At 38.8% G+C, this 144,179-nt stretch overlaps 7 protein-coding genes, 1 long non-coding RNA gene and 3 other non-coding genes across 15 annotated transcripts in view; 10 read left to right on the forward strand and 1 right to left on the reverse strand.

Moving 5' to 3' along the window:
- Positions 1-1,522, forward strand: part of LOC105234192 (protein yellow) — a 16,740-nt gene extending 15,218 nt beyond the window's left edge. Inside the window, exon 2 of the mRNA XM_011216478.3 lies at positions 1-1,522. This exon is cut by the window's left edge and continues 254 nt beyond it. Within this exon, the coding sequence (XP_011214780.2) occupies positions 1-1,161 (1,161 nt within the window). The 3' untranslated portion in view covers positions 1,162-1,522.
- The window catches only part of LOC125778478 (uncharacterized), a 105,529-nt gene extending 60,834 nt beyond the window's left edge, over positions 1-44,695 (reverse strand). Inside the window, exons 1-2 of the long non-coding RNA XR_007422743.1 lie at positions 44,191-44,695; positions 23,805-24,202 (exon numbers count right to left, since the gene is read on the reverse strand). This is a non-coding gene — a long non-coding RNA (uncharacterized LOC125778478). The remainder of the gene's footprint in view (positions 1-23,804; positions 24,203-44,190) is intronic.
- On the forward strand, positions 5,330-10,943 carry LOC105234193 (protein yellow). Its single transcript, XM_011216479.3, has 2 exons — positions 5,330-5,796; positions 9,562-10,943. The coding sequence occupies exons 1-2, from the start codon at positions 5,550-5,552 to the stop codon at positions 10,794-10,796; spliced, it is 1,482 nt and encodes a 493-aa protein (XP_011214781.3). The 5' UTR covers positions 5,330-5,549; the 3' UTR covers positions 10,797-10,943.
- Trnah-gug (transfer RNA histidin (anticodon GUG)) lies at positions 38,392-38,463 on the forward strand. The gene has a single exon. It is a non-coding gene; the product is annotated as a tRNA-His (tRNA).
- A 16,926-nt stretch (positions 44,696-61,621) lies between the features above and the next one.
- On the forward strand, positions 61,622-61,693 carry Trnah-gug (transfer RNA histidin (anticodon GUG)). Its single transcript has one exon. It is a non-coding gene; the product is annotated as a tRNA-His (tRNA).
- A 22,497-nt stretch (positions 61,694-84,190) lies between these two features.
- Positions 84,191-85,194, forward strand: LOC105234195 (uncharacterized). The gene is made up of 3 exons (XM_011216481.4): positions 84,191-84,362; positions 84,461-84,643; positions 84,696-85,194. Exons 1-3 carry the CDS (start codon positions 84,302-84,304, stop codon positions 84,917-84,919), a joined length of 468 nt encoding a protein of 155 aa, XP_011214783.2. The 5' UTR covers positions 84,191-84,301; the 3' UTR covers positions 84,920-85,194.
- A 2,707-nt stretch (positions 85,195-87,901) lies between these two features.
- LOC105234197 (uncharacterized) lies at positions 87,902-92,704 on the forward strand. Of its 3 annotated transcripts, none has more exons than XM_049454860.1 (3): positions 87,902-88,538; positions 88,601-88,786; positions 88,895-89,323. In XM_049454860.1, exons 1-3 carry the CDS (start codon positions 88,478-88,480, stop codon positions 89,119-89,121), a joined length of 474 nt encoding a protein of 157 aa, XP_049310817.1. In that variant the 5' UTR covers positions 87,902-88,477; the 3' UTR covers positions 89,122-89,323. The 3 variants fall into 3 exon arrangements, with proteins under 3 accessions (XP_049310817.1, XP_049310818.1, XP_011214784.2); XM_049454861.1 differs by lacking the exons at positions 88,601-88,786; positions 88,895-89,323 and adding exons at positions 91,698-91,883; positions 91,994-92,704 and having other exon boundaries at positions 88,383-88,538; XM_011216482.4 differs by lacking the exons at positions 87,902-88,538; positions 88,601-88,786; positions 88,895-89,323 and adding exons at positions 91,477-91,635; positions 91,698-91,883; positions 91,994-92,704.
- A 7,053-nt stretch (positions 92,705-99,757) lies between these two features.
- On the forward strand, positions 99,758-107,691 carry LOC125778226 (uncharacterized). 3 transcript variants are annotated; one of them, XM_049454863.1, is made up of 3 exons: positions 99,816-100,194; positions 106,928-107,113; positions 107,222-107,691. In XM_049454863.1, the coding sequence occupies exons 1-3, from the start codon at positions 100,134-100,136 to the stop codon at positions 107,443-107,445; spliced, it is 471 nt and encodes a 156-aa protein (XP_049310820.1). In that variant the 5' UTR covers positions 99,816-100,133; the 3' UTR covers positions 107,446-107,691. The 3 variants fall into 3 exon arrangements, 2 of the variants coding, with proteins under 2 accessions (XP_049310820.1, XP_049310819.1); XM_049454862.1 differs by lacking the exon at positions 99,816-100,194 and adding an exon at positions 104,346-104,715; XR_007422582.1 differs by lacking the exons at positions 106,928-107,113; positions 107,222-107,691 and adding an exon at positions 100,257-100,699 and having other exon boundaries at positions 99,758-100,194.
- A 2,327-nt stretch (positions 107,692-110,018) lies between these two features.
- Positions 110,019-111,454, forward strand: LOC105234201 (achaete-scute complex protein T5). The gene has a single exon (XM_011216487.3). It carries the CDS (start codon positions 110,164-110,166, stop codon positions 111,091-111,093), a length of 930 nt encoding a protein of 309 aa, XP_011214789.3. The 5' UTR covers positions 110,019-110,163; the 3' UTR covers positions 111,094-111,454.
- An 8,634-nt stretch (positions 111,455-120,088) lies between these two features.
- On the forward strand, positions 120,089-121,250 carry LOC105234198 (trypsin II-P29). The gene is made up of 3 exons (XM_011216483.3): positions 120,089-120,458; positions 120,525-120,798; positions 120,880-121,250. The coding sequence occupies exons 1-3, from the start codon at positions 120,136-120,138 to the stop codon at positions 121,222-121,224; spliced, it is 942 nt and encodes a 313-aa protein (XP_011214785.2). The 5' UTR covers positions 120,089-120,135; the 3' UTR covers positions 121,225-121,250.
- Positions 121,251-134,662: 13,412 nt separating this feature from the next.
- Positions 134,663-134,734, forward strand: Trnah-gug (transfer RNA histidin (anticodon GUG)). Its single transcript has one exon. It is a non-coding gene; the product is annotated as a tRNA-His (tRNA).
- The last annotated feature ends 9,445 nt before the right edge of the window (positions 134,735-144,179 follow it).

Below are 144,179 nucleotides of genomic sequence, written 5' to 3' on the forward strand. Positions count from 1 at the left end.
ATACGCCATTACGAGCTGCGTGCCGATGACACTAATGCCAATACGTTTATTGCAAACATCGTCGTTGATATTGGTAAATCATGTGATGATGCATTCGCCTACTTTTCCGATGAACTCGGCTATGGTTTGGTGGTGTACTCATGGGAGCAGAATAAATCGTGGCGCTTTTCGGCACACTCATACTTCTTCCCGGATCCATTGCGTGGTGACTTCAACATTGCCGGCTTGAACTTCCAGTGGGGTGAGGAGGGTATCTTCGGCATGTCACTCTCACCCATACGTTCGGATGGTTATCGTACTATGTTCTTCAGTCCGCTGGCAAGTCATCGTCAGTTTGCGGTGTCGACACGTATTCTGCGCGATGAGAGTCGCGTCGAGGATAGCTTCCACGATTTTGTGGTGCTGGATGAACGTGGCCCCAACTCGCATACGACATCACGTGTTATGAGCGATGATGGTATTGAGCTATTCAATTTGATCGATCAGAATGCGGTCGGCTGTTGGCACTCGTCGATGCCGTATCAGCCCCAGTTTCATGGTATTGTGGATCGTGATGATGTTGGTTTAGTCTTTCCTGCCGATGTGAAGATCGATGAGAATAAGAATGTTTGGGTACTATCCGATCGCATGCCGGTCTTTTTGATCTCCGATCTGGACTACAACGATGTGAACTTCCGTATCTACACTGCACCACTAAGTACTTTGATTGAAAATACAGTCTGCGATATACGTAACAACGCCTATGGTCCATCGAATGCGGTGGGCAGCACCAGTTTCTATGCACCTCCTACAAGTACGAATACTGTTTTTGGCACACAATTGGGCTTCGTTGGTAATAAAGTTTACGGCCCGCCAAATCCAGTGAGTTTACCGAAATCTCAAACGCTCTTCACCAAGCAATATTTACCGCCTTTAGCCACCAAACCTGTGATTCAAGCTGATGTGCCACGTGTAGCGCCGCCAAGCCGCAATTATTTACCCCCACTTATGGGTACCGGTTATAGTACAACACAACGCAACGATGCATCCAAGGCTTACGTATTCAACAATGGTCTGTCCTACGAGACTGGTATTGGTGGTCCACATCTATTCCCACTACATTCGGAGGGTTTGAAGAATTATGTTACCACACGCAATTCTGGCTGGTGGACGCATCATTGAGCTGTGGTTGCTTCAAGTCATCGTGTTTACTCTTGTCATCTGCCAGTTCCAGCCACGGATCCTTCTTCTCTTATAAATTAGTTCATTTAGTGCAATTTGTGTGTCTTTGTTGTATCTCCGTGCACCTAAGTAACCCGAGGCAAGGCTACACTTTCGCAATAAAGTCTAGTAATTGCTCTTTACTTCATTTGAAACAGTTATAATATTGTAATAAATACTCATTTTTATTATTTTCACATCCATGCAAGTGTATATAGTATACAAATTTATTATGGTAATTTGTAGCGGTAAAGAGTCATTGTTCTAACTATTAAGATGATCGTTTTGCAAAATGGTTTCCAAATAAAACTTGTCAAAAAGAGGGAACTGGTTTTAATTGAAAGAATGTGGCAAAATAACGGGGTTTCAATAAGGAAATAGTAGTATTGCAACCCCCGGTGGCGATGGAGAAAGGATGGATGGAATGAAGATACCCTGGGTACCATAGACGTAGATCCGATCCTATCGGACCTAGCCAGCAGTTCGAAACGACTGATCTAGAGGGAGCGGGACGCGAAAAAGCAAGGCTCCAAACTGGAGCTTTTTGATATGAGCCTGCAGAATGAAATTTCTTTAGATTAATCTCCAGCGAGCATCCTCAATCTTACTGCTACGTCTAAAACGAAACGCGGCCGTTTCGTTCTGATCTAGGAACTGTGGCTGAGCAGTTATGGAATTTCTAGATTGAGGACGAAATGCTATAATCTGTTAGCGGACAGTGACGCAGGCCGCAAGTTTTTCTCTTGCCTAAGTTCAGCGATGGTGACATCGTCACTGCCAACGTATACGGCAAAGATATAGGTTTCTGGCTGATCTCGGTCTATAAGCTGCACGAGGATGAGGTGGAATCACCTCCCATAGTGGTTCCAATAGAGGGATCGGTATTATCATTGGTTCTGACGCATACGTTCGGAATATAGAATTACTTCACCAAGCGGTCGAGAAAAAATCCTCTGTTGTACTCGGAAATCTAAGCTCCGTGTAGACAACTTTTTAACAAGGTTCGCAAGATTGGGGCAACTAACGACTGGGCGTTGCATAAGGCTGGGCTCACAATTCCGATAAGCCCGAAATAAAGAATGCCAAGAATGCTGTTATGAATCTTCAGACGCATCCTCGAGAAGAACCCCCTACCTTTTTGATACTTAAGGGATGGGACGAAAGCTGGAATTTTAGCAGCCAGAACATTTTTAAGCTTTTCACTGACGCTTACTTTACCATCCTTCTCCTGGAATCGCAACTCTCGTAGTGTCTGGGACGCACTGCGCCTTTTCTAGCTTTTTGAACGAATGTTGCCTGACATGAGCGATCAACTCATTCAAACTTTTCAAGTCCCGTGATGGCATTTCCTAACTTGGATTTTGTAAGGACGCAAACTAGCTCCAATTGTTCCATATGAAGGCGGATGGACACATTCGACTCTTCTTCGATATTTTACTCCACAGCGGCTATAAAACCGATCCATTGTTGCTTGAATTACCGGCTCTGCTGGACGATTATATGGACGCAGTCTCGAACAGAAACCATTTACCTATCAAAAATACCAAACTCCGAAACCATTACAGAAATAAGCCAAACAAAAAAGTTTTTTGTTTTGAAATCTTGATGCTAGGTCACATTTTACAAATAATTAAGTATGCAGTTCTTGAGTTCAAGCCCACATGAGGAACTTGGACGTTGGGGAGTAACTGATAGGAGATATTTCCGTGCCATGAAAACTAGAGCAAACCCTTCCTGAATGTCAATCCAGGCTTGGCCACCATTTGCACAGGCATCATACGTAACGATTCTTCCGAAATGAATTGATTTTGTTGCGGTCCATAATTTTTGTGTAATGTTTAGCTTCTAGGAAATCGAATCAGTGCTGCTATGAAAACTTCGGATTTTTGAAGAGTTGGGCCAGATCTCTCTTCCCTCGATCTTATCAAAAGCGAACAAAATGTCAAAATTAAATCAACCGAGATACAAAAAGGAGTAAAATATTTAACTGTTTTTGTATTAGTTTTTAAAGATGGATGATCGAAAACAGCTTTTTCGACATATAGTATTTTACAGTTTTACTATCAAAAGGGTAAAATTATAGTGCAAGCAAGGCCAAAATCATACGAAACGGAGAAAATGTATTGAAAGAAAATGTATTGAGCGAACGCCAATCCAAAATTGGTTTTCAAAATTTCGTTCCTGCAATTTCGATTTTGAGGATGCACCAAGACTTGGAAGACATCTTGAAGCCGATGTGGATAAAATAAATAGTTAGTTGATGCAAAACGCTGAATAACAACTCAAAAGGTTCATGAAAGTTTGAATTTGTCTAACGTGGCCGCTCACAAGTAGATGAAACGTATGTATTATATATGGATGGGTTCCTCATGTTTTTTCAGAGAGAAAGTGAAAGTCAATAGCTTCAAACATAAGAGGTGAGAATCGAATAATAGAAAAGGTCTAGTGTTAAACCAAGACAATGTGAAACCTCATACAAGTTTGATGACTCGCCAAGAGCTTATGCAGCTTGAAAGGTATGTGCTACTACACCTAATATATTCCCCATACTTAGCAAACGGGGATTATGACCTGTTTTTATACGAAAGATGACAAAAAGTGGATCAAATGAAGAATATATATTTTCAATTCATAAAATGTTTCACACAATAAAAAATCATCTTAAAGTTGCACTAAACAACGAAATTACTTAGTAAACGACCCAATTTTTAGATTTAACGAAGTGTCCAAATAAAACATTATCGGAAGTGGATCATATCTGAAGTTGGAAACAACACCAAGCGCCTTACTATCATAAAAAATCTACAAGAACCAGTCTACAACTGAAAATGCAATAATTTATGATATTTTATTTTAAAAGCTTCTATTATTTTTAATTTATGAAATTCAATTAAATAAAGCATAAATTAAAACTGCTAAACAGTATGCAGAGTAATGTCTTACATCAACACCCAGCTCGAGCATGATTTAACTGACACTATATTTTATTAATAAAATTAATATGCACAAGCTGTCAAATAAATTAAACATATAGCATATGAATAGCCATTAGACCGCAAATTGCCTGCCATTAAGTTATCATATATTATATTGAAAATCAATCCACGCAGCTAAGGCGGCGCCGCGTCAGGGGATTACACGGTGTGTGCGCTTGAGCACGCGTTTGTGTAATTTATTTAATTTAAAGAAACCAGTAGTTGCAACAAATATGTTAAACTAACACCCGACAACTTGTCAACAAATATATATTCGCGAGAAAAAATCTTAAAATTATTGAATAGAATTTAAAATATTTAAACACAACGCCACTTACCGCACAGTCAAGCTCAGATTGAGGTGTGTCACACGAGGCCGGTTGACAAGTGCAGCAATTAACGCCTGATCAAATTAAAATCATTTGACTTATGTATTTAAATAATTGAGATAAAATTCGTTGCTACCGCAAGACAACTTTATTTTAATTTTTTGTTGTATAAATTAACTTTTATCTTGGCAAATGGTTTTCTATTACTATGAATGTTTCAACACAAAAAAAACCAAAAATATAACATAGACATAACAACATAAACATACAGTTAAATTTGCGGCAATAAGGTTAAGCCTAAGATATCGGGTGCAACGGAACATTTTATACTCTTACAACTTGCAAGAATCAAAGCCAGGGATATACCTTAAGGTGCAAAGTTGGTAAGGTGGTTGACGTACCAGAGCATCGGAATACAAATAATTATTTATACATATATACATTGTGAAATTTGACGGTCGAGGGATCATTGAACACATTACCCTTTCTGGATGGCCTTCGACATTTTTAATGAATTAATAATGAAAATAATAAAAAAGTGAAAGATATGGTGCTTAAAAATCGTCATGTAACTGTTAGAGAGTTGACAAGAGTTTTAGAGAAAGGACTAAGACAATTAATTATGGCATGCTTTTAGGCGTCGTTTTGAAAACACTTGCTGTTTGACGAAGATTTAAAAATACATAAGAATACAATAAGTACACACACGTCCCCATGCAAACTGCTTACGCGTTTTGCTGTGTCAGGTGCTAAGCAGCTTGTCGGCGCTGCGTTGTCGTTTTGTTGAAGTTTATAAAAGTCGCAACATTTGGCCAATTGGACAACAGTCGTGTCTTAGCGCCGCCAACGTTGGTGCATACAGTTATAAATATCGAGTAGCGCGTTGTACGCAAGGAAACGGAAGTGCGCGTTTTGGTGTACGAGCGTGCGCGTGACTTTGTGCCGTTGTACGAACGTTAAATTTGAAATAGTCAACAATACAAAATCAAGGATACGCATATCCTTTTTGAAACCAAAGAGAAAAAATAAATTAAATTGTGACAAAATGCTGGCGAATTTGCGTTTGACACTTCGCAATTTGGCTACTTTGCTGTGCCTGATTGCGCATGCGCAGGCCACATACAAATTGCAGGAGCGTTATAGTTGGACCGAATTGGATTTTGCATTTCCTAATCCTGGTTTGAAGCGGCAGGCGCTCGCTAGCGGCGATTATATACCACAGAATGCATTGCCTGTCGGCATGGAACACTGGGGCAATCGGCTGTTTGTGACCGTGCCGCGTTGGCGTGATGGTAGGTGCAAAAATCAAATGCAAGGATGTGAAAGGATAACTTATGAAGTTCGCTATAATTTTTTTGTCGTGAAGGCACAGACAGTGATTTAGAAAGAGAAACGGTGATTATTTTCTGCTAATACGAAACAAAATAGATATTATAAATATCCTGCAGTCTGGTCCTTGTACATTTCAATCTTACAAAGGCTGAGTTGTGGATGAGAATACTTGAGGATAAATCTTAACGATCTTCTAATTCATATCATCATACAGAAAACTCATAATTCAGTACTGGATGTTAATGCCTTTTTTGTCGAGAGATTTCATGTTTACATTCATTCAGATATCCGTGACTGAATATCCCTTCGATATTTATACCCTGGACGGGTTATAGTAAGCTTGCCACGGTATTTGTATGACAAAAAATGACACGTCAGAGACCCTATAAAGTAAATATATAAATGATCAGCGTGGTGAGCTGAACTCAATTAGAAGTGCTAACAGGTCACTGTCTAATTGGTTAACATGCCAGTAGAATAATACATAACATACAACGAATATTCTAGAAGTTGTCAAGAGGTAGAAGTCAGTGGAAGAAGAGACCATAGAACATATTCTATGCCAAATCAATGCGTTCTTTAGGAAAAGAATGCCGCAAGGGTCGACCTACGCTTCACACAGACACATGGTCCAATTCTTTATTTGCTTGATACCTTATCGTACAATCTTTGTATGTGTGAATTGCCATATTAAATAAATCTGAGTTTAGTTGCCTTAAATGCCATTAAATCAACATGAGTTAAGCTGTCATGCGATACACGGATTATCCCCAGGCGAGTTGTCAGCCGCTCAGCGGAAAAGCTCGACAAGTTGCTGTCAAGCGGAACAACTGAGCTTGAATGTGTTGAACGAATTACGCGAGTAGTAGCGACTAGTCACTAGCTTACTAACCACGCAGCAATTAGTTGATGTTTGACAGGTATTGAAAACATGCAGGCAAATTATTTTTGACGTAAATGGTAAAATTGAATTTTAAACTAAAGAGTGGCCGACCTAGCCGAGCACGTTGAGTACGTGCCTAGATATAAGTGGGTGTCAATTTAGATAAAGCGTAACATTGCATTGCAAATTTTTCCATTAAAATAGGTTCCGCTTCTGACTTAAAAAGTTTTTCATTAAACCCATCGACCGTCCTGGCTTTCAGGAGCTATTTTAAACTTGTTATTAAGTAAGAAACTAATTTTTTAAAATGATCTTATGTACATAACAGCATATACTTGATACTTTTGACTTCGCTACAGCTCTTCGAGGCATGTGAAGATTTTTTATGCTTTATTATGAACATCGTTGCCACAGCTGAGAACGGTTCAATAAGGAATATACCTGAAAGTTATGCGCAATTTGCGCGAAGCAATCCGCCAGACAAACGTTGCTCATTGCTTTTCTTCGATATCCGTGGATTGGGGCATCATAAATTTCTTATGGAAACACAGAGGGACCATTAGGAGTTATATTTGGTGGTGTTCAGGCGTTTGGGTGAGAACATCCGTCGAAAACGGCCGGAATTGTGGAGAACAATTCATGAATTGTACAGATAATTCACCATTGCATCCAGCCACGATTGGGACAGAATTTAAAGCCAAAAATTAAATGAATACCATAGATCATCAATCACCGTATTCACCAGATTTGGGCCCGTGTGCTTTTTTTTTGGTTCCCCAAACTGAAATTGCCGTTAATCGAAACTGTGCTATGTGAGAAGCCGGAAACAACCTCAAGCGCATTACTACGATAAAAAAACTGCAAGATCGGCAGTCTACAACTCAAAATGCATTAATTTATGATATTTTTTTTTAAAAGCTCCTATTATTTTTAATTTATTTAATTCACTTAAATAAAGCATAAATTAAAATTTCTAATCAGTATGCACAGTAATATCTTACATCAACACTTAACCGGAACACTAACGGAACATGACTTAACTGACACTATTTTATTAATAAAAATTATTAATAATAATAATATGCACAAGCTGTCAAATAAATTAAACATATAGCATATGAATAACCATTAGCCCGCAAATTGCCTGCTATTAAGTTATCATATATTATTTATATTAAAAATCAATACACGAAGCCAAGGCGGCGCCACGTCAAGGAATCACACGCTGTATGCGCTTGAGCACGCGTTTGTGTAATATATTTAATTTAAAGAAACCAGTAGTGGCAACAAATATGTTAAACTAACACCCGACAACTTGTCAACAAATATATGTATATTCACAAAAAAATTGAAATATATTGAATTGAATTTAAAATAGTTAAGCGCAAGTGCATTTACTGCATAGTCAAGCTCTGATTGAGGTGTGTCTGTATATCTTGAACATACGTACATGAGGCCGCTTGACAAATGCAGCAATTAACGCCTGATCAAATTAGAATCAGTGAACTTATGTATTTAAATAATTTAGATAAAAGTTGCGGCAACTGCAAGTCAATTTTTTCTAGCATAAATTAACTTTTATCTTGACAAATTAGTCTTTTGGCTTATATTAATGTCAAGTGACATATTGAAAGAATTTTGGCCGGTTCACACACAGTGAAGAAGTTAAAGAAAAGCGGAAACGAACGTATTACTTTTGTATGAGATACTAGTGTTTATTGGAGTTTTAACTATATGCCGATTCCAATAGTTCCACCGGCCTAACTATATCCACTACCCACCTTAATTAGCTTACATTCATTATAAAACTAACAAAGCATTAAGACCTTGCTATAAAAAATCGCTTTCAAGCTTTACAGAAAATCAAAATATTTTATAAACCTGTTGAGAATTACAGAGAAGTTGAATGAAATACCTAAGTGGGGTTGGCTTAAAAACCCACTAAATATATTAATTGGAATGCTTCATCTTCTTAAATATTGACTAGTATGAGCTGTGAGTCTTAATGAGTCTTCTCCAAGCAATAATTGACTTGAAGAAACTGTGAGTTAAAGAACTTAAAAAAACTATATACTCGTACTCTTACTAATTCCATGGAAATGAAATTCAGTTTGAAAGATTTCTCATATTAAAGAGTTATTATGACACCGAAAATTTTTTAATACAGACAGTGGATTCTGGAAAGAAATGATTTTGAAAATTTTGGAAAAAGTAGAGTCCTGAGAGGTCCTGTCTCCAGCAATCCAATATAAAATGGCTCAAATGCGTAGAAGAATTTATGGTATCGGGACCCTTTCAAAGCATACTGATTCCATTTAAAACCCAACCAAGTCTAGATTAATAAAATTATAAAATGATAGCAAAGGTTTTTTGAAGCACTCAATCTGTGTAGGGATATTGTGGCGAATTAAATTATGTAGGACCTCTCCCCATACCCAGGTGTCAAGTAGGTGCCCTAAGCAGAAAGAACTATGAATCGAAAGGAAGACATATGTTTTCGATGAAAAAAAGATTGCTTGGAATCATTTATAGATATCCCTTTAAGATTTTGTACCTTGGCGGAGTCTTTCGTTAAACTAATATACTACATGAAATATAGGAGAGAATTTACGGCTTAAGTCAGTTATTCTCGGACTAATAGTAAGATTAAAAGATAGGCGAATATTAGAACAACTTAGATTTGAAAGCTGTTCTCACAGTCCCTAGAATTGAGTGGATTTTTTATGACCACCAAAACCTAAGCAAGCATTAGCAATCAACAACTTAATTGCTTGCCTACATGGAGTTTAGACTCCATATAATCTATGCTCTTTTTTTTAACTATTTGTTTAACTCCTTCCAGGTATACCGGCTACATTGACTTATATCAATATGGATCACACTCCGGCGGGTTCTCCGGAGCTGATACCATACCCCGACTGGCACAGCAACACAGCTGGCGATTGTGCGAACAGCATCACCACGGCGTACCGCATCAAAGCGGATGAGTGTGGTCGCCTGTGGGTGCTTGATGCCGGTACTTTGGGTCTCCTCAACACCACCACCTATCCCTGTCCATATGCCGTGAATGTCTTTGACTTGCGAACGAACAAGCGAGTACGCCGCTATGAGCTGCGTCCGGATGACATTAATGCGAATACGTTTATTGTCAACATTGCCGTGGATATTGGAAAATCATGTAATGATGCATTCGCCTACTTTACTGATGAACTGGGCTATGGTATGATTGTATACTCGTGGGAGCAGAATAAATCGTGGCGCTTTTCGGGACACTCATTTTTCTTCCCCGATCCATTGCGTGGTGACTTCAACATTGGCGGCGTGAACTACCAATGGAGTAATGAGGGTGTTTTTGGTATGTCACTCTCACCTATACGTTCGGACGGTTATCGTACCATGTTCTTCAGCCCACTGGCAAGTCATCGCCAGTTTGCGGTGTCAACGCGTATTCTACGCGATAAGAGTCGCGTTGAGAATAGCTTCCACGATTTTGTGGCGCTGGATGAACGTGGCCCCAACTCCCATACGACAGCACATGTTATGAGTGATGATGGCATTGAGCTATTCAATTTGATCGATCAAAATGCGGTCGGCTGTTGGCACTCATCTATGCCGTATCAGCCACAGTTTCATGGTGTTGTGGATCGTGACGATGTTGGTTTGATATTTCCTGTCGATGTGAAGATCGATGAGAATAGGGATGTTTGGGTACTATCCGATCGCATGCCGATCTTTTTGTTCTCCAAGCTGGACTACAATGATGTGAACTTCCGCATCTACACTGCACCGTTAAGTACTTTGATTGATAATACAGTCTGCGATATACGTAACAATGCTTATGGTCCGTCCCTCTTCCGTCAAGCCGATGTGCCAAATGTTGCGCCGTCAAGCCGCAATTATTTAACACCAGTTGTGGGTACCGGTTATAGTGGAACCGATCTAGCCAAGGCTTATGTATTCAACAATGGTATGTCTTATGAGATCGGTAGTGGTGGTCCACATCTATTCCCACGATATTCGGAGAATTTAAAGAATACTGTTACCACACGCAATTCTGACTGGTGGGCGCGTCACTGAGCTGTGGTTGCTTCAAGTCATCGTGTTTTCTCTTGTCTTCTGCCAATTCCAACAACGGATCCTTCTCCCCTTATAGATTAGTTCATCTAGTGCAATTTGTGTTATATTATTGTAAATAAATACTCATTCTTATTATTTTCACATCCATACACGTGTTTTTTTACAAATTTATTATGGTAATTTGTAGCAATAAAGAGTCAGTATTCTAAGAATTAAGTTTATGGTTAATTCCTTAGTGCGATAGAGGAAAAGAACGAGGATATCCTAGGGACCATAGAGGTACACCCGGTCTGATCGGATCTAGCCAGCTATGAAAGCGGATGGATTGTCAATTGGGGAATCTGTCTTCAGTTTGGAACGTCGTTGGAGGAGGAGAGGGCACGAAGGATTAGTGCGCCGAACTGGCGCTGTTGGAGATGAGCCTGTGGAATAAAATTTCTTCTACTGATCCTAGTCCAGGAAGCATAGCTAAGCTGTTATGAAATTTCTGGATTGAGAATAAAAAGTCATAATCTGTTAGCGGTCAAGGACCGTCCCCGTCCCGGGCAGAACGAGAGCTTGCTTGCTAATACGGAACGAGCTAAAAGTTTTTCTCTTGCCTAATTTCAGAGACGATGACATCGTCACCCCCAAAGTAGACGACAATGAAGGAATTTTTTGCCTGTTCTCGGATTTTATGCCGCACAAAAATGAGATGCCATGGTGCTGAGAAAGCCCCTATAGAAAGCACGGCTAAGAAGAATCGGTGTTATCATTGGTTTTGACGCAAATGCGATGAATCCAATATTACTTCACCGAGCAGCAGAGGGAAGACCCTGGTTGACATTGAAACTCTTGGAAATCCAAGCTACGAAAAGACGATTATATAACAAGTCCTGCAAAAGTGGTGCAACTAACGACTAAGCGATGAATATGGCCGGGCTCACAATCTATAAATCCGAAATAAGGCAGGTTAAGAGGTCTTCGTGGAAAGCCTTCTGCGTAAAAGTAGAAGGCTGCCATGAATTTTCAAGGTTCAGACGCATCCTCGCAAAAAACCCTTAGGGTACTTAAATGATGGGGACGGTGCTGGACTTTGAGCAGCCAGGACTTTCGGAGTGTTTGGGACGGACTGCGCAGCCTTTAAGCCTTTTGAATGGACGTTAGCTGACATAGGCGATCAACTTATTCAAACTTTTCCAGAGCCAAATAATTAGCTGGTACCCATCTATGCGAACTTCATTAGATTGGGATATACAAGTATTACTGGGGCTTGGGGATAGGTTAGAGGTGCGTTAATTCCGAAGGTCGGTAAGGGATCGCATGTGTCGGCAAAGGATTTTAGATCCATCAGTCTGTCATCGTTCTTACTGAAGACGTTAGAGAGACTGATTCATTTAAACTTAAGGGGTAGTATTCCAAGAGATCGACTTTCAAGGGTACGGCTTGCCTATTGCAAAGTGGCCACTGCCAAACATACTCTTGTCTCCTTGTTGGAGAGGAACATAAGTTTGCAGTAGCGACCTTCTTAGATGTCGAAAGAGCATACAACAATATTTTTCACGAAGCGTTCATTAGAGCTCTAAATAAATTTGGGGTAGAATCGAACCTTAAGCAACTTATTTTCAAACTTTTTTTCGTCAGAACCACCGTGGCGGAGTGGTGCATCCCAGAGAGGAGAGTTCTATCGCCACTTCTCTGGATTATGGTTGTGGTCTTCTGGAAAAGTTTGAGGAGGTCGGTTGCCGGGTGATTCGCGGGCGACGTAGATCTCGTGGTTGAGGGAAAATTTTAAATACTGTGTGCAACTAACTCAGATGTACATTAAGATCGTAAGCAAGTGAGTTCCTGAAAACGCTAAGACCCAACTGGTTTTATTCACTAGAAATACAAAATCCTAGAGGCGCATCAACGGGAATCTCTCATCAGTATATGTGATGCACTATGAACGACTCCAATCTTTGGACTATACGCTGTTCTGAACAAAGCACCGATGGATATAGCCTCAAGTAGTATTTTTAAGACCACTAAAACTGCCCTCAGGCTCAGGAAATCTGGGTACTTAGCTGACTACGAGACGGAGCAGGCTAAAATCCTCGCACACTACGATTTCATTCAAGAATCTTTGGACCACCAGGTCGAAGAACCTAGCACTGGCTGTCATTTTTGTGCTCACATACCTTCGAGGCAAGGATGGGAGGGCAGGACTCGCTGGAGGAGAACATTATCGGGAATTCAAGCAAGCACAACAAGCGCTAGACAACTACCAACAGCTGTGCTGTCGTAAGATTCTTCTAGTCTGGGGTAAATCGGAGGAGGAGAGTTCTTCGCTCTTAGCAAGATTCACCTTTGAATACTTATAAGAGTTTTAACTGGACACTGGCCCTTTTGCATGATGAAATTGTGATTATTAGTGAATACAATGAAAAAAATTATAGATCACGACATATTAAAAATTACCGAAACAACACTAAGAAATCATATCATCCCTATTCGAAAACCCGGTGCAACTTATGTGCCTTGATTGATGCGATTGGGAGTATTTGGAAATTTTCGGGAGATTATTTATCCATTACTGCATATTCATACCCAATTTGGTAATCTGGTAACCACATATTATAAAGAAAAAGCTGCAGAGGGTAACATAGAAATATTGCATACCTTTAGGCGCTGATAGTTGAGACGAAAATTTGAAAGATGTGTAATGAGTAAATTTGTATTGCGTGCTTTTAGGCGTCGTTTTTAAGATCAAATATTATTGAACTCAAAATGTATTAGAACAGTACATGACCATATAGCAGTAAAAGCCAGTCGTTGAGGTAAGTCTATAAAGGTTTATTTGATAGAATGGATTTGCTGACTTAACATAAATCATTTTGCTCTAAAAAATATATATTAGTTTGAGAAATATAGAATGTGACATACATTAAGATAAGTATATCAAATTTCTCTTTACTTTTCCACCTTACAACATATTTTTGACCCCATTTTCCCTTTCACTTACAATTTACTACACGCGTAACTGTCAAGTTTCACACTAAATTATGTGCAAATTGCTCGCTATCAGCCTTGCAACATCTACAGGCCGCCGAAGCTGATAAAATCAAGCGCTGTCTGCTAAGTTAATCAGCAGCAGAGCCAACGCCAGTCGCGTGGGTAGGCGGCAAAGCATGAGGGGGTATTTTCCAAAAATCTACAAGTTAACGATCACTTGCAACACGCTGCGTTGCTGGCGTTTATTTCACGCATTTTATTATTTGTTTTGGCTTTTCAATCAATACTTGCCACAACACAACACACGCTTTATGATTTATATCAAAGTGGCAGGCGAAAAAGTTTACACGCCAAAGTGGGCGTAACTGCGTACGTATGTACTTTCGTAAGACAAACAAAGGCGAAAGTTGAGCGGCAGTTAGTGCGAGTGTGTGTCTGTGTCTGCGCTTATTAAGGTTCAAATTGTTTGCTTAACTGGTGCAAGCGGGCATTTTTAATGAACTGTTAAAAACAATAACAATAAGCAAAGAAATAAAAAGGCAAACGAGCAACGGCAGCAGGCTCGGTTGTTGCAGCACGTCGCTGGCTGACACTGCTCACTTCCACTTGAGCACTCCCCTACCACCGCGTCGGCCGCAACCACACCACCACAACACATAACACCTAATCAAGGAGATGCAAAATTTAACGCCACAAGTGGCGGAGGCAACACTTCAACGCCAGCGCGGTGGCAACAGGCAACAGGTAGCCAGGCAGCCGGCAGCCAACAGTAGCTGCAACAACAATCGCTATAATTTAAGCGCTGCGCCAAAGAGCCAAAAAAGAAATAAAAATAAATAATGAAGCGAAAAACAAACAAATCAACCAAATTAACCGCAAACAATTTTTTGGGGCAACCGGCCGCCAGCCGACAGCAACCTGCGCACGCCCGCCGCTTGCTCTTCTAACCGCGCATCGCACGCTTGACGGCTGCTGGTGGTCAGTGGCTGCTTAAAATTTATTGCAACATATTTTAGCGCTGCGAAAACAACAACAACAACGCACAGTTGCTGGCAACTCGCTATTGTTAAAGTAAATACTCTGCAAATTTGTTCGCTTTTGTTTGCACTGCAACGAGCCGCACGTACACCACTATGTAGGCATGTTTGTTGTAGGTAAACAAGAGCCATGCGCTAATTTGCGGTTGCCGAATGGCTCACATGCAAATCAAGCGCGTCTGTTGCGCTTAAATCAACTACAACTTAGCTTTGAAATAAATAAACAGAAATTCAACGCCGCCGCCCTTTCGCTTTGGATTGCAGCAAATTATAGAGATTTTCACTTTTGTGGCAGAAAAGGATACGCTGTGTGGCTGCGTGGCGTTAAGAGCGATGAGTTTGTGCCGCAAAACTGGCACATTCTAATCTGATGCGTAGCTTAGCCCCATCATTAGTGGTGCGCAGCAATTTTAATTTTTTTTTGTTTTTTGGTTTTATGGTTTATGCGCTCACGTCGGTTGGTTGTTGACCCTTCTGGGCCGCCAAGCGCCCAACGCATTTGAATACAATAAATGTAAGCGCTACTACCTAACACTAGCTTTAAATTAGCTTCATGCCAAATTAGCGCGCGAGCGGATGCTGCGTAAGTCTGCAACGACTCTAAGAAGCGTTATCCTGTCGCTAATCATTGTGGCTTTGCTATTCCGTTTATGGCTGTAAAGTGGCCAATTTGCTGCGTGTTGAATTGTTGTTGGCGTTGTATTAAGATTTCAACTGCCAAAAGTGACAATGAAATTAAGGGCAAGTGTTGATAGACTGTGCGCTGAAAGTTTGTTGCAGACGAAACGAAAGACTTAAGAAACGAACTTCTTTGTAGTATATTATAAAGTGTTGTTTGTTGGCATTAGTGTTGTAAATTTCAAAACTAATTGCAGAAAATTGAATAAATAGTTGAAGTAAAGATTCACATAATTATTATTTTTAATTTTTTTCTTATGATTTTGGTAGCCACATTTTTTTTTATTTAAACCACAAGAGGCTGGCTTTACTGGAATTTTTAACGGAAAAAGCTTGAAAATTGTATTTAAAATTGTGCGAACAAAAGCTTAAAAGGAAATTGAGAGAGCATTATTTTGGATTTATGCTAAAGTGGTCCGATCTGATCTATTTGTTCAGATATTAAACCCTCGAAAATAATCCATGCCGAATTTCATAAAGATACCTTGTCAAACAAAAAAATTTTCTTTGCAATGACTTAATTTGGATCAGTCACATTAAATGTCAGCTATATGTCTTAATAGTCTGATATGAACGGCTCTGAAAAATAGCAGTTCCTTGAATAGCAAAAACGTCTGCAATATTTAATACTGATATATCATGAACTAAAAGACTATTCCGAGTGTATACAGACGGACAGACAAAGAGACATGTCTAAATCGATACAGTTCGTCATGCTGTTATGGCAGCGTATGTTAACCAGAGGTTGGGCTACGAGCGAGCGTCGGTCTGAAAGCAAGCGGCTTGTCATATAAATTTGCAAAAAATTTTGATACTTGCCTAGCGAGGTTGTGCGCTCCGTTTGGCACCCGCCAAATAAAAATCACCCCAAATGAAGAATATACAACAGCGTCGGATGAAATATCTAACTTTTGATGATGACCACTGCAAACTTATATGACTACGACTTACTGGAATGCATCTGAATGCCCGGTGCTTTGCGAAAAGATGCTCCCGACTAAAGGAGGTTTGAGACCGAAGCATATTCTTGTTTGATCCAAAGAGGTGATCTGGTAGATAATGTCCAGAGCAAACAGAATTTATGAGGGGAAACACTTTTCTAGTCTGCTGAACGGCAGTGGAATGGTCGGGGACTGAGTAATCAATTACCGTAAGATAAGCCTCCTTAATAGCAAATTAGGCATAGTGTGCCATGGACTAAACGCCACCGTCAACGAACTGGTTGGGCAGTGTGATTTTAGACCAGAAAAATGTACTGTTCACCAGATATTCACCTTGCGCTGAAGCTTGGAAACGACTCATGAAAAGAAGATCGGACACACACCTTCTTCATAGATTTTAAAAGCCGCATTTAACGGGACAAAAATGAACTAACTCTATGGCTGCTTTGACTGAATTTAGGTCATACCAAAAGCTACATTGGTATCGGGAAGGTCATCACCGAGCCGTTCTATACAAATGAGGTTTCAGACATGGAGATTCCGTAGACTGGTTAAGAAGCGAACACTATGCGTCTGGTTGTGAAAGAGAACAAGACGAAATATCTCGTGTAATCAAACACAAACAGCCATCGGGTGCGCTACTTGGCTCACACGTTACTGTGACAGTCACAACATAGAAGACGTAGATAATATCGTCTGTTTTAGAACAAGCATTCATACCCACAACCATATCAGCCTTTAAATACAACGCAGAATCACTCTTGCCAACAGTTGCTACTTTGTACTGAGTACGTAATTGAAAAATAATGTCCTCTCTTGACGAACAATATGATACGGAGGTATGGATAACGGCATCATCTGATGAGCCGGTCTTACGAGTGTTTCGAGAGAAATGTTCTGCGGAAGACATGAATGACTTCTTTGAACTTTTGAGACTTATACCTGTTAAAGGGTCAGCTGACAGGATCTAATCGATATATATCAGGTCAGCTAGTGACCATTAACTAGAAAGGTAAAAAAGCTACAATTAGTCAAGTCTCAAGCTATTCCACAATTTCGTTCATGTCACTGAGTGGTCCTAATAATCTTTGATGTCTTGGTAAGATCTGTCTCCTAAAACTTTTTTATTGGCCTACAAGTTATTTGTACTAACTCATTAGACTACGATGACAATGGTGATAACACTAAAGAATTGTTAAATAAATTTCACACAGATTAATGGAGATTAAGGGAAGACCATTCAGGTGTAGCTAGTATCCAAATCAATGCCTCTCTTGATGGATCGTTTGAAATAGATATATTGGTAGAACTTTACTAGGACCTCATGAACCGAATTTTCTTCTGCGACTTCCAACAAAATCTATCAATGTTGGGTTTCAGCGAATGAAAAGTGGGACCCTTACGACAACTTCAACCATAAATGTTCGAATTTCGAATCGCGATCAGGCGGGCGGAAACGCTATTCAAGCTAAGATTGACGGCCAAGAAGGGTTTTCTATATGTTTGGTGGAAAACACTTACTATGAGCACTTCCTCTATGACCAAACTCTTTATTCGGACGAGTGCTTTCAAGAATTGGCACTTCTAAAAGATTTTATAGCTCAGAAGCGGCCAACCAAACCTATAGAAGAGTAATTTTATCTCATCAGGACAACAGCAGTTTACACTCATCGATAGAGACTCGTTAGAGACTTTGAGAGCTTGGTTTGGAGCTGTTAATGCATCTACCTTATAGTCAGAAGCTGACACCAAGTGATTACTACTTGTTCTTCTTTATGGAAATGAGTGCGCAGTTGCAAATTTAGGATTAGGAACGTAGGAAAATCGACTGTTGCAGTTTTTTGGCAATAGGGATAAAGATTTCTATGCTAGTGAGATTATGGAATTATTTTCAAAATGGCAACAGGTTATCGAATAAATCGGCACATATTAGAACTGAATTGGATCACATTAACTAATTAAAAAAAAATTAATATATTCCAAATTAACGGATATGTTACTAAACCTTCTACGTTGCCTTGACCTTGTAATATGCACAGCGAACAACTAGCACGATTTGGTAACGACGTTAATTATTGCAGTTTACTTTACACACTCATATATTACACATTCTGCAAGCAATTTTGTCTTTAAGAACAGAAAACACGCGCTTCCGACAGCCATGTAAACGGCTTCAATAAGCTGTCAGCGACTGTGGCGAAACAGTATGCCATCACATTTATGGCAAAAAGTACGGCAACCCATGCACGAATGCATATCATCGCAGCGTTTTGTAATTGCGAGTTATTGTTAATGTGTTCATTCGGCGCGTTACAGTCGCCCACTGCGTGCGTCGTCAAATATTTTACTCGCCACAAGGCGGGCGGCAAATTACCACTTCACTTAAGTGAAATATGTGCAGCAACTACTTATAACGGTCAATAAAATAAGGCCACTAGCGCTATTCCAACAGCAGCGGGTGTTCGCAGCGCGTAGTCGCCAAGTGGCGGCACGGAGTTCGAAAGTCTCGAAATTGAGTTGTAAGTAGGAGTAGCGCAGTTTAATGCATGTTGCAGCAAGTGCTGTTGCAATAGTAGTGGTAGTAGGTAGTAGCGGCTGTCGGTAGTAGTCTGCTAATTAAGTGCGTTTTAGAAGTTGGTGCAAATAGCTTTAAACAGCTGGATAGCGCGCATTGCAAGCGTTGAGCTAGTACGTGAGCCACAATCGTTATTCAATAATTTAGCTTTAAGTAATTTCTGTCCTAAGCCAATGGACGCAATAAGTTATATTCTGCCATACATACTTGTATATGGGTAATTCTTAATACTGGTGCACATGGAGAGTTGCTGTGGTTCAGAGTATCAAAGAATATCCCGAATGAGAGCATCCGCCATCGCATGCAACAATTGGAGCTGTGTCTTTCCACTTTATAGAAGATTGTCACCCAAAATGCAAACAGTGTATCCACAAAAAAAAAACCAAACCGCTATCAGATATAATAACCAATATATAAGCAATATATAAACCATTTTATAACCAATAGATAACCATTTTATAACCAATTTATAACCATTTTATAACCAATATCTAACCAAACCAAGAGCTGTCGTCCCCATAAATTCAATTTCTTTTTACAATAGTCCTCGCGAAAACGGCACATAACAAATAGCATTCCTTGTTGACAGTTTGGCCGGTCGAAAGAAATTCGGCGCCACACCTTGATAATCGAAGAAAACCGTGAACGTAATCTTGATTTTTACTGCTTAGACGTGGTTTTTTCGGTTTTGGCTCACCTTTGTCACGATATTCGGCCGATTGATAGTCTTATTCCGGGTCATAAGCTTAGAATCAAGACTCTTCGCACGTAATAATACATTGTATGACATCCTGGCTGTGGGAACACATTGTTTCACTGGACGATTTTGAAAAAATTGAGGATTCTGGTACCAATTGCGCTTTCCACTTTCTTTGACCTAAATGATCTTTCAGAATGTGTTTTACTGATCCTTCCGTTATTCTAATGATGCTAGTAAGCTCCCCGTCTGTTAATCGTCGATTATCAAGCATCAATTCCTTTTTTATTGACGTGGTTTGATCATAAGTTGATGTTATGACCTTCCTAGACGTCTCTTTCGGCGTCAACGCGTTCTCGACTCTCTTTGAATAATTTATATCAATCAAAACCACCTTCTCGCAAGAAACAAGTGTCACCTAAAGCCTTTTCCACATTCGATTTATCATTGAAAGATAAAACATTAAATTTTACGGACGTTTTTTGACTAACACTTCTGATAAATTTGATGTTTGGCAGATATTCAGCTAAGAGCAGGTGAATACAGCGGAAGAAGTTGCTTCATAGCATTGGAAATGCTAAGGGCTACAAAACAAATATGACAAATGAAGAGGCGCAGCCGAGAGAAGTGAATATGTGTACGTTCTAAGTAATTTCTCTCTGAATTTGTTCGTGATGTTTAACGGTAATGACATTATAAAACAGACAAAAGTATTCAAATATTTTATTCTCCAGGAATATGTTTTGTCACAAGACTGCTCTTGGAACGAAAATATGATTAAATTATCGATGGCTGCAGTATCGGTCTACATATCTTAGACTTTTATTTCAAGTTCGCCATATTATAACTCCAACAGGAAAGGAAGGGCATCCCTTACAGGAAGTAAGTAAAAATAAAAAGAATAAAAATAAAATCGAGAGCACAATCAGCACTCCCCAGCAACTAAGCACTACAAAGCCGCTGCGAGTTTCCGGAATATCATCAGCAGTAATACTTGATTGGTGGAAAAGCTCTACTGGTGGCGCAGTGGAAGTTGACGGCGCTGCATACGGCGTCGGAAATTGCGAATTCATTGCAATAACTGTAATCTGGCTCACGTTACTACCTTAGTACGAGGTCTGAACATAGCTAAAGGCATTGGCAAAATTTGAGCGCGATTTGACAGCAAAAATGAGTGTGGAGATGTTGAGCTTTGGCGGATGGAAGCGTTAAGCGATTAGATACTGTCATAATTTAAATAAAATTTTTACTGTTTTAGTGATTTATATGTACGAGAACGTGGTGGGTAATAGTGACTTACATTTTGCGATATTTAAAGTTGCTAAGTACATAGAATTTTTATTTAAACACCAAAAATTTATGTATAAATATAACCAGTTCAAATAATCTAGTATTCTTTGATGATTTATAAATATAATTTAAATTATTTTTGATTTTAAATCTAAACTTTTAAAATATTTCCGAATAAATATTATTTTCAGATTTTTTCGAAAGCTTTGTACTTGCTTGCTAAGCCTTTATTCAAGTAATATACGCTCTCAGTTTACGCTGAAATCGTTTATGTAGCCATTCATAAAACTTTATGGCTTCAGCTTATTACATGCTTGTAATTATTAAAATTTATAAGACTCATAAATAACTTAAACGACTCTTTAAGTGAGCTTTAAGAGAACTGCTGAAAACGCAATAAATATTTGATGGCAAATTTTGTTAGAGTTTGATGGAACTTTTTGATTAATGCCGATATTTAAACCTTGTGAAATTACTAGCAATATAGGTATTTATGCCGGGGCTTAAGGACATATTCTTTATTTTTTATTTGGAGATTCGTTTATATTAAGAAATTGTGACTTTCAACGGCCTCCAAGAAGTTGTGATTTAACACCATTAGAGTACTTCTTGTGGAGTTATTTGAAGTTATTGGCTTTAGCAATAAACTACACATTCGTCAAGCTTCCAATTGATTAAAATTGGACTCACCGATAGACCGGCCAACATTTGAAAGAGATATTCTTCAAGACAAATATTGTTTTTTCGAATGACAATAAACATTTCCCATTAAATTAAAAATTTCTCTGTTTTACTATCTCATTACTGCTGACAGCTGATATTCAGCTACAAAGTTTTACGTCTGGCTTCATAAAGTACTGGTATGTGTCTAAATGTGATGATGTGCTTTTTTTGACTGATCCTTAATATGATGATGGGGGAAGCACTTGGATCGCTTTGTGATACCAGAAAAACTCCTAAACTATAGTAAGAAGAAATCCGTTATTTTACCAATTAGTGGCTTTAGTAATCTGTATCTCGTATTGTGTAAGGCCAATTCGGTTGGGTCATATGGAGTTAACAAGAGAAGAAGCTAAATAATAAGAAAAAAAAATTGTGATGTGGAAATACGCAAACTTTCAGTTTTCCTCCGATAAAAGCGCCAAAGGAAGCCAGACAGCGGAAATGCGCCATTATAGTTCGACGATTCAATTTCGGCAGTTTTAATGTCATAATTGCACTAGAAAAATACACGGCTGAAAATATCGATAAAATAATGGACGTCATGTAAGTATTGCTTCCATTGTCCACCAGTTAAGTATTGCACAATAAACCGTTTGGAGCTATTTAAATGAGACTGCATACAAAAGGAAGCTCGACGGTGTCCCAAGAGTTAACGAAAATAATTCTCAAGGACCGAATTTTCATTTGCAAGTCGATCCATTTCTAGAGCGGTTGGTTACTCCTGATGAACCGTAGGTCTCTTACGGTAACGACAAAATACAATGTTGGTGGAGAATCGTAGTTAGCCAGCGCAAACGGTGGGTAAACCAGAAATGACAACAAGGTTCCGAGGGAATGACAGCGGGGTTCCAGCAATGACAGCGAGATTCCAAGGTAGCATACAATTATTTACAATGAGCTCCTCTCCTACGGCCAAACTCTTAATTCGCACCTGTACTGCCAACAATTGGATCGTATGGAGAAAAGCAATCGCCATGAAATGGTCAGATTTGGTCGATAGGTAAAGGGTCTTATTCCATCAGGACAATGGCAGACCACAAAGATCTCTAGGAACGTGTCAGATGCTCCGAGAGCTTGACTGAAAACTTCTTATATGTATATCAAGGTTGGACCTGGCACCAAATGAGATCTTACTGGCATCGTTGAAATATACGAAAGATCACAGAAATCCATTTTGAAAGATCATTTGGACTTAAGAAAGTTCGTTCTTTCACTTCCAAATCAAACTCACTCAAAAAATCACTCAATTTGTCAGGGACGTCATGAAAACGTATTATTATCGCCGATGAGTCTTGGTTGCTAACGACTCCGAGACGGACGATCAACCGGCCGAATATCGGCCAAAGGTGAGCCGCAGACGAAAAACACGTCAAAGCAGTTCGAAAATCACGGTTTTATTAACATTTTTTCGATTATCGAGGTGTGGTGCGTTTTGAATTCCTTCGAGCTGGCCAAATTGTCAGCAAGGAATACTATTAGAGTGCTATGCGTCGTTTGCGCGAAGCTTTTTCTAAAAATATACCGAAATTATGATCGACAACTCTTGGTTTTCACCCACAATAATGCACCATCGGATACTGCATTGATTCTTCCTGGGTTTTTAGCCAAACTTTCAACCAATATCGCGCCGCAACCACCGAATTCGCCTGACTGAGCTCCGCGTGGCTTCTGGCTATTCAGCAAACTCAAACGACCGCTTTAGGGAAACCGTTTTGAGTCAATTGGAAACATTAAATGTGAATCGCTATGCGCATTGAAGGCTATTCCTTCCGGAATTGCCTTTAAGAACTCTTCAGGGGGTTGGGTTGGTCCGCGGGGAATTCCTTTGAGAGGTACGTCATAGATTTTGAAAAATAAATTAAGAATTTTAAAATTATAGCTAAAGTCTTACTATTTTTTGTTCATAGTAGTATAAGCCAACAAGCAAAGAACAATTTTTCACACCAAAGGAACAAACTTGGAGCACGCAGCCAAAGCTTTGAACCAGGCCTATACATAATATGTATATACTATATAAATTTTATATATATCTACATATCATACTTAAACGTTAAGTAAATAACAAATAAATAAATTAACTGAAAGCGCACTTACGTAAATGTCTGTGACAGGCGCATTTAGGCGGCTTCTGTGGCTCCCGAAATGAAAGATGCGTCTTGCGTGCGTCGCGAACGATGGGAAATGTCGGGCAGTCAAACTTGAAATGTTACGACGGCAGTGAAAATTATAGCACTTGTTTTTGTTTTTATTGCCGCGGCAACGGTTAAAACCGTTTGCTGGACGCAATGCTGTTGCATTTTATGCTGATGCTTGATCTTACGCGGCACAAACAAACACACTTCGAGCGCAATTGACTATGCAAATTGAAATCACGCATTCTGTGTTGAAATCAATTAAGGATTTGATTAATTCTTGTCGGACATAGCGGGTTGTAAAGTGGATTTCCGTTTGCCGATATAATATTATTGTTGCACGCGCCCGACCGCGAGACACTGCAATGAGAGAGGAGAGGAAATTAATTTAGCAAGCGACATAATAAAAGCTTATGTAAATACATACACACATACATATACTTATAAATATATATACATACATATAGCATATAAAATGAATGAAAAACAAGTTCAGCGGCGGCTGCTACTGCTGCAGCTGATATGTAAATTTCATTATGTAATAAAGCAAATGAAATGGCTTTCAGCGGCAAAGTGCTGAAATTGCGATAGCCGTTGATGGCTGCGTGGCAAAGTGGCTAAAGTCGTGTCGACGCATCACCTTAAGTGCGGTTGGCACTCAAAAGTCACTTTAAGGCCCTTTGGCGCTACACTTGCGCAAAAATGTGTGACATAATAAAAAGTGCATTAATTTAATTGAATCGTTTTAGAATCTCAAAACTGGAACTAGAACAATTTGCGCCCATTAATGGTGTGGTGCTAACTACTAGAATCTATTAAGTAAAAGTTCTATTGCGAATTCGCCCATTCAGTTTCAATGCTAGATCCGGTTCAATAAAAAAATAACAAAAAAAAAATAGCAAAAAATAGATAAATGGGTTAGAATGGGCTGAACCAAGTTACAGCCAATTAGTATATACTCTAACACTTTGTACCGATAATTGGCGTGTGAAATAATTTTAAAAATTTGATATCAAGCGTAATTTTAATCTGACTGTCAACAGCTATTTTACGAAACCACGTTTGGTATCGAATGGCTCGGAGAGGTCCTTTCCTATCCTAACGGAATCTTTGGTATTGCTCAGCGTCGGTTTACACAGCCGTATTGGTTTTGCTGGCATACCAAATTCAGACATCGCGACATAAATGTATCTTCTATTCGTGTTGCCAAAAGCAGCTTTGAAACCAAAGAAGAGCTGTTTTGATTCTTTTTCACGGGTCCTTTCTAATATTTGACGCATGGTGAATATCTGATCAATTGGTGATTTTCGAGAGCGAGGTCCAATTAGTTTGTTGACGGCTTTAATCTTTCACACAATACGCTCGACAGAACCTTATATGCGATGTTGAGGAGGCTAATCCCACGGTAGTTAGCGCAGATTGTGGGGTCTCCTTTTTTATGGATTGGGCAGAGCACACTTAGATTCCAATCGTTGGGCATGCTTTCGTCCGGCCATATATCTCAGTATTTGAATATCTCAGTAGACAATCCATCGGCCCTGTCGCTTTTTTTGTCCTTAGACGGGTAATTGCTATTCGAGCTGCTTCATTGTTGGGCAATAGAACGTCCGCTTTATCGTCATCGATTCGGGAATCGGGTTCGCCATCTAATGGTGTTATGCTTTCACTGCCATGGGGAAGAGTCACTAGATTCTATAAGAGTATGCTTCGACATTCAAATCTTCCCTCTTCAACTCTCGTTATCTATTCCATCCCACATTTGTTGTGATCGATTGTAACATTAAGAGGTAGGCAGTCTGTTTTCTTTCTACTGCGACATAGCACTCTTCATCGTACCAGCTGTTCTTTTGGATTTTCCGAAAAATAATGGTTTCGTTGGCAGCTCTACGTAAGGAGCTTGAAATATCGTCCCACAGTTTCTTTATACCGAGTTGCTGATGAGCGCTCTCAGGGAGCAGGAGTGCAAGACGGGCTGTCTGTTGCGATTGTAGCTTCTAGACGTCGATTCTTTCTTGTGTTTGTTGACGTGGCGTTTTTTTGCTGTAGGCGGGGTGTAACTTGGCTGCAACAGGATAGTGGGCCGAGTCGATGTTGGGACCTCCGAGCCGTCTCAAACACTGGAGATGCGTCTTCCGTCTAAGAGTCACAGGAGAGTAATGGATAATTTCTTCACATAACCCCACAAAAACTAGTCCAGCGGTGATAAATCGCGCGATCTTGGTGGCCACGCTACCGCCATGACGCGGGATAATGCACTCATAAAAACTTTTCTTCAATCAATTGTTTGCTTCGTTGGCTGAATGGCATTTAGCGCCGTTTTGTTGGAACCAGGGGTCGTTCACATCAACAACCGCCAATTAAGGGATGAACAGGTCAATATTTATGCCTTTGTAGCTATCTAAGTTCTTTATTGATTGTAGCATTATAGCCGGGTTCATTTTTAAAGAAATATGGAACCGTGAATCTCTCTGCCTATAGAACATATCAAACAGTGGCTTTTTGACGATATAACGTCGTCTCAACAACGGTAAAGTTTTTGCTTATTAACCACGAACTCAACCAAAATTGAGCTTCATCGCTGGAAACAAAACCGCGCGATAACCGAACCATTCTTTTGGTTATAAAATTACACGATTTGGAAACGGTGTTTCGATTCATTATGAAATGGCAACCAAACTTGTATAAATTAAGTGACAGCTGTTAAAAATACCAACGGCGAAAAGCGTTGTTTCATTGACGACCTCGTGTTTTCTTAAGTAAAGCGCCCGTTATAAAAACTACTTTAATAGTGGTAAGTGGCATTCTACAATATAGTATCGTACTGAGAGGCTTATTCAAACACTAACACTACATATTCATTCAGCATTTTTATTTCCATATAATGAAGTCCTTCAAATGAAGTAGCAATAAAACTCCCTCTTCTGCCCTCTACTTGGTGGTCTACACGCCTTAACGCCTTACCTCATTGGTGTGTGCATGTGAGAGCGACCTCAGCTTATCAACGCCAAATGCATTAAATGTGGCATGCAAGCAACAGATTATATACCAAACCATATATGTTTATCATATCAAAAACTTTTATGTATGAGTGTATGTATGTATGTCAAACGCTTCAAATGAAGTTGTTGCAGCAATGATAAAGTTGAGCAAGACAGTTTAACGCCGTGCGGACATGCGATGTGGATGATATTAGGACACAAGCAGGACATTAGGCTGTGATACATACATACATACATATACTCACACATGTGCATCCGTGTACATATTCCAAAAAGGTCACTCGTACGCGCTCTAGTTGCTGTCATTCATGTTCTAATGCAATGAAATTGTCATTTACTAATCGGAAAATTGTCATGGCGCTGTGGCATATTCATTGATAAAATAACGAAAGGACTTTTTTAGTGTTTACTTCACACACATACGCAGAGAGAGCGAGATAAGCGCAGGATAGACTGCAGCGCACAGGTAGGCAGTCAGAAAACCGATTGCCGACGAGCAAGGCAGCCTTTGGCTTCAAATCATGAATGACCGCAAAGCGATAGACAAGCGCTTAGATAATCCTTTTTTCACTTTCAACAATACTCGTACATACAAATAATTTTATTTTTGCGTGTGGAGCGTTCGCAGTAGACACAATTAAAAAGTTGACGCCACTTTTGCGCTCTTATCACTTTAGGCAAACAAACAAACACACACATCTATTCTTTGTAGATTCGTAAGGTCACTTAGGTGAACGAATGACTTCATGGTTTAATTAAAAGGATATTCGTGTTGTACTGATAGCAAAGAGGGGCACTGCAGGTTTAGAGGATATCTGTGTAAATAAAAGGGATATATTGTCGATTGCAGGAAATTAATCTAAAATACTTTATGTATTTCGATTATGTTGCATGCCACACCATCTTAAAGTGTTGATACTTGTGTAGCGCGACAGATATTTGCAGCACAAGATTTTGGAATGTTTAATGATTGTGTTTGGAAATGTAATTGAAGGAATCTGTTGGCATTTGCTTCCCTTAAATGAACTCATTTCAGTAAAAACTATTTTTGAAAGTGAGTCACATGGTAGTTTTATTCAACCGATGATAGGTTTCTATTGTAAAAATCAATCAAATATAGAGAGGAACCTCTCGTTTCCTCCTAGTAAGAATTCACGTTAGTATATAGGTTAATCAGACCTTTTCGGAGTATACCTCTATATTGTGATAGTAAAATATGGGACGATAATGTCTCAAGGATTCTGCATTGACTGCTGTGAACAAATTTTATTATATCCGGATAGCTATTCGACATATCTGCATTAAAACAGCACAACTAAGCGTCAATATAGTCTGTTTTGAGAACAATATGGTAATTGGAGATTATAATGTCGAAATAGTTAGAGTGTTTGAAAGTCGTAATGTTGGCATCAGAGAAATAAAAGAGTATCTCAATATCTCTTATATGGTAGATCATATCAGCATATTTTGGGTAATGTTTTGAATATCAAGCGTTTCAATGCTAGATTCGTACCAAAAGACCACAATTTTTTGCCATAACGACATCTATAGACGCTAAAAGGGATCTTGGTAACGGCGATGAACACCCTATATTCCCCAAACGTCTCATTATTGGTGACAAAACATACACATTTCTATGAATATGGCGATTAGGCAGCCCAACTATTTATCAAATGTCGCTTCAAAAACCGAAACCAGGCAAGCGCTAATTTTGGGCCTAGTTTGAAGGCAATGCGTGAGACTATCTCACAGCCACAACTGAAGAACTGCTTTTTTTAGTCATTAGGTAAAAATTTACAACGATTTGTCGGTATTGATTCAATCAGAGGCTATTGCATATGTCTACAACTTTGCTTCCGCCGTTTTCAAATAGATGTCTCTAGAGTCAAGCACTGGTCGATTAAATTGATTAAATCGTTTTAAATCGATCTTGCACATTTGTGTCAACATTAACCCAGACACATTCAAAGACATTATCAGATCATAGGATGAATGGATCTATCAACAAGATGTTTTTAAGAAACAAAAATACAATATTTACGAAAAAATTCGCAAAGGCACAAAAAAAAATCAAAGTTTTAATGGCTCAACGTGGTATAGCTGCTGCAATGGTTAAGTGGGAAGTCTCTTGTAAAATTCTGTGAAAAAGCGTTTAACACATTAAGCAATACTTTTTTCGATTCAGAGCATTTGATCCTCCAGCAAAATTCTGACCCAGCACACAAAGCAAAAACCACTTAGCAAAAAAATAATATTGGTGTTTTCATCGCTGCAGATGACTGACTGCCACTGATATACAGTTGTTGTCATGGTGTATCGAATATTTCACAGAAATTTGGAGTTTGAAATTATCTTCCGTAAGAGCAGTGTCCTCAATACCAATAGAAACAGAGTGTGCTGCACAGTTAGCAAATGACCGAATCATTTGAGGGCATTTGTGAAAGCAAGAGGAGACCATTTCGAAGAAAATTGGGTAGACGAAAAAGTATTTTCGTATTTCTAATCAAACTTTAACTTATTTTCTTATATTTGTAATAAACTTTAATGAACCAAATATGTATCATTTTTGGTCGACCACTTTTTGCCATTTTTCCGTTAGAGACATTATTCCATCCGCTTAAAACTTTTCTGGTTTCTCGGCGAAAAACTACTAATTTTCACAGGCTTCTTTTGAAGCCAACTTAACTCCATTAAGGGACTCCTGCATTGACAGAAAGGAATGGTAGTCCGATGTTGCAAAGTCAAGGCTATATGGTGAATACGTCAAAATTTCCCAGCCAAGTTCTCCCAGTTTTTGCCGAGTCATCAAAGTTGTGTGTATGGTCTAGCGTTGTCCTGATGGAAGGCGAAGCCCTTTCTGTTGATCTTTATTTCGATTGCTTCATCAGTTGTTGACAGTAAAATGAAAAATCAATCGTTCAACTAAGCTGGAGCAGCTCATAGTGAATGTTTCCTTTCCAATTCCACCAAACGCTCAGCATAACCTTTCGAGGCGTCAATCCTGCCTTTGCGCCACTTGTTGAGCTTCACCACGCTTGAACCATGATCTTTTTACACATTATTGTCGTATTTGATCCACTTTTCGCTTCCTGTTACCATTCGTTTCAGAATTGGTTCGGTTTCATTTCGTTTCAGCAAAGAATAGCAAATGTTAATTCACAGACAATTCATGTGGTGCCCAAACATCGAGGTTCTTTTTATAGACAGCCTTTTTTAAATGGTTCAAAACAGTTTGATGATCAATGTTAAGATCTTTAACGATGTCATAGCTGCTTATGTGACGGTCATGGTCATAATTTCACCGAGGTTTTCAACGATAGGTCGACCAGAGCAAGAGACATCTTTCACATCGAAATTTTCAGAACGGCTGTAACTTCTTTTCAACCTACACGAATTTAGTTGTTTGTTGTTTGGTAAAATGATGTTTAAAATCTCACCTTTCCAACACTATATGGCATGTGATTGGTAGCACTGGAGATATACGATTGAACTTATAACAGCATTTACGGAAGGATTAAATAAACATAATTGAAAAAATACAAATATTGATCCCTTTAAATGCCAATTTCATTCTGAAAAGTATATAAGTTTTTCCAGTGGGCAGAATATCTGAATCTATATCAATCCATTGGATCCCATAACAATCAAGAAATATTCTTCAAAATGTGTAACGACCTGCCACAACCGTAATTCACAGAATGCAGACAAACCTGAGCCTTACTTGCATTCCAAGCTCATTTGCATGTCAACTTCCAGCTCCAGCACCGCAGTCAGCATTAGTCCTTGAAAATTACATGCGGTCTGCATGTCCTTATAACAAAAACACAATAACACAAGAAAAAAAAGCGAAAAACAGCAAAAAAAAAACAGTAATGCAAAACCCGTTACACCAGCCACGCTGTAATGAAACTGAAAGTTACAAGCAAAAACACAGCCGCCGAAGTGGACCGAAGATGAGTGAAATGCGAGCGTGCGCAGTCAAACAGGTGTGAGGTGACAAATGCGCATGGCACCAGTCGGACAACTGTAAAACCGTAACGACAGCAGTAGCAACCAAAACAACAACAACAACAACAACTACTATAACAAACTGCCAACTGTCTCATATTCAATGTCATAATTTCTTGTCAACGCCGACGAACTGGTCCCCGGGTCCCAAGTAAAAGCATCATTAACACAGTTTTTTTGCGCCACCACAATCGGTTCCCCCAATCACTTTCTAACCAAAACAGCGAAACAGCAAAACAAGCGAAAGGCTCGCGGCAAGGACGGACACGCGCTTAATTACCACAAGAACGCAGCACAACAAAAACAAATGAAACATACTACAGATAAATAATCGCCAAGGCAAAAGTAGTGAAACCAGTCAAAAGTCAGCAATATCTGCATATGAATGTTTATATATAATAAATATATGTATATGTATGTATGTGTGTGCATGTATTTTTGCTGCAAACAGTAGTACATTCCTTAATGATCACTTACAGGCCAACGCTTTCTTCATCTAAAACACAATTCAAGTGCATAAACTGGGGCACACTTCTGGCATTTCTGGCCGCATCGCCAGGCTGTGCTATGCTTCCCCTATGCCAGCACGCTGCTTTGGGGCAACTGTCGTAGGGCCAACCGCAATGGCACATGCCCTCAGGTGAAATTGAGACCTTGTGCGCGCGCGCCTGCGTGGAAGGGGAGAAAATCCAGTATTTGCTGGCACTTAGTGGCACCGTGTGTGTGTGTGCGTATTGATGTATGTAATGAAAATGAAAATTACTTACGGCGTGTGCATATTTCTTGTAATAATTTTTTATGCCCAACGCCGCTTTGGCGATTGCAAATTAATAGCATTGGCTTGTGGCACTTTAATTGGTCGTTGCTTATTGTTGTTGTTATTGTAAACACTCTTCATTTTAATGTGCTTATTTTATTTTCCATACAAACAAGTACTTATTGTTTATTCATATTTTGATTGGATTTTTGGTTTTAATTTGTTTAAATTTACTATTAATTAACTCAAGGACCTCAGTTAGTGCTAAGGACCTCGGCCAATTCTAAGAACTTTGGTCGGGCAATTTTCAATCTCATTTTTATTTTCACTAAATTAATAATTATTCACATTTTACTAAATATTTGTCAAAGAAAGTCATATTCATAATTTTAAGGGGTTTGGCCAGCCTAAGATTTTCAAAAAAGAAATTGACTTAAGGGTTTATAGGTAAATTTGAAAATTTAATTCTTGTCTTAATGAATAATAAATTCTAAGTGATAGACCCTTCGGAATTTCCGCTCCTCAGGCCACGGCAGACAAAACAAAGAAAGAGGCCGAAATGCAGAACCTGCAGAGGCAATCTAGTGACTCATGCCCAGAGCATACTGGCATTATGGAGGGAACACCTCTTCAACCTGCTGAATGGCAGTGAAAACATAACATCAGGAGATGGTGAACCCGATTCCCCAATCGATGATGATAGATGTTCTATTGCCCGACCATGAAAAAGTTCGAATAACAATCGCCCGTCTGAAGAGCAACAAAGCGGCGGGGGCCGATGGATTGCCGGTCGAGCTATTCAAATATGGCGGTGAAGAACTGATAAGCGCCATGCATCAGCTTCTTTGTAGAATATGTTTGGACGAAGGCATTTAACTATGCTCTGCTCAATCCAAAAAAAGAGAGAAAATCTACACCTACTACAGTGTGAAAACCCTCTTAATATCGCATATTAGCTTCTTTCCAGCGTATTTTGTGAAAGATAAAGCCCACCGTCAACAAACTAATTGAGCCTTTTCAGTGTGGCCTTAGGCTTGGAAAATCAACAATCGGCCAGATGTTCACCATGAGCCAAATCTTGGAAAAGACCCGTGAAAAGAGAATCGACACGCACCACATCTTTGTCGATTTCACAGCTGCTTTTGACAGCACGAAAAGGAGCTGCCTTTAGAGCGATGTCTGGATTTGGCAAAACTTTTATGGCTGTGTTTTTTTTTTTGTACAGCCCTCTCGTAAGTTAACGTATATATAAATTCACCTAGCGCAAATATTATAAAAACTCCTACCAGGAGTGTAAAAATGGATGAAATCGGATTATAACGCCGGGTTACTCCCTATATAACGGTATTGTTTAAAACTACAAAAAAATGTATAAATCAATAACTAAATACGGCATACGGCATTAAATTTTACCCCCGAGATGGGTCAAAATTGGACGACAGGCGTCACACCTCCCGCCTTTAAGTGAAACCACATATCTCGATACCCGCCTGACCAATTTATCAAAATTTAGTATGTGACATTCTGACTTTTTATACCCTGAACAGGGTATATTAAGTTTGCCACGCAGTTTGTCACACCCAGAAGAAAGCGTCGGAAGCCATGTCTGTCTGTCTGCCGGTCTGTCCGTCTGTATATATACGAACTAGTCCCTCAGTTTTTAAGATATCGCTTTGAAATTTTGCAAACGTCATTTTCTCTTCAAGAAGCTGCTCATTTGTTGGAACGACCGATATTGGATCACTATAACACATAGCTGCCATACAAACTGAACGATCGTAATGAGTAAATTCGGGTAAAAACTCGCGCTAGACTACTACTAACTAAAAAGCCTTATGTACCTGAAGGTACTTCCCTGTCTTTTATCTTTGCAAGTTGCAAAAGTATAACATGTTTAGTTACACCCGAACTAAGCACTTCCTTACTAACTGTAGTACGATTTGTTCATTGCTGTTTATAGTCGTTCGGGTTCATCGTGTGCAGGCCACCCGGATGACTGTCGATTGAACTTCGGAGTGAAATGGTGGAGCCAAGTTTCATTCATTATCATATATTGACGCAAAATCTAGGGTTTATTAAGCTTGAACATCTGAAAACACTGCTCCTAGTCCTCAACGCGCCGTTGGTCAAAGATCAAAGAGCTTTCTCATACACAAATATTCATGAATGATATGAGGTACATGCTCAGTTGATATCTTTAGAGTGCCTGCAATCTCGAACAACTCCACTTCATCCAAAATTATGTTTTGGACTTTTTTGATGTTTTCGACGGTAACAACCTCTTTTCGACGTTCACCGTCTTGAGGCGCATTTCACTACGTCAAAACTTAGCATATCAATCTTTGATTAATTTGATTTAATTCCTCAGAATTTTAATGCTGATATCAGAAATTGGCAATACTTGACATACAGTAATCTACTTTCTAATCGAAAATCGGCATGGTAATGGAATTTTGTCAGTTGCACCTCAGCTTCATGACTCTGTTAACTAGTTAGACTCTACGGTATACGAGCTTTCTTCAAAGGATGAAAGGCTTAATAAGGGAATATATAATAATTTCAGGCTTTAGCGTGAAAAATTAACAAAACTGTCATCACACTCAAAAGAATTTGAAATTAATTTATGAGTTCTTAGTTGATGTTTTTTACTGTTTGCTAAACTCAAAGTACCCTTTAATTAGTTGTATGATTTATGAGATTTCAAAATGAAATATTTCATTTAATAAATTTCAAGGCGCCTATGAATGGATGGGCAGGCGTCGCCGAGTGCATAATCGTACATAAGTCCAAGCAATATTTTAATCGATTTTGCGACTCCTAGCCCATAATTTAACACAATTTAATGGAGAACAAAATGAAATTGAGCACGTAACAGGCTCTTAGTTGTAACTGCTGCAATAATTAACACTCGCGTCGCGAAGGCATACTATATCAAAGTAGGCGAACGCAACGGCTGCCAGCCGAAATGGTGCTGCTTGTGATGCAATGAATAATTACCAGAAGGCGACCACCAAAGAAGTGCTGACAGCCGAGATGGGCCAAGTAGCGACTGATTGATGCGCGTAAAGCGATATGATGTGGCATATACACACACTTAAACACAATTATATGTATATAAATATTTATGACATATGCACGTAAGGTGCATTGGTGTTTGCGCGTATGTGACGTGCTGTAAATGAGAAACTGAGCAGTAGCGATTGATGAGGTTCTAGGCCTAAGCACATTTATGCAATTTTGTTGCAAGTAGCTTTATTTTCCGACCTCAACACATTTAATTAAAATAGTAAATGGGAAAAATGTATGTTTGTATATTGTATGCTTAATAATTTCGAAAGCTTCAGGCATTTTTTAATTTTTTTCGCAAATATTTTATAAAGGCGCGACGAAAATATGTAAGATGTGGCAAGTGGTTAAAAAAAAAAAGAAAAACAAGAAAAAACGTTGACTTTGGTAGTAACCAAGATAGAATACCCTGCTCAAATACAAAGGTTGCTTACAACAACTTGATTGGGATCGGTCAGTTTGTATGACAGCTATATGCTAAAGTTGTCCGATCTGAACAATTTCTTCGAAGATTGTACCGTTTTCTGTTACAATAACTCATACCAAATTTCGTGAAGATATCTCGTTAAATGAAAAAGTTTTCCATACAAATACTTTATTCCGAACGTAGAGTTTGTATGGCAGCTATATGTTAGAGTGATCCGATCTTAACTATTTCTTTGGAGATTGCATCGCTACCGTGGACAATAACTTATGCCATATTTCGTGAAGATATCTCGTCAAATAGAAAAGCTTTCCATACAAGCATTTTACTCCGACAGTTCAGTTTGTATGGCAGCTATATGCTATAGTGGTCCGATCTGTGCAATTTCTTCGAAGATTGTACCGTTGTCTGCGAGAATAACTCCTACCAAATTTCGTGAAGATATCTCGTTAAACGAAAAAGTTTTCCATACAGGTACTTTAGTCCGAACTTTCAGTTTGTATGGCAGCTATATGCTATAGTGCTCCGATATTGGCGGTTTCGACACATGAGCAGCTTCTTGGCGAGAAAAAGAAGTGTGCAACATTTCAGTTCGATATAAAGACTTTATAGGGTATTCTTTTTGTATTTAAAAATATCACGACAAACTTAATATCCCCTGCTTGGTTTGGGGTATAAAAAAAATACAGCTTGTAAAGCGTTGTAATTTGCCCCGGATTGTCTAGGAAATTATTTCAGCGCATGGTCGATTGTTGACAGTAATCATACTTGCCGCGTGCCTCATGCCACAACAGCTACGCGGCGTCTATGTGTGGACCTTGGCGAGGGCAGTGGGCGTGCAATAACTACTGGGACGACGACTAAGGGGCGTGGTAATTGCATTCCATGCGTGTAACTACGCATAATTTCTAGAAATCGTTAATAAAACGCCACCTCAACTTAAGTTGTGGTCTTATTTTCCCCCGCAAGTAGAAAATTGTGTCAACCCTTTGTGCACCGCTGCGTCGTTCAAAGTGCAGTTATATGTTGTAGGGTAATATATAGTTACGACATTTTGATTTTGCCCCTCAAGTGTTTAAGTTGCCATAAATATGCATGTGCGTAGTCGTAACTATAATTTGCGGCACGTTTGTATTTTTATGACGCTTTAGGCCTGCACTGTAGCAAAATTAACGGTTCTATGCTGTTGCAGCGCATCGCACAATTGACAATGCATAGTAGGGCCGAAGAAGCCGCAGCTTGTTAACTGATTTCAAGATAAAAACAAATCGCAATTTGCAACATTGTATGTTTGGATGTGTACTATGTGTTGAAGCCACCGTTGCAGCTTGTTAAGTAGCATGCAACAGTGTTGACAGAGACCTTATAAAAATAGACGTTTGCGCGAGGCATTATTGACTGACCTGGCGAACGTGAATCTCAAATGTGTGCACATAAAGTTGATTGGTGTCGTAAATGCTTATTTTTGGGCAATGTATGCCGCATAGTGTGCTAGAAGTATGCAGCAAAGGTATAAAATCTGGAGCAGACTCATTTTAGGTTATTCAGGTGGAGAACTGTGTAGAAATGGGAGCTCCGGGTTGACGTATCCCTCAAGACGTGAGAAAAGAGACATTCAACTGGAAGATAGCATTTCCATATCCATATCGTATACTAAGAGAAAAAGCTTAAGTGGCAGTCAATCTACTGTTTCTGAAAGCTCTACTTTATTTTTGGAGTAAACTCCACCTCTAACTTCTCTAATCATTTTTTAACAGTTCGCAAAATTAACCTTAATCTTCATACGAGGTGGATGTGGATAGAAGGAAAAGGAGTTGATGAGTTGAGTTTACTAAAGGTTCGTAAAGTTTAACAAAGATCTTAGCTTGGGTTAAGTAGATAGCTGGAAATGCTTGTCCATTGTGATGCCCACAGCTCTTTGGAATAAATCTAAAAGACCTTCGTATATCAAAAAATCATCCAGAGCCTGCTAAAAATTTATTGAGGCTGCCAACATCAATTACTGCATCGAGTTCGTAAAAAGTTTGTCTACCCCGAAGCTTCAACCGTAGTCTGTCGAAAGACTAGTGTATAGATATTTCCACCTCATCTTTCTCATTGCAGCTTTGACAAGTTACATCCACAAAACTCTTTTCTTCACCACCTGAGTGTCAATGAAACGGTTTGGATTCTTATCATTGCGGCGGTGTGAACCTTGCTAAGAGCTAACAGTTCAATGCACCTTTTACGCTCCACATTGAGCCAGAAGACTTTCGCAACCCCGCAAATGCTAATAGCTGACCAACGCTTGCAGAGCTCATGCGAGGACCGTGGATTTAGCTCCTAAATGCACGAAAGCAGGGGAAAGCCTGCTCTTATTCCATTCTGATGGAATTTCGGCGAGGGTTTCTTTTCATGGCTTTACAATTTTCACAGATTCTGCTATGGTCAAATACTCATCCAAGCTTAATATACCAGCTGCTACTGCGAATGAGTTCATGCACTCCTTGACTAGCTTTGAGCTCACTATCAGCGAGAGAAAGGCCGGTAAAGCAGCTCTGCTAATGGAGTGGATGCATATCTATCTAATAAAGCCGCACTTTAGAGAAGTACATTTGCTGCTACGTTGAAGGCCACTCCTTTTGAAGGACAATACAGTAGTTTAATCAGTCTGAAACAAAAGTTGACCGAGAGTTCTCGAAGCGAATGACTCCCCCTCCAAATTTCCTTTGAGCTTCTTTAATCCGTGAAAATGCTCGCTGGGTCTCTTTTTCAGTGACTCTGCCCCACCCACAGATAGAAGATGCCGCTGGGAGTAGGCTCCGCAGCGCATTGGTCAAATATATTAGAGATGCAGTCGAAGTAATACAGGATTTCGAAATGTCCCTACAGGGTTCCTTAATGTTTCCAGTTATCCGAAGTCTGATAACAACATAAACGGATTTAAAGCTAGTACTGCTCTCCAGTACATAAGCTGCAAAGTAAAAATATATTCAAATTATCGACGTAATTAACAACATTTTTTCAATTTTTCTTTTATTCCAACAGAATGGCCCGCTCCGTCTATTTCTATACACACCAAATAAGTAACACGCCCCAGTTGCTGTGTGCCTCCACAGCCTTTCACTTTTTTATTTAAATTTTCTTTGCTTGACTTAAACGATTTTTTGTTGCGCTGATTTTAATAGGAGTAGACACTTACGAGTATGTAGAGCTGGTTTCTTTCATAAATATAGCGATCATTTTTTCATATTTTAACTGATATTTCGTTGGCTGAATGCGAGTACTAAATGTGGTTTGAGATAAGCTTCCAATAGCCGTGATCGTCTAGTGGTTAGGACCCTACGTTGTGGCCGTAGTAACCCAGGTTCGAATCCTGGTCACGGCAATGCTTACCAGAGAAGCATTGTCACGGATGGAGGCAGTTTTTTATTTAATTTTTTAGAAGATAGGATGAGAAACAATAGGCAATGCTTAAGAAGAACGAGTGAACTGATTTGAAATAGTTTTTGGTATTTATTTACAATCTTTGATAATTCGTAATTGTAATCCAGTATGTTTTGTAGTCTTGACGGCAATGCTTAGCAATATTTGTATGCTATCGGATTTTATTAAATTATTTTTATAGGATTAAAGAGTTCTATTTCGGATATGTTAACCCATACTATACATATAAACTAAAATCATATAAGACAAAGCTCTATAAGCAAAACGTCAGGGTATAAAATTTTCCACATACCCAAGTTTTATATGGCAGAAAAGGTTTTGAGTCACTCTAAATGAAAGTCGATAACGCAGGGGCACGCGACCCACCAGTGGAACATTCAACATCTACACAGACGCATCGGAAATGGCTAATAGAGTTGGCGCCGGGATTTATTGCGAGGAACTCTTTCAGGCAGAAGTATTTGCTGTCAGGAAGACTGCTGAGATAGCTAACAACGCAGGAAATGACATAAGAATTATCAATATATAGCCAAACGGCAATTAAAGCTATAATTTCACTTAGTATTGCATCAGAAAATAATTTAAAAGCAGGGAGGCTATAGATATAGTAATTGCCCTAAAGCGGTTGCATATATGTTGGGCCACAACGACGTTCCGGGAAACCAAATATCTGATTTGGCAGAACTCCCATCCGCTTGACCGAAACAGTTTAGGAAAGGGCTACCAGAGCCGATCAGACGTCCTGCACGAAGTTAGCTTCCTCTCGTATTAGTAATGAACCTCCACTTCATCCATATGTACGGATTCTAAGTTCCACACTTACTTAGAACTTTAAAGAGACTAAACGAAGTATCAAAATCATACGACATCATTTAGAGGAATTTTCAGCGCTGATCGTGATCTTAGTAGTCTAAGTGATAAGCGCTGATTTCGATTCGTAAAACTGAGGATATGAAAATCCATAATTAGTGTGCAAAGTGGGGAATGATAACAATGAGAAAAAGAGCTGTCCTTGATTATTCAGTCTCCTTCTCTTTTTTTTAGTAAAAATATAAAATCTCGAAACACTGTGCACAAAGTTTGACCCCACATCCAAAGAAATGCGGAAGCAAAACCACAAAAAGCTTTCATCATTTGAATGTGGCATTTGCTGCTTGTTTGGACGCCTTAATAGCACCAATCCGGTGTCGGTGGAGTAGGCCATTTAGAATTTTACGACACAATCACTGGTCAGAATAAACATCACCGCTAAGCGAAGTCAAATAGGGATATGTAAATGCTTAAAAGCAGACCGTTTCTGCAGTTAAGTAGCTCTGACGGTGGCGCTAAGTATGGAGATACGCCGAGTGGCAAGAAATAATATCAACCTGCAAGCAAAAACAGTTGGTTATGAAGAGTATGTGTTTAGTGGCCGTCAATTTCAAATGGCATAACAAGATCGACTACAACCACACAAAAAAATACAAAGAAAGCAGCAAAAACGCAAAAAGAGCACTACAAAAACCGCCGCCGATAAGGTGAAGTTCACTTGCGTGTGCAACATCGGTAACATGCAACATGCCGAGGGTGTACTTTTTTATGCTCTGCGTTTGATTTGCTACCTTGTATGCACCTGAGCAGCAGTTGCATGTTGCTGGCGGGTGTTTCCGTACACTTTAGACGGCGGCGCAGTAGCTCTTTTGCCTGCCTGCGCATGCGCATGTGCGCCCTACTTAGGCTTGCAACAATTTGTTAATTGCCAGCAGTTACAAATTGCTTAATTCCCATATGAAGAGCATTACAAACAGTGTTCGCGCATGCGTATTTCAATGCCGCCCATTATTAAAAATACGCCGCAACTGAGGCAAAGTTAAAGGTTTCAGAAAGTTGATCTACTTTCGTTTTATCGCAACGAGAATCTAAGAAATGTTTATTAAATTGGTTTTTTACAACATTTGGGGCAATAAAAGCGGCAACACAAAATAATTTTATATGTAAATTGTTGAAGGCTGCTCAGTTAGTGGTTTCATTATACCTTTTAGAGTAAAATGCTTGAGAAGAGTTTTTTTTTTATATGAGTAAGAGTGAAAAGTCTTCAAATAGTTCTGGAATGCTTCTTCTTCTTTGGTACTACAACTGTGACTCGGTCTGGGCCGAAAATACAAAAGTTCACCAGTTCCCTCTATCCTTTATGTGAGATCACGTTAGTTGTACATCCCAAATGCAGACCAGTTCCTTTACACTTAGTGCTGCCATTGCATACGTGAACACCCTTGCTTCAGTTGGTCACCCATGGATCTCAAATCGGAGGATCTTTTCGCTGGAGCATCGTCTTTCATGCGAACGACATGATCTAACGAGCGCATTCTTTGTTTTTTATACGGTTAAATACATCCATACTACGGCAAAGTTCATATGGTTTGTGGTTCCACCATCTTCGATACTCATCATAATCGCGACGGCTCCAAAGACCTTTCGGAGTGCAGTTCGCTCGAATGCTCCAAGTGCTGGCTCATCTTGAATCGTCATCTTTCAAGTTTCTGCGTCGTATAATAGCATAGCAATGATAAGAGATTTATAGAGCGTAATTTTTATTCAACGAGAGGGAAATCAACAAGAGTTAAATTCTTCGACCAGCAGACTTAGCTTGTTGAATAAAGATATGCTGGCTCCGGGCTAGACAGTCTTTACTTTTTCAAATATATAGCTGCCAACAGTAAAGTGGTTCTCAAGGTTCGAAGACGCTTTGCGTGTCGACTCCAGGTACTTTGTCTCGCTCTCCTTCACCACACGCCCAACCTCTTTCGTTTCGCGTTCTAGGCTCAAAAAGACTACGCTGACGGCTCTGTTCTTAAAGCCTGCAATGTCAATATTATCTGTGTACTCCAGTTGGATTATACTTTTAGAGTAGACAGAACCACCGAGGTTCAGTTTTGTGGCGCGTCTGCTACCGAATAGTTCGGAGAGATCCTACCGGGTTTTGATGCCAACTGTAGACTTGGCGCCGAATGGGGAGCTCCCTTCAACCTGTCGGAAGCGGTTCTGTTTATCGACGGTCTTCTCTTAGATTTGTCGTATTGAAAAAATCGGGTCTATGGTGGTTTAAGATTTGGCAAAGGTCATGTGGTGCATATATATATATATATAAGTTTGTGTTCCAGGCCACGGCAACGAAAAAGTAGATGAGTTGCATAAGCTAGAAGCTTCTTTAGACGAATCCGAGACGGAGTTAATACCATGCCCATACGGATCGATCAAAAGGGAACCATTCCCATGACGGTCCGTTCCGATTAACTAGACCGGACCGTCATGGGAATGGTTCCCTTTTTAAAAGGACTGTCAACTCGGGATAGTTTTGCCTTCATTTCATTGAGAGCATCAAACGGTTTGAGCGCAAAGTAGTAACGAGATAGCAAGAATATAGAGGTGATAAGATAATGCATCAAAATGCCGCATCCAGCAGTAAATTATCCAAGAGTAGCAGCAATCCTACTTACTAACCTCTTCTTCAAATCTTTCAAAAGTTTATTGAACACTTTAATCCATAGAAAATTCAGTGTAGGGTATATTACACCACTTTATATCGCAACATATTTCCACAATCATGCAAATTCAGTGAACCACATACGCCCATTTAATAAATATGCCTCCTCATACACATTCCCCCACAAGGCCCTACGCCAGTTGCACGCATATGTGCCGGCATAAAATATATTACCAAAAAATTAATTTCGTACGCATTCCATCAAAACGCACCATCAGTGGCATAGCAGAGACGCCAACAACAACACCAACGCCTCGTGCTGATTATCATCACCAGCCCAAAAATGTTGAAGTGATCTTCAACAAAAATCCCTCTGATGCTGAGCTGCGAACTTCGTTGGTGGTCCGTTTAAGTAAATAAATCGGCATTTCACCACCGTTACCGCCATACCCATCATCATCATCATCAGCGGTAGCGACCGCCAACATTCATCAGCCAACAAACGGCAGCGAGCAGCTAACAGATGCCCGATGTTCATCAACAGTTTGCTGCCAGTTGAACCACCTAACCCTAACTGCAGTTACAAGTTGCAACACGCGCTACATTGCCACAGTTGGTGGATTGGCTGGCTGCCATGCACACACATTTTGCTTTGTATATGACAAACAATAATTACAACAAATATACATATGTAGCGTGAGGCATGCGTAGCTGAATACTGCGTTAATCACTTGCCGTTGGTTGCACGCACTTTTGCATGCCACAAATGCATTTGAGTTTGGTCAGTGCCATGGCAAGCGCGCAGAAAGCTTCTGTTGTCTGCGCACGAGTCGCTGCGCGACCAAGTCCAGCCCCCGCTTCGTTAGTAGCCGGACAGCGTGGCTGTTGCAATTTCTGACGTCATCAATCATTTGTGTGTGACATGTAACCGCTTAAGTCGATTTATTTAGTCTCTATTTGGGCTTTGGAGAAAATTAAACGTTATTAACTGGGTAAGCGGCCTCTTTTTCGCCGAGTCTGCATAGTTAATGAGTGTAATTAATCAGTTGGGAAACCGGTTGCGGTTGGCTTCGACAAATTCGTTCATTGAAAGTTTGCACACGCATTTTAGTCATAAGAATTCAATCAAAGTCTATAAAGGGCTCAAATACATACATAGTATGCATGTAAGAATGATAATATGTTGTACAAATATACGCTGCTGAGGAATTGCTTTATGGTTGGGTACCTATTAAGGGACTTAAGCGCGATTATATGCTAATAGGCGTATCAATCACTTTATATTTACCCTGCCTTCTATTCAATTACATGTAATGGAAATATTTTATGCATTACATTGTTTGCATTCTTGGAATTGCTGTCTGCATTTTATATTATTTAATGACTAAAAATACTGTACTTTGCGAAAACCAGACGGATTTGGCCCTCCTTCTGATTGTTATGTCCAAATTGTGTCGTGTCTTATCAATTTATCGCTATAAAAATTATAACATATCAACAAATATTTATCTATATTGCTATCAGTCTCTTGCGCTTTGCGGCAATGCGATCTGATGTCATATTTCCACTTGAACTATTGGCTAACACATTTACCGTCCGTCCGTCTGTCTGATCTGGTATTTTTAACACGTTTTTTTATCACCGAGAAGCTGCTTATTTGGCGGAATGGTCTATATCGGACCACTGTATCTTATAGTTGCAATACAAACTGAACGATCGGAATAAAATATTTGTATGAAAAGGTTTTTCATTTGAGGAGAAAACTTTATGAAATTTGGCACGGGTTTATTGTCTAAGGCAATAATACAATGCCCGTTGAAATTGTTCAGATCGGACCACTGTATCATATAGCTGTCATATAAAGTAGCCGAAAAAAGTTAAGATAAATAACTTTGTATGCCGTAAAAACCGCATCTGTGATGGACATTATAGCGCCAACGTCATTTTTCTATATGCATACTCATATTTTTTGTTAATTGTGATCAAATTCAAATCAACAACTGTTATAATAGTTGTAAAAGAAATATGACCATTCTTCCTAGTCAAATGTGTATGTACTTATGTAGGCATGCACATACAAATGCAGTGATGACTTCATATTTCATACTTCATTTTATAAATAAAATATTTTTTAACTTCATAATCATCTTCAACACTACTTAAAACTACAAATAAAAACAAATCAAACAAAATGATTCCACTAACCTTTGCAAAACACGGCAGCATCGGATCATAACGACGAGACAGCGGCCCGTGATCACACGAGCACACGAGGACTTTTTGCCGCAACGGCGCACTTTAGTCCAAACTTTCCAATTTTCCACAACTTGCACTGCACTTAAAACACTTTTTACAAATTATTTACACTAACACACACTTCTTTCTCATATTTATTACACATTTATTACACTTATTATTAATACGCTTTATTTTACAAATATCACGCCATACAAACCGAGCAAAAACGATAATGCGCACAAAACATTTGCCGAACTCGCGAAAAACACTTATCAGCGCACACAATCGACACAAAAACACTTAAATTACCGAATTTCACTAATTAACACTCTTAAATTAATTTTCAATTAAACAATAATTCACTACTTTAAAATATTTTGTCCTTTTGCTACACCTGTTCGCAGCGGTTTTTGTCACAACAACTGGAATGTAAACAAAGGCACAGAGCTGCATTGAGATTTGATGATATTCTGATTGCCTAAAATTAGAACCGGTTACTGATTAGTAAAATTGTTACGTATGTATGTGTGTACATAATTATAGTTGTATTGTTGTAAGTAATTATAATATAAATAATATAATTTTAATATTTTTATATGTATATAAAGAAAATAAGTGTTTTCATTTTACTAAGGTACATACTACTTAAATGTATATAATAGCAAGAAGTGAAATAATAATTATTTTTTACAAAAACAAATTTATGTAAAAATAACAAATTGTATGCACATTAATATATTTCATAGAAGTAAATATTGTATTTTAGCCTTGAAGAGTACTTACATTTAAACAATACAAGTATAACTCCTTTCAAGAGTTTCTATTAATCTTCTAAGCGATGACTCCTTCGAAAGGACGGAAAAATGTTGATATTTGTACTTCAAAAAGCCCGGAGAAAAATGTTGTTGATACAAAACATTCTTAAGGGTAGTTTAAGAACTGTAAAGAAAAATGTATAATATCAAAAATAATTATTTTATGATTCGGTACTAATAGGCATATGTAGTTATATTATGGTTATTAGGCTGAGCCTTAACTAACCTAAGGAATTTATGAGTTAAAGAATATATACCGCCAACAAATTATTTCTGAAAGGAAAAATGCTTAGCTTAATTTTAAAATATTTTGCAGAATATTCCAAGTTCCCCAACAACACGTAAAAAATCTGTTTTCAACAAAAATTCTATTAGTTTTGAACCGCTTAGGATACAATTTTAATATGGTTCCTATTGAACATAAAATTAAAAAAAAAATTAAGAAAAAATGTTAACTTCGGTTGCACCGACGCTAATATACTCTTCACAGGTGCATTTCTTTTAGTATGTGTCAGTTTGTATAGAAGCTATGTATATGTTATAGTTAACCGATCTGAACAATTTCTTCCGTCATTACATATTGTTCTTAGAAAATAATTTATGTATACCAAAATTTCGTGAATATATCTTGTCAATGCAAAAGTTCTCCGTACCAGCACTAGATTCCGATCGTTCAGTTTGTATGGCAGCTATATGTTACAGAGGTCCGATATGTTCCGACAAATGAACAGCTTCTTGAAGAGAAAGTTACTTTGATAAAATTTCAAAACGATATCTTAAAAATTGAGGGACTAGTTCGTATACATATATACAGACAGACAGACAGACGGTCATGGTTAAATCGACTCAGCTTAACATACTGATCATTTATGTATATATATATTTTATAGGGTCTCCGACGCTTCCTTCTGGGTGTTACAAACTTCCTGGCATACTTAGTAAACCCTGTCCAATAATATATTTCTCAAAAGGGTTGCCACCCGATACAAAATAATAATTAAATTTTTAAACTCTAACTTAACCAAGAGCACATGAGAAACATATTTTTGATAGGGTTGCTACCTATTTTAAAATAAATAAATAATGAAAACCTCCATTTCGAAAATGTTTAAGAGGTGTTACCATCTGTCTCAAAGCAATCATTACATTTATTAAACCAAAATTATGCAGAAGAACTTAAGGAAGCCTTACAGATGAAAATATGTTTTAGAGGAATTGCCACCTGTTCCAAAAAATTATAAATTTTTTAACTCAAAATTTGTATAAAGAGCTTGAGAAAGCTTCCGGGAAAATATTTTGAAAAAGGTTGCCACAGGTTTCAAATAATCGTTATATGTTTAAACCCAAAATTAAGCAAGGAAGTATGAGGAAGCCTTACTGATGAAAATATATTTTTGGAAGGGTTGCCACCTACATATTTTAAAATAATAATTCAAATAAATAACTCAAAATTAGGCAAACTAGCTAAAGCGAAGATTTATATTTCAAAATATTTTCAGAAAGGTTGCCATCTGTTTCAAAATACATAATTAAATTTATAAAGCCAAAATTACGTTAAAGAGCTTTAAGAAAGGCTCACATATAAATATATAATTATTTTAGAGTTATCAACTGCTAATTTTTGTAATAAATTAAAATGATTGTGGTATATCGGTTTGGACACTAAACTAAACAGATATGTAGGTTTTTGGCTTTTATTTCTTACTACTTTTAGTTCAGTTTTCAAAATATCAAGAATATTGTGAATTGTAATATTACCTAGCGTATTTTTTGCACGTAGAGTACGAATAAGTACAACCTAAATAAGTGAAATTTTAAATTACAAAACCAATAGCAATAGTTACCAGAATCAATTACATTTTCACAGTAAAAATAAAATTATTTCTTTCACCGGCCCAATTTCGCCAGCTAATTGGCATTTGTGAATGAAATCAGAGATTTTGACAGTGCAAGTGCAGCGAACGAGAGAAAAACGATTCGTTTTTGCACGTGCAACAAATGCGAGGCAACCACATTGTGCCTGTGCGTGACTAGAAACTATTAGATGCTGCAATCTACATTCGAGTGGATCTGGAGGAATGGCAACATAAATGCTTGAGCGGCTAGCCCACATATGATTACGGCCAATCTCAGACCAAATTTGAATGTATATGCACTCGTATGTATGTATCGGTATATATGTATGTATAGATAGATATCTCTGTGCTAACCTGACATTCATCCATTCCATCTAACCACATAATTACCGGGTCTAGCTAGGCGAGCATTTCACCAGCGCCATTTAATTGGTGATATTTGTAGTTGCAACTTGTTGAAATTTGAAATTAATTGCAACGGCAACAGGCAGGCGCTGTGCTGTGCTGCTACACCCTTGAACTGACCTACATAAATCATAATTTTGTAATTTTTACGAAATAAATCATAAGAATGCTATACGCTCGCACAATGTTAACAACAATGTAAGGACGTGTAGGAACGGTTCGACGGCTGAACGGGTATGTGGCATTCGCGTGCGTGCCACAGTCGAAAAGGGGCAGCATGAACAGCGAAAGTGCAACGGTGCAACGGTGCAACAAGTGCAAAGACATTCCGCATACAGGTGTATAAGAGTATATATGTATGCATGTGTGTGTGTGTGTGTGTTGCATATAAATTGCAAGGCAGTCATTCATCAACGCGGCGGGAAGCCTGTTCGTTCCGTTCGATGTGCGTGCAAGAGACACGCATTTTTTTACTGTGAAATGATTCTGTTTCGACTTTTGTTTTTTGCTGGCATTTTTCCACAATTGAGATAATGTGGCAGTTTGTATGAGGCGGTTGAACGGTAGGCGTATAAATAGCAAAAATGTAGGGGAGGCAGGCTTGTTAGCCAAACCAGCGTACACATACCTACATACAAACATACAAGCGAATGTTGCAAGGCGGAAGAAGTATTCTGCATGTCGTTTAGTTTGTAAAAAGTGATGTTGTTGTATTTGTTTCCTTAATTGGTGCATTGTCTTAAGTATATGTACTGGTTTGATGCAAGCAAAGTAAGGAAAAATATGTGAGAAGGTATGTACATATGTAAGTAGTTATATGGAAAATGCTCCACATTGCAAAATTTGCATATTTAATTAATGTTTCTATATTTGAACAGCTTTTCATGTGTTTCTGAGTTTGTTATTAAGACTGTCAGAAATAAGAAAAGAAAAAATTTGGTATGAAAAAAATATTAATTTTCTTCGAAAATTTGTACCTATAATTGCGATTTAAATATTGGCAATACAGAAAATAATATGAAACAATAAAAAAATCATAAAGAATTTAAGGTGGCTGAGCGAAGTTTGGATAGAATGCAGAGCATAACCATATTTCGAATAGATCGCATACCATAAGAAGTTTCCTTAATGTTATTCTCTCTTATAGAGACCAAAGCGTACCTAATGAATCAATTTCTAAACAAAATGTATTCGGACTGGTTCCTATTGCATATAAAATCAAAAATCCAATAGATGGCGCTGTAGTCGAAGTGTCATATTTTTGCAAATTTTCTTAGTCTTATCTCTTCTGGACTATGTAAACACGAAAAGGTTTGTCCATGATTCCAGCTGGTGGTTGAAATTGGGTGGTTGTAATTACTCAACTCGCTGAGGCTTTTCATTTTTCTAGAGTTTAGTTGAGTTTCATGCTGCTCAACAGATTCACTGGCCTGCTGAGAGTTTTCAGAGTCTTCTTCGGCGATATATGCTAGCTTGAGCCTATCCACGTATACAACTTTCTCTCTTCCATCGACTTTTATTTTGAAAATGTAGTAATCTATGCGGTCCAGAATAGCGTGGTTTCAGAGCTCGCTTTAGACGACGTCGAGAGAAAGACGTGGGAACAAGTGTAGAGATTTTTGGAGTAGGTCTTAATCCTATGATGTGCTAACGAAATTTTTCGACAAAAACCTGTGGATCTGGTGGCATACCCTCTGAAACTAAAAATCGCCAAACTACTGCAAAGATGCCCCTATGACTAAATCGGATGCGCCAGTCGTGTGAGAGAGAGAGAAGCGGTGGATGAAAATAATGCTATTCGAGCTGCTGTTGCTACATTCTGCTTGCAGTCTTCTGTCGGGTTTCCGGTCTCTGGAATCCAAAGTGCTTTGCGTTTGTCTTTTTTCTTGACATTTTTTAAGAAAGAGTTCAGGGGTGCCTGCAGTTGTGAGGCATTGGGAATAGACTTGCGGTAGTAATTAAACATCTCCAAGAATCTACGGAGATCAGTGATGCGCTTAGTTGGTGGTTGGCCTACGTTTGTCATCTCCTCTTTGGTGAAAATGCATAGACTGGGATTCATAGTGAGTTTGTTTCCGCGTAGTAAATAAGGAATAATTGTTTCCCTCTTGGTACTTTGAAAAATAAGTTCCTCCACACTTCTACGAAATTGCTTCATTGTAACAGGAAGGTCCTGCGTTTTACAGTTTTTTTGTCATTAACAGATAGAATATGTCTTCATATGTCGCTTCCAACTACTTTGAAAAATGACTCGTTTCATAGATTTTGTAGTTTGAATGCTGTTCTAACGACTTTTCGTTAATATTGACGTTGAAGTTTGATTATGCCAAGTCTTTTTCTTATCAAATTGATAACTCAAATTAGGGGATGTCGATTTCCAAATACTTTGAAAAAGTCTAACTCGTTTGCATTGAAGTTTTGTTGTGAGCATGAGGAATCGCTTTGGTCCTAACATTTGATACTAGTCTACTTACTTAATTGGCAGAGGAATCTGTTAAAATATAATATCATCGAATGTCCTGAAAATCGATTATTTGAATATCCGGTTTGTAACTGTTTGTATTAATATTAACCGATTAATACTATTCGAATCGAGAGTTCTACTGCGACTGACTTGAAACCTTCTCTCCCAGGTGAAACGTGAGGATATGTGAAGTTATTGATTAACGAATGAAAACTAAGCCTAATCGAAGATAATTCGCTAACTTCCTTCAGAATGACAAATATGCACCTCTGAGCTTCCCCTTAGGGCCTAAAATTCTGTCACAGATCTTAATATTGTCCAGCAAAGGTAGTAGAAAAAAATCACGAAGAACTCGAAACCAATTACCGACTCTCGCTTTAAAGGCAAAATTTCAATTAATAGAAAATATCAATTACACAAGCGGCAGCACCACGAAGAAGGATTACAGTAACTCGCAACCGTTAATAAAATATTGAAATTCACGATAAAACAATGAGAAATATTGGAGAAACCAATTTGTAGTGATGTGACGGCGCGTGGCTGCTGCCCGCACTTTTCGCAAAGCAAATTAGTCAATTTAATTTAATTTACTGGACACGAAACAACATTTCATTGCCAATGAAACGGCTGCACGGCTGCACATGCTGGTCATGCATAAGAAATTGCCTTGCCGCAGGCCACGAAAATCGAGTTATCCAAAAATATAACGGCAAGCCGTATGGTAAGTAAGAAAAACAAGAGTGAAAACGCGATGATGAAAGCAAATAGCGAGGAGCTGCCGCCAAGCAAGCCAACAGTTTTAGCTTACGAGCGCTCCATGCGACAAAGTGAGCGGCCGACAACATGCAAATATGTCCAAAAACAATTGCACGCATTATTTGTATGCATGGCATTACAAGTTTCTGTGGAAATAGGTATGTATAGGATGACATATAAAATAAGGTGCGTTTTTGGAGCTATAGCACATTTGAGAATGCTAGCTGTCAAAGTAGACACAGGTGTTTGACATTTATTTTGAGGCAACCATGAGAGCACCTCTATATATTAGAGACAAAAAACCTTCAAATAATATTATATCGGAGAAACTTTCCAGGTCTTTGTGTTCTAAAACAGATAACTAACTGCTGTGCTTAGTACGACAAAGGGATTATTGATCAAACCTAACTTGTTGATTTCCGTTAAAATCCAGTCGTGGCTGGCGAAAGCTCTTACAATATACTACATACACTTTTATAAATGTTGTTCGTTTAACATAAAATCACGTTACCTCTAACAAAACACCCTATATACTTGCTCTGTTCAACTTACTCTGTCAAGAAAGTTCGTAATTTTTATTGTGAAAAATAAATGAAGCTCCTACAGGTATATAAATGTAGTCTAGTGTCATCTAGTGTAATTCACATAACGATGGCTATTCTTCTTCGAAACTGCATTATAGGAAGTTCTTCAAATTCGATTCTTTATGGTCTTGAAATATAGAGTTGCGAGAGGAATGTAAATGTGGCCTGATGGACCTAAGATATGTCATCTAGTTTAACTCACAAAACGATGGATATCCTCCTTCAAGATTGTCCTTTAAATGAACGATTTTTTAAAATCTAGAGTGCGAGATATTATTTTTGAGAAAGCCGAAAAAAAATAATAGTTTTCAATCCAAAGATGGGTAATAATTGAGAAACCTTATACTATTGTCAAACATTTCACAAAAATGTTCTCCCAAATATATGATCTATAACTATACACTTTAAGATATTCTGGGCTACTTCAGATCTAGAGACTTATGTTAGAACCATACAATTCAAAAAAATTTCAAAATACAGTTGGAAAAGAGGTTAAGGGATTAAGAATTACATATATATGTGTTTTAATATTTCGATACACCTATATTCATCTGAATGTTGGTACCTTTAAAAAACACCTACATTCTCCCTCAATGAGCTCTAAACTCTACTGATTATTGACTACTTAGCAATTGGATGATATGGACTTGGACAATATGTGGTTTCACTACAATGGCACCACAAGCCACATTGCGAATGTCACAATCGATTTATTGGGAACCAAGTTTAGTGAACGTGTTAACTCACGAAATGGCCCAGAGTCAATTGACGTCTCGGTCGTGCGTTTTGACGCAGTTATACTATTTCCAGTGGGGCTACGTCAAATCTATACGCTATGCGAGCAAGCCAGCGACGTTTGATGAACTCGTACGAATGCCGAAGGCGAAATTGCAGCAGTATCGGCCGATTTATGACTTTATATTCAGAGTCTGGACTTCTGCAAACGTGCCTGTGGTGGCCATGCAGAAGAAATCGAGTTCCTTACATAATGGCATCGAGTTTATTTTCACGAATAAAAAATTTCGTTCACTCAAAATCTCCATGAAAGACCAAGTCCTCTACAATTTCGCAGTGCTGATGTAAGATTGTCTCATGATCTATACTGAGCTGTAACTACGGAAAAGATTCTTACCAAAAGGGTTACAGATGGACACATAATCTCTAGTAATCCACAGTTTTTGAATACATTTTCATCAACAGTTCTACAGAGATCGGCATTTAATCGAAACGACCTGGTTTGAAAGGAAAGCTGGTATTGGTTGGTCTTTACGTAATGTTCGAAGAAGTTTTTCAAATGGGATTATGAAAATTAGATGGCAATATAATTAAAGAACCACTATCAACGAAAGGATTTTGGTTAGATATCCAACATAACAGTTCTTCGCCGGATAAAATCCGGGTAAATTCCGGTAGCATCGTAGCATCGGCTGTTGTGGGAATTGAAGCCAACCAAGCTATCGTACTTGGAGACAAACCACTGAGGAACGAGAGTGATCTATGCACTGCTTCGTTCTGGATACTGTAGCAGGTTAAACTCTAACTTTTCCAGAATTTACTTCGACATACAAAATAAAGTCCAGCATGCAATGGGTCCAAGCATTACACTAGCCATCTCTATGCATGTCCTGTTAACCCTACTAATCTGACAACCATTTCCCGACCCCGTCGAAACAGCACGTTTCTTGGACCTACCGTTGGGTGACGTCGACAATTATCTACCCCTTACATTTCTAACGGGAATTAGGTAACCATTACAACAACAACAAGCCATTTAAATAGACAGCTTAGAAGAGGTTCAGTTCTAATGACGATGGTTTCTTTAGGGAGTGTTGGGAAGGTGTCTGAGAAAAAAGATCTCTCAGTACTGAGATTCTTTAATAAGGAATTGAAAGCCTTAACGTTTCAATGCTTTCAAATTTAGTGTAAGCAATTGTAGCAGAGTGTTATCAGCTTACTTCGTGCAACAGTAGTGCACATTCCTTTGCAAGTTGTCAACGCTGACGTTTGGGACACCTCAAAAGCCACTGTAAGAGCCACCGAAAAGCAATTTCTCCCCTTACACCAAAACACACATAATATCATTATTATTGTTATTGGCAAGTTGAAAAGCTGATGAGCATCAATTTTGCGGTCGCAACACACTGAGTAGCCAGCAGACACCAAGAAGGATTTGCAACACCATGCCGCAGAGTATCAGGTTGCATTGTCAACGTTATTGCTTCATTCATATGCCATACATTTGCAATTTAGTTGCACAGACAGACTGAGTGCCCGGCCAAAAGTCAAGTTATGCCTTGTTGCACTCACTGACCGTTGACCGGTTTAATCGCCGCTGCCGTTTGGCATTCGCATGCCTGGTGGCAGACGAACGACGCGGCATTGGCACGCCACTACATCAACGTCGCGCGTTATGTGCCGCTCATGCCACGCCGGCTGCCGCGACGACGACGGGTGATGCGTTGCGACGCGTGAGTGCCAGAAGCTTTTTGCGCACGCTACTGATAAGGCGGCAGCAACGCCCGGGCCGCATGACAGCCGCGTTGATTGCGCTGACTAGCGATCGTGTTGATGTCGTCGTTCACTTCCATGCGCTTGCACTCATTGTTGTTGACAAAGTGCCGTGGCATTGTTGCTGCTGCCGTGGCTCTTATTGCCGCTGCGACGGTGGAGCTTTCGCGACACACGACATGCAAATTGCTGACATACACTATTATCCGCATTTTATTTCGAGCTTCGTTTTATTTTGGTTTTATGTTTTGTGTCGCTTTATAATCATTACTATTTTAGCATATTTATTGTTGATTGGACTTTGACTGCGCGAAACAAAGTACTTAAGCGAACAACATGATCAGGTGTAAAGTAAGTCCGATCGTCTATCTTCGAAGAAATGTCTTACTATACTAATTTGATCGTTTCGAAATTGGTTCCCGTGGTGATAGGACTTCGAAACCGCCACATCGGAATGTCTACACAAAAGAGATATAAAAAGTAGTCGAACTATTGCTGTCGTTTGAAGGAAAACTTGAAATTATACTCTGGAAATATTCGGATTCTAAATAAAAGTTTTTGACGGTATAAACTAAACAGACTTTTTCTTTGAGCTATATGAAAAGCAACAAAGTAGGTAAGTTGCGACTATTGCCTTCATCTGTATGAAGATTGCATACACTGTATCTTATTTTGCTGCTACTTTGACCCTGTGGAACGAATTCAAGGTCAAAATACCACGGAAATCAGAGAAAACCAGCAGCGTCAGCTTGATTTTTGAGCGACTTTTCCTTGTTTTTTTCGGTTTCGGCTAATTTTAAGGGCAAAGCTCGCTGGAATGAGTTTCCACGTGATCTTTATAAACAAACGTCTAGTCACCAGTAATGCAGCATCTGATGATTGTAGGGTCCTCACATGTCATTTGCGACGCCTACTCGACGTTTTTGGAAAACATTCACATCTTTTGCTTCAAGTCTAGCGTTGCCACTCTTCATACCAAAAGATACTACGAGCCAAATTTTGTTCAGCGATCCATGAGAATATTGGCAAGATACCGTACTTTTTGCCACAATGAGACTAAGAGAAACCTGAACCTTTAATCATTTCTCAGTTTCTTTAAAATTTTTGATGCCGGTGAGAGACCAAATATTCGCTATTCCTTCACGGACTACTTTATGCCACTCAAAAACTTCTTGATACCAGAAAATGAAGCTCGTGATCTCGTCGACATTTGGTTTGAACAAGACGGCACCACTTCCCAGACATCGCGTCAATCATGGAAACACAACAATTGCAGCAAAAAATTTCGCGTTTTTACATTTTTTTTCTGTGGAGAAATGTAAAAATCTAAAGGCAATCTCGTTCGGCTCATGGAGCAAACAGCTGGAAAGTCACTTATTAACATAAGGCGATCAAATCTTCACAAACAATTTTTATTTCGAGAAAATAGATTGTATAATTTTGGATTTTTTCTTTGATTCAGTTAATGAACCAGATTTCGCTCTAATTCTTTCGCGAGCCGATTAGTAACTTCTACCTTATTTAACTTTAAATTAACTTATTCAAACAAAGACGATGAAGTATTTGATCTTTCTAATTATACGAAAAATAAAACAAAGTGAAGTGTCAAAGTTGGAAACTGGAACTGTCTATAACCCGAAAGGTTGAATATGGTCGTACAATCAGCGGTTGGGTTACAAAATTTCGAATAGCCTTTTGTACAGAAGTGGATACAGCGTAAGGTGTCAAAAATGTCATGTTGTTTTTTATCAGTATTGTTTGGCATTTCGATAGGAAAGTGAAGAAAAAAGGTGAAAAAGTATAGTGAGAGTGTACATTGCGGAAGTCCTGCTTTAACACTGCGTACAAGGACACGCATACAGCCTGTGCAAGAACTGAAGTAACATCGAATCCTTCCTCATACTCATGACATCGCTTCCTATATGAAGCTTTTGTTGAAAAAACTTGTTCCAAGAGAATCTGATGTTTTCGAGACAAATTTTGTTCAGCGATTTGAGGGTTTTTCTGACTGAATGGATATGCAAATAAGTAAAATTGTTCCGAGCTTGGGATGAGATCAACCTGAAGAAATTAAGAGCTGTTCAGCGGACCGTAAAATCTATGGAAAGAAAGGTGCAGTTTGGGGCGGCTTTGAGAGCGTAACCATTAATGGCGACTTTGTACCTCTAATGACAACCTTAATGCCGAGAATTTGGTGATAAAAATACACAAGAAGTGGTGCCACTTACTGCTATCTCGCATCAATCAATGGATTTATGCGAAAAATTTCGTTGGATTCTGCAAGTTTTAGGACAACGATCCTAAATACCGCCATCAAAATCATGTGATATCACACCGTTAGACTTTTTCCAGTGGTAATGTGTAAAGTCTAAATTATATGCGGACAATCATGCTTCGATTCAGGCATTTGAGCAAAGCATCACGCGTGTCATTCGCCAGTATCCAGGCGAAATACTAGAAGAAGTCATTGAAAATTGAACTCAACGGATAGACCAATGGATAGAAAATGTTTTATTTGGTTCTTTCAAGCCTTCTTGATATAAAAATCCTTGAAGTCGAAGTAAAGCTACTTGAAGATGCAGGCAAAAACTTTTTTAAAATCGATGGTGGAAATAGACTGGTACAATTATAGACTGAACTAAAAAAATTGAAGAACTAGTTAATGTGTACAAGATATATGTAAAGTATGAGAAGTTCAAAAATAATTTTTGACATGACAAAAGGAACTCCGCTGGTCACGCTGATCATTACTTGACACTTTAGATGATCTTATCAGATAAAAACTTGGTAAAAGAACTACAATATGCCCTGTTCGGCTATAAAATAAACATCAAACACCTAGATATCGGCATTGGCTCAAAGATAAACAGCTTCTTATATAAAGACCATGGTTATAATGATCCAAAAGCTTGATGAATATATTAAAAAGACAGCTTTGAAGGAACGCTAATAATTTATTTATATACATACTATTCAAACTGATCTGCGTTTCAACTCTAACCTTTTTTGTTCGGTAAAATTATAAAAATTAGTTCTCAAATAGCTGGTTAATTTGGTTAAAAATGACTCTGAAAACAAGTAGTTAACGTCGATGACTACTAAGGTCTTCGCCCTTGTGGTCAGTTGTGTTAGATGCTGAGAGGAGATGTTAGTGCATGAGGACCAAAGACAAAAAGATACTAAACTCTGAACAGTAACATTTTGAAAAATTAAGAGAGCAAAAACAAGAAAAAGATTAGCTTCTGTCGTCTCAAATCGCCCATGTATTAAATTTAGATCTTATTTTGGATGGGCCAAGCGATAAATCGGGATTTTGAATTGATAGGTCCTTCTCAAGCTATAAATTAGCTGATGAAAGTAGCTACAAGCAGCTCAACCAAGTGGAATATTACAACACCAGTGAAGAAAATAAGAACTCGTCGGGATCTATAAGCGCTAAGTAAAGTAAAACTTAATACTCAAGTGCCATAACTACAATTACCTAAATGGCAGAAGTATTTAAAAAATTAAATGAAAAAAAATGTATATTAATTAATTATATATGTAGACTTACATACAGACATTTAAGTATGGTTTATGCATGTGTTTAAAGTTGGCTGTAATTACAACGCCTGTCTAAAAGGCAATTTTGATTTACAACCAAATCGTCGGCGTACAATGCATTTCGGATTGCCTTGTAAGCGTTGTAATCGCTGATCGCTAATCAGCACAACGACGCAGACGACGATGCCGATGACGAGCCGGTTGCATAGCCAATAAAAAAGCAGTTGACGGCGCGTGCGCAACTTCACGTCATTGTAGTTGTCACAAGCTAGACACTCTTGTTGTTGTTGTTGTTAACGATACTTGTGGTTGTTTTTGTTGCCGATTTCTGTTGTTGTTGTTGTTGCTACCGATATTTCTGTTGTTGTTGTTGTTTTTGTTGCTGTTGTTGTTACCGATATTTTTCCTTGTTGTTGTTGTAGTTATTTTTGCTGTCACCATACGCCGCTGCAGTTGATGCCGATGATTTTGTGATAGCATAGAGTGGAATGCGTCTGGATGTCTAAATATACACACACAGCATAAGTATATACAGTTATACATATGTATATAAATAGATAAGCATATACTTGTGTGTGTATGCGTGTAGTGCCTGCCTGCAATCAGTTGGTCGCTGCAACACGTGAAAGTTTCGTCATTAATAATGTAAACGAACACGGTTGACATTGATGCGGCAATGATCCACAGATGCCGCAGACGACAACAACAACAATAGCAACAACAAAAACATAGGGTATACAATTAAAGCAGCGGGGACATAGAGGAAGGCGAAAGAAACATGTAAAATCGAGTGCAGCAGCACTTTGACTAAGAAGCGCCGAGGCAAGTGCATACAGTTATACACCAGTGCCAATACTCACACACATCCATGTATGTATGTACATATGTGTTTTTATTGGCGGCGGCGGCGGCAGGTTATGTAGCGCGCCAGCCGTTGTTATAAGCGGCAGCGACTTGCAAATTATGCGTTGCGAATTAACTCGTTTGGTGGCGCACGCGCCCTGATGCGATCCGATACCGGATCCGCGCGTCCAACACAACGCCACATTGCCACTTACATTCATACATACATTGACACATGCATTTATAATGTCCGTTGCGCGTGCGTGACAGTTTTTCCGCTCCCCTTTCCCCTCCCCTTGCGGCTTTTCTAGCTTGCCGTATGCATTGCTGCAATTTATTATGAATTTTGCGCTTGTTAAGCGTGGCGGAATTCCCGTGTGTCGGCATTTTTCGTCGAGCTCACCTTTTATTGGCCGATTTCTTATTTATTTATTTATTGATAGCACGCAATTTAGAGTTAATTAAAGTTCTGCATATCGACACTGGCGCATTTATCGTTGCAGCATGTGCATAAACTATATTTTAAATGTGGCACATTGGGGCATGCAACCGTTCGTCTTGAGTGTTTGGTGATTTGTCAAGTGGGTTAGGTCAGTGCTGTTGGTGGTCGAAGGCACATAAGATCGCAATTCATTCGGTTGCAATAGAATAACTCTTTGTGTGATCACGATTTTGCCATGAGGCTACTTCGTTTAATTGCGGTTATCAACAATTCAGAAACAAAATTATTCTCTCCTATCCTATATGTTCGCAAAAACTTAGATCTAATGGATCACGGTTGCCGCAACATACTAAATCCACTGATATATTAGGAAATACATATATGGAAATCCCTGAAAGTATTTTCATTAATTTAGGCGTTTTTTAGAAGCTTCATAGCAAGTAGCCTGAACTTGATTCTATTCATAAGATTTGGTGCATTTAAGTAGATGTAAGTATAAGAAAAAGCATTAACATCGGTGGCAACAAGACTTTAATACAATTCATAGTAGCATTTCCAAAGCAAGTATATGGTATGCAAAATTAAATCTGAATAAATAACCAATCAACGGCTGAAACTTAATGGAGCTATTGCTAGATTTTACTAAGCACATTCGTTTGATATAACAACCTGCATGTCCAACAAAGGCTGTTTAATAAGGAAACAGTATCTTCTTCATAAGATTTTCATCTTAATTTTGATCGGTCAGTTTGAATGGCAGCTGTATCCTATAATGGTTTGATCTGAATAATATGTTCGAAGATTGTATCGTTGGCTGGTCAATAAGTTCTTCCGAATCTATGCAGAATTCTATATCAATTGTCATATATCTTTCTTCCGCTTTTATGTCCTTTAAATTTCGCGGCTATGTATAAAGCGCTACAGAGCTCGTATCTGGCAATACTATACATCTTTCAAAGGCTTTGACAAAACATAAAAAATGATGCTATGCATGATATGGATAGCGTTGGATATTGCGTTCAACAATTATAGACGTGTAAACATGGAGTTCGCTAACACCGAAATTCGCGCTATTTTAAAGTTTTCCTTCGTTAAAGGCAAATCCGCTAGAGAAACATTCCTTGAGATTAATGATGCTTTGAAGGATGAGGGGCTCTATCACTTCGCACAGCGGAAGAATGGTTTCGACGATTTAGAGCGGGTGAAAACGACACCATGGATAAGCTAGCGATGTTTATGGAAAACATCGAGAGACCGGCATGTGGCATGTCGTGACAACGCCCAGAAGATGGGAGTTAGTCACCAAACTAATTGAAACCATCTGAAGGCTGGAAAAAAATGCTTGATGTTTGGTTGTCGCATGATTTGACGCAAAAAAACCTTCTAGACCAAATCAACGCTTGGGTTATGCTGCTGAAACGGAACGAACTCGACCCATTTTTGAAGCGTATGGTGACTGGCGACGAAAAATGGATCACATACGACGATATCAAGTGAAAACGGTCGTGATCGAAGGCCGGTGAATCGTCTGAAACAGTGGCCAAGCCGGGATTGACGGCCAGAAAGGTTTTGCTGTATATCTGGTGGGTTTGGAAGGGATTCATCCGTTATGAGCTGCTCCCATATGGCCAGAGGCTTAATTCTACCAGCTAGTGCGAACAAGTGGAGCGCTCGAAGCAGGCGATCGATCAGGAGCGTCCAGAATTGGCCAACAGCCTTTTGAAGGTTACGAATAACTAAATTCATATGGATTTAGATCTACTAAAGTCATCTATGCTTCAAACTGTGGATTCAATGTACAGTGCTGAACTGAACAGACAGAATCAGACAGATTCGATTATGAATAAAAATTTATTACTCGTTGCAGTTCTCTGCTATATACTCTATAACGCTTCCGACATTTTCTTATGAACGTTAAGAACTTCATGACCAGTATTTAAGGTATAAAAAGGCTAGGTTAGAAATTAATATCTGAGAAAAGAAATCCTTATCCGAACGGTATAATGCATACGTATGCTGTAGGTATTTACGCCAGCGATGTAAATTTTATATAGTTATAAATCAGTTCAAAACCTGAATTATATGCGTGATACACGCCTAATCAGGAAATGATTATCTTTTCTTCACAACTCTGTTTTGATATTAGAAGCTAATTATATCTCTCAATAGATAGCTCAGGCTTCAAAAAGAATACGAAATGAGACGTGTAACTTGACCTCTGGAAATTTTAAGTGAAAATTTGTCAAATCGGATCGAATAGGAAGACATTACTATGAAACGTTTACAACATAGTCGGTTCGAAGTAATCCAAACAGACGTATGTATGTAGATTTTCAGCTGGACATGGACTTTCGACGTGACAAAATTCTACTTAAAATATTTGGTGTCTTTCCGGTCACTGCAACAAAACCAACAACGTCAATACATATTAATTCAATATTTTATGAGCTTGTTTCACTTTGTGTAAAGTATTCTAAGGCCCATAGCGGATAGAATCGGTTCATTGTACACTCTTCGTCCCATATATCAAATACTTTGATTCACTTTACTTTAGTCCACTAGTATTTTTCGTACATATCGATCGAAATCTTACATTACCAGACTTACAATATATATTTATTAAATATTGATGAAAACTTCACAGAAGTTACCTTTTCGTTAATATAATAGGTATATTCGTTTCAATAACTATATGATTACGATTCCCATCTATGAATATATCATAGGGATATTTGTTAACTTAAAGTAATTTGGAATTAGTTTATATCTCCTACAAGGTCGAAAATATCACGGTACTAATCATTATATCTTATTGAAACTAAATGCACACGCTAACAACGCCTTAACTGACCACACTTGACCTCACAATATGCCGATAATGTTGCGCATTAATGATCATTCCGACAGCCTAGAGTGTCTAATGTTTGGCTGTATTTTTTAATATTATATTTTTTGGATTTGTTGTACTGTGTCTAACATTTCTTTCTTCAATCGCCTGCTGGTTTCGAGTTCATTTTATGCGCTGCTCTATTTACTGCCTAATTGCCTGCATGCAAGCGTATTCATAGACCGAAATCTATACTAGTATATACACATGCATGTATAAAAGTGACCATGCAACAAATCTAGTTTTACGTAGCTTTTGATAAAAACTAATTTGAATTGGTAGCAAGCTTCCAGTAGCCGTGATCGTCTAGTGGTTAGGACCCTACGTTGTGGCCGTAGTAACCCAGGTTCGAATCCTGGTCACGGCAATGCTTCCTAGAGGCATTGTCACGGTTGGAAGTTAATATTTTTATTAAATTTTTTTACTAAAAGCTTAGTTTAAATATATCGTACTCTATGAAAACTGGGGGTTTGAATATTGAGTTACATAATATATCGACATAATCATGCCTGTCTCATCGTCCGATAGTTTTTTATAATATTATTTAGATCGTTGTCGTGTGTATTAAGGGAATAACCGATAGGATTAAATGGGACTCTTTATAATTTCATCAAAAGCGAAGCTTATATGTAGATCTGGAAACGAGGTCAAGGCGAAATATCTCCTGTCATCGCACCCGCGACTTGGCTCCCACGTTACTGTTGGCAATTATAATATCGAAGTCTTAGATAATTTCGTCTATCTTGAAACCAGCATTAACAGCAACAACAACGTCAGTATTAAAATCCAACGCAGAATAGCTCTTGCCAATAGGTGCTACTTTGGACTGAGTAGGCAATTGAGAAGTAAAGTCTCTCTCGACGAACAAAGACCAAACTCTATTAGTCCCTCATTATTATTGTTCTTCTATAAGATACGAATCGTTTTATTGCAGTTAGAGTTCCGAAAATATTACACGCATGTTCCCAAACTATGATCTGACTTCAAATCTTGTGTTTTCGAAAATCCGCGAGCACACTTTCGCTTTACAAAAACAGCAGACTATTAAAAATTCATAAATATTGCCTTGGGATCAGACATTGATACACAATTTCATTCGCAGCTACACGCTTTTTGTGCAGCTCTGCGTTTTTGATGTGCCAATGGTGATATTTATGGAATTTCTGGTGATAAGTTATGGCAGCTAAGTGCCATAAATCCGTTGCGCGTCTTATCAGGGTACAAAAAATAATAACAACAACAATGGCAGAAAAGCAAACAGCAGCGCTGACTTAAAAGACGGAAGAGTAGCAGCGAAGGTAACAGCGTCAGAGCAACAACAATGTCGCAAGAGCGACTTTACTTTGCGGTCGAACGGCGTCAATCGTCAATTGTTTCCTGCAATATTGTACAGTGTTACGTGCGTATATCTGTATGTTTGTCTGTTGGTGTTGTGGCATATAAATATTGATTTGTTTTTGTATATGATGTGCTGTCATAAAAGTGCGTTTTCAGCGTTTGCAACATTTTTTGACAGTTCTAATGTGATTGATGTTTGATGGCAAGGCTTGAACACTTTTTTGTGTCTAAAACTGATTTGCACTTAGTGTGAAATTGAATTGCTGATGCATTTCTCATGTCATAAAGTTATGCGTTCATTTGGCGGCCGACTGCAATACAATGAATTGAAGGTGAATTGAGAAAGAATTGAGAATGAATTGAGAATTTATCGCCTATTGATTAATTGTAATGTCGCACTTTGGATTTTATTGTTGGTCAGCGAAAGGGACATCAATGTCCCGAAGTGAATTTATTTGCACGAAATTTATTTTTAAGGAAGAGTAGAAAAGATTATAAGGTAAAAACTTGAAGGAAAAGCAAAATTTTGGTATTACTTCCACAATGCTGGACTGGTACTAGCCATAAACAGCTTGCATGCAGCGTTTTCTGTCACTAGTTACTACCGGTTGGAGATTCTGCTGAAGGTCAATAGTTCTCAAATATCGGATACTCGTTTGAAAATGTCACCAAGTGCTGCGCGGGCATTCAAAACCGTTTAACTGCAGGCACTCATTATTCGTTTACAATTATCTTATTCACTTGCCTCTATTTCTATATGACTCTCTTTCTCTCTCTACTTCTAACATACCAGACATTCATTGTGTCTCTACTTTTAACAGACTTTAATTGTCTCTCTACCTCTACCGTTCATTGTCTGATTGTAATGTCAGCATTGTCAACCACTGACCACTTGTGGCGTTCAGCCTTAGATTGCCTTTGCATATCCTTACAATGCTGTGTTCTCCAGTTCTCTATAGAACTCTTTACAGATTCTATAGGCCATGTCTGCCGCTGAGTTGCTAATGTTCAGTAGCCTCCTGTTGTTAACACTAACTCGGCGCAGTTAGCTTAGGTTAATGTCATAAAATGCTCGTTTTTGAAAATTTAACTGTAATTAAAGTGTGATTTGGACAAAATTGCTTAGCTTTGTTGCAAACAACTGCAATGTCATTTCCGTGGCATGACATGAAGTCAAGTGTTCTCGAGTTCATTTTAGTATATACTTATATTAGATGTGTGATGAAAATGTTTGTTCGAGAAGTTTTTCATAATTCGGATATCATGAAGGCGTTTAACGTGAATGAGGAGGAGGAGCCCAGCCAAGCTCCCAACTTTTGATGAAGAAGTTACTACTTTTTCAATCTCATGGCATTTATCATTGAATAATAGCATTGAAAAAGATTTTAAAATCATTCCTGATTATTTCTCGTAGGTACTACTTTGGACTGAGTAGGCAATTGAAAAGTAAAGTCCTCTCCCGACGATCAAAGACCAAACTCTACAAGTTTCTCGTCAATCCCGGACATCATTTGTTTAGTCGGCCTTAGGAGTGTTCAAGAAGAAGCTTTTCCCGAAGGTTTATAGTACAACAGCTGCGCTAGCTAGGTCTTGAAGTCCGGATGGAAGAGAACATGGCAGCTTTGAAGGTTTGTCGATTCAGTACCCGCTGGTGGAAGCAGAGAAAGAGGAAGGTCATAAAGTTGATCCGAATTAGATGGATCTCACTTTTGTTCCTTAAAATACATCACCTCATAGATCTGCGAATCATTTTGAGCTCCCCAAAAATTTATTAACGGGGTTAGTATCAATTCCAGTTTCTTTTTTAGGTTCGCAGAAGTTCTGTTAATAACTAGAAAGATATTTAAATTTTAGTTTTGATTGGCTTTGCTAAGTTCAGGTAGTTCGGGCGACCTTTTACAGTTCACTTTGGGCCTGTATTAATTCGCAGTCGCAAAAGTTCTGGTTGTTGGCCAGCACTTGCCGAACTCACTGGACTTCCATAACTAGAATGCAGGTAGGACAATCGAGTCACTTCAAGTCGGATGTAATTGGGTTAATGGTGCGATTCTGCTGTAACCGAGCACCCAAATAAGTCTAATATGGTAAAGCTTGAACCTATTGCTAATGAGGTCATGCAATCCTTGACTAGTTTCGAGCGCATAGTCAGCGAGCTCAGCGCCAGTATAGCCGCTCGGATATTTGGGTGAATTCACATCTCCTTGAAGAAGGCTGCACTTGGGAGCACTACATCTACCGGCTGATGGAAGCCAACTGGGCTTGAAAAGCGCTAAAGCGGTCGGGTAGCTTAGAACCAGAATTGATGGAGAGCTTCCGATAGAAGAGTCCATTTATTTAGGTGTCAATTCGTCAAAAGGCTTGAAATTACATTAAATCTATTAGGTGTGGAGCTATGCGAAATTTTTCAAAGAAGTTTAAGCTACAGATAGTCCTTTCCAAAACCAAATTATAGGTTTTTATATTCGCTCTTCGCGTCGAATCTTTTACATATCACTTTATAAGCTTTCTATTAACGATATTTTGCGGGCATTGCAATGGTCCCATTCCGCACATTTACAATACCTATCTTCTCATGATGCCAAGCAAAATGTGTAGCAAGTTTCATCGTTCTAGGCAAATGCCAAATTTTCTGCCCCTTCCAAGCCTTTTTTGACTTAACAAGCTGTTAAGCGTATAAATATGTAAAGAAAATAATCAAAAAAATGCACAAGCTTTTCTGCCTAATATGCTACTCATTTGTCCAAACCGTCCAGAGACTACAGGTTATACATAGTTGCCATACAAATCGAACGATCAAAATTATGTCCTTGTAAGGAAAAATTTTTTTATTTGGAAAAATATCGAATTAAAATTTAAGAAAAATTATTTTTTTAAAGCAGCCCCGCAATATTTGAAGAAATTTTCCAGATCGCTCTACTATATCATATAGCTGTCATAAACACTGATCTATCAAAATAAAGTTCTTGTAAGGAAAACTTTTTTATTTGAGGAGATATCTCTCCAAAATTTAACACAGCTTATTTTCTTAAAATAGAAATAAAGGGTGATTTTTTAAGAGCTTGATAACTTTTTTTAAAAAAAAAAAAACGCATAAAATTTGCAAAATCTCATCGGTTCTTTATTTGAAACGTTAGATTGGTTCATGACATTTACTTTTTGAAGATAATTTCATTTAAATGTTGACCGCGGCTGCGTCTTAGGTGGTCCATTCGGAAAGTCCAATTTTGGGCAACTTTTTCGAGCATTTCGGCAGGAATAGCCCGAATTTCTTCGGAAATGTTGTCTTCCAAAGCTGGAATAGTTGCTGGCTTATTTCTGTAGACTTTAGACTTGACGTAGCCCCACAAAAAATAGTCTAAAGGCGTTAAATCGCATGATCTTGGTGGCCAACTTACGGGTCCATTTCTTGAGATGAATTGTTGTCCGAAGTTTTCCCTCAAAATGGCCATAGAATCGCGAGCTGTGTGGCATGTAGCGCCATCTTGTTGAAACCACATGTCAACCAAGTTCAGTTCTTCCATTTTTGGCAACAAAAAGTTTGTTAGCATCGAACGATAGCGATCGCCATTCACCGTAACGTTGCGTCCAACAGCATCTTTGAAAAAATACGGTCCAATGATTCCACCAGCGTACAAACCACACCAAACAGTGCATTTTTCGGGATGCATGGGCAGTTCTTGAACGGCTTCTGGTTGCTCTTCACCCCAAATGCGGCAATTTTGCTTATTTACGTAGCCATTCAACCAGAAATGAGCCTCATCGCTGAACAAAATTTGTCGATAAAAAAGCGGATTTTCTGCCAACTTTTCTAGGGCCCATTCACTGAAAATTGCAAGCGTTGCTCGTTAGTAAGTCTATTCATGATGAAATGTCAAAGCATACTGAGCATCTTTCTCTTTGACACCATGTCTGAAATCCCACGTGATCTGTCAAATACTAATGCATGAAAATCCTAACCTCAAAAAAATCACCCGTTACAAAAATTTTAGAAATTTTTCTAGTCGAAAATCTATAGCGTATAGCTGCCATACAAACTGATCTACCAAATTTAAATCTTGTTAGGAAAACTTTTTTATTTGGAAAGAGATCTTCCTGAAATTTAACATAAATAATTTTTTTAAGCAGCAGTATAATATTTATGAAAAACTTCTAGATCGGACTACTATAGCATATAGCTGTCATAAACACTGATCTATCAAAATAAAGTTCTTGTAAGGAAAACTTTTTTATTTGGAAAGATATCTTCCTGAAATTCAACGAAAATTATTTTCTTAGGGTAGCACTAAAATATAAAAAAAAAATCCAAATCGGACCACTATAGCATATAGCTTCCATACAAATTGATCATTCAAAATTAAGTCCTTGTAGGGAAAACGTTTTTATTTGGAAAGATATATTTTCAAAATTCTGCTTAGCTTATTTTCTTAGGATAACAGTACAATATTTTTAGATTTTTTTCAGATCAGACTACTATGGCATATAGCTCCCATACAAATTGAACACGTCAAAATCAAGTTCATTTATGGAACTTTCTTTATTTTTGAATATTATTCTAACTTCAATGGATAACTTTCTTGTTTTTGTTGTAAAAATATGTTTACATTTTATTTCTGAGTAAATTTTCTTTTAATCTCAGAAATATTATTTACGAAATTTCAAAATAATTATGCTAGAAGGCCCATACATTCCAAACAACATTATGGACAACTTAGTCACCTTTGAAAATTGTGCAGAAATTGCCTATAATTTATTTCCAGTTACATCGTGTTAATGCTAATGTACAAAAATACATACTCATAGCGATTTTTTCGCATATCGCGCCACGCCATGCGACCAAATGCGCATGCGCACGCACACACACACGCTCCCGTGCACTTTTGAAAATTGTAAATTATTTAACTTTATGCGTTTCAATTTAAATTAAAAACTCCGATGGCGGCTTATTTTAAACGTTTCGCTTATTATTGCTGGCTGTCGTCGTTGCTACCTGTTTGCTGTTGTTGTTGTTGCCGCCGCCGCTGCGACTACTTCTGCTGCTACTTCTTCTCCAACTATTACTACTTATGCCATTGAAGCGTCGTGGAGCAGTTGTTGCTTTTGTTTTTGCTCTGCCTCGCACTTGACAACTGACTTGCACCGCTCCTCCCCCCTCTCGCAACCAATCAACTGCGAGCACTTAATACCATCAACAGAAGCGATTAAATGATTTCATTTCTGTTGCTGTTGCTGCTGTTGTGCTTGTTGTTGTTGTTGCTGGCATTGTTATTTTTGTGCTTTTATATAAACTCAGCTAAATGTAGCAGCAACACATTTTTTGAATTGGCGGCAGCGGAAAAAAAGCTCCGTGTTGTTGTTGTTGGCAACCGGTTGCCTGCCAATGCAATTGTTGTCAACATGTGCGCGATTGTTTGTTGTTCTTGCTGCGTTTTTGCTGCAACTCTGCATTGGCTCGTTGATGAAGATGTTCGTCGCGGTAACTTAATAGCGTTTGTTGTTGTTGTTGTCGTTGGCGGCGTTGGTGCTGTTTGTTGTGGCTACAATCGAGCGAGAGCCCAGCAAATGGCCAACAACAATTGGGTGTCGGCAGCGGATTCGCCTGTTGCGCATTGTGGCAAGTGCCGGGCTGGTTGTATGGCTGCCGGGCTGGCGAGTCGACAGTCGTTATCATTATCTGACACAAAAATTTAATATTAATTATGTTGACATGTCGGCTAAAACATATTTCTTATGATAGGTCGCGTTGCCAACCACACTCTGCTGCCGTCGTGGTCATTCTCATTTCATTTTTCCTGCAATTGTTGTTGTGTTGTTGTTTTCGCAATTCTTTGCGTTATATATTTTATATTACTTACTCCAGTGTTTGCTGTTGTTGTTAATATTGCTTAAAGTGCTGCTGCCGCATGCATCTCATTAATTATACGTTTGCCACTTGCCACTTTTGCCACACCAGCAATAACATTCGAAAGTGAAAGCATGCGATATTTTTCAATGATTTACAAATACCATATACATACATAAATGCATCCTTGTTGTTCATATGAAATGGTAGTTTAAGTTGTCTCAAGCAAAAATAATTTTATTTGACATACGAAATCTCTTCTGAAAAATTATCGCTTGGAATTGAGTCCTTATGTTTTAGCTAAGTTTACTGGATCCGATTGAATTGAAACTTGAACCTAAATGTTTATACAAATCTCTCAATAGAATCCAAATATAAGAGTAATTAGTTCAAACCCTATCTTCTTATACGATCTGATTAATCTCCCAACTAATTTTTCAAGCTCTTAAAACTTAAATATCTACTCGAGAAAACTTGTCATTTTTTGACAGATCACGCATGAGTCGTGTCCCAAGATGCATCCTTCGCTCTATAAGCTCTTGAAAAGTTCCAAGAAAATCCTATGAGGCTCATTTTTGGCTTAAAGGGTATGTTAACAAAGAAAATTGCCGCATTTGGGGTGAAGAGCAACCCGAAGAAATTAAAAGGCTGTCATTTCATCTAGAAAAAAAAAAACAGCGGTTTGGCGTGGCTTGTGCGCCGGTGGAATCATCGGTCCATTTTTTCCAAAAATTATTTGATGTCCCAAATTGTAGCTCGTGATCTCGGCGACATATGGTCCCACAAATCGCTTCAATCAATGGATTTGTGAATTTATTGAGACAACACTTCGGTGAGCAGATAATTTCATGGTTTCATTGTTAGACTTTTTTCTGTGGAGATATGTACGAGTAAAGTCTAAAGTCTATGCGGACAATCCCGCTTCGATTCATGCTTTGAAGCAAAACATCACGCGTGTCATTCGTCAGTTACCAGTCGAAATGATCGAATGACTCATCGGAAATTGAACTTGACAGATGGACCATCTGAGACGTAGCCACGGCCAACATTTGAAAGAGCTAATCCTCAAAAAATAAATGCTTAAGCCAATTTCATGAAGATATCTCGTCAAAGAAAAAAATTTTTCATACGTGATTATGTTCGTTCAGTTTGAATGGCAGCTTGTACTATAGTGTTCCGATATCGGCAGGTTCTATAAATGAACAGCTTTTTAAGAAGAAGAGGACGCGTGCTAAATTTCAAATCGATATGTGGACCACTGTTTCGCCTAACGATTGGTTTATGGTCCAAACTACTGGATTCCAACGGAAACACTGGTTTTCGGAAAAGACAAAAGAATAGCAGGTATGATGAGGAGTGCCTTGTCCCAGTGGAGAGAATACAGACTGCCTACCTCACAACGGTACAATCGACCACAATACTAGCGAGATGGGATAGATACCGAGAGCTGAATAGGAAAGCGAGACGCATTTGCAGACAAAAAAACAAGATAGGTCGAAATGTGTGAGTACGAAGAGCTTCACAAGCTGGTCGACAGGTGTAATTCTCTAGAGTTTTACAGATGCGAAAAGAAACGGTGACTCTAAGAAGGTTTTAAGACCGGAGGATACTCCTGTTGAACCCCCAGAGTTGATCTAGTAAGTGATGCCGAGAGCATACTGGAATTATGGAAGGAATACTTTTCCAGCTTGCTAAACGGCAGTGGAAGCATAACTCCTGAAGATGGTGAATCCGATTCCCTAATCAATGACGATGGAGTAGGCGTTCAATTGCCTGACTATGATGAGATTCGAATAGCAAGTACCCGTGAAAAGAGGATCGATATGTATCACTTAATCGTCAATTTAAAACCTCAAAGATCACTGACCAATAGAACCAGTTGTTCATATAAAAGGCTGTAGATGAGTAAACTTATGTAAATATAAAACTATTGTTACGAGCAGCACTGACTTAAGCCTCAGCTCTGCATTTATGTGATCTATAATGAGCTAGGTCGTCCGAATGGATGAAAACACCCCAGCTCTGAGAGTACTCCACCCGCCGGGGGAAGCAGAGGAAGAGGAAGACATACACTCCGTTGGAAAGACCAGGTGGAGAAGAACTTGACTACACTTGGTGTCTCCAATTGGTGTCAACGAACGTGAAATTTTGTATGTTCTACTCCGTGATAGCCATTTTCGGGACGCTTGGCCGGTAAAGTTTAGATTAAGCGCAAGTAACGAAGAACGATGTTGTTTTTTTAAGTTATCAGAAATTTCTTTAGCAATAGTGGCATATGAAGAAATATTTTAATCATACGTAAGTAATTTTACATGAAACTTACTCCTACCTACTCCATTAATATGTAATATTAGAGACTCTCCGACACACTGTTCTCCTCTTCTTATTAATACTATACTTATACAAGTACTTATAGACATGTAAAATAATATGCTGCTTGCCTGCCAATAACCACCAGCAAGCTCATTATTCTTCTCTGTCGATACAGGTTGGATGTACTCGTCCGCTTTCCAAATTCGTTGTCTTTATGGATGTTACAAGATAAGCTTATCACTACAGGGAAATTGGTGAACAAATTTATGATTGCAACAATAAAAGTGAAGCGAAAGCGGTCAAAGATAAAGTAGCTGCAACGAGCTTTTAAAATAGAATCGTTGCTACAAAAAGAATCTCGATGTTTGGGTACCACAAAATAGCGAAAAATTTAATGGACCGAATTAACATCTGCGATTCTTTGCTGAAACGAAATGAAATCGAACCATTTCTGAAGCGAATAGTAACAGGAGACGAAAAGTGAATCAAATACGACAATAATGTGCAAAAAGATTATGGTCCAAGCGTGGTGAAGCTCAACAAATGGTCGCAAAGCCAGGATTGACGCCTCGAAAGGTTATGCTGAGTGTTTGGTGGGATTGGAAAGAAATCATCCACTATGAGCTGCTCCAGCCTGGTCGAATTATTGATTCTACATTTTACTGTCAACAACTGATGAGATTGAAGCAAGAAATTTAAAAAAACGGCCGGAACTGATCAACAGAAAGGGCTTCGTCTTCCATCAGAACAACGCTAGACGATACACATCTTTGATGACTCGGCAAAAACTGGGAGAGGTTGGCTGGAAAGCTTTGATGAATCCATCATTTAGCCCTCACCTTGCACCATCGAACTATCATTTGTTTCGATCATTGCGTAACTCCCTTAATGGAGTAAAGTAGTAAAGTGCGCTTCAAGAGAAGCCTGTGAAAATTACTTGTCGCAGTTTTTCGCAAAAAAACCAGAAAAGTTTTACGCTGATGGAATAATATCTCTAGCGGCAAAATGGAAAAAGTAGTCCACCAAAATGGTACATATTTGGTTCTTTAAAGTTCGTTAAAAATTAAAGAAAAATAAGTTGAAGTGTGATTAGAAATACGAAAAGACTTCTTCGACTACCCAATATTTTTCGATGCCACAAGCGACGTTGATCTACCTCTGTTAATGACGATAACATCGAAAAAGCATTTGTGCATTGACATTGTGATAAAAAATTATCGTTTCGGGTGGCAAATGATCTCAACATCTCTTATGAATGGACACAATACAGTTTGGTCAACATTTTGGATATGAAGCGTGATAATGCTGGACTCATGCCAAAAGATCTGAATTTTCTGCTCACGCGACAACGAAAAGAGGTTTTAAAAGAGATGCTTTACAATATAGCCGACGCCTCTACATTCCTCGAATGCATCATTACTGATGTCGAGGCAAGTGGTTATGAGTATGACGTCAAAATGGCTCAACAATTTAGCGAATTTGGTTGGTATATCCTTAACCATGTAGGAATGTCGGTAATACAGAAAGAAAATAATTACAAAACAAAAAAACAAAATTAAATAAAATTGAATATAGCAGTGGAAGACTCAAACAATTTCACACTTTACTAAAATGCCCAAGTTTTTTTGTTCCTGCGAACGTAGGACAGCGGTTTCTTTGCATCGTTAAGCGGAAATCAACTGTTTTATTTAACAAATTTTGATTAAAGCATGCAACCGGATATGGAAAATAGCAGTAGAGCTAACACAGCGACATTTACAGCACGCACCACACCCCATTTGGCATATATATATATTTTATATAGTCTTTTCTGACCAACAAATGTCGAAAGAACCTAAGAAAACGTATAGCGTACTATAGAAGAATAGGTATCTCTGATCAGCCCGAAATCACTATGGTATTTGATCATACAAAAGTCTTGTTAAATGCATAAAGAAGCGTTAAATGACACCCAGCATGTCGGCGACTCATGGTTTCTTCGGCTAGTGCGCATGTGTCCGAGCGCAGCTATTTGGCTTGCTGCCTGTAACCATAGCGAAATTTTTTTTTATTACCAAGCATATAAAAATGATTATTGTCCAAGTCAAGCGAAATCGAATTGTGTTTGTTTTTACGAAAGGTTAAGGACATTTTGGGACGTGCCGCGGCGCACCGCATGTCGTGTGTCCTCTAGCACAACGCATTGTCACAGCAAGTACATGGCGAACAAACTGTGTAGATCGTAAGGCTTGGACTTGCTTTTGTGGAAACTGCGAAATTCCAACAGTTGGTAGACTTGTCGTCGCCAATTTTTGACTTTTGGACCACTTGTGGTGTAGGCGTTTTGTTGTGCCACATTGTATAGTGTACTAGTATACTATATAGATTTATGTATATGTATAGCACATGCTGATCTATATATGTATATAAAAATATGTAAATATATACAAAACTATGTAAGCATACTTATATACATACTTCTTTTCTTAAGGTCTCAGACGCTCTGCCATACTGTCTGGCGCTGAGCTGTTAATGGCAAGTAGCTTTATGCTATTTGCTGATGTTTCAAGGTAGATATTCGGTAGGTTTTTGGTACCTTCGGAAATAATGTCTGAGTAAATAAGTTCTAAATCGCTAATAAGTTGTATTTTTAGTTTCTCACTTGTTCAGGTTGCCAACGTAAATGGGACTATAAAATGACATGACATGAGTCATAGTAGTATGTGGTTTACTGAACTTTTTGTGGTTAGACAATATGAGTAAGAGCGAACATATGGTAACATTACCCGCATTGAGTAGCGAAATTTCAGAAACTTGTTCAGCGATGAAGCTCATTTCTGAATGGCCTACGAATAAAATTGCCGCATTTGGGGTGAAGAGCAACCAGAAGCCGTTCAAGAACTGCCCATGCATCCCGAAAAATGCACTGTTTGGTGTGGTTTGTACGCTGGTGGAATCATTGGACCGTATTTTTTCAAAGATGCTGTTGGACGCAACGTTACGGTGAATGGCGATCGCTATCGTTCGATGCTAACAAACTTTTTGTTGCCAAAAATGGAAGAACTGAACTTGGTTGACATGTGGTTTCAACAAGATGGCGCTACATGCCACACAGCTCGCGATTCTATGGCCATTTTGAGGGAAAACTTCGGACAACAATTCATCTCAAGAAATGGACCCGTAAGTTGGCCACCAAGATCATGCGATTTAACGCCTTTAGACTATTTTTTGTGGGGCTACGTCAAGTCTAAAGTCTACAGAAATAAGCCAGCAACTATTCCAGCTTTGGAAGACAACATTTCCGAAGAAATTCGGGCTATTCCGGCCGAAATGCTCGAAAAAGTTGCCCAAAATTGGACTTTCCGAATGGACCACCTAAGACGCAGCCGCGGTCAACATTTAAATGAAATTATCTTCAAAAAGTAAATGTCATGAACCAAACGTTTCAAATAAAGAACCGATGAGATTTTGCAAATTTTATGCGTTTTTTTTTTTAAAAAAGTTATCAAGCTCTTAAAAAATCACCCTTTATAAAAGAAAGTTGTGTTAGTTACACCATTTATAACTCAAGAACGGCTGAACCGATTTGGCTGAAAATTGGTGGAGAGTTAGCTTAGAACCAGGGTAAGGACATAGGATACTTTTTATCTCTTTATGTCAAAATTTAATACAACTCATAAATACAAAAATTATATTTCAAATCATAAGCATTTGTTCAAAATTCATGTTTGTAGGAATCATTTCAATATTTCATTTCTTCAAAAAAAAAAAAAAAACAATAAAAACAACCTTACATCTTCGTCTATATAAATATGTATGTATGTAAAAATGAATCGCCAAAATGTATGTACGCTCATAACTTTAATACGACTGAACGAAATTTGATAATTCTTTTTTTAAAATATTCGTTTAGGTTCAGGGATTATTCGAATAATTGCCGGAAAACCCCTAAAAACAGTCCTTTTCTTTTTCTCATACAAACGAATGAATGTTTGTTCGTTAGTAACGCTAAGAGAACGGCTGAACCAATATTGAGGAAATTTTAAGAGGTTGTTCGTTGTGGATTAAGGAAGGTTTAGAAATAAAAACATCTTATACTTTTCATGAAAAGTCGGCAAATTGGATAATTCCAAAAAGTAACTTTTTTCCAAAAACATTTTTTTTCAATTTCTGTTTGGTTTTTCAATATTTTGATTTGGAAATTATTTGAATAGTTCAGTCTCGATCGCTTGCTTTTTTATTCCGGCTATTCAAGAGAAAAATTATTACTATTACGATTTACGATGCTTTACGACAGGTTGTGAATTGAACAATTGAAAATTATTCAGTGAAAACTTTACGTGTGAAAGATCCAGTATTATATGAAGTGGTGGAAAGCAATATGGTTCATGGACCTTGCGGACACTACAATCCCTTTTCGGTTTATATGTCTAACAATAAATGCACGAAACACTATCCGCTTGCTTTTCTTTCGGAATCGCAAACTGGAAATGATGGATATCCACTCCATCGTCGTAGCTCATCAGACGACCATACAACTTAGAGTAGTGAATATCGAAGTTAAAAATATATGGATCGTACTATATTCTCCACTGTTGTCTAATTCACATTCTAAACTCATATCAATGTTTAGTATTGCAGTTTGGTGTAATCTATAAAATACGTTTGTAAGTACGTCACCAAGGGAAGCAACATGGCGCTTAATGGTCTTAAACGATACGGTCCATACGTGAACTGCAATAAAGCGCTTTGTAGGATATTTACTTTTGCAATTCATGAACGGTTTCCGATTGTTGTGTGTCTCGCAGTTAAAATGGAGATTGGCCAAAGAGTTTATTTCAGCCCAGAGAATACATTACAGCCGGTGGTAACACCGCCAACAACAAAACTAACATTGACGAGTTTTTTTCTCAACTTTCGTCAGTGATCCGCTTACGAGAACATTGCTCTATTTGAAAATACCTTGCATTCATGGAATGCATCGTCGAAGAAATAGTTACGCTGAAAGCAAGACCGAACAGTAGATGGACATTCAGGTGTGTTCTCAACTAATGCATTAGGATGAATTTACACAACCCACCCAAAAAACGATGATTGCTTCTACCTTCGGTTGCTACTGATTAATGTACGCGGCGTATTGCGTACTGTGAATGGTATGGTGTGTGCAATTACAATTGCTGGAACACGATAATCAGTGGAAACAAATGTTGGACGATGCGATAGCTACTTCGAATGCCACTGAAGTTCCCACACTTTTCGCGATAATCATTTCACCATATCAGCCTTTAAATCCGCGTCAATTATGAGATATTCGCTAAAAATTGGAAATGGGTCAATTCCGGTTGATGCTTCCGGTGGTTTGATATCAATTCCATCTGCGGTTTATCAATTCACGAAAGATGAACTCATCACCAATCTTCGGACATTGGCCAAATTATCTTAACTATGATTCCTTAAATGCACGCGCAATATTAACTGCCAAAAAATACAGATGTTCTTGACTTAAACTGGAAGATTCAAAGTCAAATTCCGGAAGACTTGCGCTCATACAAATCGACCGATCGTCTTTCCATTGAAGACGTCGCCGTGAATTATCCAGTGGAGTTTCTAAATTCTTTGGAGAGGCTTGGTATGCCACCGCATCATTTGCGTCTCAAAGTTTGATCTGTCGTTATTATGTTTTGCAATCTGCAAGCGCCGAAACTATGTAATGGAACCCGACTGATTGTGACGCAGCTATCGAATACAAAGGGCTGAATGCTTGATTCAACGAATTTCTTTGAGTTCCAACGATTTGCCATTTCAGTTTCCAGCGAAAATTGCATTTGAGATGACACTCAACAGGACACAAGGATAGTCGCATAGTGTGTGCAATAAGTTTGGAAATTCTATGTTTTTCACACGGCCAGATATACGTGGCGTGCACACGAGTTGGAAAGCAATCTTTTCTGTACACCGGAACAGAAACCAAAAAATTTTGTTTATCAAGCTGCGTTACATTGAAAAAAAAAATGAAATGATAAATTCAACTTTCTTTTCATTTCAAAACATATAATTTCACGCAGGACAACGGCTGCGGGGCCAGCTAGTAGCTAATAAATTGTATTTTTACTTTCTCACTTGTTCAAGTTGCCAACGTATAAGATGACCTATGAAACCAAGTAAGTTTACTGATCTTCTTTGTGGATAGACAAAATGAGTAAGTGCGCACATTTGGTATATAACTTAAGTACCGAAATTCTCAACACTTGATAGGCAAAAGCTTCGAATGAGTCTTTGGGGAAAATTGTGTGTTTTATGAATTAGAAATGGACCATATGGTAAATTCCAAGGCACAGTAATCCAAACCAATAAGGTTAAACTAAACTGACAAGATGGTATATCTCTATCGAAATTAGCTTAGATATTCAAATATTATGACAAGTCTACTACGAGAGACCTGCATTGCACAAAATTTCGATCAGCTCTTTCCATCGCACCCGACAAGGATTCGTTCTTATCCGATGGGCGCCATCGATAAGTATGTCAACGTTTTTAGCTCTGACTGTAGGCCTACTCATTAAAACTACCGTCCTCCGAAAACTCAGAAAGATAAAGGAAAACTCCTTTGGCGGGCATCGGAGCTGACTTGGGTCAGATCTTTGAGCAGAAGGCTTTTTCACAAGGTTATCCAAAGTGGCTCTAGTAACGACCAAAATAAAGTCAAGAGTCAGCATTCTGACGAAAAACTCGACTCCACTAGGATATCTAACAAATGCTGCTGATGGATGGAACATGAGTACCGAGAAGTTATAAAACCTACTCATAGATGTTCACTTTGGTTGAATCAATCCGACGAAGGAATTCAATGGGAAGCTCCCGAAAACCTGTACAACTTTCTTGAATCTGCATGTAACAAAAGCTTAGTTAGACATTATTTATATCGAAGCCCAATAAGAGCTCTCACTTCATTGCAAAGTTTTCCGGCCTTCTGTTGAAAACGTTGGAGAGGCTCATAGACTTCCGGGTAGAATACTGAGACACATTTAGAGTAGAATACCGAGGGATACACAGTTAAGCGTCCAGCTTGCCTGCAGAAAATGCAGATCAGTTGACACTGCACTGCACGCATATTCGAACTCTTCATTTGAAGAAAATATTAAAAAAATGATTAAGGGTATGATGCTTGGAAATCGTGTTAGAGAAATAACAAGAGAGCTCGTCATCTCTCGATAGTCCGCTCGAAATATTTTGGTGAATATTTTGGATATGAAATGAGTTCTTGCTCGACTTGTCATGGTAAAGCTGAATTTTCTTTAAAAAGAGTACCATAAACAGGTCTCTTTGGACATGCTTGATCGTGCGAACTCCAATCCCACATTCATGGAGAGCATGAGAAGAGACATGGGCTTATGAGTTGGATATGCAAAAAAGTCAAGAATCATCGGAATAGCAGGAAAAAACAAAAAACCACACCAAAGCCGCTCAAAAATCAAAGGGATGCTCAGTGCTTTTTTCCGATATTCGAGATTTTGCGCATTATGAATTTGTTCCGGAGGGATAGACGGTCAATAATGAGTGTCACTTGGCCATATTGTGGCATTTACGTAAGATGTAGAAGCACAATTTGTCGAATCCAAGACGTTCTCGAGAACTGGTATTGTCTCAAACCACAACCTGACGTATTTTGAGAAAGAATTTGAGTTTGCATTCGTATAAAATTATTCTAACTCAAAAACTGAAGCCCTTGAACCATCGTAAATCGCGTATATTTGCTGATTTCGCCCGAGAACAACTACAAAACGATAACGATTTTTTTTCTCCGTAGAGGCTCACTTTTATCTGAGAGGTAGACAAAATTGTCGATTCTGGTGTAAAGAAAGTCCACAAATTATTTACACACAAAATTTAATTGTAAATTAATTTTAATTAATTTAATTTTAATCTCAGTGCCTATATGTTCAGGTTTTTCAACATTCCACAGCGCGTGTATTCGATTTATCGACAGTTTTTCTCTGCTACTGATTCGAATTTTCTTCACGAAATAATGCCATATAAATCAGATATAATGCAATTCCGAAAAACTTTGAAATAAGCTAAGCTTCTTTATGAAATTATAACTCAGATAATATCAAAAAATATTGATCACTTTCAAAAATCTATCGATGCTATAAATAGCTTTGGCGATAATTTGCTAACTTCGCTACTTACAAGTACTCGTATTAAATGCAAACGAAGGCGCTTATCTGTTTCATTGCCAATTTTATTGCATTTGATTACTAAGCGGTGGGGGCTTATATCAATGAATGATTAACTGAATACACCGTAAGCATGAAGTATTCACTTATGCCCTATTTGTTATTATTTTTATCAAATTCTCATAATAAAACTACTGGAAAAAGTGATTAGGCAAGAGATTGGGAGACCACATACATGAAAAACGCTCTAAAATTGCTTTTTTCAGTTTTCGTATTCAAGAAAGTTGAATAGAACAATGCCAAAAGATGTCTTTTTAGACGTATGGATTTTCAAGATGAAATAAAACGCTTGTACTATGGTGTTATGGCCAAGATTTTAGCTTTTATATAAAAATAAGGGTCTGACATTATGTTTTGAAAATAATTTTGAGTAAGTTTTGGCTGTCTCGAATAAATTCCAGCCGAGGAGTAATCCATTGGACTTCTTTTGGCAACAATTGGAGCCGTATAACAGCAAACAGCACAGTATTACCTGCACAGAGAAGCGAGCTCACATAATCCCTCAGATACAGTGTAGCGGTACAGTCTTGGCGGCCATGCCACAGGCCCACGAGTCGAGAGAATGCGCTCAATAAATTGATTTTTTTATTAGCTGTATGGCATATAGCGTCGTCTTATTGGAACCAGGAAAATTTCCATATAGAACTTTCGGGCATGGTTCGGTGGGTAATGACGGTTGGTCAAACATTGACTATGTGACCCCACTTTTCAACTGGGAAAGAAGATTCAAAGTAAACATAGAAAAAGATGTCTGTCTTAAAGGTAAGTTAGCTACGCGCAACACTCTGAATATCTATACCGATGGTTCGAAAATGGACCAAATCGGTGCGAGAATATACTGTCCAGGGTTAGGCATAATGCAATCTTTTAAGTTGACGGACCACTATAGTATATTTTAAGATGAGGTCTTTGGTATCTTTAGAAAGCCGCGAAGCTGGCCTCTAGTGCACCTGCAGGCAATTCCAGACTCAAAATCTACGTAGACAGCCAAGCAGCAATCAAGGTAGTAACCTCGTATCACATATCGGCCATAAGTGCCTTAGGAAGCAGGGCAGCAGTGGTAAGTATTGCCAGTAGTAAGTAACTTAACTTCTACTGGGTGTCAGGTCACAAAGGCATCGAGGCAATGACATAGTGGACGAGATTTCCAAGAAGGTGTAAGACTAACATCCGAAAAAGTGATCAACATTGGGAAACACATGCATTGTCTATACGACAACCTCGACAAAAAAAATGGTGAAGAAAATCAAAACCCGTTGGAACGAGTTGCCAGGGTGAAAAACTGCAGAAGTCATGTGCAAGACGTTAGATCGGAAAAACACAGAATTCCTATTGGCACTGGGATAGAAGAAACTGTAGGAGCATGATGGGAATACTAACTGGTAACTGTCTGGTGGCAATACACACCCGCAGGATGGGGCTGACAGATTGAGAAGACCGGAGGAAATGTCTAGAGTAGAGCACCTGGGAAACAACGGAGTCTCTTTAGCACTTGTGCCGCATTAGCAAGACTATGCTGTAAGCATATAGGGTCCCCACGGTATGATACACTGAAGGAGGTATCGATAGTAAAGCCGCAGAGTCTGTTAAAATTCGTATTAAGAAAATAAAAGATGACTAGGTACTCCTCTTGGACCTAGAAACTGAACTCCATCTGGTAACGCAAAGTACCAAACTGGTCTATGCGTGGCTTGTTGGCCTACCAGATTAACCTAACCTAACCTAAAGATGATATATCCTTGAAGAGATATTCTCATAGTATCTGGTATATAGTTTTCAAATCAAATAAATTTTTAGATCTAAGAGAGAAACTTAAGTATAGCGATCTCGTTTCACCCATGGCTTATGATACATCAGCTTATTTGACAAAAGTAATTTAGTCGTGATTATATTTTACATACTCTATTGACTAATAATACGATTCCTATTTACTAATTCGACAAAAAAATTTAACACGTAAATAAAAAAGTGACTTCACTCATTCCATAAATACGCATAAACCAGTATAAACATACAAAATTATGTACAAGCGTATTTACATATATACTTAGGTAGGTGCGTACAAATAATAATATTGCAGCTAACCCTTGTAATATCAACACTTTCCTCACTATAATTTATTCGATAAATTATTGTTGCAATAAATATTAGAGGTAACCACAAATTAGAATCCTTTGTTCATGTCGGTAATTGTTGTAAGTGTTGTAATTGTTGTAATTTGTTATACTTTAATTAGCTCATTCGTCAAGGAAGTTATGAAAGCCAAACTACGAACGACCGCACAAAAGTAGCGCCAACTCGTATTCTAATTGGTGCGCAGTTGGCTTGAACCAGTTTTCTGACTTCATAATCCTGCTTGGCGATGAGCATTTGAGCATTTATGCAGTAAATCTTTCGGTTGCTCCAGATTGCTGCGCTAACACCTCGCTTAATTACAGTTCTAATCCAAACAGACTTCAATTGCGGTGGCTAATAATAGGCTAAAGGCTGGAGAATGGCATTTTTTGACTTCAAATTGATTCTAATTCGAAGTGACTACAAGCGGCAAAGCTGTTCGCCAGCATTCATATCACTTTGGAGGGTTTAATTGACGATGAGTTTGCGAGAGTGTACGTGCTTGAAACAAAGGATAAACGAATGCTTGAGTGTTAATCTTAAGTATAACAGAACTGGATTTTGAAGAAATTGATGCTAGAAATCTGGACTAAATTTAATGTTGTGCTAAATATTCACTCATGCGCAAGTCTGGAAAACTTGTCAATTTTGTGTGGAGCTTACTGAGAATGAAACAGCTCAGCTTTACCAACCAGAAGTGTATTAATTTTGTCACGAAGTTTTTAAGTGAACCAGGAAACATAGCAAAACTGCTTTTAACCGTCTCAATAAATTTGGGATAGGCTAAAAGCGCTTTCTCGATTTGTGGGGGCCTTATTATCCATTATATAGGAGTTTAAGGTACCACAAGGCACCGGCATACCACGCACAATAAGCTTTTTCATTCTCTGCATATGTGCCCATCACATTTCGTATCAACTGTAACCAGAGTTTGCAAATTATTTCACAACAGGTGGTTCCCCACAGATACATATGGATGAAAGATTTGATTTAATTATGGTTCACAATAATGACTTGATAAGCTATCACTTTTGTATAGTGGTTAGAGATATGAATGTTCCTATAATAAAGAACTAACAAAGAATACAGTGTTTGTACGGAAAGTAATAGGATATAGTCGATTTAAAAAAAATTAAAAAAAAAAATTGAATTTCAAAATAGGCTCCATCTACGTCGATGCAAGCGATTACCAAGGCTTGAAGTCATCACGGAAGGCATTCTCAGTAATAGCTTTGAGGTGGATGCTGCTTGAGGTGGATGCTGCTTGGATCCCCTCTGTCGTCTCAAAATGCTTGCCTTTCATCAGACTCTTCACGCAAGGAAACAAAAAGTCCGGGCACCATATCTGGGCTGTAGAGTAGCTGCGGAAGCATTGGCTTGCCGGCCTTGGTTAGATAGCTGTTTGAGTCTCTTAAGGACTTCCACGTAAAACTTGGCTTTGACGGTTTGTCCAGGAGGAACAAATTCATGTCAAAAACGACAATGAGCATCGTTTTCACTTTGGATTTTCCCATTATTGGGATCTTCATCAGCGACCTCTTCACGGCCCTCCAAAAATGCCTGATGCGACTAAAGCACACCACTTCTTCCTAAAGCAACATCGGGATAAGCCTGCTGGATTATATCAAACATCTCTGTCGCAGATTTAGCGAGTTTCACACAGAATTTAATCGCGTACTTCTGCTCCAACGAACTTTGCATTTTCAGCTTGCACCACAAACAGAAACACGTCGCGGGAAAATGTTTGTCCTGACACTCCAAGTGCTCGGAGACAACTGACCAGCCACTCGTTCGTTAGCTAGGAACGCCCTCTACCGACTCCTATTGGTGCGCGTACGCTCCGAAGTACAGTCGCGGCGGAAGAAAATCAGTGATATTACTTTCCGGACAATCTCTGTATTAGAACAGCCGAGATCGGACCACTGTAGCATACAGCTGTCATACAAACTAAACAATCGGAATCAAGTGCGTGTAACTTTTTTATTAGAAGAGATATATTCATGATATTTGTCAGGCATTATTATCGTAAATAACGGTAAAATTTTCGAAGAAATTATTCAGATCGGAACGCTATAGCATATAGCTGTCATACAAACAATCGAGAAAATCAAGTTCTTGTATGGGGAACTCTTTTTCGTAACGAGATATCTTCACTAAATTTGGCTTGAATCCAATTCGAGAAAACGCTGCATTCTCTGAATGTTCAGATCTTTAAATAAATGGTTCAGATCTCTGAATAAATGGTTCACATCTCTGAATAAGTGGTTCAGATCTCTGAATAAAAGGTTCAGATCGGTTGACCGCAGTATACAGTAACTGACTAGTCAAAACCAAATTTTTGTGTGAAACAATTTCTATTTCGCGGGATATCTTTTGAATTTGGTATGGATCTTTACCAATCGCATCACTACAATCACCGAAGAATTGGTCAGATCGGATCACTATAGCAGTTTCTACTCTTTTTTTTTGTAAAAAAAAAAATAATCCTTTTAATGATATTAGAGTTTCGGTGCAACCGAAATTAATGTTTGTTCTTATTTGTAATAAAAATCAATCATGAGAGACCGTCTTCTATGTGATTTAATTTATAGAAATGCTCTTTGTCAGTATCAGTCAGATTCTATGATGAAAAACGTTATACAGAAATCTATATGCCGTCCTCTATGTGGTACATATCACTGTCCAGTTTCAGTACCAGTCAAACTCTACTAAGACCTTATCTTTTACTTGCGTAGCTCTCTACGATGACGATTACTGAGCACAAAGTATGAAATAACTGTTGTTGGTTAACTAATATTCAGTGGATAATCTGCGGTTCTGACGTCGTGACAATGACAGAGATAAGCAAATCGTATTTATGTTCAAGCTACCAACACTAATCAAGAACCGAAAGAAATCTAAAAATTAGGTCTTAGATAAAGATAAGATAGAAAAGCGATAAGTAGTTATAATATAGATTAGCGATAAGGCTTCGGGCTTTTGTTTTTATAATCGGTCTTTATCTTTAAATTGGCTTGTGTTTACGCTTCGGACTCATGTGTACTTTTAAGTATTGACAGCTATTTAGTCGAGAGATCAAAGTCGGTTGGCGAGCACCTGCTTCATTTTTGAAAAAAGAGTTTTGAAAACATAAACATACAATAAATCGTCCAACATGAGAACCGCAGAAGTTTTAGTCACCCTAGCTGTTTTTGGCTTCTGTTGTCTTACTTTTGGTAAGTACAGTATCAAATTCTTCCCTTTTAATTGTCAAATAATTTCTAATATATATAGTAATCTAATATCTCGCTTCATGCTCCTAATTTTATTGCAGCAAACTCCTTGAGGTGCTACAGTTGTACCAGTACTAAGGACTGCAAGAAGCCAAGTAAATTGGAATGCAACTCTGACGCGGCCAATAAAACACGTGATTACTTAAATCTGCTATATACGGGGGTACCTGGTACGAATTTCACCAGCCTAAGTTTTGTGTGTGTGCGTGATTGGTTGAAGACATGTAAGTTTCGTTAATTTTATACTTCCCACAATTCATAACTCTTCCTCAATAGCCTCCAACGAATTCACATACAAGGGTTGCGCCTATAGTAATTACCAGAGTTGCAGTTATCCAGTGAATCCATATTACTCTCAACATCACGAACGTAAGTGCGCTCAATGCAACAGGGATGTCTGTAATCCCGCCGCACGTGCTAACGGTAGCCTATTGACAGTGATAACGACAATTGTGGCAACAGTTGTGGTGAAAAGTGTGTGGCGCAACTGCATTTTTTAAATAAATTTCCGATTTACGTACAAAAATGTATTGATTCAAACTTTAGTTGTGCGATTTTTTATTATAAAGGTTGCCAGATGTTTTCAGCAGCACTAAATAGTAGAGAACTATAATAGACTAGCAGTTTAAGGTGGATATTCACGAAGCGTGTTTACTTGAAAATCTTTAATAATAACAATTATATTGTGCTATTTGATTGTGAAGTTGCCACCTGTTCAAATTTTATAAATTTTTTGAAAATAAGTTGTGATTAAAAAAATTGGTTAAATCATTAATTATATGTTTTCTTTGATTTAAATTTAACTCAAATTTTGAAGCAGCGTTGCCACCTTTCACAAATTTATGAAACGAAAGAAATGCGTTAATATGAATATTCATATAATTTCTATATTTTAATAACTTTTATAAGTAAAATTATATGTTCTGAAGTTGCCACCTGTTTATAAATTATTATTTGTAAATTTGATTTAAAAATTTGAATTAAAGTTGAACTTGAAACGTTGTATTTAGTTAAATATTTCAAACGAAAGAAAAGGGTTAATCTGGAGTTGCCACCTGTTTATAAATTATAATTAATTTTAAAAATAATTTTGTTATAAAAATTGGTAGAAAAGTGAAATTTTTCCTTTCTTTGTCCTGAAATCAGGTCTAAGGTCAAAGTGCGTTGCCACCCTCATTTAATAATTAAAAGTAAAAAAAACTTTTACAAACATGAATATTAAATACATTTTTTGAAAAATATTTTTTACAATAGAAATTATATTAATTTATGAAGCTGCCACCTCTCTATAAATTTAGAAGTATTGGAAAATAAAATTTGGGGTTCAAATTGGTAAAACAATTTGGTTTTCTTTTATTAGAATTTAGGCATTTTTGGACGAAGTTGCCCCCTGTGCAAAAATCAAGACTTGTCAGCCAATAATTCCGGCGTTTGCTAAGGTGTGGCATGAGGGCCTTTTATATAAGATTAAAAATATTCAACCTTCAGAATTGTAGAAAACATTAGAATCTTATTTAAAAAATAGAAAATTTATGGTAAAAGTGGGAGATTTCATATCTGATGAAAGACAGATAAGGGATGGTGTATCCTAGGGCAGTATAGGCCCAACACTATACATAATATATACAGCAGATCTTCCAACAGCTAACAATGTATTAACTTCAACTTTTGCGGACGATACAGCAGTAGTGAGCCGTAACGAATGCCACATAAAAGCATCAAGAATATTAGCCGAGCACTTAAAGTTTGTCGAAGAATGGCTAGCACACTGGCGTATAAAGGTAAATGAACAAAAGTGTAAGCATGTTACATTTTCCCTTAGACCAAAGATGTGCCCGGCAGTAAAAATAAACAATATCTCAGTACCCCAAGCGAATGAAGTAACATATCTTGGTATTCACCTAAATAGAAGGCTCACGTGGAGAAAACACGTATCTAGTAGAATAACATGTATGAAGATTAGAGCTGCAAATTTAAATTGGCTTTTAAATAAAACCTCCAAGCTTAGCCCAGACAACAAAGTGCTTTTATATAATGCGGTCATAAAGCCGATTTGGATGTATGGCATTCAACTGTGGGGTACGACCTGTGCAACTAATATAGACATAATACAAAGGTTCCAATCAAAAATGCTTAGATCAATCACGTGTTCGCCATGGTACATGCGTAATGAAAATATCCATAAAGACCCTGGTATTTCTATGGTAAGGAAAGAAGTAGAAGACAGCAGAATTAAATATATATCTAAACTCCGTGATCACACAAACCCTTTGGCTAATGCTTTTGTACATTCCTGCGATCACACACGCCTTAAAAGAAGAGATATGCCCGCGTACTGAGGAGCAATGTATCACCAAAACAGCTCAATCACTTGCTTGGGCGGGTCTAGTTTTTAAATAGATTTATGATTTTATAACTTATTGTTAGGCTTTTAAAACAAAAAGCAGATTCAATAAATAAAAAAGATATTGAAACTAAAAAAAAAAAGAATTCCGTCCTCTTTTTACGAATAGCTTAGCGCAAACAACGTATAACAGTCAAATAGTATTCCTTATTGAAAGTTTGGTGGGAAGGAATTCGGAGTGCACCACACCTCGATAATCGAAGAAATCTCTCAACATAACTTTGGTTTATTTTAAACCTGCTTTTGATGTGGTTTTTTCAGTTTCAGCACACCTTTGGGATGAATGGGATCGCTAAATTTGTCAAGAATAATATCCATGCATGGCGAATAGGCGCCAATTTCGGGTTCGGGAATCATCAATGCGTTTAAAACGGCATAATTGCTCTAACCGATGCAGTGACATCACTGCTCTATAAAAGGGCATGTTCGTTTTGTGAAAAAGATGCTTAGCATGAACTAAGTTTGCCTTCTCAGCACCGGAAAATCAAATTATTATAATAAAAGCATATAAATAGTTCGTTAGTTAGTTTGGAACTGTTTGATTCATATTTGCCTGTATTACTTTTCTGCTTTCCTTTTCGTCTCAAGAGCAATACCTTCAACAAGAAACTCTCGGAAAACGCGTATGAAGGCATCGCTTTAACATCCAAACCTTTTCGTGCATAGTGTCGTTCTTTGTCCAAATCCAAATCAAATCTGCTTTTATCAGCAGCCTCCTCGTGGATATGTCCTTATGTCCTTCGAAACGTGAATTTGTAATGGGCTGAGTATTATCATCTCCGAAGTTCGATTGGTCAGGGGTCTCAATTCGTTATTATCACCAAAAATAGGTTCTCTTCCTCCATCATCTAGCTATGATGATCATTAGCACTCAAATAATTTGAAATATTCTCCGCTGAGTATTATCATCTCCGAAGTTCGATTGATCACTGGGCCTCGATTCGTTATCATCACCAAAAATAAGTTCTCATCCACCAGCATCATCATAGCTATCATTAGCACTCAAATAATTTGAAAAATTCTCCTCTTCTTCTTCCGGCAATTCACGCCGTAATTTGGCCAAATAAATCGCCAATTCTTCGCTCATTTCAAAAAATTATATTTGTCGCAACTAAAAATGAATTGTTTACAATAATCACCAAAACCGTTAAAATGTAATGCTTCTTCATACAAAATACAAGTGTGTGAAGAAATATTACATGTAATGAGTGCCCCAAGTCAACTCCCTACATAAAACGCCGTTATTTTCTTATTATAAGTGATATATGTATGCATAAATATCTAAAATTTTGTCAACTTATGAAACTAAAATCATAGTTTATCACTATGCCGCAAATAGGTCAAATTGGACTGGCCAAACCGCAGAAATTCGATGTTAAAAATGAGAGTGGGCACTGATTGTCCAAGTCACAGTTCTAAGGTTAAATATAGCGGCTGCGTTTCCAAGAATATGAGTCGTGCGTAAAAAAAAATACATTTTAAATAGACGAATAGGCTGCAATTCGCGATAGGAGAATAATCTTAGCTTAGTGCCACAAGTATATATATTTCTACTAAGATCCACAAAGTGAGCAGTAAAATTTGAGCTGTTCAACTAATAACAGCTCATTTTGGGATTAATAAATATTTTATATAAGTGATTAATATTTTAAAAATGAAAGCCGCCGGACACTTCTTCACACTTGCATTCGTCGTCTGCTGCTGTCTATCTTTTGGTGAGTAATGGCGTAAGATTATGTGTGGTTAACTGAAATAATATATATTTTTTAATCATCAGGCTTGGTCAGCGGCTTGAAATGCTTTTCCTGCACAAGCAATTTTGATTGCCTTAAACCGATAAAGCTGCACTGCACCGACCAGTTGGCCAATGAGACTTTGAGTCATCTGAAGAAATATTATTTGAATGTACCGAGTGCTAACATTACGAGGGATATGAATTGCTTTAGCGATTGGCTGACGACAGGTGAGTAAACATTTACCTTTTTTAAGAATATTAAGTCTTTTAAGGATATTTATTTTTAATTACTCATTTTAATTTTAATTTGAATCCTTTATACATATTTTATTGCAGCAACTGCACACGTTGAGCACAAGGGTTGCATATACAGCAGTGTTTATAACCGCACTTACACATTGCGCCCAGAATTCCAATCACCCTGGATGCGAAATCCTCGGTATCGCTCTTATCGTCTATGCAATCGGGATGGCTGCAATCCCGCTGCGCGTGCTGGCGTCAGTTTACTCACAATCGTGTCCGCAATAATTGTGACTGTGCTGGCGTCAGCGGTGTGGTGTTAGTGAAATTGCTTAAGGGGGGAGCATGCATTAGAAGCTTCAATTTTTTTTGCTTAAATCTCTTTAAAATTTTTCTAAGAATATGTCCCCTAAGTTACAGATGGGATTTCGAAATATTATTTCTAAGTGTAGATATCTAGAATGTAACATAAATGTCATTATTTCAAAAAAGTATTATTACTAAATATAACATTGTGACTTTGCCACCTGGGTTGATTTTTGAAAAAATAAATCTGTATTTCATTATATATGCAAAATGATCATAATCCCAATTGAAAAAAAATTCAATGAAAATGTATTTAAAGTTTCCTCTAGAAAATATTGTTTTTGACACGCTCTCAGAGCATTAGGGACATATCAGCTCCTAATTTATTCATAGCAAACTCAAGGAGCAATATATGGATATTTTCTGTTCTGCTCATCTAACACTGAATCACATGAAACTAGTCGAGAGAGATATGGAGTTAAGAGCGAAGAGATGAATTGAAATCCTGGGGACTGCCCATCCGTCCGTCTGATCGTGCAAGCTGTGACTTGAGTAAAATTATAATATTTTGATGAAACTCAGTACTTACATATGTTCCTGGCAAAAAGGTAAGGACGAGTTCGTAGATGAGCGTAATGAAATCAAGTAATGATCCCACCCACTCCTCATACAAAAGTTTTGTTAGGAACCACTAAAAGTGTGACAAATCTATATCCTTAGTCGTCAGGATTGCTTAAGAGGGATTGTTAGGTGTCTGGTTATAACAGCTGTTATCAATGGGAGTTTTGATCTCTGAGGTTCCACTTCCAGTAACTACAAAAGTTGCGATTACAGAGCATGTCTTGAAGATGACAACAATTAAGAGGATTACCTCTGCAAATTCTCAAATATCGGTCGATGAGACGAAAAAAACAACAAAATTTATAAGCCCAACGACTTGTTGAATAGTATCTAGCTGAGACCCAATGGAGAGTCGTAGTGTTGAAGAGTGAAATCTTTCCTTTTTTTGTTTAAGTTGAAACGGCGTTAATAATTTATACAAAAAATAATTTTGATAAATATTTTAAACGAAAGATATGTGTTAATATTGATATTCAATACTTTTTTTTAATGTCTTTTACAATACAAATTATATTAACTAATGAAGTTGCCACCTGTTTATAAATTATAAATAATTTGAGAATTAATTTACAAACATTTTGCACAAAGTATATTTCACATTTTGAGAACCACCTTTATAACAAGCATCGGTAGCTATGTAGTTATGTACTTCCGCTTAGAAATATTGACGAACGTTTAAATATAGCTGCTATATCTATGTTTCCAAGAATATGAGTGGCCCGTCATAAAAGAGCAGTACCTTTTGAATAGGCCAATAGCGTGCAATTCGTGATAAGAAAATAATCGCTTGGTACCTACAAGTAAAGGGTGATTTTTTAAGAGCTTGATAACTTTTAAAAAAAAAACGCATAAAATTTGCAAAATCTCATCGGTTCTTTATTTGAAACGTTAGATTGGTTCATGACATTTACTTTTTGAAGATAATTTCATTTAAATGTTGACCGCGGCTGCGTCTTAGGTGGTCCATTCGGAAAGTAAAATTTTGGGCAACTTTTTCGAGCATTTCGGCCGGAATAGCCCGAATTTCTTCGGAAATGTTGTCTTCCAAAGCTGGAATAGTTGCTGGCTTATTTCTGTAGACTTTAGACTTGACGTAGCCCCACAAAAAATAGTCTAAAGGCGTTAAATCGCATGATCTTGGTGGCCAACTTACGGGTCCATTTCTTGAGATGAATTGTTGTCCGAAGTTTTCCCTCAAAATGGCCATAGAATCGCGAGCTGTGTGGCATGTAGCGCCATCTTGTTGAAACCACATGCCAACCAAGTTCAGTTCTTCCATTTTTGGCAACAAAAAGTTTGTTAGCATCGAACGATAGCGATCGCCATTCACCGTAACGTTGCGTCCAACAGCATCTTTGAAAAAATACGGTCCAATGATTCCACCAGCGTACAAACCACACCAAACAGTGCATTTTTCGGGATGCATGGGCAGTTCTTGAACGGCTTCTGGTTGCTCTTCACCCCAAATGCGGCAATTTTGCTTATTTACGTAGCCATTCAACCAGAAATGAGCCTCATCGCTGAACAAAATTTGTCGATAAACACATTTCGAACCGAACACTGATTTTGGTAATAAAATTCAATGATTTGCAAGCGTTGCTCGTTAGTAAGTCTATTCATGATGAAATGTCAAAGCATACTGAGCATCTTTCTCTTTGACACCATGTCTGAAATCCCACGTGATCTGTCAAATACTAATGCATGAAAATCCTAACCTCAAAAAAATCACCCGTTATATATATTTCTACTAAGAACCACAAAGTGCGCAGTCAAATTTTAGCTGTTCAACTAAAAACAGCTCATTTTGGGATTAATAAATATTTTATATAAGTGATTAATATTTTAAAAAATGAAAGCCGCCGGAAACTTCTTCACACTCGCATTCGCCGTCTGCTGCGGTCTCTCTTTTGGTGATTAATAGCGTAAGATTATGTGTGGTTAACTTAAATAATATTTATTTTTTAATCATCAGGCTTCGTCAGCGGCTTGAAGTGCTACTCCTGCGCAAGCTCGTATGAATGCATGTCACCGAAAAAGGTGGACTGCACCTACAACTTGGCCAATGCGGCTTTGAGTCATCTGAACTATTATTATCTGAATGTACCAAGCGTAAACACTACGAGGGATATGAATTGTCTACGCGATTGGCTGCAGACGCGTGAGTAAACGTTTAAATTTTTTAAGAATATTAAATTTTTTAAGAAAGTTACACTTTTTAGGTACTTCTTTTAATTTTAATTTGATTCCTTAATACATATATGATTTCAGCAAGTGGACCTGTTGAGCACTGGGGTTGCATATACAGCAGCGTTTATGGCTGCACTTACAGCGTGCGCCCACAATTCCAACAGAACTACACACGCTCATGTCATCAATGCAACTGGGACGGCTGCAATCCCGCCACGCGTGCTGGCGTCAGTTTATTCACAATCGTGTCCGCAATAATTGTAACTGTGTTGGCGTCAGCGGGGTGGTGCAGGTGAAATTGTTTGAAGCGATTACCAATTAATCGATTAGAGTGCTTACGTATCTAATTATTGTGTGTGTGGTATATGTATGTAATGCCTTATCGATGTGAAATGATAACGAACAATATGAGAATTGAAAGCAAATGTATTGGGACAGTGGCCATAACGCCATAAATAATAATTTTCTGAGATAAAAAAATTAAAACAAATATGTGGGGTCTTAGCCTTGCTTGATGTCGTTTGTTATACGTATAAAATATAGCATTTTTTATTTTGGTGTTGCCACCTTTTCATAAATTAAATAGCTCAAAAGCATTTAAGGATTGAAATGGTTGTATTGGGCCCACAACAAAAATTTATTAAATCTTCTCTATAAATTAAATTGAATGGTGATTTGGAACAGAGATGCCACACTTAATATTTATTTTATTTTATTATAAATATATATATTGTAACAAACATACCGTAGTAATTATGTAATAATTTGAAATATACAATTTTATATTTTGGAGTTGCCACCTGTTTGTAATCAAAATAGCTTATAAACGTTAAAAGACTGAAACAGTCGTACTGAGCCCACAGCATAAATGGTTTAAAAGTTTTGTACAACTTAAATTACAGAAATTATGATATGGCAGCAGAGTTGCCACACTTCAGAATTTTTCTTAAGTCAAAATATGCATACATAGAATGCAACAAAAATGCGATAGTCATTATGCAATAACTGTTTTCAAATAGGTATTATTACTAAATACAACATTATGACGTTGCCACCTGATTTGATTTATGAATGATAAATGAAGAACTATACGTGCTCTTGGATCTATCTATATTTTTGAACATTTTTTCGATTATAACTACCATCGACAGAGCCGTAGATAAACAAACAGATCCCAGGGAGCATATAGGCAACGGACTCCTTGATCAATAAATTGGTGGAGAGAAAAATATACAAAAAAATTTTGCGTTCCAAAGTTAACAGGACTTTAAACAAAAAAAGCAGAACAAATGGTTTTTCGGCAAAATCAATTTATTTTATTCTGGTTCAATACAGCTTTTTGAACGGTCACACACAACAAAAGCATGTCGAACGAGTGGTTTAGCTTGTTGGCCGGTATGGCCGCCAGTATGACGGTGCGGACCTTTTGAATGGCCTCTACGTCTGCATAACCCTTTCCTTTCATGAGCAAATGTATTTTTACGAAAAGGAAGAGGTCGCACGTTGCCATATCAGGTGAATGCGGTGGAGTGGTTAATGTGATTTTTGGTCAAATAATCGGCCACAAGCGTCGATAATGTTGTCCTTCGAATATTGGATTCTGAGCAATTTTTGGTCGTCAGTCAATTTGTGTGGAACAAACCGCGCACACACCTTTCGTAAGCCCAAATGTTCGGACAAAATGCGATAAACTGATGTTTTGGAGATGTTCAATTCCATTTCCGTGAATTTCAATGATGATTTCGGCTGATTTTTGATGAATTCACGCGCAATTTCGATGGAATGTCCTGTTATCACGGATTTTGATTGGCCCACATGTTGATCTGATCGTGATTTATGTCCTCAAGACCACTTTGAAAACGTTGAAACCACTCGTGCACTCTGCTACGGGATAGTCAATCATCGCCATAAACTTGTTTCATCAATTAAAACGTTTTGGTAAAAGTTTTACCAATTTTAAAACAAAATTTAATGTTGGCTCTTTGTTCGAAGCTCATTTTCGCACCGAAATCCAAGCAATTTTATATATTCTACATATACCATATAACTCCTATACTTACAGACACATAAGGTTTGTTAGAAAAACGAAAACCACTGCAGGTAGTATATGGAAGTTGGGGTAGTAGCAACATGTTACTAACTTGTCACTTTCTAAAAAGCTAAACAAATATTGTAAATTCAGCCGGATGGGGATGTGGGGTAAGTCAAGTATTCGCTTAAATTTATCTAGTTTAGCTATTTATTTTTATTAGCTAGTTTCTATTGAGATAACTCACATATTGGCCGATATATGTATGCGTTACAAAGTCACCCGTAAATTCGACTATCTTTATATTCGATATACATATGTATGGAGACTAAGGGAAGTATGGTACGATTCAATCCATTTTTGTCATACAGAGGTAACATTGCCAGAGAAGTACTATCCTTGAATTTCAATTCTATATCTCAGACATTGACCGATATTTCCCAACACAAGTCAACTATAGGAACCGGGGTCTAAATATTCGGTACATAGGGGCGTGAACATTTTTTGTTGGATTTGAACAATTTTTGGTTATATAAGGTGGCACACACTATGGGCATTATTCGTGCAAAGTTTAGTCCCGTTATATTAATTGCTTCTTGATTCGCATACTGGAAACTGAACGCATCAAATGGAATTTATAATTGTGCTATATGGGAAGTAGGCGTGGTTGTTGTCCGGATTCGCTCATTTTCACAATGTGGCATAAGAATATAAAAAAAAAATCGACCTACCAAAATTGAAATCGGTTGGTCGGGTCCCGAGATATGACATTTTGGCCAAAAAGTGGGCGGTGCCGCGCCCATCATCCAATATTCACATCGGCTCTCATAGAGCTTTCTCCTACGATTCCGGCGGCAAATTTTTACTACTCTGATGTATTTAGTTACTGATCTATTGCGCTTTTAGTAGTTTTCAACAGCACCGTTATCTGCGGAGTGAACGGGATTTTAATCCATTCATCCATTTTCATTTTTATAGTACGAGTACTTGCGCTGAGCGAATTTGGTTGTTGTAGCTTAAGGGGCCTTGGAGATGTGCACATTAAACTTAGTAGAGGGCGGGGCCACGCCCAATATTCAAAAATTCATTGCCCACAGGTGCCCCTGGCTACTGCGATCCTCTTCGCCAAATTTGAGTTTTATATCTTAATATTAAATGTGGGCGTGGCAGTGGTCTGATTACGACCATCTACGAACTCGAACTATTTTTGTATTAAGAAACCTGCATACCAAGTTTCATCAAGAGATTTCAATTTTTACTCAAGTTACAGCTTACACGGTCGGACGGACAGACACACAGTCAACCGGATTTCAACTTTCCTCATCACCCTGATCATTTATATATATACGTATAATCCTATATCTATCTCGTTTGGTTTTATGTTATACGTACAACCGTTAGGTGAACAAAGCTATAATACTCTGTAGCAACTTTTTGCAAGAGTATAAAAATGGGCAGGATGGAGAGCTGAGTCGATTTAGCAAACTTCGGTCACGTGCTTATCTTTCGAAGAAGGTGCCGGCTTGTTGGAACAGTCGAGATCGGAACACTTTACCATGCAGCTGTCATACAAACTGAACGATCGGAATCAAGTTCCTGTAAGGTAAACTTTTTTATTAGAAGAGATATATTCATGATATTTGTCATTCATTATTATACTGAAAAACGGTATAATAATCGAAGAAATTATTCAGATCGGTTCGCTATACGAGTAGAAGTTTCTACTATTTCTTGCTATAGGATATACATACACCTTTTAACGGTATTAGCTGCTGGCGTTCGCCGATAATGCGGTTGCTCATTGGCCTTAACAACCGCAGAATGAATAAAGCAGCGAAGCAAATGGGTCTGGCGGTGAACGAGGGCAAGATGCATTTTTTAAATTGCATTTTTTAAATAAATTTTGCGAACGTTTTTAAGCACACCAATGTATTGATTCAAACTCTATTTGTGATTGTTTTTTAAAAGTGTTGCCAGATGTATTCAGCAGCACTAAGTAGTAGAAAATTATAATAGACTAGCAGTTTAAGGTGGATATTCACGAAATGTGTTTATTTAAATATCTTTTATAATAAAAATTATAATTTGAATGTAGTTGCCACCTGTTTAAAATTTATAAATTTTTTGAAAACAAGTTTTGATTAAAAACTTGGTTAAATCTTTAATTATTTGTTTTATTTTAATTTGAATTTAACTCAAATTTTGAAGCAGCGTTGCCACCTTTAACAAATTTATGAAACGAAAGAAATGCGTTAATATGAATATTCATATAATTTCTATATTTTAATAACTTTTATAAGTAAAATTATATGTTCTGAAGTTGCCACCTGTTTATAAATTATTATTTGTAAATTTGATTAACAAATTTAAATTAAAGTTGAACCTGAAACGTTGTATTTAGTAAAATATTTCAAACGAAAGAAAAGGGTTAATTTGGAGTTGCCGCCTTTTTATAAATTATAATTAATTTGAGAAATTATTTTGTTATAAAAATTGGTTGAAAAGTGAAATCTTTCCTTTCTTTGTTCTGAAATCAGGTCAAAGGTCAAACTGCGTTGCCACCCTCATTTAATAATTAAAAGTAAAAAAAAACTTTTACAAACATGAATATACAATACATTTTTTGAACAATATTTTTTTACAATAGAAATTATATTAACTTATGAAGCTGCCACCTCTTTATAAATTTCGAAGTATTGGAAAATAAAATGTTGGGTTCAAATTGTTAAAACAGTTTGGTTTTCTTTTATTAGAATTTGAGCATTTGTTGGATGAAGTTGCCCCATGTGCAAAAATCAAGACTTGATAGCCAATAATTCCGGCGTTTGCTAAGGTGTGGCATGAGGGCCTTTTATATAAGATTAAAAATATTCAACCTTCAGAATTGTAGAAAACATTAGAATCTTATTTAAAAAATAGAAAATTTTTGGTAAAAGTGGGAGAAAGACAGATAAGGGCTGGTGTACCCCAGGGCAATGTTTTAGGCCCAACACTATACATAATATATACAGCAGATCTTCCAACAGCTAACAATGTATTAACTTCAACTTTTGCGGACGATACAGCAGTAGTGAGCCGTAACGAATGCCACATAAAAGCATCAAGAATATTAGCCGAGCACTTAAAGTTTGTCGAAGAATGGCTAGCACACTGGCGTATAAAGGTAAATGAACAAAAGTGTAAGCATGTTACATTTTCGCTTAGACCAAAAATGTGTCCGGCAGTAAAAATAAACAATATTTTAGTACCCCAAGCGAATGAAGTAAATTATCTTGGTATTCACGTAGATAGAAGACTTACGTGGAGAAAACATATAATATATCTAGTAAAATAACTTGTATGAAGATAAGAGCTGCAAATTTAAATTGGCTATTAAATAAAACCTCCAAACTTAGCCTAGACAACAAAGGGCTTTTATATAATGCGGCCATAAAGTCGGTTTGGATGTATGGCATTCAACTGTGGGGTACAACCTGTGCAACTAATATAGACATAATACAAAGGTTCTAATCAAAAATGCTTAGATTAATCACTTGTTCGCCATGGTACATGCGTAATAAAAATATCCATAAAGACCTTGGTATTTCTATGGTAAGGAAAGAAGTAGAAGACAGCAGAATTAAATATACATATATCTAAACTCCGTGATCACCCAAACCCTTCGGCTAATGCTTTGGTACATTCCTGAGATCACACACGCCTTAAAAGAAGAGATATGGCCGCATACTGAGGAGCAATGTATCACCAAAACAGCTCAATCACTTGCTTGAGCGTGCCCAGTTTTTAAATAGATTTAAAATGTTATAAATTATTGTTAGGCTTTTAAAACACAAAGCAGATTCAACAAATAGAAAGATATTGAAACTAAAAAAAAAAAATCCGTCCTCTTTTTACGAATAGCTTAGCGCAAACAACGTATAACAGTCAAATAGTATTCCTTATTGACAGTTTGGTGGGAAGGAATTCGGAGTGCACCACACCTCGATAATCGAAGAAATCTCTCAACATAACTTTGATTTTTGACCTGCTTTTGATGTGTTTTTTTCAGCTTCAGCGCACCTTTGGGATGAATGGGATCGCCAAATTCATCAAGAATAATATCCATGCATGACGAATAGGCGCCAATTTCGGGTTCGGGAATCATCAATGCGTGTAAAACGGCATAATTGCTCCAACCGATGCAGTGACATCACTGCTCTATAAAAGGGCATGTTCGTTTTGTGAAAAAGATGCTTAGCATGAACTAAGTTTGCCTTCTCAGCACCGGAAAATCAAATTATTGTAATAAAAGCATATAGTTCATTCGCATTTGTGTCTTGACAATATCTTATTAGTTTGGAACTGTTTGATTCATACTTGCCTTTCCTTTTCGTCTCAAGAGCAATACCTTCAACAAGAAACTCTCGGAAAACGCGTATGAAGGCATCGCTTTAACATCCAAACCTTTCCTTGCATAGTGTCGTTCTTTGTCCAAATCCAAATCAAATCTGCTTTTAGCAGCCTCCTCGTGGATATGTCCTTATGTCCTTCGAAACGTGAATTTGTAATGGGCTGAGTATTATCATCTTCGAAGTTCGATTGGTCACTAGGTCTCGATTCGTTATTATCACCAAAAATAGGTTCTCTTCCTCGGTCATCTAGCTATGATGATCATTAGCACTCAAATAATTTGAAATATTCTCCTCTTCTTTTTCCGCCAATTCACGCCGTAATTTGGCCAAATAAATCGCCAATTCTGCGCTCATTTCAAAAAATTATATTTGTCACAACTAAAAATGAATTGTTTACTTGAAAATTTTACGCGAAACTAATTAGAAATGCAAAATAATCACCAAAACCGTTAAAACGTAAAGCTTCTTCATACAAAATACAAGTATGTGAAGAAATATTACGTGCACTGAGTGCCTCAAGTCATGTATAACGTACTCACCATATAAAACGCCGTTATTGAAATAAAAAGATTGATCTCTTGTTGACATTTCGTAAAAATTTTAAGACAATTGGATAACTACAATCGATGTTATCGATCAAAAAGTGACAGCAGCTTTTGGTCATCGGTCGTAAAATGCATTTTGAACAAAGAGCAAATATTAAATTTTGTTTAAACTTGGGAAAACGTTTACTGAAACATTTCAAATGATGAAAAAAGTTTATGGTGGTCAGTGCCTGGTAGAAATGTGCATGAGTGGTTTAAGCGATTCGAAGAAGGTCGTGAGGACGAGAGCCGTCACCGAAAAAAAGTCGTCTTCAGAAGTCAAAAATAAAGACAATGCTGATTTGTTTTTACGATTCCGAGGTTATTGTACACCCAGAGTTCGTCCCACCTGACCAAACGATTAATGCTGTGTTTTATCTCGGTGTTATGAAGCGTCTTTTGTCACGCATTCGTCGTGCCCGACCACAATACCGTGAGGCAAGGTCCTGGCGCCTGTTGCACGATAATGCGCTGTGTCATCGGCCGACGCTTGTCACTGATTTTATGACAAAAAACTCCATATTAACCATTAATCACTCACCTTGCTCACCTGATCTGGCACCCTGTGATTTTTACCTATTTGGAAAACTTCATTTGCCCATGAAAGGACACTGGTTTCAGGACATTTCAGCTATCTAAAAGGCGACGACCGATATTCTCAAGAGCATTCCGAAAAATGACCTTAAACACTCATTTGAAATGCTAATTGACCGGGCTAAACGCTGTAGCAAAGCACAAGGAAACTACTTTGAATAAAAAACTGTAATTTTTGAAAAATATTAATTTTTTGTTTTTTTTTTTTAACAGTCCTGTTTCTTTTGCGACAGACCTTGTATGTATGTAAATTTAAAATTTGGTCAACTTATAACTAAAATCACAGTTTATCACTATGACGTAAATAGGTTAAGTTGGACTGGCCAAACCGCAGAAATTCAATATCAAAAATGAGAATGGGCACTGATTGTCCAAGTCACAGTTCTAAGGTTAAATATAGCGGCTGCGTTTCCAAGAATATGAGTCGTGCGTAAAAAAAAGTACATTTTAAATAGACGAATAGCCTGCAATTCGAGATAAGAAAATAATCTTAGGTTAGAGCCACTAGTATATATGTTTCTACTAAGAACTACAAAGTGCGCAGTCAAATTTTAGCTGTTCAACTTATAACAGCTCATTTTGGGATTAATTAATATTTTATATAAGTGATTAATATTTTAAAAATGAAAGCCGCCGGAAACTTCTTCACACTCGCATTCGTCGTCTGCTGTTGTCTCTCTTTTGGTGAGTAATGGCGTAAGATTATGTGTGGTTAACTGAAATAATATATATTTTTTAATCATCAGGCTTGGTCAGCGGCTTGAAATGCTCACCGATAAAGCTGCGCGAAGAATTAGGCATCGAAAGGTTACCAAAATTTCTGGACAGCATTTGTCAACAATTGGATGACTCCAATCCCGCTGCGCGTGCTGGCGTCAGTTTACTCACAATCGTGTCCGCAATAATTGTGACTGTGCTGGCGTCAGCGGTGTGGTGTAAATGAAATTGCTTAAGGGGGGAGCATGCATTAGAAGCTTCAATTTTTTTTACTTAAATCTCTTTAAAAATTATCTAAAAATATGTCCCCAAAGTTATAGATGGGATTTCGAAATATTATTTCTAAGTGTAGATATCTAGAATGTAACATAAATGGCATTATTTCAAAAAAGTATTATTACTAAATATAACATTGTGACTTTGCCACCTGGTTTGATTTTTGAAAAAATAAATATGTATTTTATATGCAAAATGATCATAATCCCAATTGTAAAAAATTCAATGAAAATGTATTTAAAGTTTCCTCTAGAAAATATGGTTTTTGACACGCTCTCAGAGCATTAGGGACATATCAGCTCCTAATTTATTCATAGCAAACTCAAGGTGCCAATATATGGATATTTTATGTTCTGCTCATCTAACAGTGAATCACTTGAAACTAGTCGAGAGAGATATGGAGTTAAGAGCGAAGAGATGAATTGAAATCCTGGGGACTGCCCATCCGTCCGTCTGATCGTGCAAGCTGTAACTTGAGTAAAATTTATAATATTTTGATGAAACTCAGTACTTACATATGTTCCCTGGCGAAAAGTTAAGGACGAGTTCGTAGATGAGCGTAATGAAATCAAATAATGATCCCACCCACTCCTCATACAACAGTTTTGTTAGGAACTACTAAAAGTGTGACAAAGCTATATCCATAGTCGTCAGGATTGCTTAAGAGGGATTGTTAGGTGTCTGGTTATAGCAGCTGTTATCAATGGGAGTTTTGATCTCTGAGGTTCCACTTCCAGTAACTACAAAAGTTGCGATTACAGAGCATGTCTTGGAGATGACAACAATTAAGAGGATTACCTCTGCAAATTCTCAAATATCGGTCGATGAGACGAAAAAAACAACAAAATTTATAAACCCAACGACTTGTTGAATAGTATCTAGCTGGGACCCAATGGAGAGTCGTAGTGTTGAAGAGTGAAATCTTTCCTTTTTTGTTTAAGTTGAAACGGCGTTAATAATTTATACATAAAAAATTTTACTAAATATTTCAAACGAATGATATGTGTTAATATCGATATTCAATACTTTTTTTATGTCTCTTACAATACAAAATATATTAACTAATGAAGTTGCCACCTGTTTATAAATTATAAATAATTTGAGAATTAATTTTGATTTAAAAGAGCGAAGTCTTTCTTTTCTTTGCTGCAAATTTAAGTGTGAGTGGAACTGACGTTGCCACCCTCATTTAATAAATGAAACGGAAAAAATATTGTAAATACTCACAGAATGTATTTCTTTTATTACTTTTCATACAAAAACTATATTATTTTTTAATTTATGAATTATTGGTCTTTTTCCTTTTATTTGATTTGAATTTAAGTTAATCTTTATTGAGTCTTAATCTGAATTTTTTTGGAAGCAACGAGTATTTTATCATTTTTACGACTGGTTATTATTTATGTTATTATTATGGTATCGAAAAAGGGAGCTACGAACTTGTGGTTAGTAAATGGGTTTTGGAATAGTTTGAGGCAAAACTGATCCGCCGAAATTAGATTATCGACAGACAACAAATCGTCTACATCAAAATGTATCCAACTCTTCCGTGTCAGAGCAAAACCAGATCTTATATTCAGTGTTATTTTTCTAGAAGTGGCTCGCGATAGAGAGATGAATTGGTTGTGTCATTACAAATCTCTCGTTTCTGAAAGCTATCAGCTCCTGACAAGTAAAAGTTTAAAGGTGGAGTATTTAATTTCAGTGTTTTCAAAACTTAGGTTCCCAAAAATGCTGATAGATATTTGAAGGCAGCATAAAGTTTGTAGAACTCTTTATTTATTTTTATAGAAACATTGATATTTCGCTTGCTAATGGAAATATTTTAATGAAACTTGTATTTGTTGCTAGTAATAGAAGTATTTTTATAGCATATAGTTTTATTTATTTATTTATTTAAGTCTATGAACATTTTTTATTCTTACAGACTAATGGAGAAGTAAATTACAGTTAAATAGGTAGAAATAGGTAGATAACTTAGACTAAAAAACAGAATTGAGGGTATTAGTGAAGGATACCCGAGTGAGAAAAATCTAGAAGAGTCCTCTCGGAAATCGAATTAAACCACGCATAGCGCGCTTGAGAGGAGCATTTCCAGCAAAATTAGTACTTTCCTTTTTATAGTAAAATGGGGAAACATATCTAAGACAACGCTGAGGAGTATTGAAGTTGATTTTCCCTAGTAAATAGGGACAGTCGATATCTCCATTAATTACATTGTAAACAAATGAAAGGCAGAGAATGGACCGTCGGTTGTCCAGCGATTTAAGTGTAGAAGCAATAAGCGAGATGTATACGATGGTATTGGGTCAACGAACTTTAGTTTATTCGCATTTGTGTCTTGCCAATATCTTATTAGTTTGGAACTGTTTGATTCATATTTGCCTGTATTACTCTTTTAGCTTTCCTTTTCGTCTCAAGAGCAATACCTTCAACAAGAAACTCTCAGAAAACGCGTATGAAGGCATCGCTTCAACATCCAAACCTTTCCGTGCATAGTGACGTTCTTTGTCCAAATCCAAATCAAATCTGCTTTTATCCACAGCCTCCTCGTGGATATATCCTTGGGAACGTGAATCTTTAATGGGCTGAGTATTATCATCTCCGAAGTTCGATTGATCACTGGGCCTCGATTCGTTATTATCATCAAAAAGAGGTTCTCTTCCTCCATCATCTAGCTATGATGATCATTAGCACTCAAATAATTTGAAAAATTCGCCTCTTCTTCTTCCGCCAATTCACGCCGTAATTTGGCCAAATAAATCGCCAATTCTTCTCTCATTTCAAAAAATTATATTTGACACAACTAAAAATGAATTGTTTACTTGAAAATTTTACGCGAAACTAATTAGAAATGCAAAATAATCACCAAAACCGTTAAAACGTAAAGCTTCTTCATGCAAAATACAAGTATGTGAAGAAATATTACGTGCACTGAGTGCCTCAAGTCATGTATAACGTACTCACCATATAAAACGCCGTAATTGAAATAAAAAGATTGATCTCTTGTTGACATTTCGTAAAAATTTTAAGACAATTGGATAACTACAATCGATGTTATCGATCAAAAAGTGACAGCAGCTTTTGGTCATCGGTCGTAAAATGCATTTTGAACAAAGAGCAAATATTAAATTTTGTTTTAAACTTGGGAAAACGTTTACTGAAACATTTCAAATGATGAAAAAAGTTTACGGTGGTCAGTGCCTGGTAGAAATGTGCATGAGTGGTTTAAGCGATTCCAGAAGTCAATAATAAAGACAAGGCTGATTTGTTTGTACGATTCCGAGGGTATGGTACACCGAGAGTTCGTCCCACCTGTTAAGAAGCGTCTTTTGTCACGCATTCGTCGTGCCCGACCACAATACCGTGAGGCAAGGTCCTGGCGCCTGTTGCACGATAATGCGCCGTGTTATCGGCCGACGCTTGTCACTGATTTTATGACAAAAAACTCCATACTAACCATTAATCACTCACCTTGCTCACCTGATCTGGCACCCTGTGATTTTTACCTATTTGGAAAACTTCATTTGCCCATGAAAGGACACTGGTTTCAGGACATTTCAGCTATGCAAAAGGCGACGACCGATATTATCAAAAGCATTCCGAAAAATGACCTTAAACACTCATTTGAAATGCTAATTGACCGGGCTAAACGCTGTATCGCAGCACAAGGAAACTGCTTTGAATAAAAAAATAAAACTTTTGAAAAATATTAATTTTTTGTTTTTTTTTTTAACAGTCCTGTTTCTTTTGCGACAGACCTTGTATGTATATTTAAAATTTTGTCAACTTATAACTAAAATCACAGTTTATCACTATGACGTAAATAGGGTAAGTTGGACTGGCCAAACCGCAGAAATTTAATATCAAAAATGAGAATGGGCACTGATTGTCCAAGTCACAGTTCTAAGGTTAAATATAGCGGCTGCGTTTCCAAGAATATGAGTCGTGCGTAAAAAAAGTACATTTTAAATAGACGAATAGCCTGCAATTCGCGATAGGAGAATAATCTTAGCTTAGAGCCACAAGTATATATGTATGTTTCTACTAAGAACCACAAAGTGTGCAGTCAAATTTTAGCTGTTCAACTAATAACAGCTCATTTTGGGATTAATTAATATTTTTTTATAAGTGATTAATATTTTAAAATGAAAAACGGCGCCGGAAACCTCTTCACACTCGCATTCGTCGTCTGCTGCTGTCTCTCTTTTGGTGAGTAATGGCCAGTGGCGGATCCAGAAAAAAGTTTCGGGGGGTTTTACGAAAAGTTTTATTACTCAGCGTATTTTTAATATAGCAGTTATTATAGGACACGTTTTGTCTTGTGCAAAAAATGCTTTTAAGGTTAGTTGAATTGCGAAAAATCTTATTATACTGTTGAAAATAATGAGTTAATTATGCAACTTGACAAATAATTATGCACGTGATAATAAGGAGCTTTATAAAGTTGATCACGTACTACGTAAAATGGTGTGCAGGGGCAGGTTATAGTGCGCATGGGTGCTTAATAATGCGCATGATATATTACTAAAAAAGAACATGTTGATGAATATTTTCGCAACCAAGCTTCTTTCGTAATATTATTTCAAACGTCGTTAAACTATTTTTATCTAATTATTATGTTTGTATATCCACTGGCCTTATCGTATTGAAGTAAATGAAAACACTCGATAACAAACAGTCGCGGATTTTCAATATTAGCTGATGGCACAACAGACATCGCCGGGATTGATCAGTTTGCCATTTGTGTGCGGTACCTTGACCAATCATCAAACCTTCGAGAGAATTTCTTAGCATGTGGCCCCGTTATAGAAACGACCGGAGAAGGGTTAGCGAAAACGACAATGAAATATCTTTTGAAAGTTGACATTGACTGCGCTTTTTGTTATGGCCAAGGGTATGATGGAGTTCCAGCAATGAGTGGGGAATTTCATGGTGCCCAAGCATTCGTAAAATTGAGTTTCCCATTAGCGATCTATGTATATTACATGGCACATAGCTTTAATATGGCAATCAACTCAGCCTGCGAAGTTGTTGGTATCAGAAATGCACTAGGAACAAATGGATCGTTACACAACTTTTTCCGTTGGCCAAAACGATTGGAAGTATTGAAAAGCGAAACTGAGAAGCCTGGAAATGAATGTCGAAAACAAAAACTGAAATTTGTATGACCAACAAAATTTGCTGAAAGCCATGAAGCGGTATCCACATACATCGATTTGCATCCGTTCGTGATTAAATCATTAGAAAGAATAGTAACTTGGAAGGATCCGGAGACTTCAGCTACGGCCTCTTAGCTCGTCGCTGCGATTTCTGCTGCAGAATTCCAAATTTCCTGCTTCATAATGCAATCCGTACATGCAGCCGTTCTACCTGTCAGGCGGCAATTACAATCGCCTGATGAAGATCTCGCAGAAGCCATTCGATTAGCGAACAACGCTTTAAAAGAGTTCGAATAAATGCGACAAAATGCCGAAAACAACTTTTTTTTTATTTTTAATAACGTTGAAGAAGTATGAACCGAACTAGGTACAGAGATAAAGGTACCACGCTACAGTAGTCGCCAAATGAATTCCTTCAATTTGAAAACGAACGACGCTGAGGCATACTATCGCGTTGCTTTTTATGTTCCCTTTCTTGATACTTACATTGCTCATTTGAAAAGCTGCTTTCATGACCACAGTCAGTGGTAGAAAAGTTTTGTGTATTTTTCCCAAAGTACGAATTTGACGCTAAAAAAGCTCGAGACATATTTTTTTATGGAAGGGTGATCAACTGTTCAGAACAAAACTTTCTTGCGGAGGTGAAAATGTGGAAACAGCGAACTTCAGGCAAGCATTTTCGGAATGCTCTCGAAGCTTTAGAAGCAGTGAACAAAACGTCTCTTGGGAATGTTTTCAAGATTTTACTCATATTGGCGTTATTGCCTGTTTCAATAGCATCACCCGAAAGAACTTTTTCAAGTTTAAAGTGAATTAAAACCTATTTACGAAATACGACAGGTCAAGATAGGCTTAATGGTCTAGCATCAATGAATATTCATAGGGATATTGATCTGTCAGTTGATGAAATACTAGAAGAATTCTTTCAAAAACCAAGGAAAATATAACATGGAATGTGAGATCCCGTGTAATCCTCAATTAATCACTGAGCTTCAGCGATACTGCTTGTACAAATGTAGAGAAAGTTCGAATTATATGAATAACAACAAAAATCTTGTAACTTATTATAATTGCTTATAATTTGATGTGATTTTTTTTAACAATAACCTCATTCCAAACCCATATCAACAAACATAAATTTTTCTCTGAGTTTAAGGGATGTTTTAACACCAAAACCCATCACCCACCCATGGATCCGCCACTGGTAATGGCGTAAGATTATGTGTGGTTAACTGAAATAATATATATTTTTTAATCATCAGGCTTCGTCAGCGGCTTGATGTGCTTTTCCTGCACAAGCTCAGATGATTGCAAGTTACCGAAAAAGGTGAACTGTACCGAACGGTTGGCCAATGAGACTTTGAGTTATCTGAACAAGTATTATTTGAATGTACCGAGCGCCAACACTACGAGGGATATGAATTGCCTAAGCGATCGGCTGCTGACAGGTGAGTAAACATTTACATTTTTTAAGAATATTAAGTCTTTTAAGAATATTTACTTTTAATTACTCATTTTAATTTTAATTTGAATCCTTTATACATATTTTATTGCAGAAAGTGGAGTCGTTGCGCACATGGGTTGCATATACAGCAGTGTTTATGGCTGCGGATACACAGTGCGCGAAGAATTCCAATTCACATGGTTACCAAAACTTCCGTACAACACTTGTCATCGATGGGATGACTCCAATCCCGCTGCGCGTGCTGGCGTCAGTTTACTCACAATCGTGTCCGCAATAATTGTGACTGTGCTGGCGTCAGCGGTGTGGTGTAAGTGAAATTGCTTAAGGGGGGAGCATGCATTAGAAGCTTCAATTTTTTCTACTTAAATCTCTTTAAGAATTATCTAAGAATATGTCCCCAAAGTTATAGATGGGATTTCGAAATATTATTTCTAAGTGTAGATATCTAGAATGTAACATAAATGTCTTTATTTCAAAAAAGTATTATTACTAAATATAACATTGTGACTTTGCCACCTGGTTTGATTTTTGAAAAAATAAATATGTATTTTATATGCAAAATGATCATAATCCCAATTGTAAAAAATTCAATGAAAATGTATTTAAAGTTTCCTCTAGAAAATATGGTTTTTGACACGCTCTCAGAGCATTAGGGACATATCAGCTCCTAATTTATTCATAGCAAACTCAAGGTGCCAATATATGGATATTTTCTGTTCTGCTCATCTAACAGTGAATCACTTGAAACTAGTCGAGAGAGATATGGAGTTAAGAGCGAAGAGATGAATTGAAATCCTGGAGACTGCCTATCCGTCCGTCTGATCGTGCCAGCTGTAACTTGAGTAAAATTATAATATTTTGAAGAAACTCAGTACTTACATATGTTCCCTGGCAAAAAGGTAAGGATGAGTTCGTAGATAAGCGTAATGAAATCAAATAATGATCCCACCCACTCCCCGTATAACAGTTTTGTTAGGAACTACTAAAAGTGGGACAAATCTATGTCCATAGTCGTCAGGATTGCTTAAGAGGGATTGTTAGGTGTCTGGTTATAGCAGCTGTTATCAATGGGAGTTTTGATCTCTGAGGTTCCACTTCCAGTAACTACAAAAGTTGCGGTTACAAAGCATGTCTTGGAGATGACAACAATTAAGAGGATTACCTCTGCAAATTCTCAAATATCGGTCGATGAGACGTAAAAGACAACAAAATTTATAAATCCAACGACTTATTGAAAGAGTCATAGTGTTGTCTGAAGAGTGACTTCTTGTGGTCAAGAGCCTTTGTTACCTCTCTTCTTCAGAGGAAAATTCTTAATACATGAATCGTTCATAAAAAAACTTAGGTAAGGTAATTCGACATACTAATGGGCCAAGCTTAGACTTTAGCATACCAAGCATTAAGAAAGGCCATACTTTCGGATGCATGCACTTGACGTTAATTTCGTCTCTGTGGCCTCACTAACGGTACCCCTTCCAGTGTCTCATACCGTGGGAGATCCAAATGCTTAGAGTGTAACCTTACCAAAGTGGTAGAAGAGCACAAGAAATGTTTCATTGTTTACCTGATGTATTGCTTTTAATAGGTCCTGCAGGCGTGTGTCGCCATCAGACTGCGTCCAGCGAGTTTTCCAAACACCTTTCTCAGTCCTTTTGATCGATTGCCAGTAAGCACTTTGTAGATTTACGATAGACCGCTTTTTACATGACTTAGGTAGATCTATCCATCGCGTTTTGATTTTCCTTGTCATGCTCCTGTCCAGATGGTCCTATGACTAACATTTTCGGGTGACAGCCGAATCACTTTTGGCAATCTCGTCCATGATTTCATTACCTTCGATGCCTTTGTGACCTAACACCCAGTAGAAGGGCAATCGCTGAGTTCTGAAGTAACGGGGTAAAATGGGGGGTATAATTTTGGAGAAACATTTCCTCTATCCTGTTAAAGTAGATATCATAAATATAAAACTTGGATCCATTCTGAATGATTTTGAAATCTTGGATCTTAACCGTGGCATCGATAATCCGAGAAAGTTTTAGCCAACTCTAAGGGTTCAGAGATTGTATGCTAACAGTTTTCATATCAGAAACCAAGCATCTATTATTCGCAGCTATCAATCTTAAGGTTAATGGTAGGAATATGTATTGCTCTCCGCTAAGAATATTTAAACATTTCGAATATTTTTTCTTAGCCTGACTGTTATCATATGACCACAATAAAATATTTATAATCATGTGAGCATTTATTATTTTGTTTCTAACCACTTAGTCCACATTTAATTCGTGCTAAAGATAGAAAAAAAGGTTTGGCACGCGTTACTCAGCAATACCCTAGCAATACACTCAAATCTTAGGAAAAAACTCAACTTAAGCGCACTTGAAAAAATGCGTTAGCCAGGGAATGTTGAACCAGAGAACATAAAACATAAACCAAAATAGCAAATATCACAGTCAACGCTTAAATCAGAGAGCCGAGAGTGAAACGATGATGGTGAGCAGCAAATTCAATTTCCATACAACTGTTCCCACTGCACAGAGCAGTGAGGAGAACGAAAGTAGGGGAAGTAAGGCAGTAAATTAAACTAAACGAAGAGAAGCAATCAAAGGAAAAGAGCAGCACTGATACAAAGAGATGAGAAGAGCACACATGCTAAAGAAAGATCAACACATTGCTGGCGCTGAGCACAAAACCTAACCAACAACCCTCAAAGCGAAGGATCGCCGGATGCTGTAGCTGCGGCTCCCATTCGCTTGAATACAAGTAAGCGCAAACACAGTAAATGAGTGTTTCGCTCTTTGTCTGCAGATTCCTGTGGCGTTGTGGTGCTACAGGTAAGAAACGGAGAATTCCTGTGCATTTCCCATGCATTAACCGCGGCTAAGGTGCACGAGGAAAAAGGTACAAATAGCGCAGCAACGGCAGGAAGGGCATCATTCAGCCACCGAGCGCGGCAGTGTCAGGACAGCTCGACTTCAAGTTAAAGAAAATTTTTCTCGAAACAAATTTCGTTCAACATATCGCAAACAAGCAAAAATGGCACTCGGCAGCATCACCAGCAATAGCCAACATCCCTACCAAAGACCGCAAACGACGCTGTGCGGCACAACACGCAACATGTACCAGTCACAGCCGCGTGCCATCGCACCGGCGCCACACACACCGCCAGCCGCAACGAAAGCGCTGGACGAGCAATATTGCGCCAACGGCACCACACTCGACTCCAACAATCCCTCGGTGGTGCGGCGTAACGCACGCGAGCGCAATCGCGTCAAACAAGTGAACAACGGTTTCTCGCATCTGCGCCAACACATACCGCCAGCGATTATTGCCGATCTGAGTAACGGGCGCCGCGGCATTGGACCCGGCGCGCATAAGAAACTCTCCAAAGTCGATACGCTACGCATGGCTGTTGAATATATACGCCGTTTGCAGCGCGTTATCGACGAAGTGGACGGCAAGCGTGCGACTGTGTGCGCATCAGCGCCACCACAAACACCGATTTGGTCCGATATGCCAAGCAGCGCGCACAATTCACCACCTCCAACGCCACCCAAGAGCAATATGCACGCAACGATGTTCGCTGATAAAATACAACAACACTATCAAACACTCAACTATGCCGATAACATGCAACAACAGCAGCAGCAGCAACAACAACACAATCAACTTATTAACCTCAAGTATCAACAGCCGCTAATGCCGGAACAGTATTTCCAACAGCATCCTGCTTTGGTATCACCAGCTGGCTCGGTCAGTTCGAGCACCGGCAGCGACTACAACAACTCTGATGCCTCATTATACTACACACATTCACCAACTGCCTTGGCGAGTCCAACGCAGTTTTCGCTGCCTCTGCAAATGAAATACGAGCAGCAACAGTACAGTGAGGAGACCGCGGCGTGTAGCTCGGGCGAAGAGGAGGATCTGCTCGACTACATCTCGCTGTGGCAGGATGAGGTGTAAGGTCGGCGTCCACTGAGTTTCGCTCTGCAAATCGAGTTAGCCACTAGTCAGCTGCCGCAACTGACCGACCGTACGCGTCGCTAGCGTCGTAATTAACCAATGACTGAAACGAGTATTACCTCATTTGAAACTTGTTAGTATTATTTAGTCGTAATTATTTATTTTCTCGAGTATTTTTTTGATGAGCGTTTGTACAAATGTATGTTTAACTATTGTGCCTGTTTCTAGTTTTAAGTTTTGTTAATTTTAAATTAATTCTAGTTTAAGTTTTAGCTTTAGTAATGGAAGACTATGATTTAAAAACAAATTTTAGATTTAATTGCAAACCAATGGAAGACACTAAATATACAAACCTACAAAATATTAAAACAAAATTGTTTTTACCGTTTAAATTTTTATTATCCTTGGAATTTTGAAGTTGATTATGGAACCAAGGATGATATTTGTACTAGCTACAGAATATGTATTAAGTTTCATAATCGCTTATATGGACTCACAGATTATTGGGAAATCTGAATATCTGAAAAACATTATCTCTGGGATATCTCAGAACAAAATGTTGGTATCTCATATTGCTGTGGCTAGGAGAGTTTTTGTGAGGAGAGGTCGCAATAGACCTAAAGTCGCGGTGCATTCTTCGTGTCTGAATATAATCTCAAATTTCATGTTCTTTCTCTTTAGAACTAATAAAAAATTGTTTGCTCAAATTTTCATCTTTTTTTTCTGATTTCTTTGCGGCTCCATCAAGTAAAACAAAATGGGTTTAAATCATAACAGCAACCACTAAAATCATAAAATGGAAAACCCATTTCTATATATAAGTTACGAAAAAATCCCGGAGAGTTGTTCTCAAACTTGTTAATAATTTTCATTTTCATAAGAAATTAAAATATTTTCAGTCCATTTTCCAATAGTTCTTAGTTCGGAATACGTGCCAAAAGCCGCCTTCATGATATTTGATCCAAAATGGTAAGGGTCAAAGTTTAAGAAAACCAGACGAACGTGTGTTATTATAAAATAAGAAAAAAAAACGTTAATTTTGGTTGCACCGCAGTAAATACAAAATAATCTTTATAAGAACTTGATTCGAATCGTTCAGTTTATATTGCAAAAATGAGCAGCTTCTTGTAGAAAGAAGGAAAAATGAAAATTTTAGAATGATATCTCAACAAACGAAAGCCAGATCACCCAGATCATTTTCAATTTTCGCCACAACGACGTCACAGTGATGTCCAACGCTTGAGAACGACGTGTGAGAGACTAATTTTAGTCTTCCTCAATTGATGCGCTAGCGGCAGCAATATTCTCGATACTACGGGCACTTCTTTGTCTCACTGGCACGGGAACATTTTGTACCATGCCTGTAGATTCAAATTATTCCACCAGACGCTCAATTGTTAATCTCTCAGGACGATTATGACAATCATACATTGGACGTAGCGTTCTTAAAGTTGAAGCTACAGACTCCGAATTTCGGTAGTAATTTCGACTCGTTGTTGGATCGTATATCTTTCCATGATGAAATGGCAAAGAAATGTCAGAAGAGCGAAAAAAAATATGCAATTTTTTGCTGTCCCTTTCGGTCCACGTTTGTAGCTCTGTTTTGAAAATCCCTATACAACTTTGAATATTGACGAAAAGAGCGGCTTGGTGTAGAGGATCGATACCTTGATAGGAAAGTTCAACATTTGGAAAGAACATTTCTAAAAAATAGGTCTTAATATCATATAATACAAAAAATATGCTGAACCATAACCAAATGAAATAATAAGATTTGTCTTTTGCTGGTTCTGAAAAGAAATAAGATCAATCGGTTTTCTCTTACGAGACTTGCAAGTACCGTTGGACTCCGTGAGCCCATACTATACAAATATTCATATATTAAATCATATATAATTTTTAGTACATTAGTTTTTACTGCAAAGATGATGATATTACTTTAATTTTAAAAGAAATCAGAATAGGTATTGAATCAAGCATGGATATACAGTGGAATGATGAAGAAGATCAAGCTATAATTTCAAAAGGCAATGAAGATCTGTTTTTGAGTGACGTTCTAAATGAAGTCATGGTAGGAAAATCGTCAAAACGCGGTTCTTGAGGAATCGAGATTACACAATCTGACTCATTAGTGGATCCATTAGCTGGTTTTTCTTTGAAGTTTGGGACACGCCGACACAATTTTTCTTGTCGCACCTTGAAACTATGTTTTGTTGAAGGAACCATATTTAATTCAAATTTGTATGCGGTACAAAGCAAGAAAGCACTTAATCAAAAAGAAGTGAATTCCTTGCATTTCTTGGCATCAACTTCTTTATGGGTTACCATCAATTTCCAAGTTGGCGACATTACTGGAGTACGAGTGAAGACCTGTCTGTACCTACAATATTCAAAACCATGTCCCAACAAATTCGACTCAATACTAAGACTTTTACATGTAAATGATCGTTCAAAAATCCCGGAAAACCACAAAGAACGGCTATAGAAAATAAGCCCTATGATTGACGCTCTGAAGAAACGCTTTCAGCAAGTGTATCACGGAACCAAGGAGTTATCAGTTGGCGAATCTATGAGCTGAAGCTCCATTAAACAATATTGCGCCATTAAACCCATTAAGCGTTTTTATAAATTGTGAATCAATATGACTATACTAACAAGCCAAGGAAAAGATGAAATTGTGGAAGTAAAATACGAAGGATTTGGTCTCAAGGAGAGAGTGATTTTGTCCCTCCCAGAATATGAGTGGGGCAAGAACAAGTATGTGTACTTTGATAATTATTTTACCTCCGTTAGACTCCTAGAGTTCCTCCACACTCAGAATTAGGGGCAATCGAAAAGGACTTCCTTCAAACATGAAGCCAGACAAGCAAATGAAAAGAGGCGAGTTTGATTCACGATCAACAACGAATGGAGTAATTGTTTTTAAATTGATAGATAAAGCATTAATGGAATGAGAAACCAATATTATTGACGTCTAATTTTTTTTTCCAATGAGCAAACTACAGCCAAGAGAAGAGATCGAAAAGGCCAGGAAATACATGTTCAATATCCAACTGTTTTTAAAGAATGCAACTCATTCATGGGTGATGTAGACCATGGAGATCAGCTGCGAAGTACTTATGGGATAGGCAGGCGATCTAAAAAAATGGTGGCATAGATTGTTTTGGCGGCTTTTGGCAATAACACTCATTATTTTAAATATTGTATACTGGCAAAAACATGAAAAAATCACTCTGCTGGAATATAGCCGTTCCGTTGGTCAGAGCCTAATGACGCACACGGATATTGGTGCCAATGAACGAAGCTTGGGTCAGACGCCAATACAGTGAAGCAAAAAACGTCGTTGTAAGAGTGCGTCGGTTGTAACTGTTGTTCGATTCGGTAACTTATGAGATTATAAAATATTAAAGTTAATCGTGTTCTGAACATATTCACTCACTTTCAGATTGTTGTAAATTTAAGTATCTTTGAAAAAAGTTTCATGCGAAATTTAAAGTAAAGCAACTCATTTAAACTTAAGATCTTGTGCCAAGATGTTTCGAGAAAAACGCGTTAATTCAAACAGTTCTAGTAGCCACGACTCTGAGACGGGTTTAAACGGCTATAAAAGAGTTTGAATTCCTTTAAGAGAAAGATACGAAAAACTGATTTTTTTCCATTATTTTAGACTGGAATACCCCTTTAATGTCGGTTAGAGGAACAACGCCTGAAGCGGTGAAACTCGAAAGAAAAGGAATATGAGAATTTCGAACAACTTTCGCGCTTCTTTTCAAAAGTGATACTGTTTCTTTGTGAATAAATTGAAACTTAATATATTATATTGTTATTGCAATTAACTTGTTAACGAGGGTTATCGGGTTAACGTCGTTATTAACGATCGCGTGGGTGCATCGATTTGTCATATGGGTTGTTAAAATATTTTATTGTCGCAAATTAAAGAAAGTTTCCCAAACGTAAAGCGAATATGGGAACACACAAGCGCAAGTATCGGTAAATATAAGCTATAGCTGTATATTTGTATGTATTCATGTATATACATATGTATGCATGTAAATCTGTGTCCGTTAAAGCGCCGCGCTGCAACAGCATTTAGCAAGTGTATTTTATGTGATTCCTTTGTAATGGGGAGCAACTTAATTTACTTATCTACCCTCGAGATGTCAACCTTTTCCGTTAACCGCATTATTTGCATACGAAACAACAATAATAACAACGACACGAACATATACAATATCAACAACAAATTACAAGCGGTGTTTCGCGATATCGCTGAAGAGGCATCAACAGCGCGCAGACAATCGCGGCAACGAGAGACACAGAGTGAACTGTAAATTTGTAAGCAATGCGCCGGCGCAGCACAGGAAGCCACATTTGCACACAGTTGTGGCAACTTAAATGATTTCCAATCAGTGCTCGGGCAGCAAAGTTGACTTACTGCCGAGTGCGCGGTGAGGCCAGCAGCGCGCCGGTGGTGGCTGAGCGGATGCTCATGTTCGCATGCGCGACATAATCGACACGCAGATCTGCGCGGCGACGACAAAAGCAAATGACAGCAGCGGTGGCAGGAGACGAAACAACAACAATAAAAACAACAACAAATATTACGCAGCATCAGTAGCCGCAAATCAGTTAAAGCCGCTGCCAAATCAGCAGCAATAACAAACACAGGCAGCAGAGATAAACAAAAAAACATAATCAACAACAAGAGCGCAACATTTAAAAACAACAACAAGCTGGATAGTGGCAAAAATAATGTCAGCGAAAGCTGTGCAAATCGGCGGCTCTCAGCGATTTTACAACAGTTTTGCGATTTGACTGCCTTTGCCTTCAAGTTTAAGCGAAAATACAGTGTTTGTTGTTGTTATTGCCTGCAACAAGCCTGAACAGCGTGTGCACAGCAGCAATAATGTGTGCAACAGTTGTTAGTGGTTATTGACGATTGGCAATCGCCTGCTGTTGTGGAGCATTGATAGCCTTTTGTTGTTGTAGAAGTGGTTGTGGATCATGTTGTTGTTGTTGTTGTTGTAGCCGTTGTCAATTGCAAAGATGACAAAATGCGGGACAATTGGCTGGCAGCAGCAGTTTTTGCATAAATATGTATTGTTTTTGTTGTTGTTGTTGCAGCTCATCTACATATCGATTTCAAAGCTTCCGTCTCAACAATGCCGAATTCACCGTTGAGTTACGTGGAATCAATGCGCATCGATCGCGTTGGTGTTTGTCCACGTTGCACAGCTGTAAAGACGTGCATGTGTGTGTGTGTATGTGTGCATTTCGGTCACAGATGTGAATATTTTAGACAGTATTTAAAGATTTTCTTATTTCCGTATTGGTAATGAGCGGTGAGAATATAAGTGTGGACAGATGAGTATAACAATTTTTCTCGAAAAAGGGTTCAATTAAGTAGTTCGAGTAAAACTCCTTTTTTCGTTTTGTTTGGCCGGAAATGTTGAGCCACATGTAGTATCTACCATAAGGACCAGAAGCTATGAAGACTGCATAGATCTATTCTTGAATATCTACAGCAGCTTGTGTATGAAATGAGCAGAGCAAGACCAGGAGGTAAGCACGAAGAATACGAAACCTCCGGCTGATACCGTTTTGAATACCGTTAAAACCGACCTGACGAATAGACTAAAACTAAATCCATACGATTTGTAGTGTATTCCAGGCTGACGTCGCAGCCATCACGGTAGCAGATTTGCTGCTACGGAGTGCATCCACCTTCGGAGAAGTGACCATTCACTCAGACAGTAGAGCGGCAATACTAGCCGTGAACTCATTCACAGTGCGTTCAGGGTTGGTCGAAGAATGTCTAACGTCGCTACCTCTAGCAGCTTGAGTTTTGTGATTAGACTGGTATAGGTGCCGGGCCACAGCGGAATTGCAGGTAATTGCAAAGCTGATGAGTTAGCAAGGAAAGGCACCCTAGAATCTTTATCGGTAGAATGGGAACGGATCGGTGGATTCGTGTGTTCTACTACGAGATAGCTGGGCCACACGGATGCTAGTCCAACGCTGGGTTAGCATCGGTACTTGTGCGATTGCAAAAGCCTTCTGGGCCAGGGTAGATCGCAGGAGATCTAATGATCTCTTAGCCCTCAGTAAGGCTAACCTCTCATTACTAGTGTGACTCTTAACATGCCACTGTCCTACATGCGGTAGGAATGGGTATCTTACCGGATGCTGACTGTAGAAATTGTTTGGAAGAGGATGCGGTAGAAACAAGCCAGCACTTTCTGATTGGGAGGTCAAGACTTAGACACTTGGCCATACCTTTGGACATCCCACCGAACTGGCGGGTGTTGAAGTTAAGCGTCTGTGTAACTATGTATTGGCTACAAAGCGTTTCGCCAATCTGTAAGCCCGAACACGGGAGTTTTTTTCAATGGCATCACAAATGACTACATTATTAGTCTACGTGTGATCTTTGATCAGCTATCTAACCTAACCTTACCTAACCTAACCTAACCTTCAAAAGTTAATTTTAACATTTTTTGTCTAAATATGTGTGAGCCGAGGTCATTTCGGATTTTTTGGAAAAAAAGATGAAAATTCGAGAAGGAAGTTTTGAGATATTTTTCTCATTCTTTTCCAATCGGCAGATTCTCGATCGAGCATTGCTAAAATACAGCTTCTACAACTATTAAGATATAAGCTTTGCTACGGGCGAAGAGCGCACTAGACCTCTTGTGAACTACTCTCGTCCAGAAGAACTTCGTGACTTTCCAGTTACTTGTAACTGACCAGATCTTGCGCTCACTTGTGGCTCAAACTTCCCTTAGTGGATTGCAAGGGGTCAGCAGAATTCCTATTCGTTCCTATTCTGTAGCAACGGAGACCGATGTAGAGGACCTATTAAGCTCAACAATCATGCAGTTTCCTGTAATTCCGCTGGAGTCAAGCATCCAATCCAGAGTAATCATGAAGCAATATTATGCAAAATATAAGTAGTCTATACCACGGGCACCGACCTGAAGGCTATTATCGCCGTAGTCACCACTCCGAACAAGGCGGGACTCTGGGGTAGAAGATCTCTCGGTAGGAGGACGCTATAATGGCCAAAAGGCTTGAACTTGGAGTTGGTAGATAGCTCCCGACAGTTCACTCATCTACCAGCCCCGCAACCATTGATCCATTTCTGTCCTTCAACGACTCCGATCCATACTTGATTCGAAGGTATATGAGCAGATAAAAGACTGTCGGAGCTTGGCTCGGCTGCCTGTAATCCAATTATGTTGGAACGAAATCGATATGTATGAGAATTCTAAAGTGACCAGGCTCGCAGTCACTTAGTGAGTCAGCTTTTCTGAATCTCAGAGCAACTTTCGCAACGACACACTCTTTGAGAACAAGTAGTCTGAAAAATTTCAGTAAATAAAAAAACCTGGATAGTAAAAAGACTATGAAGAGGAAGGATATACTCTTGGCTATATTGCTTAAAGTTAAGATCAGAAATTCTTACTTAGAGTATGAAAGCCCAGTTAAGTGGGATTACTAAAATACATACGCACCGACTGGATTCGTAGAGAGTGTTCCTAGCTAACGAACGAGCGGCGTGGCAGTTGTATCCGAGCACATTGAGAATCAGGACAACATTTCCGTGCTACTGCTTCTGTGAGCGGTGCAAGTCGAAAATGCGGCGTTCGTTAGAGCAGAGGTTCGCGATTAAATTCTGTGTGAAACTCGGTAAATCTGCGACAGAGACTTTTGATGTGATCAGTCAGGCTTACCCAGATGTTGCTTTAGCAAGAAGTGGTATGTTTTGGTGTCACACCTGCGACTTCGACAAACACCGACAATGTGACTAGTGTGCGCAAAGTTTTGAACTCAGACCATCGACTAAGTACTCATTCAATTGCCCAGATATTAAATTTATCAAAATCTATGGTTCATGACATGATGATGATGCTCTCGAACATGCAAAAGGTGTGCGTGAGGATGGTCCCAAAAGTGCTCACTGTCGACCAGAAATTGCGGCGAGTTTAGGTTTAAATATGTTTGAAAGTGACCCAAAATTTTTGAATAACCTAATTACAGCTGACGGATTAGGTCATGGATCTTTGAGTATGATCTCGAGACAAAGAGCCAATCTTCCGAGTGGCACATGCCGGCAGAGGGAATCCAAGCAGCATGCATGACGCCTTCAATCAACAGTCTGTGGGCGGTACATGCGTGAAGTATGGGGCTGACAGATCGTAATAACTGCAGGAAATGTCAAAGCAAGGCACCAGAGAAACACTGAGATATTGGGAGAGGTATAGATAGTGAGGCCGCATAATATTTTCAAATTCGCTGGCATCCATAAGGATGACTACTTCTCATGAACTACGTAACGGCACTCTGTCTGGCTTCGCTAAGGACCAAAATGTGTCTATACGTGGCTCACGAGCCTACCAGACTAACTTAACGTTTCTTATCTGCAAAAGAAGAGACCAATGACGCATGAGGATGAAGTATTCAAAGAGCAAATTCTGAGATAAACAAGTTTAGGTATGGGTCAGCGATCGTGATTTGATCGAAGAGAGAAATGAAAATTCAGTCCCGGAGCTTTTCCTATGTAAGTTCAAGGGTTAATAAATAGTTCCAACTACTGTTGAATGAGACTTCTTGTCTGCTTTGAGTGCTCTAAATGGAATTGTTGACCTTAGATGACATTTGCAAAGGAAACGTCCTTACATGACGATTTAAAATGCAATCAGCGGAGGGCGGATATATACATATTAATGGAGTCGTCCTTTATACAATATATAGTTCGGCCGGTCGAAATAGTTGTGGCAGTTAAAGCGAAAGCTACAAGACGAGCTTTCTGACAAGGAAATGAGATATTTTTTTTTTAGCAGACATCACATAACATACTTCTAAGACTAAAATGATGAAGTAAGCAGTTTGAATATCGCTGTACGGAATTCTAAAGTAACTATCCCCTTGAACCTACAGCTTTGTATAATTTTTCGTGTTTTTTATTTCACAACTTTGATTTTTTGTTGTGATTTTGTGTTTCAACGTCAGAGCTTTTATGAGTTTTGTTTTTACTGAAAAATGTTTTTATTGAAATTGATTTCTCAAAAATTATGTGCTATAACAGTTATAATAGTTTTGTCGCTTACATCATTAGCGCTGTGCAACCAACAATTGAGCAAAGCTTATCCAGGTGTGCACCACCATACCGATGATCTTGAGCGGAGTAGAGGCTATAAATTTCTAATTACTGGCGGCTATCGGCCCAAAGTAGCGAATCTGACAAAATATTTAGTTTCGATAAGTCATGCGAATTTTAAGAAATTTTTTGGTGACGCACATTTCTGCGGCGGTGCCATCGTCAAACCGAATACCATTCTAACTGCCGCCCATTGTATAAGCAAGTAAGTGCCTGCACCTTGAGCTTAAATCAACACAATAAAGCTCGCAATTATTTACATTCGACATAGGCGTTTGTATGGCTTTCAAATGTTGCGCTCAATTATCGTAATAGCTGGTACACCGAATCGTCTGCAGAAAACCGAACACACACAAATTATGAAAGTGAAACGTGTTGCCGTCTATGGCGAGTCCAAAACCGAGAAGTCCGTCGATATTGCGGTTATCATTTTGCAGCGCAACATACGCATCGACAATGTGACAACCGGTGTATTGTCGCTCACCGATCATCCGTTGCGTGCTGGTGAAAAGTGTACCGTACTCGGTTGGGGGCGTGTATTCGATGTGAGTTCTTTCGACATGCTATATGGTTTTTGCGTACATCTCCGTTGAACTTTGATTTGTTTTGTGTTTCTGCGTTTGCAGCACGGTCCGATGCCGGCCACTGCTTTGTACGTGGATTTGGAAATTTGGTCACGTCGGAAATGTCAATCGTATAGAAACTTCTATGCGCCATCTTTACTATGCGCCGGTGTGCCCGATGATCCCGAGCGCGATTCATGTGCCGGCGATTCGGGTGGGCCATTGATATGTGACGAGAAAGTAGTGGGTGTTGTTTCATTCGGCATCGGCTGTGGCACGCCCGGCTATCCCGGCTTTTATACGAACGTCTACAGGTACTTGGATTGGGTGAGGGCAAATCTCGCGTACAGATTGCATATCAATTATATTTTAATGGTCAAATGTATATTTTTTTTATGGTTATTGTAAACTCAGCCACTTTGAAGAATATACAAAATTGGATATCATATATATTTTAGTTTGCTCTTTCAGTGAACTGTTTTCTTTTCTAATATATTTTCGTTCAATCTCACTCTTTGACTTCCACACTTTTACCGAGGTCCCAACAGTTCCTGACCGTTAGATTCGCTATTTTGATGCACTATCGTAGAACCTCTTTAATCTTCTCGTTGAAATCTTGATCGTTCTCATCGGGCTTGGTACTAACTCCGTCTCCGATTCGCCTAAAAGGGCTATCAGCTTGGCCAACTCGTCAGCTTTTTCATCGTCGACAGTGATCCAAGTGGAGTTGACCTGCCAGTGCAATTAAAACCTTCCTGCTAACTACGTTGGAATTAATAATTGGTATCGACCAGGCTAGCAATGTCGCCTGGCTTTTAGTAAATATCATTGCTTTTCGTATCCTTCCGTAGTTATTCATTAGAACACCATGGGCTGTCTCTAAACCTAGTATTTCCGCTTGCAATAGAGAGAGATAGAGTTAGAGATGAAGATGGGGATAGAGATGGGGATAGAGATGGAGATAGAGATGAAGATGGAGATGGGATGGAGATGGAGATGGAGATGGGGATAGAGATGGAGATAGAGATGAAGATGGAGATGGGATGGAGATGGAGATGGAGTTGGAGATGAAGATGAAGATGAAGATGAAGATGGAGATGAAGATGAAGATGGAGATGGAGATGGAGATGAAGATAAAGATGGAGATGGAGATGGAGATGGAGGTGGAGTTGGAGATGGAGATGGAGACGGAGGTGGAGATGGAGATAGAGATAGAGTTGGAGATAGATATATAAAATCAGATAGAGATAGAGGTGTAGGACAAGGTTTATTCAGGGCCTAACTGTGATTATACGTCTTCTATAAAGTTCAAAAGACTGTTATCTTTTTTAAGCTATCTTCCAGAACATCGTGGAAACTTAGAATATTTTTTTTTTACCAAGCAATCTTTGCCAAGTCGTGAAAATAAAGAAAAGTCGGACCAAACCCTTAGATACTACAGGAAAGAATTTGTGAATTATTTTCTACACACAAATCAGTTTAAAAATGGGTTTTTATTTTTTTACTCTTGGATTAAATTTTCCAAAAATCATGTGTTCTAACATTTCAAAAATAAATCAAAAGGGATCTTAGAGAGCATTGCACGAAATGTCCTTTGAAATTATTACTAGAAAGTGAAAAAAATAATCAAAATCCTCTGACGAACTATTTTCAAGTGTAGTGAGCTGTTGCAAGGTAGAAGAGTGGCACAATAGTCTCCACACATGTAAAATCCAGAAGGATGCACCTGTCGTGAGCAAGACTATAAGAAAACACGCGAGGGACTTACCACAAAATATATATGTGTGAGTGCGTATAAATGCATGTGTGCAGCAAAAAATGAAATGAACAAAAAATCTACTGCCGCGAAAGAGTCACAAATCCTGTTGTGAACTGGAATTACACCTGCGAAAAGGATAACAAGCGCTCGAGGAAAGGCATACACACAAAAACGCAGAGCAAACATACAAAACATATACTTGAAAATAAACATGGAAGGAAACTCCGCGAATTGTAGCAAAAGCAGTGAAAACCCGCAAGCAAGCAACAACAATTAAAACGAAATGGAATTAAAAAATTAAGAAAGAAATAGCGATTAGCCGACAAATACAAACAAAAAATTACAAGCAACAAAAACAAAACAAAGAAAGACAAAGTAATTGCACTTGTTGCAAGTCTCCGTTGCAAACCTACTTTGCCAAATACAACTGCTAGACAATGAATGACACTTAATGTCGTGCAACACAATGCAATTTTGTGGAACTTAATAATACTCGAGAGGAATGATGATGACAAGTGTGTCGCTAGCGAGTTGAATGATCACATTGTCATTGGTAATTTGAGGCGTTCTGACGACACACCCTTTCTTTGTTTGTCGGCTGGACGCACGCCTTTTGCGCATGCGCATTATTCTTTGGTCGAAAGGGCATCTGAAACGGAGCGCCACTTGCACAATAATGTCAACGCTATTGAGCGCACACACCCCCACATATCTCTAACAAGTGCAATTACACAGGTGATTCTTTGCGTGTTGGCATTGGCCGCAATTTCTCAACTGTTATCGTAGATTTCACACGAAAATTTGTGGTGACATTTTGTTTAGAATTTTAGATTTTATTACATTTTTCTGCCAGAAATGGTTGTCGACTTTTGTTACAAAGTGATTTAGGTAAGATATTTGGAAAAAAATATATATTGGAAAAATTCTGTGAATCATCGGCAATTTTGAGTTAAACAATTGGAGAGTTTAGTTGGGTGTGGTACGAAAACCACCTTTGAGGATTGATCATTTTGTATAATATTACTTAAATTTTCCAAACTCAGCTGTTCATTTTTAAGAGTATATTAAAGGGGCTTATAAGAGTTTACTGAAAGAACTGAAGCGGCTCGACCTTCCCAAGCGACATCGCTTCATTCTATGGGCTCCTGAAAAGTTCCAAAAAGGTTTGACGTTTTCGAGCCAAATTTTGTCAGCCCCTTTCTGGGTCAATGGGTATGTAAGGAAGTAAAATTGTCGCACTTGGGACAAAGAACAACCTGAAGAGATTCAAGACATGCCGTATCATCCGGAAAAAGCAACGGTTTGGGGTGTAATTGCACGTTTTGAGCCGGCCGACTGTGCACCAATATCAAATAATATCTCACCGTTAGATTTTTTCCTGTGAGGTATGGAGAGTCTAAAGTCTATGCGGATAATCAAGCTTTGAGTCAGGCCTGGGGCAAAACATCACGCGTGTTATTCGCCAGTTACCAGTCGAAATGCTCGAACGAGTCATCGAAAATTGGACTCAATCGGAGGACCATCTAAAGCGTAGCCGCTGACAACATTTGAAAGAGATAATAGATGTCAAAGAATGTTCTTCCGATTGATAAGAAACACTTGCAATTTCTGTGTTTTTTTTTAAGGAGGGTATAATTTTAAATTAGAGTAACCAACACCTTACACAACTACAAAGGGTATTTTACGACGTTATAGCAAAGATTCTACTAAGCCTTAGGTTGATCTGCGTAACGATGGCTTTATCGTGAGTTTGAATCAGATTGTCTCCACTAACCGGAATGTAATTAGCCTAGACTTACCACTTCTTCGAAAATTCCCACATTGCGGTGGCTAATGTGATCAAGTCGTTTGATTTAAGCTCTTGTTCTTCGTCTCTAACACAAAACCGTCCCTCGAAACTATGGCTTGCTTAGAAGAAAAACATTGTCCTGAGAAATAGAATTCCGAAGCAATTCGTAAGGCAATTGATCTGATCTATATTTTTCAGGAAAAACTCTATTTTCAGAAAATTTTTTAGAAATTACCTTTCTGAATGCCCAACCTTCAGCCGATTGAGAGAAGATATCCCGTGTCGATTATCGATCTTTCAAATTAGGAGATATTGAAGAGTTCAAGTGAAAAAATCCAGATATTTTGTCCAAACTTCTGAGTTGATAGCAAGACTTTATTAGTTACAACTTGGGTGCACAGTGAGTTTAATGATGGCTTACGAGTAGCCGTCTGCGTGTTCTACGTGTATTTTTCAACTAAAACTCTCGAATAAAGTATTATCAATCGTCTCTTCTATACTTGCTCCTTAAAGCATCCTGGTGCTGGCTAAACACACCGTTAAATAGATTTCTCAAGGGCTCCAGAATTTAATTAAACAAATTTTTAGGCTTCCTTTGTAGAGAGCGCATCTAAAGATACCCACGGCTGTAATAGGAAGATGGCTGAGATCCAGATCGTTTGAGCATTTCTTCTCACCAATGAAAGTTAATTGTTTTGACATTATTTAGCGCTGATGTTTCTTGTGCCGGAATTCATAACACATAATAGGTCATTCCTTTACAAGAAAGCGTCTTGCTCATTAGCAAACTATGACAAATCAAGCAATTACTTTTCTCATTATAAATACAAAATTGCAGAGTTAATAAAACTTTGATCTGAGATTGCCAGTTCCAGGGGCGAAAGCTACAAATTCACCGAGGTGATTCAACGGGTGAAATGGGAACAGGAGCGAGCTTCTTCTGTAGTAATCTATACACAGAAGATCGTTTCAAACTAAATGACTGCAATTCAGTTTTTCAGGCTGCCATTGTGGACATTACAGAAGGGGACAAGCGGGCTTCTGCAATTAAGGCCCTCTACGAATAATAAGTCTCCCAGCATTAGGTTATGCAATCCAATAATAACTGGACCTTCGGTTAATATCATTTGGGTATCCAAGTCATATAGTAATAGAGGGAAATGAAAGGAAAGACGAGTAGGCTCGGAGGCGGCTGGAAACACAACTCCCAGCAGTTGCTCTAAGGCATTCAGTTCCTTTAAGGGTTGTTTGAAGCAATGAGCACTATAGGAATACCTCAGGTCTTGGAGTATTAGCAACACAAGGTACACCACATAAGAACTTTGGGGTAGTGTTGATGGTGGATAGTCCTACTTTTAGGAAAAGTGGAACTTAGCAATATTGTAGGAGTCATCGCAGGGCACTTATCCTTCAAAACATGGGAATGTAGAGCATGCGCGGAGGATTATAAGACGCAGGAACATTATATATGCGAATGCCCAGCTTTCAGCTGGATGAAATGGGATTATTCCACAGCTAGCAGTGTTCCAAATTAAGAGTCATTGGGAAGCCAACTCTACTAAGTTGCACGATAAGGGTTAATTTGGTTACCACCAATGACTCAGCACTCTTAACAAAATGTATACCCTCAGGTAGGGGTATAATAATATATGGATTTTATGCTTACCTCTGCGAATGGTAGGCACCTTGTCGTGGTGCAGGGGCTTAAACCGCAGCACAGCACGGCATCTCCCATCCGCCAGGGATGATGCTGCTTAGCATCTCCCCTGTGGGATGGCAGAAGCCGCATGTGCGCGGTGACCAAGAGCTACCACCTCCTAATCCAGGGTGTCATGCGACCCGTGCCCATTGGATGATTTGCAGCCAGGAGGTAAATTCGGCTGTATTCGAACGGAGCCTTCCCAACACCGGGCCGCCTTGGGAAGTAACGGTGGCCTTACTGCGTCAAGGGGCTCTGGCGCAGCGGACTCTTCGGATTCCCCTTTCCAAGATTAGACCGGGAGGCCTACAACACGGGCCGAACGGTCGTACGACCAAGATGATTCAACAACAAAACCAAGAAACAACCAAAGAGACAACGGCAACAACTACGGCAACAACAACGGCAACAACCGAATCGACAACAACAACAACAACGAAAATCGGAGCAACAAGCAGAAGCAGCGGCAACAGTAGTACCGCAAGCAAGAGTGGCCCAGGAACTAGAAAGAAGTATAGGTTCCTGGATGCCCTGTCGCCTGATGCGCGAGCACTCTTTGAGGAGCACGCACGCGATGATGACGAGGCGCCCTCTTGCAGCGGTACACAGCGTAGTGAGTCCACCAGGACCACGGTAAATCGCGCAAATGCTGCCCCCGCAACCCCCTTGAGCAGGATCGACGGCAAAGAGGAGGGTGGTTTCACGAAAGTGGAATCTAGGGGTGAACGCAAACGGAGACGGCAACGAGGGAACATTCCACGTACCCCGGAGCAAGGACAGCCAGGAGGTCATGGCGATCCTCGCAGAGCAGGAATGAGCGGAGCCACTCTTAAGTGGTACCTTAGGTTCCTGGAGGACGGCATGACACCAGAGTCAGCTGAAAAGCGGGCTCTGAGTAGGAGCAGTGGGAACAATCCCTCTGCCAACAACGCACAGCGCACAGGTGCCAACGGTGGGTCGGCGGCAACGAGACGCAGAAATCGTAGGCGTCGCCGAGCTCACGCTGCCTCGCTTGAGGGAAGGAGCGAAGCAAAGCCGGCACCCCAGGAGGCACCTAGAATTGAGAAGAGGAAGAGCGGCCAAATCACACCTCAGGAGCCACCCAGACCAAAGAGGGTAAGAGAGGACAAGCCACAGGAGGCCAGTGGAAAGCGCTCCAACCCCAACCAGCAGCCGGTAAGAAATGCAAGCCGCAAATATGCAGAGGCTGTGAGCAGCATTCGGATGGCTGTGCTGCCCCGCAACTACCCGGCGGAGGCCCTGGGGTCCGAACAATTAACGGCTCTCCAGGACTGCATCGTGGATGCCCTATGTGTCGGCAAAGGCTTCACCGGAGCCTTCAACGGCATATTTTTCAAGGGCGGCATGCTGCTGGTTGACTGCCAGGAGGAGAAGTCGGCCACTTGGCTTCAAGAGATCACACCAAAGCTGGAAGGTTGGAAGGGTCCGGCCCTGTGCGTAAGAAGGGGCGACGAGATCCCTCAACTGTACAGCATGGTGGCGTTCTTCCCGAGAAGCGCAGACAAAGGCTACGACACCGCGCTCAATCTGGTAAATAACCAGAATGAAGGTTTAAGTACCTCGGCGTGGAAGGTCGTAGCTAGTAAAATTGAGGGTTCCGGGTGGAACCTCAATATAACGATTGACGACGAATCCTACAAATACATCCGGCAGAGGGGATTCCGGCTAAATTTCCGCTTCGGGAAAATAATTATGAGGCCATGGAGGCCCAAGACCACGTCGTCAATCCAGGGTGCTACGACAGGGACGACCGAATCAACAGCTCCACCCGAAACCCGCCAAGCAGCGCATGAGGCAACTGCGGCTGTTGTTTCAGGAGATCAAATGGTGACCCCCAACGAACCCATCCCGGCTGTGCAGTGTGAGACCACCGCCGCGGGTGTAGAAAGCAGCAAGGAGCCCCCCATCGAGCAAGGAGGCACGCTGCCATCAACCCAGGAGCTTCTGGAGGGGCTGGAGATGCAGGTCGAGGAAGAGGTTGTGGACGAAGACCTGTCTCTCACCGAACCGGTCCTATAAGCTCCAGAACCGGCATGGAAGTGGCTCAGGTGAACCTACATCACGCATCGGCGGCCTCGGCAGTCATCGTGAAGAGGTTCATCTCGGATAACCTGAGCATCCTTCTAATCCAGGAGCCCTGGGTTTTCAGAGGAGAGGTAAGAGGCCTCAACACGAGTAATAGCAAGGTAATCTGGGATCTCTCTAGCGAGAGACCCCGTTCCTGTGTAGTCGTTAGAGCCGATATAGACTTTTTCTGTATTTCAGAGTTTCTAACGCAAGATCTGGTGGCTGTGCAGGTGAAGGACAAGGAGGGGTCGGACTTTGTCATGGCGTCCGCGTACTTCCCGGGTGAGACAGCTACGGCACCCCCCCATCGATACTCAGTTTGGTGGAGTATTGCAGGGCCAACAATCTTCCCCTGACCCTAGGATGCGATGCCAATGCGCATCATACGGAATGGGGTAGTACGGACTGCAACGTGAGGGGTGAGTCACTTCTTGAGTTCATACTTAGTAATAGCATTAGTATAGAGAACGTAGGGTGTGAGCCAACATTCGTAACCAGTGCTCGCAGTGAGGTCCTAGACATCACCCTAAGCAACGACAGCATGACCGGGTTGATCTCACAGTGGCGGGTATCAACAGAGCCCTCAATGTCGGATCACCGGATCATTCGTTTCGTTCTGGGGGTGAGTGTCGGGGACCGACCTCCGATTCGTACCCCGCGTAATACGAACTGGGGTATTTTCGTAGAAACCTTAAGTAACAATATAAGCATAAATGTGGGGGGGCAGACGGATGGCAGGTCGACCACAGATGGACTGGAGAGCAGACTGAGTGCCATAAACCAGTCCATTGTGGACGCCTATCATTGCGCCTGTCCACTAAAAGCGACCACCAGTAAACTTAGCTGCCCCTGGTGGTCCAGTAGACTCTCGGCCCTCAGACTTAAGGTGCGCAGGCTGTTCAATAGAGCCAAGCGCACAGGGGCCTGGGAAGAATACAAACGGCACCTAACAGCCTACAACAAGGAGATTAGGTCTGCCAAGTTGAACAGTTTCAGGAGATTCTGTGACAGCGTCTCCTCGACCCCAGAGGCAGCTCGACTGCACAAGGCGTTGTCGAAGGGTAAGACGGACACAGTATCGTCCATAAAGAGACAAGACGGGACATATACGACGAGCGCGGGGGAAAGGGCAGAAATTCTCCTACAAACGCACTTCCCGGAGACAGTTCCAGTGAACCAAATTCCAACCTCGGTCACACGTAGGCCGGATCGCTCAGACTGGCTGACTGCAAGGAAGCTTTTCACTGCAGACTCGGTCAGGTGGGCACTGGCCTCCTTTGCAAGCTACAAGTCACCGGGAGTGGACGGCGTCTTCCCGGCCCTGTTGCAGCAGGGTATGGATATTCTCCTACCACACCTGTTAGGGCTGATGAGGGACAGCCTGGCGTTGTCGTATATCCCTGAGCTATGGAGAACTGCAAAAGTAATTTTCATCCCCAAAATAGGGAGGAGAGACTATTCACTAGCGAAATCGTTCCGGCCTATAAGTCTCACATCCTTTATGTTGAAAGGGATGGAAAAAGTTATAGACAATCATATTAGATCGGAGGCGCTAAGGATCGCACCCCTGCATACCAGACAACATGCGTACAGAGCGGGCAGATCTACAAACACTGCTCTGTACCAACTCACATCTGAACTGCAGGATTCGCTGGATAATGGCGAAGTTGCGATCTTGACATTGAGGGTGCCTTTGATAATGCGTCACACGTTAGCGTGATCAGGGCACTCGAGAGAAGGAACGTCAACCCCCCGATACGCAGATGGATTGAAGCCCTTCTGCGCACGAGGGTTGCGGAAACAACTATAGGAGACAGCAAGATTCGTCTTGGCACCACGAGGGGCTGCCCACAAGGTGGTGTGCTGTCTCCTCTGCTTTGGAGCCTAATAGTGGACGAACTACTTGAGCTTCTCACCAGCAATGGAATCCGCTGTCAGGGATATGCGGACGACATTGTCATAATGGCGAGAGGCAGATTTGAGAACACTCTCTGTGACATTGTCCAAAGGGGCCTGAATCTGGCGAAAGGATGGTGCATCACGGTAGGGCTAAACATCAACCCAACAAAGACCACCGTGATCCCATTCACTAGGCGGAGATCTCTTCCGGGCCTGAGGCCCCTAACAATTGGAGGAACAGAAGTGGAAATGTCAAGGGAGGTCAAATTCCTTGGCCTCACCTTAGACTCAACGTTAAGATGGAGCAGGCATTTGGACTTAACGATGTCCAAAGCAACCAGAGCAATTATGATATGCAGACGCCTGGCCGGCAGATCATGGGGTTGCAAGCCATATATCATTAGATGGCTGTATACCATGATAGTAAGGCCCATCATCACCTATGGAGCGGTTGCTTGGGCCCACAAAGCAGCACAGTCTTCTGTGATTCAGAGACTATCAAAGCTGCAGAGACTTGCATGTGTCTGTGCTTCGGGGGCAATGCGCACATGCCCTACGGTGGCACTGGAAGTCATACTAGAGCTCACACCGCTGCATCAGGTGATCAAGTTAGCAGCAAAACACACCATGCTGCTAATGTCAGCAGAAGGCTGTGGAAGAGGGAAAATAATGTCGTCTAAACAGATGGACGCACTAGCGGAAAGCACACCGCTGGCCCTCCTTCCAAGAGACAGCACAACGAAGAAAATAAACTTCAAGAAGAACTTCAAAGTAACCTTAGGCAGCAAGACGGAGTGGAACGATTCCACTCTGGAAAAACTGCTGGAAGACAGTACCATTCAGTGGTACACTGATGGCTCAAAAACACCGGAAGGAATTGGGGCAGGTATTGCGGGTCCGCATACTAAGCTATCCATACCTATGGGATGCTTCCCAAGCATCTTCCAGGCTGAAGTTTTTGCTATCAGTCAGTGCGCCGAAGTCAACCTCAGCCGCAACTATCGCAACCAGCGCATAGCTATTCTCAGCGATAGTCAGGCGGCTCTAAAGGCGATCTCATCATTCGAGACCAAATCGCTTTTAGTTGAGGAATGCACAGAAAGGCTAAACCGCCTGTCCTTGTGCAACCGGGTGCACCTAATTTGGGTACCAGGGCACAAGGGAGTAGAAGGAAATGAGAAGGCCGACGAGTTGGCACGCAAGGCGGCAGCGTCTAAGATGTTGGGACCAGAGCCGCACATAGCGGTAGGACCCCACACTCTTAAGGAGCTGCTTCGCATGGAGGAGAGAGAGGTGAGGGAGCAACACTGGCGACAGGCAGCAGGTATGCGTCACGCCAAGCTGCTACTAGGTGGATACAGCCTCTCCAGGTTCAAAGAGCTAATGAACCTCCCCCGTGAGAAATTCCGCCTCCTCGTCGCAGTCTACACGGGACACTGCAAGCTCAGGAAGCACCTGTCCAACATGGGCATGGTCTCCTGTGCTAACTGCCGGTTCTGCGACTTGGAGCAGGAAACACCAGCACACTTAATCCAGGATTGCACAGCAATCTGTGGAAAAAGGCTCAAGGCCCTGGATTCAATCTATATCAGCAGGGATCACATAACCTCACTGGCGCCCGGCAAAATACTGGAACTATTCAGGCTGCTGGGTCTCTGGGAGGTCATGTGATATAGGAGAGGGCACAATAGACCCTAGGTCGCGGTGCATAACCTCAATTAACTATTCATTCATTCATGCTTACAGTGTGAAATCTAGGTTTGATCTAAAGTTCTTCATACCAAGTAGTATTATCTATTCTCTCTTTACTGCCCACTGATTTACGTTAACTTCTGAAAAAATAAATTTTTAAATAAATATTCTGACATTTATTTAAAAAGGGGGTTATATTTTTACTTTTTAAAATTCACAGCATATTTGTAACTGTCACCTAATATTATAAAACCATACATACATATATATGTAGGTCCATATGATATTTTAATATTTAAAATTCGTCAGAACAAATCAATCAGAAAGCGCTCACAGCGGCGAGCAGCCAGTGCGACAATACGAGTGGGACCATTCGTCTGCGCGCTGCTGCCTGTTTATGCCACATTTCAAGCGCGGACGTATGCAGGCGCTCATATTTTTGCACATCAGATCATGTAATCAGCGCATCCTTAATAAATCATAAATTTATTCGAGCAAATATTTCTTCAAGCAAACAGGCATACAATTGCTCTGCACATACATACATATGTATGTGAGTGTGTGTGTTTGTGCAGCGGTGCATAAGTACGACTTTATTTCCGCGCATAAGCATACACTTGTCAGTGGGCACGGCCGTGGCAGTCAGTCAGGCCCTCAGCGCGTCACATGACCCATTGTGTACGCCGCATTCGTGTATTGATGCCATTCACTCAAGTGGTGTCCGCTGATGGTGTCCGTAGTCACACATCTCAAGCGACGCGCCACCAGCCGACAAGCGCTGAACTTGCGTACGAACGTTGAGCGCGCCGGACAGCATGTCCAACAATTGATGCAAAGCGCTGGCGTTTTTTGTTGTTTTTTTAATTTTATTTTTCATATTTACATATGTGAGTATGTGTGTGTGTTTGTATCGGCGTGGCATGTCCGTCCATAGCACCGTACGCCAAACTTACAGGAACTATTTATTCTTATGGCGTTCTGCGCATGCGCACAGAAATACTTAGAGATATTGGTATGTGTGTTTGTGTTCACAGCGTAATGTCCGTCCGCGCATACAGATTTCTGCATACATTTTCTGGAGCTCTGGCAACAACGACATTGTGTTCCTGTCCGGCTTCGCTTGCTAAATACATTACTTGTTATTGCTGTTGTTATTGGTTTGTTGTTATTGTTGTTGTTTCGGCCGGTTGTCTTGCGAATGACAAACGTATTATTAACTTCACACAAAAAGCGTTCGATTTTGCACCGTTTGCTGTCGCTGAGTGTCGCACCTTCGCGTACAACTTCTCACACGGCACAACTGCATATGTATGTATGTGTGTATGTCGGTAGTTGGCTTCTCCATATGGACTGCTCAGCGCATCATCCTGCGGCTTCCCGTGGCTGCACAGCCATACCGCCCGGCGTGGTTCGACTCTTGACTTCGAATTGCCATTGGCCTGGTAGAGGCTGGCTGCGCTACAGTTCTCTGTGAATTTTTTGTTAATATTGTTGTTGTTGCTTGTTTTTTTTAGTGTTTGTGTGTAAAATTGCAGTGAAAAGTCTTCGACGAATATCATTGACTAAATGCATGTATTTATCCGATTCAGATACATTTCGATGCCAAGGCATACACAAACCTATGTACATACATATATATCACATAAGTATATATGTATATGAATGTTTGTATATATGTTTCCAACCGATTTCGCATGCATCATCTTAAGCTATTGCATACATGAATTTTGGCTTAAGCGATTTGTTGTGCGAAAAACACACACACACACACAAACTGTCATGCGAATTGAAGAAAATAAGCGCAGAAAAAATAGAAGAAGAAGAATGATGGGAAATAGCCGGAAATCATAATTCGATTGCAGTTGATTGACTGTTTGCAGCGCAATGAGGAAATGTAAGTATGAATGTAATAGCTTGTTGGCAAAACATTTCATTTCCAGAAGAGGTAATAAAGCCGCACTTCCGAGGAGTATATCTGCTGCTTTCTTGAGAGCTAATACTCTTGAAGGAAACTACAGGGGTCTGGCAGTCTGAAACAAAAGTTGCTTGAGAGCTCTCGCCGGAAGACACCCCTCAATATTCTTTGAGCTTATTTTAATCCGTGAAAAAGTTCACTGCGCCTCTTCTCTAGTGACTTCGCCCCACCCTATAATCCACAGCAGCATGTGTGCGGAGTTGATGCCGTTTGGAGTAGGGTTCTCTGCGCGATGGTCAAAGTTATTAGGAATGCAGTTGAAGTGATAGAGATTGGATTGGATTGTCCCTCTGTGACCCATGATATGCCCAGTTTCCCGAAGTCTGACAACAACCTTCGCAGCAATGAATCTGCCGGCTACATCTACAAGTGCTATATATAGAATGGCATTAACAGCAGAGATCTTACATTGCTCAAAAATCAAGCTTTCAAATATTTATGAATAAGTTTTGATTTTTAGTTAATATTAAAAGTCTTGAGAATTTGTTCTATTAAGAGAGATCGCAATTTTTCAGAATCACTCTCAGTTTTATTGATCTATCGAGTAAGGCCAAAAAGTAAATGGATATAACGCTAACGCTGGTCTTCAGTACATAAGCGGTAATGAAAAATAGTTTTAAATTATCGGCGCATTAAACTAAATTTTTTCTATTTTTGTTTTATTCCAACAAAAAAGCCCACTGTGTCTATTTCTATACGCACCAAATGTGTATCATGCTACAGTTGCTGTGTGTCTCCCAGCCTTTCACTTTCCTAATTCAATTATCTATGCTTGAAGCTAAACTTAGTGAATTGTTGTTGCGTTGATTTTAATTTGAGTAGTCTACTTACGAGTACGTAGAGCGAGTTTCGTTCATAAATATATTTAATAATTTTTTCGTATTTTAACTCATATTTCGTTGGCTGAATGCGAGTACTAATAAAGTTTGAGACAAGCTTCCAATAGCCGTGATCGTCTAGTGGTTAGGACCCTACGTTGTGGCCGTAGTAACCCAGGTTCGAATCCTGGTCACGGCAATGCTTACCAGAGAAGCATTGTCACGGATGGAGGCAGTTTTTTATTTAATTTTTTAGAAGATTTGTTGAGAAGGTAAAGTGAAATGGAACAGGCTTAAAAAGAACGAGAGGAGCTGATATGTGCATCTATATAAAAATATTCGTGATATTTATAGGCAATATTTGGTAATTCGGGTTTGTAAATCAGTATGTTTTGTAATTTTGGCCTGATCACGGTAATGTCTATCAATACTTGTATGCTATCTGATTTGATTAAATATAATTAAAACAGAAAAGACTTCTGTTTCGAATATATGTACTAATTCTATGTAAACTCAATCGATACATAAAATCATATCCATAGGCAGGATGTGAGCGGTAAAATAGACATACTTTAACGTTTTATCTGGCAGTGAATATGGTGGATGACGCAGGAGCACACGACCCACCAGCGGCACATTCACTGACACCGATCCGACAGTGTTCTGCTAGAACTACTGCTAGTAGAGCAATAGAAAGGTGGTGCTGAAAACAAAACGTTGCCCAAACCAATTTATCTCGGGTGAGAAGAGCCTTGCGACTGCCCAGCTGCTGGTAGTTGTTCAACACTTGCTGAACTGGTCTGAGGCTCAACAGTTCAGTACCAAGATGAAAATCAACGGAGCTCCTACTCGTTCCGGTTCCACAGATATTGAGATTGTAGTACCTATCCTAGCAAGCTCATCAGCATTCTAATTTCCTGCAATATTCATAAAGAAGCTCAATGCTAGAGATAACGCAAACATACATCTTTTATTGTCTTGGACTCAAGGCAATCATGCTCTTTCTACTGTCGGAGTGAAGAGACATCACTTTGAAGTATACTGCAATCTGGAAACAGTAAATCTACTGCTATCTTTTGGGCAGCTCCCTCCTTAGCCTTAAACTGGGGTTGATTTAAATGTCCCAACAGTCTATTCCTAAACGATCCCTAAACAGAGTATTTTGAATTTGCCAAGCTAGTTTGTAACAGCCAGAATAAAACATTTTATACCCTTAAAGTATTTGTATATACGTAAATGGTTAAGGGGAAAATCTGAGTCAATTCAGTTATATCGTTAATCTTCTGTGTTATGTGTATAAGCACTGGTCCCTTAGTTTTTGAGACATCGATCTGAAATTTTGTACTTCTAATTTTAACCCCAAGAAGCTACTCAATAGTCGAACCAGCCGTTTAAGGACCACTCTATGAAATAGCTGCCAGTCAAACTGGTCGATCAAAATCAATTTAAAATTTCCATAAAAAATAAAAGAACGTTGCAATCCGCAGCTATTGCTCCAGTGGCTTTCAACTCCAGAACCATAAGAACGGTTAAAAATGGGCAAAAAGCTCATCTACTTATTCCCATTCCGCAGATTCCAGAAATCAAATTTTGTGTGCAGAAACAAATTTTTGGTGCCGAAACGTTCAGATGTTAGAAAGGCCTTTGATGTTAACTGCTTGTCGCGAGTAAGTCTCTTAGAGATAAGGAAAACTATTCAAGGCAAAATTCGAGAGCGCGTTGACTACGATTCATTTCAAATAGCCATCAATCTCTGATGAGACAACACGCCAGAACAGAGTTAAGGATTTGGTACTTCTTTATGGCAGCTACCTTCGCTAAGGCATCGTTGCAGTATCGGAAGTCTTAGTGAAAACCATTAAGAAAGATCGTTTGCGCCCAAGAAATGTAGTGATCGGTTCCAAATCACAAAATTTATGCGTCCGGTTAATGTTAGTGAAACTTCCCAACTACCAGCATATAACGAAACGTATATAAAAGTATTTGGACTTTTGAATGCGATCCGGTGAAATCATACGATTAATCGACAGAATTATCGTAGCAAGGTTAGCCGAAGCCGAAAATATTACGTTAAAGCAAGTAAAAAATTAAGGTTGTTGAAATGTTGTTTTCTTCGATTGTCGAGTAGATGAAGGAACCGAATTCCTTCTTATAGCTGCCAGTCAAGATAAAATTTGTCATAAAAAATAAGTGTTTGCGTCGTTTGAGTAAAGCTATGCTTAAAAGAGACTGCCTACAGAACTATAGATTTTAGAGAATAAATTAAGAATTTTAACTTTATGAATAACAGTCTCACTATCAAATTCTCATAAAATTTTTGTCAGAGCTCGATGATAACTGTTGCCGAAACAGCTTTCTGCCGTAGAACCTTTGATGATAATTGTTTGTCGCGAGCAAGTATTTTTGATTGGTACAAATTATTCAAAGAAGGTCGAGAACGCGTTGATGACGAACCACGTCCAGGACGAACATCAACTGAGCTCGACAATAAAAAAACTCTCTAAAGTAGATACCATATAGATTTTCTAAAAGTGAACATATTGACAATTGAAAATACTATTTTCCTAAAGTAAGTTATTATTGAGAGGAAATTGAAAAAAAAAAATATATGTAAGAGACTACAAGTTGGAAAACAAAAAAATATATTATTTATAATCGTATTACGGCATATGAGTACGTCACTTAGGAAAAGTCCTTCTCTATCAATGAGAATACTTTAATTAATCGCAGCTTAAAAAGTGGACTTGTAAACCCAAATACACTAAAAGTAAGGAAAGTAAAGAGAGTAGAAGTAATAAAATGAAGACACTTGGAGGGCATTAACTTTCACTTAGTCCTTTAGCAGACACCTACTTACAGCGGCAGAACCTTTCTGAATGGCATTACGTAACATGCTCTTTTAAATAAAAAATCAAATAATAAGATCAATGACTATTAGGAGTAAGAGCAGGCCATTGTACCTGTAGGGTATTAGATATTAGGTGGAGAACAGCGTAGCAATAAAAAGGACGTGTCAGGACAATGTATTGGGATGACTGCTGCTGCATGCCGTTTATCATTTTAAGCTGATTAACAGCGGTAAGAGAAGATATGAGTAAATTGAGCGAAGAATTGTATTATTAAAAATCTATTTTTATGTATTCCAATACACATATACTTACATACATATGTACATAAGAGGAATGTTTCTACAAGATTAAATAAAAATTTAAGAATAAATTGAAAATTAATATTTTCAATGGCGCATTTGACTATTTCGTCTCTGATACCATTTTAATAATAAATAGTAAAAAGGTTTTCTTGGCACCTTCAAGATCAAAATACCTGAATACTGAGGACCTGGCCTGTGGACCCTATATTTATAAATAATATTGCATAATTATTGCTGACAGGACGTGGGTTTATGAATACGATGTGGTAACTGTCCAATAATCCAGAAAATGGCGCCCCCAAAATTAGCCGATACTGGAAAAATTCCCCAAATGCACTAAATGACATCACAGCCTTGAATATTAAAGATGAAGCAAATATTATGATCAATGATGAACGCTAAAGACAAATGATTCCCAAACTTTTACGTCAGTATAAGACAGTTCGACAAAACCTGCGCCAACTACCGTGGAAAAATTCTCTTCAACATCGCATATAAGGTTCTGTCGAGCGTATTGTGTGAGAGATTAAAGCCCACCGTCAACAAATTACTGAGCCTTATCAGTGTGGCTTTAGGACAGGAAAATCAACAACTGATCAGTTATTCGCTACTTCGGACTGAGTAGGTAATTAAGAAGTAAAGTCGTCTCTAGACGAACAAAGACCAAACTCTACAAGTCACTCATCATCCTAGTCCTGCCTTATGGTGCAGAGGCATGGACGATGACAACATCTGGAGAGTCGACGTTTCGAATTTTCAAGAGAAAGGTTTTGCGGAAGACCTATGTTCCTTTGCCCATCAGCAACGGTGAATACCGCAGTCGATGGAACGCTAAGCTGTACGAGATATACTAGGTCTTGTCGTCCGAATGAATGAAAACACTCCAGCCAGAAATATCTTAATTAAGTGAAGTGAAGTCAGAAAACAAAAATCATAATTTTAAAATGATATAAAACTACTGGATATGTTTTTAGGATTTGGTAATCGAGCTAACATAATATTTAGAATTTGGATGACTTTTACAAAGTCGAAAAGAATACCATAACGTTTGAAGCAACAGGAAGTGCAAAGAATTTTTGTATTACATTTATTAGCAGAAAGAAAAGAAGAAAATAATCAACATATTGTTAGATCAAAACGATGGCGAGAAGTTGTAATAGACTGTATAAAATTATAATAAGTAAACTAATGTTTAAGGAAAAAAATTGTGTAAACTTCAAGGAGCCAGTATAAATAATAAAGATGAAGCACTGAATATATGGTATATTTTTGAATATATACCTGTAAGTAAATATATATTTCACTTACCCAGTGTTATCGTTTTGCTGTTAGATTAGTTGATAGAGAACTCTTAGAGTGCTGGTTTTGAAGGAGTTTTTATGAATAATAACACACTGTAAATAAAAGAGAAAGGAAATTGGATATAAATAAGATAGGTGTACCAGTTTCTTTAAATTTAACAGAAAGCAAATTTATAAGAGTCATAGATTTCTGAGGAAAATTCCAAGCATGGCGGCTTAAAAGGTGGATAGTGTTTATAGTCACTGACTAAACGTTTTGGAAGGTAAATTTTCGAAAATGTCATTAAATTAAGGGAAATCGCTAGACCATCATGTAAGCACTGTTTCAAATGCCCGGGAGATATCACGCTTATCTCTAATCCCAAAAAAATCATTCCATTTCTGAAGCGGATGGTTGTTGTGGTAGATGTGGAGCCGGCGCAAACAGTGTCCAACATAAAGTCATCTTCTACGATAGCTCCTCTACAACAAATCAGATCTTTACTGTCAGCAGTGAACTGCTTTTGGCTAACGAGATAAAAATGCGAACAAGACAACACTACTTCGCTATTACTTGATGCATCAGAAGCTTGTTTGGGAGTATCTTATATATCCTTTGAAGTGGTGCCACGTGTTATCTGTCTATGCCGAATGCTTTGCTGATGAAAAAGTGGCCTCAAAAGAAGCTTGTGTACTCGATTGCTTTTGTGAATAGTTATGAATGTACTCGAACTGATCGTTCTAACAATGATGATATTTCAAACAAAAAATATAGATTTCTCTCACTAGACCTTGTCCATATTCTATATTTACGCCCCATTCGAATAAATGTGCAAATAAACTGGCTTAAAAGATGAATGGCGCTATGAATGAAGATGGATAAAGGTAAAAATTAAAATGAATATGCGCCAAGACATAAATAATTATGCGCGTTAAATGATAATTCAAGGTCCCGCATGATGGACATACAAATGCGGCGGCTGTTAAGTGAGCGCCTTTTGAAATGACACATGTGGCAACATGTCCTGCAGCGGTGCAGACGTCGTCGACTCGCACTTGGATCTTACAGTTTATGACCCCAAATTTTGTAAATTAATATTCCCAAAATTTATGCATATGTATAAATTATTTATATATGTAAAGACAACTGTTAAAAGTTTGGAGCTGCGTGAAGAGTTCGCAGCATTTTTGTTGTTGTTGCTTACTGGAGCATATGAAGTGACAGTTTGCCCTTACGTGGGTGATTAAACTGTAGGATTGGTCCATTTGCAGGCACAATCGGTAGCCGAACACGCAGCTGACACGCAGAGCTACTGTGATAGTGTGAGCTTTGTGCCTTTTGAAAAGATTTTTTCTTTCGAGGTGTTTATTTTGTTTCTATTTCAAATCAGGGTTATTTGATGTATAATATTCGTGCACAAAAATATAACCATTCTTCACGGAGTACTTGAAGTTTTTCCAACTTTCTGTAAACATTTTCCGAAGATTATTTTTTACAACACAAAGGTTCTTGCGAAGTCGTCTGAAACAAGGTAATGATTTGAATTGATACTGGTTGCTTGGACAGTACAGTACTCAGTTTGTGGACCAGCGTGAGATCAAAAAAAACAAAAGTCCATTTTAGTAATCTCTCAGACCGTATCTCAATTTAACTCGGAAAATGATAGCGCTCCTGATCGGATGATCGGATGCAAAGTCCGTTTTTCAATGATTTTAGTAGTTCTAACTGGACACAGGGTCAGGTAGCCCAGCTCACCTGAGGTTCAACCATTCAGTAGTAAACAATGAGTCACTTCCGCCTGGAAGACGCAGCAGTGATCAGATAGCCTAAAACTGGAGATGATGGAAAGTTCCAAACATTGTACTTCATTTCAAGCTTTGATCCAAAAAAGTATACCGACCCTATTTTCCAGTAAGTCCTTCTCTCCCATGACTTCCTTGACGGTATGTGAGCAGAAAATGACAGCCAGGGTTAGGATCGGCGACTTGGTAATCCAAGTATTTTAGAATGAATTGAAAGTGTGCCAGGATTTCAGAGAACAAGCTGTCTAAGTGCCCAGATTCTCTCAGTCTGAACGAAGCTTTCGCGGCCCTGCATCTTGGAGCTATGGGCTTGGGTGTTGTATGTAGCAAAGCGTTCAGCACCATAGTTGGTAAGGTTCGTAGTTCACCATATAAACTGATGAGAACAGCCAATTGAATACACGCCAACTTCTTCGCGAATGTAGTCTTTTCGAGCGCCTTCCACTGTACAAGAACTCCGTAAGACATTATAGGGTTAATTATTTCTTCATTGCGTCAAAGATACTTCTTGTCAGGGTTCCCAATTTTTGTTTATGCTCCTCTGCACCATTCAGGGCAACCGATTCCTTTCTTGTTCTTTCTTCGGTGTTAGGTCCAGGTACCTAACTCTGCTAACTGAAAACGCGATTCCCAATTACTAGTAGATGCGCCTCCGGCTTTGTACTTTTTTAGGAATATACCCAGTTCGGTCTTGCTGCGAATGGACTGATATTAGAGCAAACAATGTTTGAATGAGGATTAGAGAATAATTATATTGGAACGAACTAGCTCGCTCTGCGGCAGCTTCCAAGATTATGGGACCAGAACCAGAATATTGCAGTGTGAACCCACACTTTTAAGGAGCTGCTTTGCACGTAGGAGGAAATAGAGAAAGAACAGCATTGGCAGCAGGCAGAAGGACTGCACCATCCCAAGCCGCTTCTGGGAAGGCACAGTCTTGCAAGATTTAAAGAAATCATCAACCTCCCCCGAGACAAATTCCGCCTCCTTGTCGTGTTCTGAACAGGGTACTGCAGTCTCTTACGCAAATTGTAGCTTCTGTGCCATGGAACCGGACCCAGAACACCTGATTTTGGATTGCTTAACAATTTGTAGAAGCGGGATCTTGGCCCTTGGTTCCATCTACGCGGACAGGATTCATCTAACCTTAGTCACGCCCAGCAGGGTACTAGAATTGTTAAGGATGCTGGACCTTGGTGACCATATATGATAAAGGGGAGGACATAACAGACCATTGGTCGCAGTGCAAAACCTAAATTTTTTATTTACAGGAATTAAAATGGCAAACGAGTACGAATTTGAACGCGAGTCGATGAAACTCTAACTCATCATTTACTGGAACGAAATTTTGCCATCTTTTGGTCTTTGCTTAATTTTTCTTACGGTGTGGCAACCCGATAAATCAAGTGCATGTTAATCTGCAGTTTGTTTACATCTTCCAGTCGCGCCAGCCAAACACCATTTAATCCACCATTACGAAGACTGCGCAAAAACTGCCTTCGAGCTAAAATCCTTGATTTAATTTACAAATAATTTTAACAGTAACAACGGCAACGCTGACCGCATGTAAAATCATTACTGCCGACGCATTTTAACATATTAATTACACACTTTAGCTGTACTTACAACAAATCCCCGGCTTATATACAGTGGCAGTGGCATGCAAATCCGCTACAACTGCAGCCGGGTGTTAAAAGCGTCACGGTTGCCCAAAGGTAGCCCCAAAAATTCATTCGGTGTGTAAATGGGGAAATAACTGAAAATTAAAATTTTATGCGCCATTGCTTGCTACATTTATTTCTGCGCATGCGCAGCGTACGCAAGCATTACAAAAAGCCGCGCGGCAGCATTTTTCGGCAAGTGCAAATAATGGTGCGCTGGAGCTGTTACAATTGTGGCAGCCGCGGGGTATTTGCATAAGTTGTGGACTTACGCGAACTTTATGACAGGTCAGTGACAGCCATGAACAACGCGCCGCGCATTAAAGCGGCGCTGGTGCCGGCTGTGGTCGCCGCTGGCGGCTAAGGGATTTCGCGGTATGCCTAGACAGCCGACGAGCTGAGGTCAAATTTAATTGGCAAGCGCTTTGGCATACCGATTTGCATGGTTTTTTTGGTTTTTGTTGTTGTTTTTGCTTAACTGCACTTTAAGCGAATTTAATTACACTTTCAATTTTATTAATTAGTGTGGTGAATTGCTGGCGAGTTGAGTTTTGCTGCAGTCGAAGAGGCTTACGCGTTATGACACACAGTGTAGCGGAGCTATGTGTGAGTGAGCGTGAATTTCTCGCTTGATTTCGTGCCTGCGCTGTCTTTTAACACAAATCAGGCCTGGTTATTAACATATTTCGGAATTTATAATTTATTTTTTTAATTTATTTCAATTTTGTTTTTTTTTTTATTATCTGTCCTCCCATATAACTCAACCGCATGTCACTCCTTAAAAAAAAAATTAAAAATAATCCTTTACGGAAACGGAAATCAAATCAAACGCTAAACAATAGAAATGTAAATTTCTTCCAACTTCGCGCGGCCTAGCAATTGATTCTCATCGATATCGCGGCATATTGGATTTGTATCACGCAAGTGTTGAAAAAAACTCCTACAAAAGCATATTTTACTAAACTGCCTTTTGCACGTGTTTTGTTTTTGTGTTTGAGCAGACCTAGTTCCCACCAAGTGTCAATAAATACAAAGCCACAATGCCCATTCATTATGTGGGCGCTCGATATGCAGCCATCGTTCACACCTACGATGAGAAAAAAACAGTATCTTCTAGAAAAAAAAATTAAAAAAAACGCGCATCAGCACAAAACACAAAGGAAAATCAAAATCAAAATCGACATGCAGTTCAACCCCTTTTCGTCACATACAAAAGATAGCTGGCTTAATAAATCTTCAGCGAGGCCCTCGCTCAGCCGAAATATTTCCAAGCAAAAGCAAATTTGATTTAAATTTTATGCACAGGTAGCCTTTAATGAATTATATTTACACATACATAAACAATATTTACATACACATAAACATTATTCACTCATACATAAATATAACCACTATTGAGATGCAGGGACGCTGCACATCTGTGCCGCGTTTCGTTGGAATCCTAGCCGCGGCGTGAAGGATCTGTTTTGCTTAATTGAATATTTCGGAATTAATTTTACCTTTTCTCTGCCTTCCGCTTTGATTTGGATTTTGGTTGATTTTGCTGCGATAAGTCATTAATATGCGTGCAACGTAATCTCTATTCGATTTTTGAAATTTTAATTTTTTAAACGAAAATATGGAGCATGAAACATATTTTTGAGAAATCGTTGAAAAGTTTATCTAATATTTCATTTGACTGAGTGGCGGCTATCAGCACAGCCAGCGGATGTGGGAGTTGGTGCAAACATTTTGGTAATGTGATTTCAT

This window comes from Bactrocera dorsalis, chromosome 4 (assembly GCF_023373825.1).
Source record: "Bactrocera dorsalis isolate Fly_Bdor chromosome 4, ASM2337382v1, whole genome shotgun sequence".
Lineage (NCBI taxonomy): Eukaryota > Metazoa > Arthropoda > Insecta > Diptera > Tephritidae > Bactrocera > Bactrocera dorsalis.

Excerpts from the sequence above, each read along its gene's own strand:
- LOC105234193 (XM_011216479.3), top strand. The coding sequence starts at position 5,550 with ATGCTGGCGAATTTGCGTTTGACACTTCGCAATTTGGCTACTTTGCTG. Across the intron at positions 5,797-9,561 it reads CGTGCCGCGTTGGCGTGATG|GTATACCGGCTACATTGACT; the intron begins GTAGGTGCAAAA and ends AACTCCTTCCAG.
- LOC105234195 (XM_011216481.4), top strand. The coding sequence starts at position 84,302 with ATGAGAACCGCAGAAGTTTTAGTCACCCTAGCTGTTTTTGGCTTCTGT. Across the intron at positions 84,363-84,460 it reads CTTCTGTTGTCTTACTTTTG|CAAACTCCTTGAGGTGCTAC; the intron begins GTAAGTACAGTA and ends ATTTTATTGCAG. Across the intron at positions 84,644-84,695 it reads GCGTGATTGGTTGAAGACAT|CCTCCAACGAATTCACATAC; the intron begins GTAAGTTTCGTT and ends CTTCCTCAATAG.
- LOC105234197 (XM_049454860.1), top strand. The coding sequence starts at position 88,478 with ATGAAAGCCGCCGGACACTTCTTCACACTTGCATTCGTCGTCTGCTGC. Across the intron at positions 88,539-88,600 it reads CTGCTGCTGTCTATCTTTTG|GCTTGGTCAGCGGCTTGAAA; the intron begins GTGAGTAATGGC and ends TTTAATCATCAG. Across the intron at positions 88,787-88,894 it reads TAGCGATTGGCTGACGACAG|CAACTGCACACGTTGAGCAC; the intron begins GTGAGTAAACAT and ends ATTTTATTGCAG.
- LOC125778226 (XM_049454862.1), top strand. The coding sequence starts at position 104,652 with ATGAAAAACGGCGCCGGAAACCTCTTCACACTCGCATTCGTCGTCTGC. Across the intron at positions 104,716-106,927 it reads CTGCTGCTGTCTCTCTTTTG|GCTTCGTCAGCGGCTTGATG; the intron begins GTGAGTAATGGC and ends TTTAATCATCAG. Across the intron at positions 107,114-107,221 it reads AAGCGATCGGCTGCTGACAG|AAAGTGGAGTCGTTGCGCAC; the intron begins GTGAGTAAACAT and ends ATTTTATTGCAG.
- LOC105234201 (XM_011216487.3), top strand. The coding sequence starts at position 110,164 with ATGGCACTCGGCAGCATCACCAGCAATAGCCAACATCCCTACCAAAGA.
- LOC105234198 (XM_011216483.3), top strand. The coding sequence starts at position 120,136 with ATGTTTTTATTGAAATTGATTTCTCAAAAATTATGTGCTATAACAGTT. Across the intron at positions 120,459-120,524 it reads GCCGCCCATTGTATAAGCAA|GCGTTTGTATGGCTTTCAAA; the intron begins GTAAGTGCCTGC and ends CATTCGACATAG. Across the intron at positions 120,799-120,879 it reads GTTGGGGGCGTGTATTCGAT|CACGGTCCGATGCCGGCCAC; the intron begins GTGAGTTCTTTC and ends CTGCGTTTGCAG.